The 118071-nt window shown below is 37.7% G+C and overlaps 1 protein-coding gene across 1 annotated transcript; it reads left to right on the top strand.

The window, feature by feature from the left end:
- Positions 1 to 6731: 6731 nt before the first annotated feature.
- Positions 6732 to 98886, top strand: TRPC4 (transient receptor potential cation channel subfamily C member 4; the record flags this gene model as incomplete). Its single annotated transcript, XM_080352826.1, has 10 exons — positions 6732 to 7109; positions 30461 to 30979; positions 58696 to 59032; positions 76036 to 76175; positions 82502 to 82815; positions 85009 to 85204; positions 86825 to 87019; positions 95053 to 95094; positions 96870 to 96959; positions 98170 to 98886. The coding sequence occupies 10 exons, from the start codon at positions 6732 to 6734 to the stop codon at positions 98884 to 98886; spliced, it is 2928 nt and encodes a 975-aa protein (XP_080208952.1).
- Between the last annotated feature and the right edge of the window lie 19185 nt (positions 98887 to 118071).

The following is a 118071-nucleotide window of genomic DNA, read 5'->3' on the forward strand; positions in this document are numbered from 1 at the left end:
CCTTTATATATTTGTAAACATCAATAAGGTCACCCCTCAGTCTCCTCTTCTCTAAGCTAGAGACCCAGCTCCCTCAGCCTTTCCTCATAAGGGAGATGCTCCACTCCCTTCATTATCTTTGTTGCCCTACGCTGGACTCTCTCCAGCAGTTCCCTGTCCTTCTTGAACTGAGGGGCCCAGAACTGGACACAATATTCCAGGTGTGGTCTCACCAGGGCAGAGTAGAGGGGAAGGAGAACCTCTCTCGACCTGCTAACTACCCTCCTTCTAATACACCCCAGGATGAGTAAAATTAATAATATCAGCTTTTCTTATGAAGTATGAAGTTATCAAATAATGGTAACTAGAGTGAAAATGTTAAAGGTTTGCAAAGAAGTCTGTTCCCCCGTGAAAAACAACATATGAAAAATACAGTGTCATATAATTTGCAATACCGGTCTGTAGCAGGTGTAAATGAAACTGCCTCTTAAGAAAGAAATCTCTTCTCATAAGACTGGCTTCACATGAATTTTCTGTCAAAGTATTATGGTTTTCTTCTTTATTATATTTCTTCTGCTCAGGTCCTGATGGTATTTCCTTGACATCTGCAGAGCACAGGAAGCACTATCTATATAGTATGTATGTGTATTTGTGTGTGCTTTGGTGGGTACAGCTGCTCTAGGCCAATGACAGCTGACTATCTTAGCCAATATCTTGTCTCCAAGTATCATAGTTATTTCTTTTTTTTTCTTCTTTTAATGCTGAATTTCTGAGAGAGGGAGTGATGCTAGAAAATCCAATAACTCAGTAACTACCAGGCCCTGCTGACAGGAGATTTAACTAAGATTCCTGCTCTTTTCGAGCTACTGTCCTGAGGTCTAAGCTACTGGCTATTCCAGGTCTTTGGAAATTTTCTGATAAATGAAAATTTTTCAACTGGAAGTAACACTGAACTGCTGAAAAACTGGCTCTATTGCTGAGCCTATTCACTATTTATAATTACCAGTGTATACGAAGATATAACCTTTCTGAACATCAGTTTGCTCTCCAACACTGATTTGCTTACTTTCAACTAAAATCAAACCCAAATTTACTTTGGAAGAAAGGTTAATGCAAAAGCATTTAGACTTTTTTAGCACAAAGTGTAATTACAAATTTTGCTTCCAAAAAGTTTATGGTTTTTTTGTTTGTTTGTTTGTTTTTTAAGGTATGGAAAGGGGTTGTAAACCTAATTGACTGAGACTTTAGTTTAGAAAAGAAATTAGGAATAAGTGTGAGCCTATAAACAAGAGAGAAACGACTGATCAATACATTAAGCTAGGTTTTAGAGGTCACGAAGTCCAAAAATGTGAGAATAGCCATAAATCAAGTGGAGGAGGCCCTTGAGAAGAAATTAAAACCAAATTAGTTTTTAACTATCTTAATAGAAGGGTATGACTTTTCTCATTCTACTTCAGCTCTCTAAAACAAGCCAGAAAAATTATACTCAAGAACTCCCTTATAGAATGACAGAAATATAGAATCATTTAGGTTGGAAAGGACCCTTAAGATCAGAGTCCAATATTTTACCTAAGACTGCCAAGTCCACCACTAAACCCTAAGAACCTCATCTATGCATCTTTTAAATACCTCCAGGTATACTGAATTGACCAGTTCCCTGGGCAGCCTGTTCCAATGCCTGACAACCCTTTCCCTGAAGAAATTTTTCCTAATGTCCAAGCTAAACCTTCCCTGGTGCAATGTGAGGCCGTTTCCTCTTGTCCTATCACTTGTTACTTGGGAGAAGAGGCAAACACCCTCCTCACTACAGCCTCCTTTCAGGTAGTTGTAGACAGCAACAAGGTCTCCCCTCAGCCTCCTTTTCTCCAGGCTGAACAACTCTAGATCCTTCAGCTACTCCTCAACAAGGCTTGTGCTCTAGATCCTTCACCAGCTTTGTTGCTCTTTCTGCTATAAACACTGAGGGCAGGAGTCAGCTGACAAAGAAGAATCAGGATGTTTGGACTATTTGAGATGCCTAAGGCATTGGTCCAGGGCTTGGATTGGCCCAGGGCTGACAGGTGTGAGAAGGGACTTGCCAGGGAGACCTGTGTGCTTGCATAGAAACACGGGAAGGTAGGGTGAGATGTCAATATTTAAATAAATCAGCTGTGCTCCAGGATTGAAATGAATCTTCTGTAGGAGGTAGACTGTGCACCATTTGGGCATATCTCATGTGACTGGAGAAGAACTAAATCATTGTACTAGCTTATAACTAAAAATTTTACCTATATGTTGAGCTGCAGTGTTTTATACATTTAGTATTGTATTTTTGAAAACTTCCCTTGAGTTCTTACAGTGTATCTTAAAGTCTATATTATGGAACAAGGTCAAACCAATGGCATGAAAATAAGTGAATTCTTTCCTTTCCTTTCCTTTTCTTTTCTTTCCTTTTCTTTTCTTTCCTTTTCTTTTCTTTTCTTTTCTTTTCTTTTCTTTTCTTTTCTTTTCTTTTCTTTTCTTTTCTTTTCTTTTCTTTTCTTTTCTTTTCTTTTCTTTTCTTCTTTTCTTTTCTTTTCTTTTCTTTTCTTTTCTTTTCTTTTCTTTCCTTTCCTTTCCTTTCCTTTCCTTTCCTTTCCTTTCCTTTCCTTTCCTTTCCTTTCCTTTCCTTTCCTTTCGTTTCCTTTCCTTTCCTTTCCCTTTCCCTTTCCCTTTCCCTTTCCCTTTCCCTTTCCCTTTCCCTTTCCCTTTCCCTTTTCCTTTCCCTTTTCCTTTTCCTTTTCCTTTTCCTTTTCCTTTCCTTTCCTTTCCTTTCCTTTCCTTTCCTTTCCTTTCCTTTCCTTTCCTTTCCTTTCCTTTCCTTTCCTTTCCTTTCCTTTCCTTTCCTTTCCTTTCCTTTCCTTTCTCTTCTCTTCTTTCCTTTTTCTTTTCTTTTTTCTTTTCTTTTTTCCTTTTCTTTTTTCCTTTTCTTTTTTCCTTTTCTTCTTCTCTTCTCTTCTCTTCTCTTCTCTTCTCTTCTCTTCTCTTTCTCTTTCTCTTTCTCTTTCTCTTTCTCTTTCTCTTTCTCTTTCTCTTTCTCTTTCTTTCTTTTCTTTTTTTTTAACATTTGGCAATGATTATGGGATGAAATTTAACAAGTCCAAATGCCAGATTCTGCACCTACCCTGTTTCCCCAAAAATAAGACCTATGCTGAAAATAAGCCCTAGTATGAATTTTCAGGATTTTTGAGGATGCTCAAAATATAAGCCCTACTCCAAAAATAAGCCCTAGTTACAGTTCATTTAAAAAGTCAATTCAAATAGTGTCCAAGCAGCTCTAAATGTAAAATAGTAATAAGTTTTGGAGCAAAAGTTAATATAAGACCCTGTCCTATTTTCAGGGACACAGGATAGGTTTGTAATGTCAGGCACAATTATCAATTGGGGGAGGAGTGCCTGGAGAGCAGCCCTGCAGAAAGGGATCTGCGGGTGCTGGTTGACAGCAACTCAGTATGAGTCAACAGTGTGTGCCCTGGCAACCCAGAAGGCAAATCACACCTTGCGGTGTATCAAACACAGCAAAGAGGTGATTATCCTGCTGTATTCAGCATTGATGTGGCCTATCTTGAATACTGGATGCAGTTCTGAGCCCCACAGTTTAAGGAGGATGTGAAGGTCCTTGAATGTGTCCAGAGGAGAGCAACAAAGCTGATGAAAAGGCTGGAAGGAATGTCCTGTGAGGAACAGCTAAGGACTTTGTGTAGTTTTGAGAAAAGGAGGCTGAGGGGCGAGCTCAGTGATCTCTACAGCTTCCTGAGAAGGGGAAGTGGAGAGGGAGGTGTTGAGCTCTTCACCCAGGCATCCAGTGATAGGATGTGTGGGAATTGTTCAAAGCTGCACGAGGTGAGATTTAGACTGAGCATTGGAAAGCATTTCTTTATGGAGAGAGTGGTCAAACAGCGGAACAGGCTTCCTAGAGAGGTGTTGAATGTCCCAGGCTGGTCAGGGTTTAAGGGGCATTTGGACAATGCCCTTAACAACAAGCTCTAACTTTTGGTCAGAATTGAATTGATCAGGCAGTTGGACTAGATGATCATTGTAGATCCCTTCCAACTGAACTATTCTATGCCATGCTATGCCATGCTATTCTATTCTATAAAATGTGTATAACATTATTGAATATTTTCATTAATATTTATTCTATCCTTTCTACAGCTAGCTTGGTAATGAATAGTTTATTTGCAAATATTGGTAACAAAAATCATAAAGACAACATAGAGTCACAGAATGTTTGGGTCAGAAGGGACCTTAAAGATCATCTAGTACAACTCACCTGCCATGGGCAGGGACATCTTTCACTAGATAAGGTTGTGCAAAACCCCATCTGACTTGGCCTTAAACACTTCCAGGGATGGGGCATCCACAGCCTCTCTGGACAACCTGTTCCAGTGCCTCACCACCCATCTAAATCTCCCTCTTTTAGTTTAAAACTGTTATCCTTCACCATATCACTACACTCCCGATTAAAAAGTCCCTCCCCATCTTTCCTGTAGGCCCCCTTTAAGTACCAGAAGGCTGCTATAAGGTCTCTCCGCAGCCTTCTCTTCTTTAAGCTGAACAATCCCAATCTCAGCCTTTCCTCATAGGAGAGCTGTTATATCCCTCTGATTGTTTTTGTGGCCTCCTCTGTCCCCTCTCCAACAGCCTGACCTTATTTGAAGCTGATTTGTTTTTTCTAGTTGTGGGAAAGTTAGACTAAGTGTTTTATTGTTTTTTAACTGTATTTGGAGAAGCATGCCCTTTCAAAACAGATGTATTTTCAGCTATGACATAATTATTTGGTAAAGATTATTTTGAAATTAATATCTCTTCCTTTTGCATGCAGTAAGGCTTTTATTTATGACATAAATCTTAATCCTAAAACATTTCACAGCTGCGTTTACAGTTAGTCACCACAATTTCAGAATGTTCTATGCATGTTGGGGTCTAGTTTTTCAGGTGTTCCAGAGACATAGAATCTTATATAATATCGTCATGCAAAGTATTTTAAAGAGTAAGTTTCATTCTTTCACATTTTGATGTCACAAAGTTTTATCTGTTTTATTGTAAGTGCTGTAACAAAGTCCCTTATCTGGATTAGTAGATTATGGATTAATTGATCAGAATACTGCTCAACGTATTGTTACTTTTTAAAGCAGTAGTAATTTTCAGTGCTATCAGTTGAGTTAGAGAAATCATCAAGTATCTTGCAAAGGCAGCTGTAATAGTTTGTTTTTCCTTTCAAAAATCCAAACCAACTCACAGATTGTATAGAAAGATGATATTGTGATATTTCTCCAGACTGACCAAAATAATTTAATTTGCTTTACAGATTCCATTATATGTTCTTCCTTAAGTCAGAGGAATAAATTTCATTAGTTATAGCATGTCTTAAATATACCCAGTCAGAATTATGGGGTTTGAAGGCAAGAGCAGAACAGTATTGTAAATCAATTCTTCTCTTTGTCTTGAACTTCTTTCCCATTTCCTAATTCTCCAAGTTCAATAAAGAGACACAAGACCAAAATAATTCCTACAGGTTAGGAATTTGAGCCCCATGAGTCTGAATATTTGGAAGGCTCAGGTAAAATCTGTCAAATTACGTTTCTTGGCTTCTAGTTGTAGTGCGTTTCAGATGGGGGGTTATATTCCTGTTTTCAGGGCAAGTTATTTTGTCTTTATCTCTTTTCTGAAGTATATTCCGTGTCTGGTGAATGGACTCTATGGAAACTATAATTCCACTTTTGCTAAGTTTTGCACCATAAATTGGATATTTTCTTTAATTCTTGCACTGGTCTAGTGTACTGGACCTCTTATTTCTTTAGCTTCTTGTTACTGCAGAGGAACTCAAATCAGAGACATCCTTACCTCTGCTGGCTACTCCTAGCTCTCACAGTGTCCCCATGTACATCTGTAATATACATACATTTACATGTGACAGCACAGTATCAGTTGTCATGCAACACTGTCTATCTGCAGGTAAAATCAAAATAAATGTTTTATTTTTGCAAACACCCATGAACCATATTCTTCGATGTATTTATCATCTTCCAGGAGTGTACTGTATCAGCAATGACTCTTACTTTCTAATTGCATTTAAACATATATTTTTAGTTACAACAAAACTTTATTTATGGTTGATTATTTTCAGGAATTTTTATGGGCAAGAGAAAGACTAGCAGAGGACAGCTATTTAGAATAATAACAATGTATGCTTAATGTATGTCTTCTGAAAGAGACAATCTAAGCTTAGATCCCATTTTCTCCATTCAAGAAGCATGAAAAGGTAAACACATGAGATTCCAGCAAGTGTTTTCCTTAGGGCTTACAATGAAACAATAATAGACCTTCCTCAGACTTATAAAAACAAAGAAAAATAAAACTCCCAAACCATCTTAATGATTGGGATGAAGTGGAACCACACATTTGGTGTGAACTACATTGTCATATCACCTCATGCTTGCCACAGGTTTAAGGAATACGTACAAGTGAATGGTATACTGATAGATATTCTCTGACTGGGTAAGTTGCAGCAATTTGTTTTATGTTTTGGTTTCCACGTTTTGCTGGTGATCTTACAAGTTCTATTGATAGAGTCCACTTGTGCTTATTTCAACATTACTTTTTAGTATGAGTTTTAACTAAAGTAACATAAATTGCAAATATTAATTTCGTGCACTGTAGCCCAAAAGTACATTATTAATGTAATCTTTCTTTTCGTATTGCAGAGACAAAGTATTAGAATGGCATAAAATATGGCCCAGTTCTACTACAAAAGAAGTGTCAATGCTCCCTACAGAGATCGTATCCCTCTTCGTATCGTACGGGCAGAATCTGAACTGTCTCATTCAGAGAAAGCCTACCTGAATGCTGTGGAGAAAGGAGATTACGCCAGTGTAAAGAAAGCTTTGGAGGAAGCAGAAATTTATTTCAAGATCAATATTAATTGCATTGATCCCCTGGGAAGAACTGCACTTCTTATTGCGATTGAAAATGAGAACCTTGAGCTCATTGAGCTGCTCTTAAGTTTTAATGTATATGTGGGAGATGCTCTGTTGCATGCCATACGAAAAGAGGTGGTTGGTGCCGTGGAGCTGCTGTTAAACCACAAGAAGCCCAGTGGGGAGAAACAGGTATGTGCAGGATTTTCTCTGGGTTTGTAATCTGCTCTAATGAAAAGAGAAGAATTGTACAAACGTAGTAAGCAAAATGAAAGACAAAACCAACCATCTTCCTTGCACACAAGTATTTAAAATCAGAAAATCAATTACTTTGGTACTATATGTATTGTAATAATTTGTGTTTAGACATCACAGAATCATAGAATGGCTTGGGTCAGAAGGGACTTTCAAAGAACATCTAGTATAATCCCTTGCCATGGGCAAGGACATCTTTTACTACACCAGGTTGCACAAAGCCCCATCCAACCTGATCTTTAACAGTTCTAGAGATGGGGGATCCGCAACTTCACTGGACAACCTGTTGCACTGTCTTAACATCCTAATCATAAAAGATGTCCTCCTTCTGTCCAATCTAAACCAATCATCTTCCAGTTTAAAAAAGTTGTCCCTTCTCCTGTCACTACAGACCTTGGTAAAAAGTCCCTTTTTATCTTTCATCTTCATCTTTCCATAAGCCCCCTCTATATGAGAGGCCACCATAAGGTCTCTCCAGAGACTTCTTCAGGCTGAACAACCCTACCTCTCTCAGCTTTTCTTCACAGGAGAGGTCTTCCATCCCCCTGATCATTTTTATGGCTGCTCTAATAAGTCCATGTCTTTCTTGTACTGAGGGCTCCAGAATTGGGGTCTCATGAGAGCTGTGTGGAGAGGGAACATCACCTCCTTCAACCTGCTGGCCGTGCTTCTTGTGCAGCCTAGGATCCAGTTGGCTTTGTGGGCTGTGAGCGCACATTGCCAGCTTATGTCCAATTTTTAATCCACCTTTATCTTCAAGTCCTTCTCAGCAGGCCTTCACTCAACCCCTTTATCCCCCCAGTCTGTATTAAAGTTGTGGATTGCCCCAACCTAGGTACAGGGCCTTTCACTTGGTCTTGTTGAACTTCATGAGGTACACATGGTGCCCACTTCTAAAACTTGTCAAGGTCATCTCTGTCATTCAATCAAATCTGTCCAGGTCCACAAGATTTATCATTTTAATGTAGTTAAGTCACAGGAGATCTAGCTGCCAATAAAAAAAAGGGTTAAAACTTCCTGTATCCTTCTTATCCCCAGCCTGAATAAAAAGGTTTTCCACTTAGAGCTGGGTGAATTTTTAACTGCTTTCTATATAAAGCCAGAATTGGTCTCACATTTAAATTATAATGCACAAAACCCCCTTGTTGGAAGACTGTGCAGTAAGAAAAGTTAAACTTCTTTGAGTCAGAGCTTTGTGTCCATTATAAACTCACTCACGAAAAACTAAAAGTTGATAAAACAGGTTTTCCTTGTGAGACTACTGACATGGTATCATTATTCCTGCAGATATTAGTGGGAAGCCTTTAATGATTCAAAGATACAAATCATTCCAAACATAATAGCAGTGATGAGATGTGGTCCATTCGAATTAATTATGAAACTCCCTTTGAAGTCAATGAAATTTTTAATCCTTCCATGTAGAGGTCACCATCTCCCAACTCACCAAAGCACCACTGGGAGACATGCCAAATTGATCAGAACATCAGACCTGTCTCCAATAGTCATCCATCCTATTAAGTACAGCTACAAAGCTACAAACTCTTCTCCCTTTATCCTGGTCTTCTCTCAGTGGAAGAAAATCATTACATACAGTCTCAGTCGTGATAAATGTGGTACCTACTGTGCTTCCCCTTGAACTGCCTTGAGACATGTCTAGGAGGTAGCTGGCCTCTTGCATATCCTTCTCATTTTAAGAAACTGATGGAGACAAGATAACATAGCCCATAAATTCTGATATTCCTAGGACAGTTCCAGGAAGAAAAACCTTAAAAATAGTTATAATATCTTATTGTATTTTCATCTATTTAAATTTTCTTGTATTATAAGTACTGTATTAATGTATTTCAATGAATAGTATGTTGAAATTATTACAGTTCTTTCACAGATAATGCATACAATATGCTTTAATTACAGTATAATGTACTTGCTATGGATAGAATTGCAGATAATAGATAAAGGCTATAATTTTTGCTGATAAAATAACATGAATTCTATGCTTTTTTGTTATGGAAAGAAAGAAATATATTAGGTCTTTGTACAAATGTGTGTTTCTGCCTTCTCTTTTATATAGTAAAAGTAGAGCTCCTTTCTAATGACAACAGATTTATGTCAGAGAAAGGGAAGAAAAGTAGGTTCACTTTATGTTTGGCTCATTTCATTATTTCTCAACTGATAGTGCAGATGAGAATACAATGTATGGGAATTTCTCAATGCAGTGTACCAGGACACAGAAGGCTCAGTGCACAGCCCTGTGCCAAGCCAGTTTAACCCCCCCGTCTCTCCGTTCTTCAGGCTCTATAGTCGAAGTTGCCACTTGCAGAGCGGAGTTCATTTCACTTGATGGTAACCATCCAAAGCTGTGTCTCATCTCTGATGTAGCTGCCTGGGATCCCTGTACCAATGGAGAAAAACGGAGATCCCTGGAGAGCACCTCATGCTGTCTTTCGCAATTACTTGTTTTAAGACAGTGTAAAGCACTTTTTGGACTAGCTAGAAAGAGGCTACACGTTTAGCTTACACCAGGTACTTAAATTTCATGCCGTTCTTTAGTCTTCCAGGACTACTTTTTGGTGTGTGCCACAGCTACTGTAATGGAAATGCTTGAATACAAATAGTAAAACTTGTTTTAGATGAGCTTTGTGCTATAGCACACAAAAGATAGGTTTACATTTGTGCACATACTACAATGTTAAATTAGCCACAAACTGCTTTGCTCCAACCTAGAGGTTAGCTGTCTAGGCTGGAGATTAAGCACGTTGTTTCAGTGTCAGACTCCACTGCTGCTGGTATGAAGAGTGCTGCTTCTCCTTCTCTTCTGTGTTTTCCCTGGTTGCACTTGCTAAGGGTCTTCTCATAACTATAAAGCATGAAGAATAATCATGAATCATTTGAACAGAGACATCTTTTGTGTCTGTAGAAGGCTAGACTTGCCCATTGCAAATGCAAATATTGCTTGCAAGCCAGTTCTTGCAAAAAATGGTCTTTAAACAAACAGTGTGTTTACCCACATGTGCTGATATTTGCCCTGGAGAGGGACCCCAATAACTATTAATCTTCTCTGGATAAATAATTATGTTAGTTCTACAATGAAGCAGATACAATGGTGTGTATTTAATATAATCAAAAGTATCTGCTCGCTGAAAAATTGTTACAATAGGCTAAAGATATAAAATCTGGGTGCTACTATACAGTAGAATTTATATTTTCAGTGTTTAGACAGAAAGATAAGTTTTTCCCTTATGAAACTCGATTTCAAATTACAACCTGACTTTTTTTGGTTACTTTGGTTTGTAAATATTTGCCATATTGTTTAGATGATGATTTAGATTCCGTGCTTTTAATAACATATCTTTGCCTGTTTGGTTTTCCTTCTTTGTGTAAAGCTGGTCATGTGTGATAAAATCCTGGCCCCTTGAAGTTAGAAGTTAGTGGGAGTTTTTCCATTGAATTGGTGAGGTCAAGATGTTACCTTTTTGCTGGTTTTCTTTTTTTTTTTTTTTTTTTTTTTTGGTTGGTTGGTTGGTTGGTTGGTTGGTTTTTGTTGGTTTTTTTGTTTGTTTGTTTTTGTTTTGTTTTTCTTCTTGATCAAAAATTATACAGAGGAGACAGATAATAAGCAGATAATAAGGAATAAGAAAAATACAGGTGCTAAATACTGCCAAGCTCAAGAAACAGTTTAGATTCCCAAATATTTCATTAGCAATGAAAGTAATGAACATTCAAATGCAGAAAAATAACCCTGATATGACTCATGATTTACAAGTAAATGAATTAGCTTTAACTATTTTTTTCATATTCATTAGATGATGTACTATGTTTGATGCATAGGTAATTTCAGCTTCACCTCATACAATAATATGTTTGTAAAATGAAAGAATTTTTAAGCATGGAATTTCCTACATAATTCAAGAGCTCATTGATAGTGTCACAATGCCACAAAAAATATCCACTTGTATCAACAGAAAGCTACAATTCTTCAGGAGAGCTGAAACATATATTTTGAAAGAACTGATTTTTCTCAAAAATTAATTTCTTTAAGCATTTAAAAGTTTAAAAAGAAAACAGGAAAAATGTAAAAATATGTATATTCTGACCAAGAATCAATGCATTTAGACAAAACAATACATTTTTGCATTTTTTTAACGTTTTCCAACCGATATCCAACAGATGCCACCAAATCTTATTCTTTAATACTTCCTCGAAACAAAACAAAAACCAAACCAAACAACAAACAAACAAAAACACACACACAAAAAAAATCAAACCAAACCGAACAAAACCAGCAGCAATTGGATCTTGTTAAAGTGATCTGTAAACTCTGTAGTCTACTGACCCTTCAGCTTTTGGGCTTTACCTAATATCCATATGTGCTACGCTTTGCATTTCAAAGACCATATGTGTTACAGTGGATTTAAGCTGATGGATACATCTGGTGCCACCTGGTGACTACAGATGAGGCATGTATGTTTAACAGCTTTGAATTGTTTCTGACTCCTTCTGTTACTCGGTTTGTGAGTGAGGTTTTTTGTGGTATACATTAATACAACTCAGGAAGAAGTTATTTTGTCACTTGCATTATCTTTTATACACTTTTTTTTAGCTGTACCAGATGCTAGAACACATGTAAAAGAGAATACTACAAATTAAGGTGAATGGGTTGAGGAAACTTGTCCAAGTACTTTTAAATTACCAGTTCTTCAAAGCCATATGTCCTGAATTATCTGCCAAGTCACTTGTTGCTTACCCTGCTGGATAGCTGAATGCCAAATTAAGAAAGGAAAAAAAAGCTGTTCCTTAAAATTTAGTATCTGCAGAAAAAGATTTTAGCTTGTTAAATTGCATGCAGCTTCCATGGATGGGTTGAGAGTTAGGTAGTATATATATAAAAAAAAAAAGTATAGAATGCCTTTATCTAAATCATAGTGTGCTCTACTGCTTCAGAAACTCAGGTGTTGATCGCTAGCTGGGTGGTTGACTGCGTATATATTCAGGGAAGACTGAAGCAGAGGTGTAGCTGTCTTCTAAGGATGATACAAAGCACATAAGTGAAGCTAAAGTCTCAGTTATTAAACCTGAATCTGTGTAGCATTGTATTAGCTGACAGTCTAGATTTAGGGGATGAGAACCTGACTGCAGTGTGTACAGGCATTGCCTAGCTAGCAAAAGCATGTGATAGTGTTTTTATGCCACCCTCTTCACTATTAGATGTCAATCTTTTGATACTGTGGGTATTTTTATAGGTGGACACCCTAGGGACAGCTTTCTGCGGATGTCTGGAAAAAATACCGTGCTAATGCCAGACTGGCATTTCCAAGCATAAGGTAATTGCTAGAGGATGTGGAACTTGAGGACAGGGAGAGAAGTGATCACAGTGATATATCCCTGGTTCACTCCTTCTGTGATGTGCAAGTCAACTAATCTGAAAACACTGTTGGGCACAGAGGGAGGGTCCTGGTAAGAAGGTGGGAGCTGACAGACTCCAGCCCCTGTAGCTTTTCTCCAGTCAGTTTGGAACCAAAAAGTTAGTAGTCATCAAGGCAGTTTAGGAAGTACATGTCCTATGTAGCAGATTACTCAATCTGTGTGTGTGCTTTGGATGCACAGATCAAATATAGCCCTTATATTGTCTTCCTTAGAGATGGTGGCATCCTCAGTGAGACTATTATCCCTATCTCCTGTCCACTCTCCAGATGGGTTTCTCTATTAAAAAGACAGACCTTTCTGCCTGTAGTACATCAGTTCCTTGTACATCACCTCTGCATTTCCAGGCTGTCCTGGCAGAGTACCTGACATCTAAATTTTTATCTCATTTGGCCAACATTAGTGGAACAATCAATGCATAGGAGTCTGTGTGTACTTTCTGATGCCCTGGTTTAGGAAACCTTTGTAAGAATTGCATCGATTAACTCCACCTCTGCAAGAATGCTGTGAAATGTGTTTTCATTTCCTGAAGGGGAGACAGAAGGTCTTTGGGATCATCTTGACGACTCCCTGTTTTTCTGTGCTATCATACCACATGCAGAGAAAGATAGAAATTGCTGGCACAGGGCTGGAAGTAAGAAGCTGAAAAGAAAAGAAACCATACCTACCTTGTGTACCTTTCACAGCTTGTTTGCTCTCCTGGGCAGCCAGTAAGGTCACATCTTGAACTACTTTTTGAAAAATCTCTGTCCTCTACTTGTGCTAAGAAATGTTATACATATTTAATTTCTCCATCTCATACTCACAACCTCTGTTTCTGTTGCTTGCTCACACCCACAGACTCAGTCACGGTCCCTGCCAATCAAAGTCAAATCTGTAAGTCAGGCCTTAGCTTCTTCAATGTGGACTACAGACATTGTTGGCCTCTTAAAATACAAGTACATGGTAAAGTTTTATTTTATCAGTTTTCATGTAATTTTTCTGTCAGTGTCTCAAAGAAAATGATAAATATTAGGGGTGAAAAAAAGTATTTAGTATAACAGACAAAACCCAAACCTCTGTAACCTAAAAGGTATAGACAGACATTTCTGAAGGACCTAAAGATACGTAGTGTATTCCTTGGTGAAGTCTGGCTTGTGATTAGGAAGTGCTGGAAGGTACTGATAAGTGAATTAGCATCTCAGCACCTTAATGAATTTTTACTGCCTTTTCAAAGCTAGAAGTTAGTTAAGATGAGGTTGGTCTAGACAGTCTTCAAAGGTCCCTTCCAAACCAAACCATTCTATGATGCTTTGATGCTAAGATGGAGATGATCACAGGAGAGATTGCCAATGCCACCTGGTGACAGTGGACTTGGAAATGTCCACCCATCCCGAAGAAGGATATATTAACTTTGCAGAATACTCTTCCACCACGTCAATTCTCCCTATAATTCATGTCCTTTTACAAACCTGGTTAGCTACCCTTTGGGTTGCACTCAGAGCTGTGGATTCAAGTTTCAGATTTTACTACCAGGTTCTGAGACTCTGTCATGAAGAGCATAAGGACAGTTACTATTTTCTCCTCAGAGAGATGGTAAGCAACCTTTCTTTGTCAATATTTAAGGGCCTCTTTAGTAGCCCCTCTGGTCATGGTAGGCTTTACAGTTGCGATATTCCTGAGCAGATGGGTAAAAGGAATGGTATGTTTTAGCCTTTATCTTTGAGGCAAAGGACAAAAATGAAAGATGTTAAAGGCTTCATGTAGGGGGTAAGGACAGCAAGCTGTGATTATATGGCTTCACGTTATAATGAAAATGGCATCTGGAAGAGATGGCTGAGGTGAGAAGTGGTATGTAAGAAGACAGCAACTGTGATACTTTACACACCAGATGTGAATCCAGGAATTTAACCCAGCCAAACACATCATAATGCTGCTGTCTGCCAGATGCACAATGCTTGCCATGGACATGTCAGCTATGTGTGAACAAGAAGATCCAAGACATTTTGGGTCCCAGGTCATATGATGGCAGCATCTTCTCCCAGGGAGACACTAGTCCATTATGCCATATCTGGGTGTTAAAAGAACTAGCAGAAAGCTACAGGGAGGTCTGACCAGCTGCCCAATCTGGATGATGAGCAGACCAGCAACTCAGAGCTTGTTCTAGCGTTTATGTGCACTCAGTGTGTCAGCAGCCACTGTGAAGTCTTGGACAGGAAGAGTTATCCAGGTGGATCACTAGGAAAGCTTGCTATCTTGTCACTTTTTGGGATGTGGGGAGAGAAGGGACATTATTTTACTGTGACAAGCTGAAGTTATATAAATCTTGAATCATTTAGCTGATTGATAATTATTTGGAGTGGAGAAAGGCATAAGAGGAGGTGTTGACAAGTTGTCTTTCACTTAGATCTACAGCATGCAGTTTTGATCAGAATAAACAATGATTGGTCTTATGCCGAAGTGTGTCTCAACATCTGAGCTTTTTAGCAGTGTTGCCATGTAGTTTTAGAGAGAATGAAAGGATATAGGAGAACAGCTAGGAGGAGGGAACAGTCCTGTGTGAGGATGTGTCAGGGAAATTGTACAATATAGTTTCTAGGCCACTGGAGCAGGCTGCTATGTGGATGTTCAGGCACTCACCTAAACTATTGGGGAAGGGACACAGGCAACAAGACTAGACAGCTGTGCAGGCAAAGTGCCTTCAGTTTGGCAGCATTCCCAGAAACAGATAAAAAGCCTGAGATGACAAGTCAGGAAACAGCACAAAAGCAGCACAGAGCCTAAAAAAAAATCATTTTCCATTCCTGAGATGATGGCAGTCTAGTTTCTGCACTTTTGACAGAGCTCCTATCAGACCTAACAGAGTTCCTGTCTCCTAGGAAATTCCCCACATGTGGCCTCATCATCCTTTTATGTCTCTTAGTATCTTTGCACTTCATGAAATTGCTCTTTGAGAAGTCCCAGGGTCCTGAGACAAAGCCAGTGCTCTTCTCTGGAGCTGCAGTCACAGCCCAACTTCAGTCTCAGTCAGACTCCTCTTAGTACCTGCAGAGCATTCAGTCAGCTTTGGTCCATTATTTTTCTTCCAAGCTTTGTGGGATACCATCTTCCTGGCCCTACATTGTCCCACAATCCAACAGTGTTCATGGGGAAGTTGCTATGTCAGGGTCGTACCTCGTCCTGGTAACAGTGTAGATCATCATGGAGAAGACCAGAGAATGTATATGGGTTGCAGGCCCAGCACACCTACAATGGATCTAAAATACAAAGATATTAAACCTGTTGTTTTAAGATGTTATTTTGATTTTTCACCTAGTTACTGAACTGGGACTTATATTGGTGAAGCAGAGGCAGAAAGAAAGAGGAAGATTTTATGAGCACTGCATGAAGCCTTGTAGTTTTTCTTATCTGAAAATCTTGCTCCAGTAACTTTGGAAAATAGCAGTCACAATCATTTATGTAATTCTCATTGACTGTTGAGATTAAAGCATCATTTTTGTTTTGAAAATCTCTCCCACAGAAGTTCATGAACTAAGTGTCTTTTTTGAATGCTCTCATTAATGACGGTCTAGCTAATAATGAGTATGCAGGAGGCAATGCAAAGCTATTTTGTCGGGCTTGAAGTATACAGTCTTGAAGTGAAATGTGAGGGCACAAAATTGGTTCTTCCCACTCCTAGCTGCCTGAGTGGGTAGCTGAGTATTTTTTCTTCCCAGTAGCATATCATTAATTAGAATTTTCTGACAGGTTTTAAAATATTGGTAGACAGGGATGAATGGGATACGCTGTGTAGGGGATATTTCAGTTTACTGATGAAATAGGTATAGTAGCCTATGCATATGTTAAGTCTTTCATATAATCACACGGGCACATGAAAACAACAGGTAGCTCTTAAACTGAGGTGTACCATAAAGGTGGAGAGGACCAATGGCATATGAGGTAGAAATATAGATTTACAGAAGTATTGTTCTTTGATGTTTTAGAGAGATGTTGGCTGTTTCCAGGTTCAAAAAACACTACACGTGTCATGTCTTGGCAATAAAACTGAATTATCTGTGTTTATATGCATCAGAGATAGGGTGAGTGGCTGTGTAGAAAAACCTGTGACAATTACTAAAGACTCCAGAAGCTGATATGCTGGTGTCATCAAATAGAGCTGCTAGCAATTCCAATACTGAGGTAGGCAATGTGTTCTACAATATGCACCCATCACCTTGTACCAAATGCTAAATCATAATATTCCAATGTTGAACCAGTAGCAAAAGTAGCATGCCAAAACATGGCGAAACGTGATAGTTTCTTGACCTGTACAAAATGATGAGCCATTTTTTATTGGCAACATAAAAAGAAAATAAATCTGACTAGCAGGATCCTTACAGATAGATTCCTGGAAGGTAGTGTTATTGATGGTGACTTACACTGGCTGTGAATCTAATCCTCTGTTTTTACCGTTTGCAGAAGTTGAAAAAAATATTGAAGATGACAAATACAGATTTAGTTCAAAGCCAGCTGGTGAACCTAAACTAACCTATTCTACCTAAACTTCAAGTGTTACTGATTCAAAAAGACTGAGTGCTTTTTCGTCATTATTTGCTAGCTTTTTCATACTTCTTGTTTTCAGCTCATGCTAGAAATAAAAACATTTTTTCTACCATGAAGAGAGAAGAGTGAGTGTAGATTAGCAATAAACATTTTAAAATCTAAAATCAATCAAAAATTTAGAAATACCTAAAATAATTCAAAATGTTTAGAAGGCTATTGCAAAAATGTGGAAAAGTCAGTTTTCTCCTTAAGAAGTCACATTTTCAGTGCTGCTCTTTTCTCTCCTTTTTGTATTTGTTGAGACCCACTTTACAGCACTCATCCAAGTTTACAATCAGAATTGGAACAGCATACAAGTAAAAAAAAATTTTAAAAAAAGAAAATGTCCAGAATCTCTGCCTTCTACAATTAGTGGTCCTGTATTGTCATCTGCATATGTCTCCATTCCTGGAATCCTTTCTGCCAAACCTACCTGCCTTCACTTCCTGACCACTCAACTACTGCAAAGATAATTTCAACTAAAGATGTTAACAGCCTTTCAGTGCTTGAAAACAGGTTGAGAATCAGCTCGAAGCCCAGTAGTATAAATTTGTTAAAAAGACTGACAAGTTTAACAAATAGAAGCTTTTTTTAATTGAGGCAGTCTTTTCTTCTAAGGTCTAGAAATCCCCATAGCCAATTATCTTTACATTTGGCTATGCAATTTAATTTCTGAAGTTAACAAATACATAAACATTAGAGGAGCAATATAAACAAACCAGTATCTCCTCTGCCTAGAATTGCTTCTCAGGGGACAATTAATGACTTTGCCCTTGATAAAACAGATTGAGAAGATCTGCGTTATATATAAATATATGTATACAGATATGTTTATGTAGGGGGTGGGAGTCAGTTCTTCATGCAGATGCCTGAAGCTGAATGCAATGTAGCAGTAGAGCCAGGGTTCTGTGCAGAGATGTCTTCTGCATCACAGAAGCCTTCCTGTCCTCCACCTGTGCTGAAAAAGGATGAGACCCTCCAGTAGATCTTGTGTCATATCTGTGTAGATTTCTCTGATTCTGGAGGGTATCTTAAATGGTACTATATGCCTATGTCTAGGTACCTGAATCACTCCTTTAGTGCTCACAGTTAAGCCAGATAGCTGAGTTCCCAATAAGGTAAGTGAAGAGATGTTACAGATGGTCTGCTGTCCAAGTGCAAGTGTCTACCATAAGCTAAGAAAAATAGTTTTCTGGACTCTACTGACTACATCAACTGGGGGCCCTGCTTGGAGGCTCACATGAAGTGGCAAAGTGAAATGTGAGGCATCCTAGTGGATCTATGAGATGTGTGGGCCTGGCAGTTATGACACAGGATCTGTGAAATACCTCTGCTTGTGTGGAGTGGTGACTGGAGGTCACAGAGGACACCTGTGAGTTTCTGAAATGGTACTAGACACCTACATGGGGGCAACTGAGATGAGCCCTAGTTTTGCACTAGGTGTAACAGGAGTTTAAAAAACCTAATTCACATATAGACTGTATAATTAGGTGTGTAAATCTAGAGATAAATCCCGTCCTGTAGGTTCATCCACAACATATTCTCTCTCTGACAGCATTCAATGCAGACACCCAGGAAAGATTTTAGTAACAGGACCACCAGAGCTTTATAGTTGAACAAAACTTTCAAAGGAAAAGCAGTTCTTGATGGACACAATCTTACAGGCAATGCAATGCTGCAAAGTGGTCCACTGAAAAATATTTTCGAAGAGCTATTCTAGAGTTCTTCCTTGTCAGTGAGCCACTGTGCTGCAATGCAGTTACTTGGATCTTGCCTGTGGAGATACCTCTTAAATAAGTTGTATGCAAGGAAGAGTAGAATTTGAAAGATTTTTTCAAAGTGAACATTAGTCTTTGAGAGTCAAATATGCAATCATACCTATTAATCTTTAAAATGAATGGCTTTAAAAACCTTCAGCCATGGGAAAACCCTATGAAAATTTAAAAACCAGAAGCATGCCACTGTCAAGAAGCTTGCTCATGTATGGGCCTTGACAGTCCACCATCAACTTTGCTCTTGTCAAATGGCATCCCTTATCAAATTGTTCTGTGAGCAGTGAAATCGATGAAAACTGATTTCTACACAGCTATGTGCATCATTATTGAATTTCCTCTGTGTTTAATGTTACGAATGTTCATCAAAGCTGATGAAATTGTACTATCCTCTGTATGAGTTCTCTTGTACCTAGTAATATTTTGTTGAGCTCACACTCCAGAATTTTCTTCTAGATTTCAATCGCCCATCTCTTTTAGGAAACTTGAAGGAATTTAGTATCTCTATTATTCCTTCCTGTTAACATTCAGCTGCAACAAGCCCAACAAATTCAAAAGTCACAATAAAGTGACTGACAGAGTCCATTAATGTGATTACAGAGGTTTATTCTTCTTAGAGGACTAGCAATTTAGCCTGTCAAATTACCAACTCTTTTCTGGATGGAAGATACACGTCACATATTGTACTGACAGACGTGTTTTAATTGTCCTATATGCCAGTGCCAAGATCCATTTCTTCCACATCTTCACCCCAGATTGGCAGGAGGCAAAATTATTTCCCCTTTCAATTCAGTTACTAAAACAATCCGGAGGGCTAGTAACAAAATATTATCTCAGTTTACAGGCTTGTCACAATGTGTGAGGCTTTCTGGCAGGAAAAAAAGCAAACCAACCCTGAAATACCCCACATCAAAGCCTTATATTTCATGTTGTGTACTGTCCAGATGCAGCTGGATATTTGCAGGAAAAACAAAAAAGTCTGCTACTATTTTATTTGCTACCAGCTAGCTTTGTGACATTAACTGTAAGTACAAACAAGGTGGCTGACAAAATGAAATTTCTCTTCCCTGCTCATTTAAGCCTCTGCTTGTTAAGCCTCTCTTACTACCATGCTTGAGTAAAAATATGATACAGCTGAGCATATAATATAAGCTGAGCAAAATAACATTTCCTTATCCTGAGGCACATTAAGAATACCTCTTTACCCATTCATTACTGGGATGCACCATCTGTATAATATGTGTACAGATCGAGATCTGCAATCAATCAGTAAGCTCAGACTAACCTGAAACAAGAAGAGTATTAAAGGATTTGAACCAATCCATTCTTCTTGGCAACAGTTATAAAAACTTCTTTCTAGCGATTTACCCAAAACTACCTCTAGCTGTTTTGTTCCTGGTCTTTCACTGCATAGGACAGGTTATAATAATGCATGTCTCTCCCATATCTTCATTGATCTCTCTGTAATGGGAATTCAAAAGGAAAATTTTGATTTCTAGCAATCTTCTATTCTTTACCACTACATTTTCTCAAAACCTCATAAGCAGTAGTATTGTTCTATTGATTCTTACATGCAGGAAGGAACTTAAAAGTGTCTGTTGTTAAGAAATTAAACACAGATGAGAATATCATTAAGTTGTAATAATATTCAGTTGTCAATTCTTTGCCTCTCAAAGGAAGTTCCATTTTTCACTGTGAATATAGTTGCATGAGCCTTGGTCTCCTCTATCTACTTTAGGAATGAGTCCTTGCTTTCATCTGCGAAAGTTGGAAAACTTACAGTGTGGTCCAAAAACTAGACCTGCTGCTAAATAACAAAACACCAAATAACATACTAGGAATAGCGTACTAATGAAACAGCTTACTATGACATTTGTCTGCATCCTCTGCAGATTTATTTGGTTTCTATGCCATCGGCATGCTCTTTTGTATTCCTTTCTCATAATAGTTTGAAAATCTATTAAGCATTTTTCTTTAAGTGTTTTGCAAATTTACTTGACTCCTACTTTGTTTCTTGAGAGCAGAATCCTTGTAATTTTCTGAGAAACAAAATTTACTTCCCAAACGCGAAGATATCTCCAATTACTTTGCATTTCTAAATAATCACAATCATCTGTAAATATGTTTAACTAATTCCCACCCTTCCCTCTGAGATGTTTGTATCTCCTAAACAGTTTGCTGATACGCAGAGAGGCCACTAATCTGTTATTGTTCTTTCTGTAAAAGCTCCTTTTCAAAAACTTTCTCATTCCTTAGACATCGGGATGCCTTTTCTTGTTTCTAGATACGTGAAGCTGAAGGAAAAACAAAGGATCCAGCTCAGATTCTAAGAACTCTTTTTCTAACATTTATCTCAAGACCTCACTGGAGAAGCAAGCCATTTCCTCCTGCCTCCCCAGCTAAATATTGGAGCCATTTTGGAAGAAGTCAAAAAAAAAAAGGAAACACATTTTCCACATTTTTCTAATGAGGCCAGAGACACGGGTTCTCAGGAAATGGAATGTCAGACATAAACACTACTAAAATGATTTTGCCTTCATGGACCATTCTGTGTTTGAGAAAAGTATCTAAGCATCCTTTTAAAAACATTCAGCTGGGAAGGACATCTCTAGGTCTACTTTCAATATTCAGGAAGCTGCAATATTGGTTTTGGTCATCATGCAAACTATGAGAGAGGCATATATGAGCTTTATTATGATGCAACAGAAATTATTTGAGTTCTTTAATAAGTTTCACAATAAGGTCTTTCTTTTCTTTCTTAGCTCTCTTTTTTTTAAAAAAAAACATTTTCATTTTCTTCTTTCTCTGTCCCTGAGTGAAAACAACACTGTTTACTTGTCATTTTTCATTATCACCACTCAAGCAATGCCAAGAATTCTTACTTGAAATACTCTGCCTACTTCCAAAAAGATATATGGTGAGAAAACAGGTATGAGTTTCAGAGCTGGAAACAAATTCAAAATATCCTCACAGTCTTTTATTGAGTATCTACTTTTAGGTCATTTCCCACCCTTTCTTCAGCTATTGACATTGTCTGAAGGAAGGGCATATCCATCCACTAATAATGCTCACAGGAAAATATTAATTGAAAATGGCCACTTTTGTGTACAGGCTGTATTTTGGATCAGCTTCCAGAGATATTGGGGAATGGGAGAAAAAAAAAAGGAAAAAAAAAAGAAGTTTTGAAGCCTTTTGTTATCAGTCACACCCAACAAATGCCCCAAATCTATCAAATCAAATATATTTTCTTCTTATTCTATCTGGAAACTGTTATTAATTCATTTTACAGCATTTCCTTTCCATCCTCTGTTTTCCTTTTTCAAATAAAAGAACTCTATACTTTTTCACACCAGGGAGGATCCTAAAGAAAATAATCGAAAATTCTGCTTATACGCACCTAGAAGAAAACATAGACATGAATAGCAGCCTACTAGGATTTGTCAAGAACAAATCTTGTCATAACAATATAATTTTTATTCATGACCAGATAGCAAGCTCTGTATGTTGGGGAAAAGCAGTACATATCATATAGCTTGAGTTTTGTAAGATTTCATAAACTGTCACTCAAAATAGTCTAAGAAAACCACACTCAGAGTAGTTGCCAACAGTACTCAGTGAAACAAGACGAATGAATCCAACAGAGGGATGAAATGAGCAATTCTGCAGGGGTCTATCCCAATCAGTATAATCATTCCTGACATTTAAGATGAAATAGAGGGCATGTTAAATCTGTACACAGCACAAAGATGGAGGGATCACAAGGCTGTTGCAGGACACGATTAGAATTCAGGACTGTTTTGGAAACAGGAAAAATCATTTGTGTAAAAGATAAAACAGTTCAGTAAGAAAAAGTTTAAGGCTCTAAGTAGAGCAGAAATAATCAACCAACTATATATTGGAATTGAAAATTATTAAGATAACAGTTCTGCAGGGGGGATTAAAACAAGACTAACAGGAAAAGCCTGAACAATATTATATTACTGGACAAAAGTCAATATCATATTGAGTCATATCAGAATGAGCACAGATGTGAATTTGTCCTCTGTTATACTCAGAAGTGGTAAAGAATGTGCAGAAAGAAATAACATTCAGAATATTAGGAAATATTACTGATAACGAAAGTCTTAATCAATAAGCATTAAAAAGAGAGAACTGAAACTATAGAGAAGAAATAATGTAATCTCTGTATCCATGTTTTATAGAACAATACATTGCAGGCTTAAACTTCACAAAAGTAAAACAAATTAAATATCAGGAACGTTGTCGGGAAATGGTGCAACATCCATCCACCACTGCAGAGCTTCAAGAACAGATTGGTTAAATCTCTGTGGAGACTGATCTAGGTGTCGTTACTGTACTTTAGGTTCAAGAAGGGCAAACAAGACCTTCTGACAAGTTTCTTCCCACTGTCCTGTGCATATATTGCTGAATTCTTTTAACGCTCTTTGGCTCAAATGTTGCGCAGATGTGTTAAGTATATACTGTTATTTGTATCATGCAGTTATGCAAGTCATCCTCATTGTTTAGAAAAGTGATGATGGTTTCAGTGAATTACTAAATGCTGTTGTAATTCTTTTTCTTAATATGTAACATTAATGCCATGTGTGCAATGCGGCTGACACAGAAACTGGAAGTCATCAGTCCATGCTGTGACTATTGTGACACACAAATTGATTCAGCTGTAATAGGATGAGCATGAAAAAGCATTGGAAAACCATAGGCTTACATCTTATGGTAAGTGTAAATCATAAAATAAAAAGACAAAAATGCTGAGGTTTTGAAAACTCAGCTTGTATTTGGAAACGAGAATGAAAATAACTCAAACTTTAAAATTTAACTTCACAAAATTATATAAACACAAAAAGGCAAGCACTGAAACCTCCTTAAATGTGACAGGGATTTTATATTAGCTATGGCAACATCCCTGTTCCTAGTCATGTCCCAGCCAAGCTGAAAGTAAATTTTCAGCAAAATAAATGGGCATGATATTACATAAAACACTCTTCTAACTGGGTGGAAGTTATCCTTTGCTAACAATAATGCATTAGCATGATATAAGGACATTTAGGCCTGATCCTTTGAAATATTTATGACACATGGTATACACTGAGGAGAGCTGCCAAGGAGGCAAAAATTACAGCTCCCTGCCCAACCAACAGGAGACAGACAAGAAGCAAGCTCAAAAAAGTGTATCCAACTGGGAAAAGAGGCAGAAAGAGTTGGTCTGCCTAGGAAACCTAGAGTTAGTGGCAAAACTGGTAACAAAAGCCATGTCCTGAGGTCCATTTAAGTTGTCCAGCTGTTAATGCCCTAAGTCATATTTATTTGTTTTCTTCCCCTCAAGGAATTCTCCACTTTTTTTCATTCATAGCATCATTTGGAATCTGACAAACGATGCTTCCAGCTAAAAACTGGAGCCAAAAGAAACCTTCCCACCACAAAATCTCAACTTGTAGTTATGATTTCATTTTGGCTAGTCAGTTCTTTCTTTTTGATGCGAACCACATCCTATATTTTAGCACAAGAGGGAGGTTTTATGGCCTATTTGTCTAACATTTAGAATTTTAAATTGACTTCTTAATATATTTTATATGAGAACCAACATTTTAATTTTTAAGCACACAATTTAAGAGTCAATATTTTATTTAAGACTCAAAAAGATAAACATCACTTAATCTCAAATATGTACTGACCCATTTTTATCATCTCTGTTGCTTGTGGTTAAACTCCAGAGAAAAGAAATCTGGAATATGAGCATTAAACACCTTGACAGGATTAAGCTGAATCATGGGTGTGAAAATGTTAAAGGGCAAAATTTGTAATGAAATCTTATCTGCTGGACTTAACCAGCATTTCAGATGTTTGCTTAGCATTCAGAGTGTGCATTCTTAAGAAGTTACAATATTTCTTAAAAATCTCATTACATGTTCATACATTCACATTTAGTCATCAGACTGTTGTCAGTTAACTTGCAGTGCCTTAAAGGGTGAGGCTTTGTGGATACATCTGTTTCCTGCAAAAAAAAAAAAAAAATAGATGTGGAAGCAGAATATTATAAAAGGAAAGAAAATGCTTCAGTAGCACCTAGGAGTATGGTACTTGCCTTTAGGAAATGTAATGAGTCCAAAGGCAATAAACAAGTTGAACCCTTTCTGGGCAGCACAGGGAAAGCTGCCTACGGAAAGTAGAAAATGACAATATAGGATGGGGGTGTTGCATGGCTGGTATCACACACACTGCTCTGAAATGATGCTGTCCCGGAGCTCAGCTTAACAACTTCCATCCACTTGCCTGCCTTAAATACTCGATGACCAAACAACATGCCAGCTGTGCAAACTGGGACAGGGAAAAGGACTTTTGTCCAAATCTGGGGCCACCATTGCAGGTCTGCAGTTTGTGTCATCTTGATAGCTTCAGCACAGCTTTCAGGATAGACTGTACAGATCCCTTCAGTGGTGTGACAACTGAATTCAAGTTATTTTGAAGTTATATCTTCAGGGTATTCAAGTTATCTGGCAGTTTATCAGTGACTTAGTGCATGTGAAAGGAGTTGGGACAGGAGGATTTTTTTTAATCCTTCCTGATGGAACTGCTTCTATCATCTTACTCAGGATGTATTTCAGCTGATATCATAATATGAAACCAAATAAGAGAAAACTCAACAAACCAGAATATAAACCAGAAAACTGTATATCCATAGTGATAACTTGTATGTCATTGGCTGTACTGAAATGTAGAGTTCGGCATTTTCAAGGTGTTTGGCTGATGAGCGCTATAGAGCAATAGTGCTGAAGCAACTGATGAGACCAATTACACACTTTTATAATATTAATTTCCCCATATAATGTGGTACTGCATGAGATTATATATGTATTCATCTTGTTATCCATCATAAATCCTTTTTTTGTTTGCTTTTGGTTTTTCCTCCAATTGTCCTGTCATTATTGACATGACTCAGAGATTTATTCACATAACTACTTGAAGCCTTTGCAGGCTTTGGTCTCCTTCACGAGCAAAAGGCAAAATAATTGTAAATAAGTAAATAAAGACAAGAACTAGGCAAGCTTTCCATTTGCCCAAGGAAATAGGTTGCTTTACATAGATTGCAAGCTCTCGCACTTAAAAAGTATGTAAATGGGCACTGCAGTTTTCAGTCTCTCTGTTAAGATATTGCAGCACTGAGAGCCTTTATGAGAAATCTAGATGCAAAAATGGATGCACACGGGGTTTCTGTTCCTCTTTTCCAAACTGACTGTTTTCTGCTTCCTGGATATCTAAGAGATCATCAACAATTGGCCTCTCTACTTTGATGTCATAGGGACACAAAATGTCTCACACCTAACTGGCTTTAATTTAGCCTAGATTGCTCTTTCTGTCATAGCAAATGGGCTTCTCTTCAAACAGAACATACAGGGAACTTATATTGAAGAGGACTGATCCAACTGGCATCTAAAAAAAAAATTATTAGATATCTAAATTGGACTGACTCATTCCTACTCATAGTAAGTGCAGGGAAAAGGACTGCAACAGAAAATCTCATGTCTTTGAGCACTGAAGTGTATAGACTTCAAGCTATGTTTTCTTCTTTTCTGTTTTCTTTCTGGCTACTCATCCTCATACAGATATGCATATAAGTACACAAAATCACCAAACCCCTTTGCTCAGCCCTATAAATGGTGTTGAAGTAGAAAAATTTAAAGAAAATGTAACAAGGCAAAAATTGTTTGACTTTTCTAAGTTTAAGCAGCCTCACAGCTGACATACTGACTCAGAAGTGTACAACATATTTACACCACTGCTAAGCTTTGGGAAGTCACAGTCACAGTCAGTGACTGTAAGACTAGTAGCTTCCCATCCTCCCAGGATTTAAGGAAGATTCATGTGTTTTCTTTGAGTGTTCTATCAAAGATGTAGATTGTGTGGCTGGTATCTGTGTGCGCTGGTTATTTGTTTTGGCTTCTTTAAAGAGAATTATTTTTTCAGTAGTTCAAAAGTAAAATTCATCGTAAGTCTGGTGATTTCAGAGCAAGCTCTCTGGGTCAGCATTTAAATACTAAAATATTCTGAGTGCCATGAGAGCACTCAGAACTTCAGAAGATAAGTACTTCATTATGCTGCAGATGAGGGAATAATTTGACCTTATTGCTTTGGCATTCTGTATATCTTTGGTTTAAATGAGTAGGAAATCTTAAAATAGGAGGTAAAGGGTCAGGAGTTAAATTCATGTGGTAATTAAACTTGCAGTCTTAGGGTTTGCCATTTAAGTTTAAATGTTTCCATGAGTTAAGGCTGAAATTATTTAATGCACACTTCTATATTTGGGTAAATTCTGATAGTATGAATTCCAAAATGTTGGCATTAGCCTTGTAGCTGAGTTACCTTAAGATGAATGGTTTTGATATGCTATCAGAAAAACAGCTTTTGAGGTAATGGACCCCATGTACAAGTCAATCATTGTAATGTCATGTTGTTTGAAGCTGTGTCTCTCTTAATTTTTCAGAGAAGATTGTGGTTAAGATAGTCTTCAGTTCTGGCAGGGCTTGAAGCAAATATTAGTTTAGTACTGTCAGAAATTACAAAGATAATGACATGCTAAATGACAGAGGAATACTCTGAGCAGTCAGTGAGTTTGGATTTTTAGCTTTGTATCCTCTGTATCCTGAGTTTTCTGCCCTTCCAGTTCTTTGTTTCCTGGCACCCTGACCTTGGGAGTGAGGGACGTCTCACTAGTTGTGGCAGACACTGTCAGAGCACGACACATCCATCCTTGTAAAACTCTTTTTCAGACCTATGATAGCCCAAAAGCTCACTTCTACTGATGCAAAGTTTGAGTCTCTACTGCCATTTTCTTCTCTTTCTAGCCTCAAAAGCATTGACCACAGTTGCAGCTTAGAAAGCAGAAAAAGTGTGTGTGTGCATGTGTGCTCTCTTTTTTCTATAGAATATGTAAGTAAAAGAGAAGATAAATCTAAGACTACAGTAACCAGTGAGGTCTGGGTTTAGAAATGGGTCTAATTTTCCCTGCTGATGTTACAGCCAGATGAGAAAACAGGTACAGACTTCAAGCCCCAGTCCACACGGGACAGGAATAGTGGAACGAAATATGGGCTTCCCCAGGAGGGCTCAGGACAGTGTTCAGCCTAGAGGTGAGCGATGACCAGAGGTGCCCTGGAGGCTTTGAGCATTGAAAGAGACCTGAGAGAGCAGTGTGGACATAGCTGGAGAGTCCTCTGAGGAAAAGTATGGCCAGTTGCTTTTTCTTGTCCTGACCACAACTGAGACTGGGCACAGCCCACAGACCTTTTGCTTGTTCTTGTACCTGAGTGTCCACCACAGCCATATGTAACTTCAGTATATTGCCAGATGGGTTCCTTACCTCTTGAGTAATTTTAAACCCACGTCTCTGTATGCCTGCACGCACTACATGAAGGCATTACTTTTTGTTTGTACCTCAGAATAAAGAAGAGGAAAGCAGAAGAGAACTAGCTCAGGAGCTGCTCAGTTCACAATCCCTGGCTGTAGGCTTCTCTCATAAGCCTGTGAGGAGCACTGTGAGGACGGCTGGTCCCTCTGCATGGGGTGGTGAGGGTGGGTGGGCTGGCTCAGGCATCCCACAGCTCTGCTCTGACAGGGACTCTGTGCCAGCCTTACCCAGTGCCAAGCCAAGCGTCCACGTTTGTGTGCGTGGGAAGGGAGAGAAGGGATTTCCGCCTGTTGACTCCGCATTCCTTCTCAGACTCCAGCACAGTTTCTCGAGGTCAGAAATACGCTATGGCCAGGCAGGAATTGTTTCCCTAGGGATGCATGATTACAATACCGAATGCTGGATCTCCAGTCTTGACTTTCCACCCTATTTTACATGAATAAGTGGCCACCTCCCAAAGTAATTCTCTTATTCAGCTAATTAGTGCTTTGGGCCTCTTTTACAGCCCACACACATAGCAGCTCTTATACATGGACACAGTCCCATTGAACAAACATGATTTGTTTTACATGGAGAACAGTGAAAAAATGTACAAAATACACAGTGTCTTCATTAGAAAGAGGGAGAAAAAAAAATCCATGATCATTTTATTTATGGCTTTAGATTCACTTTTCACTTAATGTCATTCTAGTTTTCTTTTCCACTGATTCTGTGCATTTCTGTGCACTTCTTTCCTTCCCAAGGCTCTAAATATAGCTTATTTCAACTTGTTCTTACACTGTTCTCACATGCTTTACCTGTTTGCTATTAGCGTCTCTTCTGAGCTATTTGTGTTTTTTCCACTTTGCACCGAGGTCACTCTGCTGTCATAAGACTTCTATCAAGCATCTTTTCCTCCCTCCAGTGGCCATCTATTTCTCTAACCTTCAGATAACTTGTAGTCAAATGTTGTCCCTTTTTCTTCCTCCTAAAGGAGCATCACTCAAAACACGCTGCTGATGTGGACTGACTTTGTACTTGGTTATTGAGCTACAGACCAAAAGCAGTCTCTAAGTGATGCTGCCACTGCCAGTTTTTATAATTGGCGTTGGTTAATTACACTTATATGACTTCATCATACCAGTCTAATGAGCTGTCTTGATCTGAAAAATGCTTTAGAGTCTGGTATTGTAAAGTAAAGAAACAATCTTAAAACGAAAGATCTTACAGTCTTCTGGTAAAATATAGAAATACATCAGGAGACTGAAAGTACAGACATGCACACCAGTAGAGGCTTTACAAATCCTCCTCTACTGTTTCCTCTCTCGAGGCCTATGCTACCAACTCTCCTATGTTCCTCTAAAGAGAGTATGCTTGTTTGCACATGTGAATGTAGAATTGAGCCTTAAGACATTTAGCTCTTTGCAAAAGGTATCTTTGTTACTCTACACAGTCATATTTCCAACCTTCTCTTTAAGAAAAAATATTTTATTTCTCATTTGCTTGCCCAGTTTATCTTATAACTCTAACTTGTCTGTGTCCTATTCACTTCTTCCTTCAGTTAATTAGTTATGTCCCCATGATTCTGTCTTCCCTGCAAAACTGAGATTAACCAGTCTGAGATGAAGCATTTCTGTCTTGCTCGCAGCTGGCACTTCGAGGGACCCAACGGGAGTCTTTATGTTTGACTCTTCCTTGTTTATCTAATCATTTGCTCTAATGAATCGTTTGCCCATGGGCTGTTTATATACAAACAGGCTTTATGAAAAATCACACCCTTTTTATAGCAATGTATTCAGTTGAAAGAGACTATCTTAGATAATTGAGTTGTTAGGTTTAAAGTGTTTCCTTCAAGTCTGACCAGAAGCAAAGATCCAGCAGTAAGTGTACTACCTGGTAAAATAAGACCCTGTTTATAGCAATTTATTAAATGAAGAGAGGTCATCTTGGCTAATTTAATTGTGGTGTTTAATGTGTTTCCTTCAAGTCTGGCCAGAAGCAAAGATCCATCAGTAAATGTACTGCCTGGTTAACTATTCATAGCTTAATTTTCTGTAGCTCCTGTTCAACGAAGAGGCCTGTAAGGGTTTTTGCCTTTTTTTTTTTTCTTTTTTTTTTTTTTTTTCCCCCAGGTGCCACCAGTGCTTCTGGACAAGCAGTTTTCAGAATTCACGCCAGATATCACACCCATTATTCTGGCTGCTCACACCAACAATTATGAAATCATAAAACTCCTTGTGCAGAAAGGTGTCTCCGTGCCCAGGCCACATGAGGTTCGCTGTAACTGTGTCGAATGTGTCTCCAGTTCGGATGTGGACAGCCTCCGCCACTCTCGATCCAGACTCAATATCTACAAGGCTCTGGCAAGCCCATCATTGATTGCTCTGTCCAGTGAGGATCCTTTCCTTACCGCTTTTCAACTGAGCTGGGAGCTGCAGGAGCTGAGTAAAGTCGAAAATGAATTTAAGTCAGAGTATGAGGAACTGTCACGGCAATGCAAGCAATTTGCAAAAGATCTCCTGGATCAGACACGGAGTTCCAGGGAATTGGAAATTATTCTTAATTACAGAGATGATAATAGCTTGATAGAAGAACAAAGTGGTAATGATCTTGCAAGATTGAAACTGGCAATTAAGTACCGTCAAAAAGAGGTGAGTGTGCTGAAGAATATTTAAGCATATTTAGTAATAGTAATGTGGCAGATAATAGCCTGAAATATATTCTTTTAACTGAGACAAATTGCTGCTTATCTCTTTTTGTTCTACAGGGTCTCCTCTTTTTTTTTTTTTATTTTTAATTAGGTGAATTTGGATAGCTGTTGTAGTTTGGTAGTATCAGAATTTAAAATGTTCTGTTATAGCACAGATCCAAAGAAACTTTTTTCCTTTTACACCTCCAGTAGTTGTGCTCTGAAGAGCTCTTCAATAATAGGATGAGAAATAAATACAGCATACTTCAAACGAGCTTTAATCGCTTCCAACAAAGGCCACTATATATTTAAACACCTATAAAATAGTACAGGTATCTCTATAGAGAGGCTTCTTTGAAAAATAGCTATTATAAATAGATAATGAAACATAAGATTAATTGCAATGCATGACTCTCTAAAATTTGACATTCAGATTATTTTTCTTAAAGAATCCAAAATGGAGATACCTGGGCATTTGTTTCCATGGCAGTTAAAAATTCATGACTTTGCTTCAATGACACAAATATTAAATTGTAATCAGAGGATGATATCTACATTTTTTAAAAAAATACTAGAGTTGGTATGTGCATGCAACAGCAGAAGAACTGAGATGGAAAAATGAGTTAGGAAGACAGTTCCCTTGATATTTCCAAAATTTCACTTCATCCCTGCTCATCATCATGTCAGAATGTGTTTTATCATCTCATTTGGAACCTGTGCATCCAAAATCAGCTGAACTGTGTGTATAGGCAAGACAAATGCTGTATATAATTAAATGTTACTTATTAATATAAAGTATAGCAAACTCTTAAGAAACCTCCGTGTTCTGTTGAACTAGTCTATCTATCATTGGTAAATCCCTGTTCAGCAAAATATACTAGTAAATGAATTCATAAGTCTTCTAATAAGCATTTTTTCCTTCAGGAAATGTGTTACATAATTTGTATTTGATAGCATAATGTTTTAGATGACATGTTATCTGCCTTCATCAATTATTTTCAGGTGGTACTATTCCAGACTTTTCTTAACAACTACTATTTCTCTTTCTTGAAATGTCAATCCTGTCCTATAGTTATTGAAGAAATTCTAGCTTGGACTTCTGCTTTCCAAAGGATTAATGCATTGAAATAAAATTCTAACCTTTAAAAACAAAACCTAAATTGAAAGCCTGAATTTTCTTAATTTGAAACAGAGACAGTGACAGATATCTGTAGGGTGAAATGTATTTTATAGTTGCATCAGATTCTGATGCCTAATTAAACTGCAGTAATACAGCTGATCACACTTCATTGATTTTTCATAATAGCAAACGTTAAAGCAATACTGATTTAGTGCAACAATTCAAAATCAGTGGATCTGTTATATTTTAAATATATTTTTTGTTTCTGAAAATATTTCACACTATCCTTATGATTTGGGTCTCCCTGAAATAAAATCGAGTTTTATCAGACTCTTCCGCTGCATTGCTAAATGTGTTCCATACTAAATACTAAACCCTATAACTGATCAGTCATTTTATTTCTAGTGATTACAACAGTATTCTGGTAGGTAGAGCTCCAAGGTTAAGGAACTTACCTCAGGCATAAAAAAAAAATAAAAATCCTTAGATTCTGGCTGTCCTGGTGCATATAGATCTTAATGAAAATATATCAGATGCGTCTTTCTATTTCTTTCTTATTTTTAAAATGGCAGGAAAAGAGTCCATTAATGTGTTCCTTTGGATTTAATCTGTATAAAATACTAGTTTGAGGTGATGCATCTGCTTCCTCTGCGCTATCTATCTCAACCACCAAGAGTCAGTTCTCCACCAAAGACTTTTCTATTCTGACAGGAGCAAACATAGATCTGTGGGGTTTTGATGCAGTTTAGTTCTAGTTATTGTATTTATTTCTCTTAACTTGCCTGCTGTCCCTCAAAATATTAATAATTACTATTATTAATATTAATAATTAGCTTTATTAATATTGACATTAATAACAAAGAACACAACCCCAAACTCCACAACAAAACAGCAAAACAGATAAGATATATTGTCTTCCCTTCCTCTCTTACCACCCATGCCTCACATCTCAACTCTTATGCATGCTGTTACCAAAGGATATTGTAATGCTAGGGCTGAGGTCAAAGCTCCATGAGTAAGCAATCTGATCTGGTTGTTCAGAACATCCAGTCTAAGTCCAGAAATTGCAGCTAAACATAAAAAAAAAATGAAGAATGAGGACAAGTAGAATAAGAACCTGTATCCTTTTCCATTGCTTTTATAAATAATTGCTCAGGAGTTAAGGATTACTTTTTTTTTTCTTTCAAGTTGGAAATAACACCAAAAATTATTAACAATAATTCCTCCTGGCCTTAATGAGCAAGTGAGTGTGAAATGCATTAGAATTAAATCTTGTAAGGGACTGGAATAGGCTTTGAATAATATAACTTGGTTTAAACTCAAAGACACAAGATTGGGTAGGAACAGCGGATTGAGGGTACTTGTAGGAGAAGCCAACAAGTGGATGAAGAAGAATTTTCATTATGTAAAGAAAGGAAAAATGACAAACATGAGAAAATATAATTATTGAACTGGGAGTTGTTGTGAAACTTCAAAATTACATAGTGTTTGATCAAATGCAGCTCTAGAAATACCTTGTAATGAACAGAAAAAGGCTCTTAAAAGTGAAGTGATTAAGCAGGGTTTGGTGTAGTGGTTTGCAAGACCCAGGTACCAGCTCTGTATTATCATCAGTGGAAATGAAGAAAGCACATTCATTCTCAGAGCTCTCTGCATTGTTCATGGTCACCAGATTATCCCTGAAGTGGACCTTCTCCACAAGCCCAAAAGTTTATGCCAATTGGATTTGAGGTTCTCCACAGAGAAAGGTGTTTATTTTCTGCATTTCCATCCCTTTTGAACTTGCCATAATACTGTGATCCTTATTCATGTACTGTGGAAAAGCATCTCAGTGGCATCAATTCTCAGTCCATGGAGTCACATCAGAGGGAACCTGCTATGTATTACCAAGGAAGAAACTTCCCTGATAAAACCATCTGTCTTCTTTCATAACTAATGAGACTGAGAAAGATTTATAGTTTCAAGTTTACACTGCAGATCAATGTCTGGCTAGACTGTGAATAATATCTGTTCTGAGTTAGGTGGCAGAACCAGACAGCTTCTGCCAGCAGGTATGTTTTGTGTGCTTACTCACAATTTATTTTTTTAGCATAGCACATGTGACAGAATACCCAAGGTACCATTTTTGTCCGTTCATTTTGCACCACTGATGCTGTTTGATTATAAGCAAAGATGTTGCTGATGCTTATGGTATGCATTTCTGACACCTACTGTTGTCTGGGCTACAACCACCAGCAGACAAGATAGATTCCCTGAAGTCATGCAATCAGTTTGCACTGGGCACAAACATTTTGTTTTCTAATGATCTACTGCGTAATATTATCTCAGCTAAGGGAGAGTTTGAATTTTATGAAGGCTGAAATAATTTCATTGTGCTAGATTCTAAGCACGCAATGAGCAATGAGAAATAGTTTCCTATTTTCCTGAACCAAATAAAAATGCTATCCGATTCAACTGCAGTTTCATTCAAGGATGTAGAAGGGAAATCCCTGATTCTCTATGATTCACAAGCAGAAGTTGTTTTACCTGTAATAATTATAATATGTCATTCTGAGCTTAAGTAATTTGAAAAACTCTGATGCAACAGTGCAATTAAATAACAGAGAATAGTAGCAATCTGTAATAATTAGTAGGCAGTCATCTTTGCCACTAACTGCAAAATGCATGTTCTGTCTCACATATATTGAGATATTTTAAATAGAGAAATCACAGCAAAACCTCAGTGTCTCTCACACTTCAGTTAGCTTTGTTTTAGCTTTGGTTCTGTTTAGGTCTTATACGTATATCTGCACATATGTGATAGAGTGCTTACTAATTTTTCCCATATATGTGAAATAAAGAAGGAAGGAGGGAGATTAATAGATTGAATAAATATCCTCTGGTTTCATATTAAGTTTAATTAGTGCAATTTAAGTAGTTATACTGGTAATTTATATGTCTCATCTTGCTGCATACTAACTGGCCCATGCCATTTGATCTACAGCTGTATAAGCTCAAACATAGTAGCATGGTGAAGTTATAATTATTGGCAGTATCGTTTCATTTTGCTTTGTTATTAGACATTCTGATATAAACACAGAGGAAATATGAATTTTGAAGTATATAGCTCTTAATCTTTTCACTTTCCAGTGAAAAAAGACTATCCATTTTGTTTTGTTTTTCTTTTCCATTCCTAGTTTACTCTGGTCATCTTTCACTTCCTCTGTAAGTACAAGATGATTGGAAAATGTACAATACTTGATATTAGCCGGATGTAAAGTAGGTTAAATTCTGCACATTTCAGTTTGACAATCTTGGAACATTTTGATAAGCTTTTTTTTCTGCCTTCATCTTTAAAATCTAAAGTAAATACATAGTTATAACATCCATGTGTGATTAAGTATCATGTTGAGGTGTAGATAAAGACACAAGAACAAATTTGTTAGAAGATGTATTTAGGAAGGATATTTTTCCAGATCCTGAATTAACTTTTTTAAAGGTTTGATTTAAAACATAAAACCATTTCTCCATTTTCATTTCTCTTTTCTTTACATTTCTATAGAGCTGAATAATCAATGTTTACCAAAATTTCAGCTGCTTAACTACTAAAATGCCTCTAGTTGGTTTTCTAACAGTTCCCACTTCCCAGGTTGATTTTCTGAGTTGTTAGAACCTGCAGAGCCTCTACTGGCAAAGAGGCAGAGAAAGAATGAAAGAGGGAGTGGATTTTAGCATTTAGGTTTAACATGAGTACAGGCTTTATTAATAACATTTTCGGAGAAATCAGCTTCAGAATAGTTTCCACACTTATTTGCAGGTAGACAGGAAGTGAGACAGGACTCCCTCACACAGGAAACACATCGTGAGTCAACTGTTTTCAACTTAAACCTGAGTGTTTCCATAAAACACTGAGCAAAGATTACTGATGTGAGCAATATCACTAAATAATTTATTGGTTAATTAATTATTAAATACAATAATATGATATTCACATTTCATAGATCAATTCTTTTCTAGGAAATTGGTGCTGCAGGATAAAAATGTTTCACTGATAATAAAAGCCATCTGCTTGCTCCTGCTCAAAAGAGGACTTTTAAAAATGAAATAATCAGTTCTTCAGTAGTTTTCTGTGCGAAGTACATCCTCAGTGAAATGGAAATGTTTCACAATTATGTCACAAATTCAGTGAAATTTTAAATGAAAACTTTTCAAATCTGTCATTTCATGTTGATGTCTAAACACTTCATTTCACTAAAACATTTTGTTTGAGTGCAGTTTCTTTTTACTTCACTTGGACTTTGACATTTTTAACAATGTGATGCTTATACCTAATATCCATATCACAGTATTATACAAAGTAGTAAAAATATGATAGAAAGCAAAAATTATCCCTTATCAAAACTGCATATCTCAACAATGCCTAACGAAAATAATTTTAAAGTACTGAAATGAGAAGTTTTCATTTTCTTAGTAATGCGCTTTAACATTTAAACTGCCATTCTATTGGAAACATTGGCTTTTTACCCAAGTATCAGATATAAAATATGTCAGGAAATGCTGGAAATTTCTGTAGAGCTCCTCTGGCAGCAATACAGTTTAAGAGTCTAAATCAAGGTTTCTGTCTCAGAGAGTAGAATTTCCTTTGGAAACACAGATTGATCTTGAGTAATTTTAGTAGCTGTTATAATTAATGTCTTATTAAAATTCTTTCAGATACAAAGGCCTGAATTATTGACTCTTCAAGCAGGAATGGCTTTGGAAACAGAACATCTAAGAATTATCCTATATCTTAAAAAACACACACACGTGAAAGATAAACAGAAACACAGCACTCGTGTTAGCAGGTCACTATGTGTGGGGGTACTTGTCAAAAGACTGGGAAGGTGCAGTCAGAAGTCTCCATGTAAAAAATAACAAAACCCCACAAAAAAAAGAGACTCTGATAATATTTGGACATTTTTAACACCGATGGAAGATATGTTTAGTCTATGAATCCCATAACTGAGAGGAGTGATGTATGCACATTTGGGTCCATGTCTCCAAAAGACCCACTTCTGCAAACTCTCAGTCATAGCATTCAAAAAGTTTAATAAACATTTTTCCAAGTAAGAGCCAGGTACTCTTAAAACGGGTCATATGTTTGCTTCGTAAATCATGTAAAATTCTCTGTGTTTATAGATAAAGACTCCACAGATTGTTAAATAGCATAAATTATGTGTCTTATCTGCTACACATACTTAAAGTCTTAGTGTAATTGGTTATCTATTACCTCAGAACTGAATGAAGTGCAGGTGTCCCTGTGGAAGCTGTACTTATTGCTGCTAGAAAAAAATGTTCTTTAATCACAGGGTGGGAGCACATCTGCTTAATACAACATTAAATTGTGTCTACATTTTAAATAACGTAGTGAAGTAATCCTCCTAAAGTATGTGAGTAAGTTCCTTATACAGTCAAAAGACAGAGGTATGCACAGTGGGAGATCGTGTCTGCTCAAGATAAGACATCTACATTCACTCCAGAGACATCTCTCTCTGTTCCCTTGGCTGGGTAAGGAAACAGGGCACTTCAATTAGAAAAATTACTTCAGTAGGCATTGAAAATGTAGATGTAAGTTAGACAACCTACTGCATCAACTTCAATCTCTACCCTGTGGTAACAGAGATTTCAGATTCTGAAGGCTCAGAGCTCACAGTAAGGGAAAATGAATCTCACGACTAACTTTTAATGATGTCTCAGAAGGCATCAATAACCTTTGAATGCTGTATGCTGCACACAAGTTGCAAACCTCTCATCACAGTTCTAGTTAAACTATTCATGAACTGACACCAATGTCTTTTTATTTCGAGTGCGTGCTAGAAGTAATTAATTAAAAGAGGAGGAGACGCTGTTAATAAGGTACAGTGGAAATCTCTCATATCGGTTCCTTTTCTGCATCTTCCTTAAAAGAAATGTTGCTGGCTTGCCTGCCTCAAGAAGGGAAAACCAGTAGTGCACAACCTTTCTGTTAGAATGTGACTGATGGCAATAGAAGTTGGCTTTTGGTTTGAAGGAGTCGCTACTAATGCACCTACAAGCTTTCCTACAAACTTGGGGTAGATTTAGCACTTTGAGTTTATTTTTCTACTTGCACTAACAAAACATCCGTTAACAAACAAAATATTAGAGAAAAAAAATATTTAATGAGGTGAATAAAGAAGGTAGTGCACAGGATTTCATTTTGACTGTAAATGTATAAGAAGTTTCAAGCACTCTTTCCTCTCTCCATATACTTACTGAGGATCTGGCTGTTCTTCCCCCCACCCCTGCAGGAGCACCTAATCCACAGCTCAGGTTGGTTAGTTTTGCTGAGTGATAAGCCCTAGACTGAGCTGTGGTGGGATTTGCGTCTGCTGGTTGCCTCCACTCCTTCCATGGCCTCTATCAGCCATTCCTGAACTGCCCCTAACCCCTTCCCTGTGCAGCTCCTCCTTCCTGCTCCCCACACCTTCTGCTCTGGCTGCACCAGCAGCTGTGCTTCACTCCACTCCTCACTGCAAATCATTTTGGCAAAGTCCAAGAGCATCAAAATATTTGCATTATGCCAATTCTAGTAATTGCTCTTGTAGCATGAAGAGCTCATGCAGACATCTAACTTGTAGAGCAGTATTTAACTCCTTTCTATTTTTTCTGTTTCTTAGCTCCCAGGACACTCTTAAGCAGACCCTCTTCTCTCATATCTATAGAATCACAGAATCAGAATCACAGAATGGTTGGAAGGGACCTTAAAGATCATCTGTTTCCAACCCCACTGCCATGGGCAGGGATATACCTTCCATTAGACCAGGTTGTGCGAAGCCCCATCCAGCCTGGCCTTGAACACTTCCAGAGATGATCCGTTCACAGCCTCTCTGGGAAACTTGTTCCATTTTCTTGTATCTAATCTAAATCTGCCATCGTTCAGTTTAAAGAAAACCATTACCCCTTGTCCTGTCACTACATGACCCTGTAAAAAAGCCCCTTTCCAGCTTTCTTGCAGCCCCCTTTGGGTACTGGAAGACTGCTATAAGGCCTCCCCAGAACCTTCTCTTCTCCAGGCTGAATAACCTCAACTGTCTCAGCCTGTCTTCATAGGAGAGATGCTCCAGCCCTCTGATAGTCTTTGTGGCCTCCTCTGGACTTGCTCCAAAAAGTTAATGCCCTTCTTATGTTGCGGGCCCTAGAACTGGCTGCAGTATTCCAGGTGGGGTGTCACCAGAGTGGATTCCCTTGTGATACATTTAAACATACTTTATCCTTTTTATTGGCACACTCAAGGAATCTCAAGATCCATATTTATTTGTTCATCACCCTTTGTCTCCTCTTTTTTCTTATATTCCATCCCTTTTCTTACTGAACTGCAGAGACCATTGCCCACTGATCGTTCTCTGTTGCCCTAACCACAGGGCTGATATTACTGCAAGTTTTCCAAGACCCCATCCACTGCCACTGCTTTTGCCTCTCAAAAAGGGAGTATTAGAGACCCACAAGAACAGGAGGTAGAAGGAGATTGAAGCTTAGACACAATCTTTCCCTAGGCTGAACACCAGGAAAACGGTGCCTCAGACCCGTATGTTCTCATGCATTTCTGTTGAATCTTTTTTTCTGAAATCTATGAACTCTGTCTTGGGAGACAGACCAGATCAATCAGGACTCGTAGCACCAAAAACCATTGTAAAGAAACACAGGTCAAAGGAAACTTCTCTTGTTTTCCAGGTTCAGTTAGGGAAGAAACAGTATGGCTAAGTAGACAGGACAGTGGATTTTACTCCTTCCTTTGATACCAGCTTGTTCAGTGATTTTGGAAAGATGATTGCAAGTTAGAATAAAAAATAAAATATAGGTATCTGCAACTTCTGTCTAACTTAGTACGTATGTAAACTCCCTAATAATTTAAAGATTTAGTGGAATAATCACTCGGGTCAGTATCTCTGCCTGATGGCTATTCATCCAGTCACTGAAATCCACAAATGTTGAGTTTCCTTTTGCCTTATTCATACCTCAGCCGCAAAAGAATGCCCAAAGGGGTACATGAACTCCTTCCTCTGTCTGAAGGGGTGTTCCCTGAGAGTGCCATAACCATGGAGAGTGCCCCAAATTACCCTGCTTTGGAATGGTCTCAGTCCTTTCTGATGAAGTTGAGAAGTATACTTCAGGTCAGCTTGCAAGGTGGACTTTGGGGCACAGCTAACCCACAGTCTATACATAGCTTCAACATCAGTTTCCATGTCAGTCCCACTGGGTGGATCTTTGGCCTCTTGTCTTTCCACAAGGACCCAGTGCTTTTATCTACATGCAGCAGCGCACCTTCAACCACTTATCACCCTCTATTATGTATTTGGATTATAGGATCTTCAGGATAGATTTTGCCATGTTGTTTACAGCTTTTTTGCACTGTGCCCAGAATAATCAAGCCATAGTTACAGACAGGGCCACTTTGTGCTATTGTAACACCTTGAGAGCAGTAATTACATTATAAGGCTGATTTCAGCTGCTAATGATGGAGGGTAAAGTAAATATAGAAGGAATAACTTTTTTTTTTTTTTCCCCAATCTCTTAGGGCTTTCATTTTACTTCTTTTGTGAATAATGCACTCATGGCACAGCAAAACTAATCATCTAATGGTTCATTTTTGCTTAATGAATGAAATTAATCCAACCTACTTCAGCAGAAAGAGGGTATAGATAGAGAAACCTACGATATTCATTAACTCAACTTCTGCTTTTGTGTTACTTGATAAAGCTCCTGCTTAGACCTACCACAGAACTGCTCTATTTCTTATGCTTGACTGAAATTTGGAGGAATTTTTAAAGTTTGTATCTGCCTAAAAGAATGTCTTATTGGGTCAGGAAAGGAGATTTTTATTTGCTCTGTGAATACGGTATCATCCATTTCTTCACCTTAAAATAAAATCTTAGCTTTCTTTTAAAACATGGAAACAAAATAGAGATAATGCCTTTTGAGCGCAAAAGTCCAGAAGAAAATGCTGTTACTAGTTACAGCTTCAGTTGTCTAGAAAACAAGATATCAATATCTGCTAAGTACTGTTGTAGGGACAGAAGGAAGGGGAAAATCATGATGAGTTTTTACTGGAAAATTATTAAAATCTTCCTAGTTTTGTTACTTAAAACAATTTTATTTCATTAATATCACCAGTGAATATAGAATATTACCAGTCTTTCTTCTACTTCTATGTTGCTTAACTTTCCTGGTAATTTCACTTATGTTTATATGGTGCCAGATTTACAGGACCTGACCCAACCTAAACGCAGTGCAAAGGCATGCTGAACTAGAATGAACAGAGGAGATAACTGAAAGCATGTCTTTTTTTCAATGCTGTTTTAATTTTACATTAAATTTGGTCTCACAGTAGTGGAAGCAGACCATTTAGCAAACTATGTGTGCTACAAGTTGTGCTTTGAAGATACACTCAGGTTCTAATCTACTTATCTGATATGTAACTGCTTTCAGTTTTCTCTTTTCATGCTTAGACAAATGCTTAGGAAGCCTGGGACAAAGAACTAAGATTGGAGACTCATCCTGACTTGTACATTCCACATCAGAAAGCATGTCAGGGATTCGAATGGTCAACAGTTTTCCTTTATACAACATGTAGACAGGCTGGAGAGAGTCCAGAGAAGGACTACAAAGATGATGAAAGGACTGGGAAGCTGCCATATGAGGAAAGGGTGAGACAACTCCGCTTGTTCAACCTTGAGAAAAGAAAGCTTAGGTGGGACCTCATCACCACGTTCCAGTATTTAACGGGTGGCTACAAAACAGATGGGGACTCCCTTTTTACAGGGAGTCACACAGAAAAGACTGGGGGTTAATGACTACTAGTTACTCCTAGGGAGATTCTGACTGGACACAAGAGGGAAGTTTTTCACAATGAGAACAACGATCTATCAGAATAATCTCCCCAGGGAAGTGGTGGACTTCTCAACTTTTAAGATTTAGCTGGACAAGATGCTTGTCTAGACTGTGCTTTTGCCAGGAAAGGTTGGAGCAGATGATCCTTGTGGTCCCTTCCAACCTGGTGTTCTATGACTCCATGATTTCCTGTGTCATAAATCTCAGTCTTGGGCAGATGTCTTAAACATACTTGGGCATGTCAAATGGTATGAGAAATGTAGGAATTGAAACCTTTTTAAGGTCTCTCGTAGTTTACAAATGAGCTATGTGTGTAAGCTCCTGTTATGCTCGCTAATTTACAGTAAATGGGTCCTAGAATATGTTTTAGCTGAACAGGTACCAGGGATCAACTTAGTTTTCTAGGCACAAGTGTCTAGTGTTATTTGAGATAACCAAAACTACCTGAGATTAATAAACAGAGCTGGTAGATATAGCACAATATCTACAAGGGATATGTGCCCTTCCAGACCAGGAACTAGAGGCCACAATACCTCAGGACATCTAAAACAGCAGTAGATGTCTGTATGTAGGTAACTGAATTGTATCACCAGAAATAACAGGAATCTTTTCCTAGGATACATCAACTGTATTAACTAGATAGTCACTGATGATGGAAACTTAACTAAATAATGCGCACTACTTACATGTGTCTGAATTTAGGTGTTTCAACCTCAAGCTGGATCCCTAGTCCATGGTAGTCATTCATGGAACGGAATAGATACTTCCAGAATGTTATTGTGTTCATCTAATCTAAAATGAGATTATTTGCCATTTGGAGCTATCTTCGGCTGCTGAAGAGAGATCCTGATGGCTGTCTTAGACCACAATTTCTATAGCTAAAGTTATAATGGAATTTATTTCAACTTGCCTGTGCAGTTTTGTAATATGCAGAGTTTCTCTGGAATGCTGTCATCTTCTAATGATAGCATAGGAAAGAAAATGCCTTCTGTCATCGCTATTTTATACTTTCACTTGCTTCTCAATACCATCCACAATAGCAACTGGCAATGGTTCTTAGAGAATAATACAGCAGTGTGATTTGGTAAGGACTGGTTCTTTTCTTTACTATCCAGTGACTTGCCACTATTCTTGACCAGCTCCATACAATTATGTGTGCATTCTGGAGGGGCGAGTTTCCCTGTCCTCTGCGTATCTGATTGAATAGCATCTTGACAGAGCTAACTACTTAAATTGATGTGTTTCTTTGCCTCCTCTCTGTTCTTCCCTGAAACAATGAATCCATCAGTATTTCCACTCAGGTTTTAGTTTCATTTTTGGCTTAAATTCTGTAATCTCTGTAGAATTTTCAAATAGGGTGTTTTATTATTTTTTTAATTATTGTTTTTCCGCTTTAATTCAGGTCCTGCCATGGTAATTTGGTATTTTCTGTTCCATTATTGTACGCATATCAGATACTCCTCTAATGAAAGATGTAAAGTTTTAGCAAGGCAAAAGGCTAAAGAAACTGGTGTTGTGATGCTTTGCAGAAATAAGACATTTTGAGGAAAGATTTTAAGAAAGCGAAAACTCTTTTGCTAAGGAGAGAATAGGCTCAGTTGCTGGTGAACACTTGCAAACAAGCAAGGACTTGATAAGGAAGAATTGTACAGAATGTTTGGAGGGGAAAACCAAAGGTGAATGCATATGTATAAAAAATGAAAAAAATCCTGAGCTGAACATCCTCTGGCATGTTCTTTATTACATCAAATCATCGCTTTTATGTTTTGACTGTGTTTCTTTCCTGAATAACGATGTGAAAATGTGAGGTCCTTAACATTTGTGAGAGAGAAAGACCAATGCATGTCTTCAGCAAGTAGAAATTGCTAAAGGTCTACAAATACAGGATCTATCTCATTAATTTTTAGGTAGATGGAGAGGTAAAGGAAGTGTTTTACTCTGCCTGTTGTGCAAAAAAGATAATAATATTTGATTATCAGGGTAATGCAGTCATTTAAATTAGAAGTTGTTCTAAATAGCTAACCATAAGGGCTTCATTAGCAGCACTGTTACGGTTCACAAAAAGATATGACTCAGTTATGCGGCATTTGACATTAAGACAAGCTGACACTGTAACAGAAGGTAAAAAAGGTTTGACACACTATTAATAAAATTAGTCCAAGTTCTAGACTCTTTTTTTTCTGCCCTCTTAATAGCATGCAGAAAGAAGGTAGAAGTAGCCTTTCCTGTGGTCTGCTTGTGCTATCAGTCCCTGACTCATTCCACATAACCTCAGGTATTTAACTGATGTACCTATGTCAGCAGCCTAGCCTTAAGTGCCTTCATAGTTTATGGAAAGAGACAGACATCTCCAGACAGCAGCTCAGGCCATCTAAGAGCAAAATTATTTTTTCCACTACTTGTCTTGCTTAAATTTATTGCAGAGGAGACATGGGATAACAAGATGTGTTGTACAGGCTAAAAAGAACGCAGAATACTTGAAGAAGAGCATGTAATTTCTGGAAGGTAGATAATAGTAGGAATAAGATAATTTTTACAGTCTTGGTGTTCTGTTGTTCTGAGAACTGGAAGAGCCCCTTAAGCTGACACAGATGAACCTGTTTACAGGAATCCCTTTGGCAGTCCAAGATGCAGCTGCCCTTCTAATGCACCTTGTAATCTAAGGGTCTGCCTTAGCAGGTCAGTTCAGAGAGAAACCAAGTTTACCACAGGGACATATTATGGATTCATTGTGTCAGGAGAGAACAGAGAGGAGGCAAAGAAACACAGCAACTTAAGCAGTTAGCACTGTCAAGATGCTATTCAATCGGATATGCAGAGGACACTGAATAAATATTTCATTTCACTGCTTATAGCCCTATTCTCAATACAAATGCATTAGTCAAGTCACATTAAAGGCATAATCACACTTGAATGAAGAGAGGTCATTTTCATTCCAGTAAGTTAAGGTTAGGTCTTCCTAACCTGACTGTGAAAATCTGCTCTTTGCTCTGTCCTAAACCTTGGCAAAAGTAGTCAGGAAGTAGGAGCACTTTTAGTTTTCAGTGACAGATCTTTCCAGGTATAATCAATGCAAATTCCAGTGTGCAAATGATGATTAAACAGGACCTTATCAATACTTAAGGCTATATTGGTTTGAAGTTGGCTGGCTTTTCAGTTGCAGCTTTTTCAGTTAGAGTAAATGTACCTGACCACAGAAACACCACTTGGACACTAACTATATCTGTGGTGCAAGAGGTGTCATTTACCTTAAATTTAGAAAGGCTTTCAACATTACTTCTCGCTATATTGTTGTATCCAAGTTAGAATATTACAGTTGAGATGGAAGAACAAGATGGGTAAAAACTGTTTGGCTGATCATATTCAGAGGGCTGTGGTTAATAGGTCACACTCACAGGTAAAAGCTGCAGTGCAGCAAGGATCTGGACTGGCCTGAATTTATCAGTGGCCTGGAGAAGATGAAGGAGTCATGGAGAAGACACTAAGTTAGAGGGACGAGCTGATATGCCCAAGGTAGGGCTGCCATTTAGAGAGACCAAGACAGGCTGGAGGAAGAGGATGACAGGAGCCTAGTGAAATTCAACAAGGACAAATGCAAAGTCTTGAACCTGGGAAGAAAGAAGCTCCTGCAGTGACACAGGCTGGGGACTGACTGCCTGGCAGCAATGCAGAAAAGGAGCTGGAGGTGCAAGCACCTTCAGCTCAACAAGGGCCAGCAGCAAAGAAGGCTAACAATAACTTGGACTATATTAACAGGAACATAGCTGCGGTAAGTGATTGTCACCCTCTAATCAGCACTCATTCAACCACATCTGGGTACTGCATCCAGGTTCGGGTCCTTCAGTGCAAAAGATGCATAGATAAACTGGAGATGGTATGGGGCTGGAGCACTTGCCCTCTGAGAAGAAATGGAGGGAGCAGGGCAGATTCAGCCTGCAGCAGAGATTACTTCAGATGGAACAAGCATCACCCCCTCAGTGACTACAGGGAAGTCATTGAGGATGTGGAGCCAGGCTCTTTACATGGTGCACAGTAGAAGGACAATAAACAATGGGCATCAGTTGCAATAATACAAGTTTGGAGTGGATATAAAGAAAAAAACTTTCACCACATGGACAGTCAGGCAGTGGAACAGGTTTTCTAGATGTGTTGTGCTGTCTCCATCCTTGGTGATTTTCAAGACTTAACTGGATAAAGCCCTGAGCACCCCAGTCTGGACTCAGAGGTGGCCCTGGTTTGAGCAAGTGATTGGACAAGAGACCTCTTGATGTCACTTCCAGCCTGAATTATCCTGTGATCCAATGACAGGAACTGAGGAGCCATATTCACTGAGTGCTTGGAAGTGTCTATGAAGCTGTCAAGTGTACAGAGGATGACAGATACTTGCCTCTCTCCTGTGGTATTAAGAAATCTGACTTTGTTAGTCTTTCTCATACATGTTTGCTGGTATATGCCCTGGCATTTCATCTGGAAGTATAACTAGAGAAATGTTTTTGTATTTTCTTAACCCTTGAATGTTTTTAAGGGTATAGAAAGAATATTCCTGTTGTTATTAATATCATAGCTATACTCCAGGGATATTTAACTTTACATATAGTTCAATAGGTTTGAAATAACCAAGAAGCATGAATTTTCAAATTATTAATGAAGGAAAGGGCTAGATCAGTATAAGATAATTTATTAAGTCAGAAGATATAATATGAAAATGTTAAATTTATTTTTTCCCCTATCATAAAACACAAATACTTAGTAATAAGAGTAAATATAACAACAACAACAACAAAATTAAAACAATGGACTATTGGCAATTGTGAATTATTCTTCCTTTACCAACTTGTCAACATATATGATGTTGCTACCTCAAAACATTTAGGTGACAATTATTTTGTAATTTTCAAAAGGAAAATTAAAGCAAAGAATTTCCCTTCTTTCTACTTTCCTTCCCTAACAAATGCAACTAATATAAATTGACCATAGTCATAACACTGCCAATATAAATATTCTTCAAATACAAACATAAATATTATTATCTTAGCCTTGGGTCCTTTTGCTTCTACCATCCCTCAATTTCCATGGAAAAGCTGGATTTTGGGACGAGTCCCACAGAGTCAGTCCTTTAGAAAAAGAAAAACATTTCCCCAAAGCAGTAGTGAGATGTGTCTGCCATCAAGTCTTCTTTTCAAAATGCGAGGTGAGTTTTTGCCTTTGTGAGGTTAGAGAATTAAGGGTTTGCTGTGTCAGATCTCTTGTTGGGGTTTCTAAAATTCCCCACAAAAAAACCCCTGATGTTACATTATCTTTGAAGTTCTGAAATGAAGCACTGAAGGAGCTCACAGTTAAAACCTACAGGTTCTGCCACTGTTGCCTCACACAATTACAACGTAATTTAGTTGACATTATAGTTCAGTTACCATATATAGATTATTTTGGCTGCTGTTCTCTCTGCCTTTCACTGAGGTGTTTAGATGCTGAAGAAATCACAGCTGTGGTGGTGGAGGCTGGAGTTGGGAGTGCTACAGCCTCTGTTGGGTTTGGACCCAACTGGCACCAAATGGGCAGCCGTAGTAATAGAGAGGAATGGGAGTCTTGACACCATCACCTCAGCAAGGGTGTATTTCAGGAGTAAATTTGAGAGGGGCATTTGGTAAAGAAGTCTTACTTCCCTGATTAAAGTATTTGATGGTATTAGCATGAGACCTTTACAGCTGCAGGCTGGATATTGTGGAGAAAAACAGATACTGAACATGACTCTAGCTCAGGAGGCATCACCCAGCCTGCCTGTATGTCAAGGCAGAAGTACTTAGCTGGCCAATTTTGTTAAAGGCTGTATGTTATGCATAAGTGCAGGGTATGTGAAAAGTACATGTGCAATCTAAATTTAAATTGCACATCACGTAGGAACCTCTGTTTCTGTAGGTTTGCTTGGGTTTTTTCTCTGTATTCACTTATCTCTGATGATACAATAAGTTTCTTTAATTATAATCAATGGCTGATTCTTGAATAAATTTCAGTTTAGGGAATCATGGTTTTATGTATATGATCAAGATATATCTGCTTAATGCCACAGAAGAGTGCAAAGGAAGCAGAAGAAAATATTCCTTCAGAGTATCAGTAAGCTATGTTTCACAAGGATTAAAGAGCAGCTTTTTCTTAGAAATGTACCCTTTCTGACTTGCTGGAGCAGAAGCTAGGGCATGCATGTCATGCAGGCAGCGACAACAGCCCATGGAGTATATTTTTCTGTCAGTGAACAAATTGTTTGTGATTTGTCAAGGAAGAATGTAGCCTCAAACCTTCAGGGACTGAAACATGGCCTTTGCTTATATCATTCCACATATGCCTCTTCCACCTCTAGCTTTTTGCAAATTATAATTTTCCTACACCTTTTAAAATAAAATATATTCCTTGACCTGGAACTATAAGTCAATGTGTTCTACTTCATCTGCATAAGAAATAACTATGGAAGTTGGGCAGACAAAAACGTCTCCTGAGTTACCCACTTTCTAGGAGCATGCAATGAATTTTAGAAGCACCAGTCTAACACAGAAATGTATGACATAAATCAGTAAAATATTGTGCAAGGTCTTTGATATGTTGTCTGTACTGATAAATGAAAGCAAACCATAGCCTGACCCCAGGGCTTAGAGATGCTAAGGGATTTCTATGCAAACAGGCTACAGCAAGTTGCAGATTTGCCTTGCGTAGAGGTGGCAGGAAATGTGAGAAATGGAACCAAACAAGAACAAATAGGTAGTGGGGGTGACTGGAGTCCAGGGCTCAAATTCAGCCACTGTTTGATTTCTTCAGTGTAGGTGTAACCTGCACATCCCTGAAGGTGACGCATATGTAAAACTAAAGTAAAACAGGCTCTTCATTTGTTCCTTCAGTGCTCTGGTTCTTCACCATGAAAGAAACTGACAGTGTTCACACATCTCTGTGTACAAGAACAGTGAGAGTAGCTCCAGTTTTTCATTTGAGGTAGCAAACTCTAATGTTTTGCCACAGATGGCAGAGCTGTGTAAGGGGAAAGAACTACCGAAGGACTGTCACGATTTCTTCAGGCTGGCAGATGCTGAGTACAGAGAATTCCATTAACAGATATTGTTGGTATCTTCCCATTATGGGAAAGAACAGTATTTCTTAGGTCTGTTTACAAGAGAAGGTTATTTTCTTCAACCACAACCTATTCTGAAATATAAAGGAGCTTTTGGAGAGCAGTGGTTTTGAGCAAACAATTACACTCCCTGCAGTTCTTTCCAAGGTTCATATTTTGTATTTAAACCACAGAAGCTGCCCATGGTGATTATCAGTCAGCCATTCAAGAGCAGTGCCTCTGAACTCATTTAGGGCAAAACTGGGAAGAAAGGTGAATCGTACATATAATGAAAAAATTGAAAAACATCATCTCTGAAGGCCAGGAGGAAGGTTCATGGAGGCCACACTTGACTGTTATAATTTATGCATCTGCTACAGGGTCACATGCATTTTGTCTCAGAATAGTGGTCAATGAGCATCACTGCCAAAGATCTATCATTTGAGCTTAGTCTTTATGCAGGAACTAGGTGATTAATCTGATTTCTTAGTCTTTAACATTCCCAGATAAACACCCAGGCATGTTAAACAAAGATGAAAAGCATTCAAGTATTTTAAGAGAAAGAAAAGCAGACTGAGTTACTATATACATTCTGTTTCTAAGTCTTAATGAAACTGTAAAGCCAGCACTCCCTACAACATGTTAATAGAGAGTGTTCAAGAGAAAAATATGCAGTTTATTGCTTTATTTAGTCTGAATGCATTTGTAATCAGTCTGTGTTTTTATTTTTCCCTTATCCCTCTAATTCTGTGTTCAATCAGCCTTCAAACGAGTGTTATGCTTTCCAAAAAACTGGATTCACACTGATTTTGGGGAACTTTGGCACCTTCAATTCCACACAAGCTTCGCATAATAAACAGCCAGTTCTAAAGAAAGTGGAAAACCTTGAAGATCTGTTGTTGGTTCTTTTATCACTTGGCTGGAACAGCATAAGCTTGGAGTCAAGAACAGTTGAGCTCATATCCATTTTTCACATCAGGATGCAGGATGGCACCTCATAAAACTGAGCGAGCAGAATAAAACCTCAGTTTGCATGGTGCTAATGGAAGGGGATTACTATTGTTTTTACAGAAAAAAATCACATAACATGACAAAGTATCACAGCTCCAGGAAGGTTTATTTTCACAGAAATAGCCTGAAAATGGAGAAAAGAAGGAAGGAAAAATTTTGTAGTCATGTTTCTTCCAAACAGCTCAATACCCTGCTCAGATCCAGAAGGGACATTCAAGAGGGAAAGTTGAAGCTAAGAATGCCTCACTACTTTGTTTCGTGTTTTGGCAACAAACTGCACAAAGGAGGAACAGGGTAGTCTCCAGTGATGCCAGCAGAAATTCTCAGATGAGCAAGCAATGCCCAGAGGAAGAATCTAGCTTTTCTAGTCCCTTTCCTACTCATCCCTCACTCAGAGCTTTTCCCAGATAATTTTTCTCCAATTAAACTCACACTGCATTCTGTGGTTCAGTTGCTTTAAATATATTTTCAGCTCCCTCATGAATTTTGAAAGACTGGTTTATTAATTTGTAACTTTTCCTTCTGGCGAAACAGTAGCTATGAAAAGTAGACAAATGGTAAAATGAACTGGATGTGAGGGAAATTATTGATTCTGTCATACAGTGGGATTGTGACTAACTAAAATCCCAACCTCTTCTGGCTAAGAAGCCTTACCAATACAGAACACAAAACCAGCCTGGATGTAAGAAAAATTCTACTGGTAATTGCTGACTGGTTCAGATATGTGGAGTTGTTTTTGTTTGTTTGTTTGTTTGTTTTCTTCTTTTTACAGCCCCTCGGACTGACAACAGGCTATTCTTTATATAAGTGTCTGTTTATTTCCAAGTCAGTTTGAGTCAATAGCACGATTTACAGGAACTGTATGCCATGAGCAGTACATGGTATCACTACCTGTCTTAATATATAAAGAATTTAGAGTACTGTATTGATTTTGGCCACATAAAAGCAACAAGAACATTTGAGATTATAAATAAAATGTGTTTATAGTCTTGATTTATTTAGGGTTAGAATGAATACTGGGAGAATGATCAACCACTATTTCTGTTCTGTTGTCAGTTAGTTTATTTTGTAGAAACTATTGGTGCAGACAGCAAACTTGTTATCTGAAGACTGCATTGGGAATAACAGGATTGAAGTGACAGAGACCTAAGCAAATATTTTGGCTATTATGTCTTTTCCCCCACATGATGAACAGATTATTACAGCACAAGTGTTTGAAACAATTGAAATAGTTTTATGTATTGTTTGGCAACAATCTTGTTCAATGATACAAGAAAGACTCTGCCTCTTTTCAAGGGGAATAACCAACGGTGAAAAGGATCTTAGTAATACCTTGTATTGCTAGAAAAGTAGTTGAAAGCTAAATAAATAAATTCAAACCTGTAAACACAAGTAATGTGATTCTTACTAAGGTTTTTGTTTCCCCAGAAAACACTACTTGGCTTAATGCAGTCAGTATGTTGGATCATAAAAAATACTTAGTTGAAAGATACCTCTCAAAATCATCGTCTGACCTCCTGCTCAGAACCTGGCTAACTTTGAAGTTAAATCAGGTTCCTACGGAACTTGCCCAGACAAGTTTTGAATATTTACAAGAATGGAGATTCTGCATCTCACCTGGACAACCTGTGCCAGTGCTTAACTAGTCTTATAGGGAAGAATATTTTCCTGAGATCAAACCAGAATTTCCCTTGATGCAGCTTGAGACCGTCCTCATCTTTTCATTATAGTCCTGAGAAAAGCCTGCTTTTCTCCATAACCTCCCTTTCATTTGTGTGAGACAGCGAGTCCTCACCACGATTCATCTCTTTTTGTGGCTAAGCACATCCAGCTCTCTTCTTCTCTCCCTATACATCGTGGGATCCATCCCAGTAACCTCTTGGAGGTGCCCAGTTGAACTTGCTGAACTTCTGTTGTAGTGGGGGACCCAAAACAGGACACAGACTCCCGATGTAGTCACACAAATGCCAAAGAGGGAACAATTATGACCTTCCTTGACATGCTGGCTGTACTTTAGCTACTGCTACCCAGACTCTTTTTTTGCACTGCATGGGACCAGGCATTTTCAGCTTCTTGCTTACTAGTGTTCCCAAGTCTTCTCTGCAAAATTACTTTCTAGACAGTGAATTCCAGCCTGTACTGTTGCAGAGGGCTATTCTCTTCCAAGTGTAGGATTTTTCATATAAATACTTATTTTTTTGTTAGCTCTGCATGGAAATATGCCAGCTAGTTGTGTGAAAACAGGGATCCAATATAACAGAAGCAAGTTTTGTATTGTATTGTATTATCTCTAAATATGCTTACAAGGACTCTTTAATTGTTTTTCCCTACAAAAATGTTTTGAATTGTGGTGAGTCTAATACCTGTCTGGAGTGCAAGCTAGAAGTATTATACCAGCATCTCAGTTCTGAAGTCTGGAGCTATTTTACACACTCATCCCAAAGTCCAAGAACTGATTCACTTTACCACTGGCAAGTTTAACAAGGGTACTCATTCATAGCTGGTTCCTAAGAATTGCATCCTAGTTGCAGTTGCCATTGCCTTTTCTGTGTAATTAATCAGAAACGCTGGAGTTACAGATAAGTCTTGATTTATTTAATAGATATTTAATAGTTTTCTCTGTGCTGATTCATTTTACTGAGAAGGAGCAGTGAATTGAATGAAGAGCTTCTGCTTTTGTTGATGAAGCAAAGCAGGAACTTAAAATGTTAAAAATAAAAACTGCAGTGCCATTGTTTGTATAATAATGTTCATTAATCCTTTTAATGAAGCATTTAAGATTTTGCTTTTGTGTTTTCCTTTTCTTTTGTTTTCTTCTTCCTCATATTTAAGTTAAACAATAGAGCAATTACAATTTTTTAAAACTGCCATTGTATTCTATTCTTGGTGAAAGCAGTGTAAACTCTGGGTTTTATGATGAAGGCGTGTATGCTGTGAATTTGTTTTGCTGTAATGGCCTAATCTAAAGCAGGGTGTCCTTGTGATTTAAAAACCGGTGTGCTCTGGAGCTCTGATTCCAAATGAGCTGGCTCATTCCCCTAATGACATAGCTGCAGGCAGAGCTGAGGAAGAGTTGACCCAGTGGTTTGGGTCCAGCAAGAGTCATGATTATAATTACAGTCTGCTCCAGTCGGCACTAGACTTAGATGGGATGGACATGAGAAGATTCACAGTAGTTGACAGAGGAATCAGGGCTTCTGGCCTGAGACAGAAAACAGACAGTATAACTGTACCCAAAGGAGTCCAGAGAGCTTTTAGAGAGGAAAATGTAGTGCTGATCCAGTCAATAATGTTAAGGCATTTAAACTGCAATTAAAGGCTGTCTTAATGAACCAGTCCTCACAGAGTAAGTGCCAAAATCCACAAATATAATATTTGGGGAAAGATATAGAAAAGAATATGCAGTGAGAAACAACCTACTAAATTTAGAAGTCTATTTAATGAGGCTGGGACTTGAATCTGTCATTAGTGTCAAGCACCAGTAGATAGAGAATTTTGACATCTATATTTGAAGGTAAATAATTAGAAAAGCTTGGGTTTTCATTAAATATCTGGGAAAATATGTAAAATACGAAAAGTAAAATGTTCTAGAGAAATAAAAAGTAATTGATCTTCACTCTTGTTGAACTGTAGCATAATCATAGGAAAATATGTGTGAGAAAGTAGGAGACCTCAGAGCTAATATTTCCTACCAGCTTGGCTGTAATGGCCTTACAAAACAGCACAACAGAGAATCTGACCATGAAAGTGTTACCAAGAAAATTTATTATAACCATTTTCTTTTGCTTCCTCCCTCCTAAAAGATCTTTAACATTAATCTCTACATTAATCCTCTATCAGGGATAGTTCTTTGAATCACAGCATAACTCATTTTATATAAATCAAAAAAGGAATCACTTTCATTTGACAGCTTCCATGTCTAGATGAAAAATCACATTATTTTTCTATGTAATATATACTAAACCACCCACTGATCTCAGAATGAGAATTTAATTTGGGCCTCATATTTTGTTATACTGCTTTGTAAGTGTAAAAATGAGCACTTTATTACAAGTAGAGGGTTTTGATATCTTTGCATATTTCCTAATACAATGAAGTAAATACTTAAAAGTAATATTGTGCCACTGTAGAAATATATTCTTTATAGTAATTATTATTTTTATAAAAGTATTACTTATATAAAGACAATATGTAGTTAATAGTATCACTTGTATTATTTCTTCTGCATTTCCATTGACTGAAGAATATCTGTTATAGTAAAACTAAAGATCAGATTTAATCAGCAGTAAAAATGAAATGCAGGGCTATGTATATACTTGGATATCACTAGAATCAAGCTCTGCTATTATTTATACCAGATTATTTTTGCTAGCACTGTGAATAATTTCTGATTTTTACCAATCTCAGGAAAGAGCCAATTCACAGCATGACTACTAAGAGAATGAATACCAAAACATTTTCAGATGGGCAGACTCTGTGAAAGAGCTAAAGATTTGCAACTAGGATTAATCATTACAGCAAAATCTCTCACATAATTACAAACTGCTGGAAGCTATTGGAAGCCATTGTAATGTGAAAATATAAACTTGCTGATTGCTAATTATATGGAGACAATGTCAAAGTCAAATAACATACAACATAATACTGACAGTACAAAAGAAACTTTGAATACCTCAGAATGTAATATATCCAATTAAGGAAAAAAAATTATACTACAGGGAAAATATTTTGGCATAGGCAATGCAGAACTGGCAGATTAATGTCACAGAGTATTTCTATTTCTGCTGGTTGTAAAATATTTGTGTAAAACATTAAAAAAAGCAGGTTTTTTTAGCTGCCGGTTCAGCAGAGGACTTATATGACTATTTTAGTCTTTGATCATCCTAGAGGTAATCTCATCCGTTTATACAGGAATTGTCTTATTACTTGGAGCACGTCTTTTTTCCATCCACTTCTACTCTTCCTTTCTAATAAAAAGGTTTACAATAGGTTATAAAACTCATTTGACCAGAGAATTTTGGCATGAAGAATTTATTTTTTATTTTTTTTTTTTAATATATAGACAGGGGCATTTTAGTGCATAAATCAAAAAGTCAAGTGTAATAAGCATACAGGATCAGTGATAAAATATATTAATCACAGATAAACTTACTTGACCTGTATAACCATATGTGACCTATGAATTTACACTGTGGGTCACAGGATGACTTTCTTGCCCCCAGTTTCTGCATGAACTCAAATACCTACTACACTTGAGGAAAAGGTGTGCATACACAACATCTTCCCCTCATTTTTTCTGGACAAGAAGGGAGATGCAGTGTGCGATAACAAGCTCCTCCTCTCTGGCCAGCTGAGGAACAAGTCTATAGGGTTCACCACTGAGTGCATTTTTCTTGTCATCAGGGTTCCCCATCTGTTCTTCATTCAAGAACTTCCCTCATTATTCAGCTAATATAATAAATAATATAATAGCACTAGTGAATATATTTCACAGCATATGATGATGGTTCTCTCAACCACAGAAACTGAGCAAGTAGTCAAATCTGTGAAAATGAATTTGTACATTTTTAATAATGTCATACAATTTCTTGATAAGTGAAGCAGAAAAGCATAACTGTGAAAGAAGTGTCAGTGGGAGATTTAGGGTAATTTTCCACTTGCCTGAAGAAGACACTGTGGAGTGTTTCATAGTGCATGTTATATGGCCAATAGAGCTCAGAACCATAAAGAAAAGGCTTCAGTGAAGAGACAGATTGTTTTGTTGCTTCAGGATATTGTTAACTAACCTTGCCAACAGTATTATTAGATAAAAGTGTCAGCGTGAAGCTGGATATCTGGACCTCTCAGAAACGCAGTATATTACCTGTAGACACTGTTGTGGTTTCTGCTATAGACCTTTACCTGTATTATTAGAACTGCTTTCCTAAACATACAACTCTTAAAATGTGGACAAAGTGTTCTATATACTTGCTCCATACTGCATTATTAGTTTCCTCTTATATGTTTTATGTCTAGTAAGCCATTGAAAGTACATTACTGATGGTGCTCTCCCTAACTCTAGCCACATAAAATGTATCTTCTGTGCTAATTTTCTCCTACAGCCAGGGGATTCAACCAGTACTAAAGCTGTCCTGTCACACTCATAATTTGAATAAAAGTATGTGAGCTAATTTATTTAAAAATTACAATTTAAAAAACTGACTCTTCAGTGTCCAGGATTTGAAATTTTCTGCACTTCAGATAGACTTTTTGTGCCGCAGAAAGCAATCTTTGTCCTTAAGACAAAGTCCTTACCGATACAGTCATAACATGACTAAATCTAGTATGGGTATCAGGAAACAACAAACAATTTTTCAAGCCCACTCAGAAATTATTTTCATATTAACATTTATTATTTTGCATATTAATTTGTTTAAGGATTAGAACTAAGCAGCTACTGCCCACCAAGTGCAGAGCACCCTCCAGATGATGCCATCAACAAGCATCTTCTCATGGCATGAGGTACCTCTGCATCTGTTCTGGTCTTCCCTACTGCAGGGCAGCCCAGCACTTGTTGAACACTGGAAAAAAAACCCCTTCTTTTGCTTAATTTCCTCCACGTTACAGCAAGGGAAGTACATTCCTTTTTAGCCGTGCTTGACAAGGAGCAGGCGCCTTTACCACCACTGCTAGCCACTGCAAGTTGTTCCTTCACTGGAGTCTCCAACATGATGAGAGTGGCCAAAAGGTCTTGAGAAAGGGGACACAGGCAAGACTTAGGAAATGATTACTTTCAGGTGAGATGGTACATAATGGGAAGATATTATGAAGAAGGGGAAACAAACATGGATCTGGCAAAAAGAAAAAAAGAAAGTTTACTCAGGAATTAGTGCACAAGTCATATTTTTTCACTAGTCAGGCAAAACACTAATTTGTACCTACGCAAGCAAACTGGGGTGAAAAATTTTATAGGGACACCCTTGTTAAAAACTTGACAAAACTGAAAGTTAGAAACCATCTTCTCTGATTACGTGCAGTATTATTGCATGCATTTCTGTCTTGAAACAAACAGCCTGAAACCATGCGAATGCACTTTTCCTACTAGGAGAGAACACTCTGTTACTCTTCTTTAAGGCTATTTTCAAGATGCTTGTGATATGAGTAAATTATCTTGTCTTTCACAACAGTCAGGGTCAGCTTCAGTTCTGGTGTCTAGTAGGCAAATATGTCTCTGCCAAAGACATTGATATTTCATTAACATACACCAGGTTTGAATTTGGCGCAGGTTAACATTTGTGACAGAATCCAGACATATATAGAAAGATACATGCTGAATCTTGTTTCATTCCACATTTAATGACATTTTCTCCCAGTAGTAATACCAATTATTTCAGAAACTGTTTAAGAAGTTACGTATTATTCATCACCAAATGAACCTGGCTCCTGTGGTTATAAATATTATCAAAATAATGTAAAATCTAAAACTAGGTGCATCTGATTAGAATTCAAATCTGAAATTATTTGGTGTAAATTAGCAATTTTGTTATTTAATAAGATAAAGAAGTTTCTGTGTAGATTTATTAAGTCTTCAGCTAACTATTTAATCCAATGTATGTATATATGCATGTGTGTGACACAAGGAAAAACTTTAATTATTTTTTTCCTTTTAAATAAAATGCAATGACTGGCTCTCTTTGATGCATATATTTCTTCAACTGTATATCTCCTATGTCTAGTATACTGCTACTCTACATCCCTTTATAAAAAAAAAAAAATAGGGAAAATAGGATTTAGTGATGAAATGAAAATCTGAATTAAGACCCTGGAATATAGTTAAAACTTCTTTGAAAATATAGCTGAAAAATATGAAGTATTTACTGAGTTTGGGGGTTTTTTGGTGAAAATCAGTTTTAAGGATCATATTTTAAAAACCAAAACCACATCATGGAAACAGACAGACCATAAACTATTGTACAGGATAGGAACATATATATTATGACAAGGATTAGTGAAGCACTGGTGCTTAGTTCATATTGTGCAAGCTCTATGAAATGTATCTGTAATAGTTTTGTCAGTGTCAGTGTAAAAGCATGTAAGCCTGATTTTGAGAGAATTAGCAGGGAACATACTGAGAATACTTTGGTCATGGATGTGGAGTTTGGTTTCGCTGTTTACAGATCTCAGTGATGCTTTTCATTTTCATAGTGACCTCCACCTCAGATTCTGTGAATTCTCTACAAATGCTGATTGTTGAATAATGTAAGTGACTGTGAATTTGTTTTGCAGTTTGAAATCAGCTTTCGAGGTACATGTGTTTACCAGTCTGTTGGCTCTTGGTAATACTCAATTGACAGAGCAGTCAAGCTATATTGTGAAAAATGAATTGTGATAGCTTTGTACTACTTTTTTTTTTTTTTTTTTTTTCATTGAAAGAAGGGCAGGCTAACCCAGCCCTGTCATATTGGTGTTATCAGTATGAGTGGTGTTGCACAGACTTTGTTTTGTTTTTAATCTCTATCCAAAAGTTACTGATTGCAACAAACATAGCATGGGAATAACTTCACAGAGGTAACAAGGAACTAACCATCTTCCTTTCTTCTCCCTATAGTTTGTTGCTCAGCCCAACTGCCAGCAGCTGCTCGCATCCCGCTGGTACGATGAGTTCCCTGGATGGAGAAGGCGACACTGGGCCGTGAAGATGTTGACCTGTGTTGTGATAGGACTCCTTTTCCCGGTCTTCTCTGTGTGCTACCTGATAGCTCCCAAAAGCCCATTAGGGCTGTTCATCAGAAAGCCATTTATCAAATTTATCTGCCATACTGCATCCTACTTGACTTTTCTGTTCCTGCTATTGCTTGCCTCGCAGCACATTGACAGGTCAGACTTGAGCATGCAGGGACCGCCACCAACCATCGTCGAGTGGATGATATTACCGTGGGTCCTGGGTAAATCTATTACTAAAGAAAATACAGTGAAAAGTGTTTTGACCCCTGTGGTTTTGCCAAGCATTCCTAAGGCAGGAAGATACAGTAGGGAGTTCTGTCATAAATTCTTGAGCTAGTAAAACAGGCAAATGGTCCGTCTCTTCCAGCACCTAGAAGGAGCAGTAGACAAAATGGGAAGAATTTAAAAACTCTGTGTGTCACCACCTGATATATAATAGTGAGGGAAAACAAAAAATATCAGGGGTTCCTTCCTGGGATTAAGCAGTGCCCTGAAACATACATATTGATATTCTTCTTAATATCTATTTTCTCCAGGCCAGAAATTGTTCTGATTCTTCTAAGTGTTGAATTTTTGTTTTGTTTTGTTAGTCTATTTTTACAAAAGGGTCCATTTGCCACAGTAATTATTTTTAATGCATTAGAATGTGGCACAGTGTCATTTCTGGAGTGTTATCACTAACCTTTGTTACCAAAAGTATGCATCTTGCTAAAATGGCAGACCCACCTATTGCAAATATTGCCGACCAGCATTGTCAAGTGAGTATTTTCATTAAAATATGCATGCAGAATACATTTTCTGTGTGATAAGAACTTATCACTCAACTTCAAACAAAATATTTTACATCAGAAAGAATAAGAAAATCCCCTAGCATTTTTAAAATGAGGAAAAGGTTACCAATCTGTCCTGATAGATTAAAATAAAAATTTCAATCTGGGATTATTGAAAGTCTATTTTGTGTGGATGACATCAGCCTTAAATAACTTCTGTGTGATATAGCTCAATCCTATTGTATTGGACATTTTAGGTCCTCCATACCTTTTCTTGCCTCACCTACTAGATGGTATCTCTCTTGTTGTGCTGTCTTTTCCCTGTTTCTTATTTTTAGGAACCAACACAAGTTGGACCAGGTCATGCCAAATATACTTGATCTTGACCCAACTTAAACTGTAGAAAGAGAGACTTAGCTTCAAGAATTTAAGTTTGATATCTTCATTTAAGTTGACATCACATGGGCAAGTTTATGCATAAACTTTTCCGAAATGTTTTGGTGGGGGTTTGATACTGTCACCTCTCCCAGAGTTTCCCATTAAGGTGCTGTTTCTATTCACTTTTGCAACTTTTCCCAAACACCTGGCTTTTTGCTTAGAGCAACCAAACTGACAAGGTTTTTGGCATCATCAATCATATATAATTTGCAATGCAGTGTTGAAATTATACTACACCAACTGACAGTGCCTGATATTACAGAGAAGAATGAGTCAGTGGATATTCCTCTATATGTTCCTCGGAAGAGCACTGTGGGAAGCAGGAGGCAGGGCTTCATCTGTCTTTAATTTAAGCAAACAAGCATGTGTGACTGAAAACCCTGTGTGCACTCACTTGTCAGGAACCTCTCAGAAGGACCTGCCTTCCACAGATGAACTGCTTTCTGAGATTTCCCCCATGATAGTACAGGATAACACACCACCAGCCTTCACTGTAAGGTGTGTTGTCCTTCACTGGGTAAATATTGCTACTAACATTAAAAAAGCCAATATCTAGAATTATTGGAAATGAATTAATCAGTCTGACAGATGGCTTCAACTGACATTTCCTACAGACAAGTTAAACTGCTTCAGTGAGTGAGTCACATTTAATTATTAAAAAAAATTTCCTCCAGTAAGTTTTCCCAGTTTTGTACCATCAAGAAATAAGTAACCAATATAAAAACAATTAGTTTGATACATTACTTCCTCAGAAATAGATTCTACAATGCTGAGGAGGATCAGGGGGCTCTTCTGTGCTCTCCCATGCCCAGAGGAGATATTAGTGTAATGGCTTTTCTGTCCAGCCTTCCAAAGTAGTAGGTGGTCAGTATCTATCAAGATTTCACAGTATTCTGAGGCTGAAGAGTAATAAAAGCAAATGTGTGGCTGACAAATAGATCTTCACACATCAAAGTGGGTTTTATCATTAACCCTTCTCTTTAAAAAAAAATAAATTAGAGGGTGGAGAAAAAGGCACAATTTTAGAAGGGCAAGGGCTAGTTACAGCTAAAGGCAGTTCTAAAATTTTGGTGACTTAGTCCTCTCCAGAAAATGCGCAGTGGGAAAAGGAAGAACTTCCATCGCCCCCAACCTCTGACACTGTTGTTTGCTTATGAAAGGGTTTAACTAACTTAGCATCCCGAAGCACTTTTTTGAAGAAGCTATTAACCCTGAGAATTATGACTATCAATATGATTATCATTCCTAAAAGTAGCATTAATATTTGCAGCATAGACTCATACAGCCAGATTACAGCAGTGCTTGTGCTAAATAAGCCCTTCCTCTGCAAGCAAGACCTGTCAAGTCAAGGGAACTACTTGAATAAACAAATTTTTATGAGGAGGAATGAAGATCAAGAGATACCATGTGGTCAGATAGCTTGTGGTTAAACTAGACTGCAATCTTCAAAGAAACGATACCTTCCAAAATGTCTTGCATCCAAATCAATGTATTTTACACACTGATCTCTAGCGGTTCCTAACTAGTGGTTTCCTGTAGTTCCAGTTGCATATTTGCTGGGTTTAGCTTTCAGACTTTGGTTGCTGCAGTGCCTTAGCCCATCCACGGTAATCTCAGGCAATTAATAAGGTACCTAAATTCTCTGTGTCGTTGAAGGAGACAGACACGTCTCCACAGGACGGTTCAGCTCACAGTGTGTGATGAGTGTGTCTATTTCAGCTTTTTTGTTGTTTTTTTGTTAGGAATGAATCTCAGCCAAAACATGCTGTTTTCATATTCACACACATATGAACTTTGGTCTACTCATCTTTTGATAAAATAAATAGCTTTTTCAAGTCTTTATCAACAAGCTACAGTTAGTTTCCAGGCCACAATTTAGTCTATTATCCCATTTCTACAAACTATACAGTTATGCAGTATCCTTACAAAGAGTAACACAGAGAATTATTCAAGGGAGAATAAATCTGAGGTACATAGGTATATATCTTTGCTTTTTCTGCATGTAGATGAAAAATGTTGAAGTCTGAGACAAAACTAATGTGGTTCTAGGGCTACATTTTTTCTCTGAAATTAGAAACATGACCAAGTAAACTCTTTTCCTAAAGCAAAGGTTATCCTGCAGCAGCCACAGCATGTCAAAACTATTAACTTTTTAAACAATATATTTCTTTGTTTGTCTTTTTCTTAATTCAAATAGCTCTGTCTGTAATTTGCATTTTAATAGCTATCTCCCTTAAAATTAAGAAAGAGGAACTCTACTTTCCAGGCTTCTTATCAACATGAATTTCAGCATGAGTATATTTCATAGAACTTAAAAAGTTTCAGGACTGTCCACAACAATCTAACATTTCCAACAATCAAACAGTAATTAGCATTTACCAGGTACTATGTAATAAAAGGCTGTGCATAATTAGCACATATTAAAAGTGTCACTAGAGTAGGAGGCTCAAAGGAAAAAACCTGTATTGGACTGCATTTCCATGGAGACTATCGATTTTACATTTTAAAAGTCTCTTAAGGAAATTTCTGCATTAATTTTGTCTTTTACATGATTAGATGATTACACAAGTGGTGTTACAGTATGTGGTGATTATTCATGGAACAATAAGTCAGTTTAACAATGCTAATGTTATAGCTTTAAAAAGCAGTTGTGGGAAAATTGCTTGGGAAGAAGAATCAGAATCTCCTGTTCTTGCACTGGAACAAATCAGAAACAAGTTTTGCTGGTAAGGAAAATTAATTTGTTCTTCTTATGAGCCATTGATTCAGATCTCCCAAACATGCCAGATGCTTCACACTACAGAAACACAGGCTTATTTCCTATATTTGGGAATCCATCACCACTGATAAGGGAACAGGAAAAACAAGAATGCAATCTTGTGAAAAAAAGTGAGGAAGAACAATATTTTCCAACATCAAATTCTCCATTCAGTTGCTGAGTCATCATGCTCTGAATGTGACAACAGCGATGCAAAGAGGAAATCACATAAGACCTGACCTCACCCTTTGTGTGCCTTGACTGCAGCCCATGTAAGAATCATTTTGATGCCTACAGACTTCCCATGCCTGTTCTTCTGGCGTAAACCCTAGCCTCAAACCTAGCAGTGACCATGCTACATGTCCTCACAGTGGGCATTTGGCTCAGCAGTGAATGCTACAAAATTCAGAGGAGAAAGCCAACAGCCAGACAAAGTTGGTACTCTGTAGATATGGTTAAAAAGATTCTTGTCAGCTGTTGGGGGTGGCTGCAGCAAAAAGAACATTTTTTAGGGAAATATGTTTGGAAGAGTTTTCTGCTCTTTTATGAGCATCTTTAAATGTTCATTGTAATTATGTTGTTCAGAATAGTGCCTGGAGCAGGAATGCAGCCTTACTCTTTAACAATGCATTTCTCATCCTTTCTCTCAGAAGAGTTTATATTGTCAGATTATGTGAATCTATAGAAAATGTGGATGCTTGGGAACTGTGCAAATTGCAAACATTTGTGGTCAGCAAACTGCTGGTGGGATGTATGGGAGTCTACAGTCTTGTCAGTACTTAGCACAATGTACATCCATACTAATGGTACAGCAAGGCACTTCAGATGAAGTGATCATAGAGGCGGCAGTACACTGTGCATCCTCTTCTAAATTTGATCCAAAAATGTTGTGTAAAAATTAAGCAGTTAATACAAATTGACATGTAAAAAGGATAGTATGGACAGCAAGATGAAACAGTGCATAACCAGTAGTGACTAATAAAGTGCACAAGAGGAAAATAGTCCTGGGCAAAGCTGGAACACATCTTCAGCTGGAAAAAAGGCTAATGCACATAATGACCACTCAAGGCCATTTAGTCCAGACTACTGCTTAACACAGGCTAACCACAAGGGCAGATCAGATTGCTCAGGTCCTTGTCCAGTCAAATCTTAAATTCTCCAGGGATGGATATTCCACCACCACTCTACAGCAACCTGTGTCTAGCCACTTGTGAGCTTTTTTCCTGGTATCAGCTGGAATATCTCACCCAACAACATGCAACCATTACTTCATGTCCTTCACATGTGTACCTCTAGGACAAACCTGACTTAAATTATTAGTGGATGACAGCACTAATATCCCCCATTAGTGTACTCTTCTCTAGGCTGAACAAACTCAGCTCCCTCACCCTCTTCTTGTACATTATGTGGTCCAGTCCCCAGTCACCTTGATGGTCTTCACTAATTCACTTCAGTCAGTTAATATCTCTTTTTTGTTGAGGATCTCAAAACTGAATTGAATGATGAAACTATTTATTTAAACATCAGGAGAGCCACTTCTTGTCAGGACTGCCTGACTCTTGATGTAACAGGACCTTTTACTCAGGTACTTGTAGGTTTACTAGGTTTTAAATATTTAACATTTTCTGTGTAGGTGATTTTTTAAAATTATTATTATTTGATTGTTTGTGGGGCTGGCTCATATGTGTCTTCGTATGTTTAAGATTTAATCTAGAATAGTGTTGCCATTTCCAAAACTGGGGCCAAAGAAAAATGTCTTGTTTTGATTACGATAAAAAAAGTTGGGACACTTTTTCTTTGGGAAAATACTTTAAATGGTGCCATGACCTTCAGTTAAATATGAGTAGCCATATGTGGTTTTTGCTATTCTAGTAAAAATCTATCCTAAGATTTAAAAACCTTTGTAAATGTGTCTTCCATCTAAAATGGAGCTACAGACTGTGCTTTGGTTCCTCATTTCCATCCATAGGGTCACAACCAGCCATCATCAGGGACTTCTAGTCATAGTGGCAGAAATGTGATCACTGGATGAGGACACCCCTGCACTTAGCAAACCAGGAAGCTTTTACTTTACCCTGTCTTCAAATTCTTTGCCATAGCATTTAGAATCAGCAATAATTTAGGCTAGATGGAACAGTGCTCTGCCTATATTTAATGGCCTTTTAGAGTGTTTAGACATAGTACAGAAAATAAACGGAGTTCTGTTCCTTAATGATAACTGCCTGAATGTTCATTTTACATACACTTTTATTAGCTATGGGAAACTTCCACAGGGAACACCTTAGAGCTGCAAACAAAGTCTCTGCTTTTACAGGATAATAAAAGATAATCATATATAGACAAGTATTCAGTACAGTCAGATGTTTTCTGGCAATCATAATATTTTGCTGATGGAAGCAGGTTTTGGCAGGATCCTGAGATACTCTTCAGACTTTAGCCCTGTTTTCAATTGAGTATCATTGTGCTTGCTCCACTAGCATTCAGCTGTTTCGCATTTTAAAATTACAATCACATCACTTGAGCATAAAGAAAACAAAACACTGTGGTGTGTGTGCAAGGCTTAGCTTTAATGCCTTTGCTTCACTGTAGAAGCCTAGGCTAAAGATACCTGTTGTTTTTGTTTTATTTTTTTGTTTGGGTTTTGTTTGTTTGTTTTGTTTTTCATTGTCTTCTCTTTTATCTTTCTTCCATTTTTAGCAGGTGTGGTGAATGTTTCACCCTCACACCCTTATTCCTGCCCCAGTGGTCTCCTGGGTTAGAGGTTTTCAGTCTTCCCTCAGGCTTAAAAAAAGGCAGGTTTTCTATTCCCTGTGCAAGAACTTTAGCTGTAAAGCTGCAGTGCTAAACATTCACATGGCTCTTGGGGGACAGAATTTAAACATTTCAGGAAAGAAAGGTGTTTTGGATACTGAAACTCAGTCTCATGTAGAAACCTAATGGAAGCCATGAGATAGGCTTCTAAGTGCTTGTAAGATGCAGTGTTTGAGACTCACTCCTCATTCCATTTCTGCTGTTCCTCTTGCCTAGGCTGTCTTAGTACTGCATAAAATGCAATTTATGGAGAATTTAGGTTTCTTGTATGGTGAATTTTACTTTCAGTACTGTGTACTTAATTTAGACATTGAATCACAGAATTTTTCAATCACTAAACCTCTTCATGGGACTGGGCTCCCAAATATGAAGTTTAGGTCCTCAGTATTGAAATATTAAAATATTTACATGCCTGTTAATAGGAGAGGAAGGGATAAATAGTTTCCTACTTCCCTAAGTATCTACTTCTGGCTTTGCCTAGAGCTGTACATACAATGACAAGCTCATCTGTGCAGGACTCAGAGTTTTGAGCAACACTGTAAAGGTCTTTCTGTGTTTCACAGACAAGTTATACATTCATTTATTCTGCCTGCAAGTCTTGTATCTCTTTGTGGATCTAAGCCTTATGCACACTTGAAAACTGTATTTCTTAATATTAACTACCTGGTATATAATATATATACTAATATAATTTATTATACTAGTAACACTGAGAGAATGTAGTAAGTGCTGACAAAGATAACGAACATGCAGATGTTTGGAGATACAACACTTTAATGAATATTAGCTTGCAGTACTGTACACATTGGATATGTATTACTTTATTAATTAAGGCTATCTATAGGAATAGCTAGGATATAAGCCTTGCTCCTTATCCTCTCCACAATATTCCTGTGCAATCAAGAAACTATTTTCTGTATTAAATCAATTTTGATAAATACATACCATGAACAGTTTCAGTGAAGACATAGAGATTAAAGGATAATGAGTAAAATTGTGCATGCTCCAGTCTTCATGCAAACCTGTTGAGCTTAATAGAGATTTACAAACAGTAAATGAGGATATAACTTTTCTTTGAAGAGATTTAAAGATTCCTGTGCAAAAGTACCTGAAAAAATGGACCAATGCTTTTGGCTGGCTACATGTCTCTTACTACAGTATTGTAGACCAGAGTTCAAAAGCAGAAATGTGCAGAACTTCTGTACTTTATCTCCTTATTTAGGTATCTTTCCATGGCCCCTTACTTTGAACTGGGGCACTTAGCACATTTAGTTGTCCTGATTTGGAGATTAAATCAAAGTAAACATAAAGAAAGAAACTCAGGTGCCTACAAAGAGGCACCTGATCCCATTTTTGAAGTCTGATACTTACAGAAAGGTTGTACCTAAATAAATATCCTACAGGAAACCCGTACCTCTTTTTTCAGTGCAATGGGGTGGCCAGTTTGGATACATGAGGCATCTAAAATGGTGCTAGATGCTTCTGTTTAAGCACTTGATATATTCCGAAAACACATTATCTTTCATAGAATAAATCATAGGATGAATTCATACAATCATAGAATGTCCTGAGTTGGAAGGGACCCACAATGTTCATCAAGTCCAACTCCTGTCCCTGCATATGACAGCCCAAAAATTCACACCATGTTTCTCTAGATCGTGACGACTACACCATCACCATCTACAGTCCACTGATACGGACAGCTTAGGCACAAACCTGAAGTGGTTTGGATGAGCATCTCAGATTAATTTGAACTTTATTCACCCCACTAGCCAACTCATATTGAACGTAAAAGTCAGTCCAGGGTTACAGTTTATTTTTTGATACAGTCCAGGCTATTTTTTTTTCTTGGCTTATACTCCTTTACCAAAACCCTGTTTTACAGAGGCAAAAAAAAATAGAAGAAAAATAGTTAATAATGTTAAGATAGTTGTAGCAGGTTAAATCTCCTTTAATCTTCCACTATGATAATGAACTACAATTCATTTGCATTTCTGAACATTTTGCAAAGGAAATTCAAAAGACTGCTTAAAAAAATTTAATGACTAATTACATATATTTGGAATTTATAGAAGTACTGTGAAAGTCAGTCTTCTTGCTATTCAAGTTATGAAAGAGTGGGTCTAAAGATACTAGCTACTGTCCCTTTTGAAGACACTGCATTATGGGAACAGCTATCCGACATATGGATGCGTCACTGCATAAATACTCAAGCAACTGAACAGTCTGATGCTATTGAACTGGGTGGTGAAATAAGGCCATAAATATTTGAGGGGCTATTCAATGCTGACTGTCCAGACCATTTGCACCTGCCATTCCATAGTGGGTGAATTATATATGTATAACACCATAATTCATAATGACATGCCTAGACTCGGTTTCATTCGCAGCTATCACTGTTTCTTAGAAATTATACTTTTTCTTGAACCCAGGAGTAATTGCACTGCTGACACATAATCAGCACTGAATACTCTCAGGTCTGATAGATTATAGTTCATCCAAAAGGCTGGAATGCTCCATAATCCTTGTATTGTTCATTACCTTTTCACTGCACTCTGGAGGCATTACTAAACTTATCTTCACTGCTTCTGTGGGGGAAGGAATTAAATTTAATTGTACAGATGAGAAAGTGAAGACAAAGGGTGAATTGAGGTTAGATATTAAGTATTCTTAGTGTTGAGTTGTGTGCACAGATAGGTTGAACCCGCAATTCCCAGACTCAGCTTGCTTGAGTATAACTGTCCTGGGAAGAAAGCTGGGACATAAATGGCACCTCTGACCATGTCAGTCCCAGCTTTTTGCCTCACCTGACACAGAACTCAGACACTGTGCACAGTTGTTCCCTTCCCAAACACCCATTTCCCTGTCCACAGGGGAAAGGAGAGGGTGTGCTTTTGATTTTGTGCATATTCCTTTGAAATACCTGTATTCTGTTTACAAAATATGCTCCAGAGATTGGAAGACCCTGAATTATGCCAGGATGCCTCTCTGTTCCTTTTGTTAACTTCACGTACCTTCAGCACAGATCAGTTCATCAGCCCAGGTGTAAAACAGAAGAGATATTTCAAGCCTTATCAATGCTTACTGATTTTCCTGGGAATTACTTTGCTTGAGAGAGCTTTTGATCATTAGCAGCTTGTCTGACTTCTTGTCGTGCCAGTGAAAAACTGTAGATTGAACAGTAGAGCAACGTTGAGTTTGTCCATGTAATGGCTTCACAGTCCAGTGAAAATATGTTCTTCAAGAAACATACTAAAAGGTTGTTGTTGAATTTGGCATGCAGAGACTGACCCCAAGGAACCTCTTGCATCACTTAATGGTAAGAAACAAAAATAGCACAGAGCAACCAACCTTTTGTGGGAAAGGTAAGGACAAAATTAGCTAGGGATTCACGAATGTTTTTAAAACCAAATATAGTTCAGGATAGTGCCTTTGATGTCTTTCTTTGACAAATCTTGATGCTACTATTTAGAGTGAGTCTTAAACAATAATTATATTTATAAACAACAAAAGACATTGTGGAGATGGTGTAACATTTTTGTGAAGTTTCATAGTTCCTGGAAAATGTATTTGATTTTTGCAGTTGCTCAAGATTCAGTACCAGAAAGGAATTTAGACAAGATGTATTTAGGATTTTTTGTCTTAGAACTTAATACAACTGTGAATGCATTTCGTAGGGGAGTTATGTTTTTGTTGTTTATTTCTTTTGCATGGGAATAAGAGACTTGTTCCTTACTACGTAGCTGTGACTTGATAATGAGATCAGTCAGGATAGATCCAGAATTTTCACCATCTGAAAATTATTTGTAAGCCTTCACAAAAAAAATATAGTGTCTAACCCAAGGCTTTATCCAAATGGACAGAGAACATTTGTAAGGGTACTGAGCTCCTGCTCTGCCCAAAGTTGAAAGGTGTGAACGTGCAAACTGAGTCTTATTTTATGAACAGAAAAGTAGGTCCACATTTTTTAAAAGGCATTTCAGTGTCTAATATTCAAAGATTTCAAGATGGAAATATAGTTTCAAAATCTAAGTCTACAGATAGGTATAAATATACAAAGCTCAGGGGTCAGTACTGGGGCCAATATTATTCAATATATTCATTAACGATTTGGACGAGGGAATAGAGTGTACTATCAGCAAGTTTGCTGATGACACTAAGCTGGGAGGAGCGGCTGACACGCCAGAAGGCTGTGCTGCCATCCAGCAAGACCTGGACAGGCTGGAGAGTTGGGTGGGGAATAACCTGATGAAATTTAACAAGGGAAACTGTAGAGTCCTGCATCTGGGTAGGAACAACCCCAGGTTCCAGTATAGGCTGGGGAATGACCTATTAGAAAGCAGTGTAGGGGAAAGGGACCTGGGGGTCCTGGTGGACAACAGGATGACCATGAGCCAGAACTGTGCCCTTGTGGCCAGGAAGGCCAATGGCATCCTGGGGTGTATTAGAAGACGGGTGGTTAGTAGATAGAGAGAGGTCCTACTTCCCCTCTACTTTGCCCTGGTGAGATCCCATCTGGAGTATTGTGTCCAGTTCTGGGCCCCTCAGTTCAAGAAAGACAGGGAACTGCTGGAGAGAGTCCAATGTAGGGCAACAAAGATGATTAAGGGAGTGGAGCACCTCCCTTAGGAAGAAAGGCTGAGGGAGCTGGGTCTCTTTAGTTCGGAGAAGAAGAGGCTAAGGGGGAACCTTATTAATGTCTATAAGTATATAAAAGGTGAGTGCCACGAGGATGGAGCAAGGCTCTTCTCGGTGGCAAACAATGATAGGACAAGGGGTAATGGGTACAAGCTGGAACACAAGAGGTTCCACTTAAATTTGAGAAGAAACTTCTTCTTAGTGAGGGTGACGGAGCACTGGAACAGGCTGCCCAGGGAGGTTGTGGAGTCGTCTTCTCTGGAGACATTCGAAACCCACCTGGACATGTTCCTGTGTGATCTCATCTAGGCGTTCCTGCTCTGGCAGGGGGATTGGACTAGGTGATCTTCTGAGGTCCCTTCCAATCCCAAACATACTGTGAAAGCTAGTCATGTCAGTTTCTATGTATTAATGTATCTACATACACAAAAATCTACAGATTGATCATATGTAGTATATGATATCAGATACTGAGTTCTTAAGGATTTTTAAAAGTCTGATGAGGTAATTATAATGAAAGCGGGTGTTTTTCTACAAATGTTTGTATTTTATTTCAGTGCATTTTGTTCTTCAGCAAGAAGCATTTTAATTTTTCTCTATTTTATTTGCTTGGAAAAAATATTTTTACAACATGTAGGGTTTATTTTAGAAGAAACAACATTTTTGGTCAATGTTCAGAAATGTTTACTGCAAAAAGAAAATATATTTAGCACAAAGATTCCATTTTTTAATAATTTTTTTTTTCTGATTAGTTTTTTTCTTGCATTAGGCAAACTGGACTTCAGTCAAATGGTTGCATTTATCAGCTTGCATTTATAATACTTCACAATGCTATACAAAAGCTCCCCATGGTGTCTGTCATTTGTAGGGCCTCATGTGGTCTCTGGGATTCTTGCCCTGAATTTGTCTGTTTTATTCCATTAAAACCATGGGGTGTTTAATGAAATTTGTTTCTATCATCTCAGCCTGTTTCAAAATATCCAAGCTGTTATTTCTCTTTTACCGCTCCAGTATCTAGTTATAAACAATACAACAAGTGCTTGAAAGACTCACCTTCAAGTTTTCAATGTAAGTCCTTGATTAATGAGGTGAAAGATCTTCATAACGTTGATAATTTCCTTTCAAGTGGCAATAAATGATGAGGAATGGATAAGTGAGAGTATAAGAGGCAGGTGTTAAATCTAGCTATTGTGAAGAGATAGGAAGGGCACAGTTGGAGCAAAGAGACAACCAGAATATCACAAAGATTATCCAGCTAAAACAGTGAAATCTTCTGTGGGTGGAATTACTTAAGCTAAATACAGGCACCTGGAAGTTAGGCATCTGTTTCAATTCAGCCTGATCCTCCATGGTTCCATTTTCAGTCAATGAGAAGATAGAGCCTCCTACAGATGACAGGATTATTGTCTTGGAGAAGCTTGCTTCATCCCAGGGAAGTAAAGAGACCTTTGGCCAATGAACTTGACCCTAACCTGACTATCTAAAGGCTCTTGCTTTTAGATTTACTCCTTGTATTTGTCTGGTTCCTCTTGGCACTTTTTCCCCAGTACCTGTGTGCAGGCTGGTGATGTCCCCTCTGCTTTGTTGAGATGTCTTTCTTGCTGCTGGATATAACATTGCTGCTTTGGCACATTGATAAGCAGACAATGCCTGGACTAGAGATCTCTTTTTTACCTGGAACAACACACATTAGACAGTGTCATCACTGCATGTCTTCTCCTCTTCTGTCATGTCAGGTCATATTCTGGAATTGCCCAAAAGACTCTTTAGATAATAAAGTCAGGTTGTGTCCAGCTATTCATAAGTCTTCTAAATAGAGAAGGGAAGTGTGCAAGGTGACAGAGGAAATGTTGCACTTATCTCTGGATATTTTTTTCTTTCTTTTTTTTAAATGACAGATTTTCATAGCCTTTTCCTGATTTTCCCAATTAATGTAACAGAACAAAATTGGCATATTGTATCAGACCCAGTGAAGATAAGAGCTGACTGACTTCCCCCTCCCTTCCCCCCACCCTTCCTTCTTGCAAAAATATACTCTTATGATCTACAACAAGATTTCAAGACCTCTGGCTATATAGCCATGAATTAATCCTAAACAGCATAACTTGGAATCCCTGGGGTTTGTTCGTAGAATAGCTCCATCATGTAAGCTCACCACACCTTAGAGAAGCCTTCAGTTTTGCAGAAAGGCTCTGGGATTCAGAGTATGCTTTTCTAGGATAACTCTTCAGGCACATTTTGGGGTATTTACAGAACTCCAGAGATCCCAGTTCTTCAAGCATTCATTGCTCTAATTGAGGACCCCTAGGATACTTAGCCTTAGAGACCTGATACCCCCAAAGACTATCTCAGCTTTCATGGTGAGATTGCTCTGGAGTTGTAGATTTTGGCAATCAGCCTTAGGATTTTGACCCTTCAAAGATTTTCCTTCAAAAAGACATATCTGGAAGGCTCTACTGTGCATGCGATTGTTTCAACAACACAGCATCCATCAGTCAGCCTAGCTTCAATTTCTCTGGAGTCTTGTAAGATCTCAGTAACTGTACTTATATACGGTCTTTGCACTTCAATGCTTTGGCTGGCAAGAAAGACTAAACTATCACATTTCCAGTACAACCAATAAAAATGTAGGATGTCCAGTCTTTCATAACCATTTGCTTAAAAAGAACAAGCCCTGCATCAGGATGAACATAAAAGTTGTCTTGAATGAAGACATAAATTTAGAACTACCACCATTACAATGTCAAAGTAATCTCAGAACCTTCAGCTGCTGAATGACTTCAGCATTATGGGTAGTTTGGATTATTTGTATTTCTAATTCATAATGATCAAATTTGCAATAGCTGTATACTCTCTTCCTCTATTTATAGTAGGTCAGTATTTCTCTGTTAATGTCAACTTTACAATTACATTTTATTTTCTGAAGCTCAGGAAGTGTTTGGGAGAACAGTCTGGCTTTTCACTCATCGAAGAAATAAAATGCAGCAGCATTAGTCAGTGTTTCTTTTTCAAACTGTACATAATTCTATTATATTTTAGGAAATGCTATCAAAGCATAAGATGCTGAGCAACAGTCTTATGGAGAACAGCCTTGTCGCATTTGTCTCAGTTCATGTCTTTGGCTGGTTATGAATCACAGAATATCTCAGCAGAAGACATTAATGAGTCTACAGTCTCTTGCTTAAGCATTCATCTTGTTAATGTCCCAACCTATTTCTGCTCCATTTCTAAAGCATATTTTAAAGAGAATGCATAGGTGTGATGCATTACAGAAGAGTTTATTGAATTGTATTAACATATGCATTGATTTGGAAAAGCCTTTTTGTTGGGGGATTTTCTGTCAATGCAAGTGTGCTTTCTGTGCCATAGCAGTCTTTCCAATGTCAAGATCCTGGGGCGATATCTGTATTATTAAATTAAAAAAGATCAAGGAACTGTTCTCTAACACTGAGGCTTAGAGGCCATACCTGTATTACACAGCCTTTGGCTCCAGGTCTCCTCTGAGCCTGGAGCCAGGTATTCTCAGGCTTCTGTGGCACAGTGGTTATTTTTATGTTCTGCAGTTGGAGCAGGGGTGATTCAAAGCAGTGTATGAAATGTGAGGGGTATATTGTTGCCCTCAAAACAGCTGCTTTTATGACCTGCTGATGCGTAACATTATGCGTAACATTATGCCTAGAGGGCAGTGGAAGAGCAAGCAGAGATATCTGCAAGTACATGGACTGTGTGTTGGAGGTTCAAGGGGACTGTGGAGGGAAGGGGGAGCCAGACCTGCTGTCATCAGCTTCATTCTGTGTGTCCAGGGTGCCCAGCTCTTTGAAGAGTGGTTATGTCATTTCACAGGCCAAAATGGACAGGCATTTAGGAGCCTGCTTACTAGCCTTGTGAAGGGATGTTCCCTTTGTGATGGCACTTTGGCAGTTAACAGCAGCAGTGGATGCTGTTAGTGGACATTGACACATGCCATGAATTAATATTCAACAGTTTTCTCACTGTGACTCACAACAATTGATTGCAGCTAGAAAATAAATATTAGCTTCCTAACAGTGCTATATTTTGTGTATTGGTTTTATCTGGTATCCTGAAGTTAGAGTTTAAATCAGCCTGTCTAGGCTGTTGTAGACACTAAAACAGGCATGTCCCACTTTCATGTCTACATGTTTCCACCATGGGCTTTTCTGAGAATATGTTTCCCCAGCTCTGCAGAATGTTGAAATACTGATGGTGGTGTGGCTGAAAATGAACCTTCTGAAAATAAAAGTTGCTGAACTAATCAGATGATTCAGATACTTGCAAGATTTATGATTACAGATGATGACACAAAGAAACAAAATGGGAACATGCAGCTGAGGTTTGAGGGGAGATGGTAGTGAGGAAAGGAACCTCTCCCTTTGAAGCAATCAGGAGATAGAAAGACTTAAGCCAAACCACTATGAACTGGCATCATGTTTGAGAGAGGACACAAGTTTTCCACGCAGTCAACTAGATCATTGAAACAGAATAGTAAGGTTAAAGGTGAAGTAAACCCAAACTAGACTGAGGCAGGACTCTATGTGCTTGCATGAAATCTGTTCAACATTTTCTAAAGCAAAACATGATAAGCAGGTGGAGAAAAACTGTGTTGAATTAGCTATATCTCAGCATGTAAATGTGAGAGACTGTTCTCTTTTGTCATGAATTTTGTCACTTTAATGAGCAAAACAGTAAGAAATTCCTTTAAGAAAATAATTAACTGTGAAAAATTAAAATCTCTATTGTTCTTGTTATCAAAAAACTCTGTAGATAATAACATGAACTATGAATCTAATGTTCTATGTTGTTTTATCATGCCATATTATACAATGATGTGGAGGTTTTAATGTTTATGGCATTAAGAGTCTCCACACAGTTGTCTCTGGAGCTGTTAAATCAAGTTCATCTTGGACAACTTGCACAATTTCTCACTGGGATTGAATATTTCTGTATCACTTCATGTACAGTGCAATGTGTGTTCTGCACACCTGAAAACAGTTTCTATTCCTTCATGTGACAGGACAAGAGGAAATGGCTTCAAGTTGAACCAGGGAAGGTTCAGATTGGATATTAGGAAACATTTATTCATGGAAAGGGTTGTCAGGCGTTGGAACAGTCTGCCCAGGGAAGTGGTGGCATCACCATCCCTGGAGGTGTTTAAAAGATGTTTAGATGAGGTGCTTAGGGACATGGTTTAGTGTCAGTGTTAGGTTACGGTTGGACTTTGTGATCTTAAGGGTCTCTTACAACCAAAATGATTCTATGATTCTATGTCCCAAAGGAAGGAATCATCAAAAAATATTCTGCTGGAGACACTACTCTTTCCTGTGGAAAAGGGAGACTTTACTTCAGGATTGACAACAGCATTAGAACTCATATTGTGTGGGTTCCAACTGAAATAAATTAATGTGTTGGATTGACTCCTGCAGTCATAAATTTTCCAGTTTGAATTATATTGCAGCAGATACCAAGGACAGAGTTGGCAGTTGTGACTGGTTTTAAGACACTTTTTATAATTATTAGGAGACTATAGGAAAAGAGATTAGAGCAAGCCAAAGAAGTTGTCCTTGTACAAGCAGATGATTTTTTTCTAGTTTTGCCTGACAAATTAATTCCAGAAACATTAATGGAAAGATATAATTTCACCTAACTAGATGTATAATTTAGAGCACTTACTTATCCACCTTCATTTTATAATTAATGTAAGGAGAATCAGTCCATTGTGAGATAAATGTCTAGAATAGTGACAGCCTTTTTATTTAATATTCATTTTTAATGAATTATGTTCTATTTACAGGTTTTATCTGGGGTGAAATTAAACAGATGTGGGATGGTGGACTACAGGACTACATTCATGATTGGTGGAACCTCATGGATTTTGTAATGAACTCCTTGTACTTAGCAACAATCTCTTTGAAAATTGTTGCATTTTCAAAGGTAAACTTTTTTTAAAAAATCAACAAAATAATTAAGATAAAATAAATTGGGCTTCTTCAAACATTTTTTTCTTTATTTGGAGGTTTTGAGACACAGGGATGCAAGAGATGTATGATATGCTCATTGTATCTTCCACAGCTATAACGAGAAGCTAGACCAGGTTAAGAGTAAACAAAACATTGCAATTTATACTTTCTTCTTCTTGGTCCAGGCAATCTTTTGGTATTTGATCATGAACAGTCATACTGTAATTTTCTTAGAAGATGAAAATCATTGCTAATATATAATAATGTTTGCACAAAATTATGTTTTATGTTAGTCTTTGCCTATTTTTCAGTAAGAAACTATTGTACCTAAGATAATTTTATGCACCATGCAAAACTTTCAGAGAACACTACAAGAAAAATATTTACTCAAAATTAGGGGAAAAATAAAAAGATGTAGAGCAAGATTTTGTTTTGAAAATGTATGATAAATGCAACATGAAGAAGTAAAGCTGAAGGGCATAAAATGATCACTTGAAGCTGAGTATGTTCATTTTCTCACCCTTTTCATGGACTTTTATGAATAGTTTTATATTCCTGTTCTTTGAAGTATCTTCCAGCAAAACAGCCCTTCTTTCCAAAGCCATGGAACATGTTACATTTTGTATGTATTCAACATGAATCCATAACATGATAGAAATTCCTCAGAAAATGAAATATTTTAGTCAAAAAATGGTCTCAAAAGCAAGGAAACCACATCTGAAAAGAAGTGAAAGCATTTCTTAGCATCTGTTATGGAGCTCTTATAACATCCAAGTAAAAATAACAAACCCCTTTCTACTGGCCACTGTGATCAACTTTATATTTCCGCTGTTTCACGTTCCCTGCCACCAGCCACCCTGTATGCATGGAAAGATATTCTCTCCTCTGCCAAGATCCTTTTTGGCTGGGAAAAGGAGAGGGATGTTGAGTGGCCGGTTACAGCTCCCTATCCTCAAACAGCAGCTATTCCTGATGCAGCCCTTCCATAAGTACAGAGGAACACAGAAACTTCTAATTTATATCATCTTGTGTCTGTTCACAAGGGTCAGTCGATCAGGGTAGGGATGAGCAAAGATCTGGGATCTGTCCACACACTAGCCTCCCCCTGTGACAAAAGGTTTTCTGGCTCTCTGGCTGCTATCCTTCGGAAGTTTTCTCACTCAAAGAAATTTGGAGCTGTTGCCTGAAAGAGCAAGATGCTCAGAAGTGTGAGGAAAGTTGTCATTTAAAGGCTATGAAATGTCTTTTTACATACAATGATGCCTTATCATGAAGTGACTGGAAAATAAGTAATTTACCTGTCCTATGTAACAAAGCAAGAAGTTCATTGAAAATGCATTGCAGATGGCCAGTTATTCTCTTTAGAATAATATTAGTTGGAAGACATTATAATCCTTTCATTGCTTCTGCTTTACAGTAATCAGATTCCAGGGTGACAGTATCTAGGATAATGTGCGTCCATTAATCTCCAAATTAGTGCTTGCATGCCAGCCATAATCAACACAGTGCATAAAGCAATATCTTTGGTTCTGTGGCTATTATTTTTTAACTACACATGCAATGGTGCATTCAAATAACTTTTTGTTTCTTAAAAGGCCCTCAGTTGTGGTAGACAATTTAAACACGTCATGATGTAATGAACAGAGTAATACAAATGTAATTTAATACCCAGCCATATTTTTCAAATGCCTACAACAGGTGAGATTGAAAGGATGCCAAATGTAACCAGTATGTTTTGATGTAAAACTCTTATTTTCATTTCCTAAACCTTGCAAGACACGTTTTTCTGAAATACAGCTTTTCTGTATTTATGGAATCAAATAGATAAACTTATTTCCTAGGTGCATTCTACCTTCCGTGAATCAACTCAAGCCAGCTTTAACTAAGCCCCTTGAATAAAATTACGAGAGTGCCTTCATACCACTCCCATGTGTGACAGGTGTTCCTAGAGAAAAAACATAGCGTTTATTGCCCATTTGAGGCTCTTTGACTGACACGGTAGTTAAGCAGATGTATATTATTTACAGTAGCTGATGGGATAGAGTAAAATAAACCAAAGAGTGTAATTTCAGGATGAGACGACTGCTAAAATACCTCAGTTATCTGTTCCATTGCCAGTCTTCAAATAAAATGAGTACATCTCATATTTTTCAAAGGTCTATACTTTTTGTCTTTGTGTATCAACATGAGAGATCTTTTAAAATTATCCGGTATATCCACTGAAAATGTTCTCTCCCCAGTAAATAATGTGATTATAAATAGTACATTGTCACATGTCTTATGAGAGTACAAGATGATTGATTTTAAGCAACCCATCTGTTTTGATAGAAGGTTATAAATATAAATAGAAATGGCTGTGCTCTAAAAAAAAATAATTCACTTTTTTGGGAGATAATTTATTTTGTACTGATGCATAAAGTTAGGTGCAATGCCAAGTTATGTGCAGATCATGTTTGCTTTATCTTAAAAGTGTGTTAAACCTGAGCAATGGACCTAGTGCTGCTTGTTTCCTGTTCTGCGAGAGATCACATCAATTTCCTATTGCTGATTATGTGTCTCAGCCACAGACATGAAAAGCTAGTAGGGAAACAGGTTCCTATTCAAGGCAAGAACTCTGAAAAGTTACTAAAAATACATTATTTATCTGGCTTGATGATCATTGTGTCTAATGTACTCTGTTCAGTAGGAAATAAGATTATATTTCTCTTGTGCCACCGGTTCTACAGAAGCTAACTTCTTCTTATTATTATGTGTTTGCATTGGAAGGTGGTTTTGATCGATGTTTCCCCATATTCACAAACCAAATGTCCATTTACATAGTTTTAACCCCCTTCCTCCCTGAAAAATTGTAGACTTGATTCCTCAGTGTAATTAATGTTTTAAAGCTCTTTGTCAGACCATGCCCCACCCTCTTCCTACTGCTGCTCTGAAATTCAGCATAGTGAATGCAAAGATTGGGACATACATTTTAAAATAGGAAGAGTTCACATTCACATGTGACCTTTCAGAAAATAACTTAAAGTTCTTTTCCTGAGATGGGTATTATTTAACCTTTCTTCTTGTTATCAGAAGCAAGGGCTCACATTTGACCAAGGTCCAACAGCCCATTAAACATTCAGATAGCCTGTTCTCCAAGTCTATTTGATCTCTCTTGGTGATTTCATGAGACCTACAGTTCATGACTTTTATTTTCATGGGAAAACAGTGATTGCTCAGCTTTTTTCTCACAAATGATTCTGGTAGTAGATCTGCATTTGAATTCTTTTGAGTAAGTATCAAGAATTATTATGGTGTATTCCCTAGCTGATATCACACAACCATCATATATTTGCTTTGAAACTCCACTATTTATATCCCACTCAATTTGTTTTCTGCTCTTCTTAATTTTAATTTATGTGCCATGTACATTTCTTTCAACAAACAAGCCAATGATAGGTATTATTGAATCATGTTAAATCATGGTTGGCTTTGTTACATGTCGAAAGGTTGTATTTGCGTTTGAACTGGGGACAGAAGTTCAGCAGGGTCACAAAATAATAAAAGAAAGACTGCAAGGTATCAACGTCCTGATTTATAACAAGCTCAGCATTGTTATATTCACTCTTCCCATTTTCCGTTCCCTAGAACAATAACCATTTATTTATTCTATATAGAATAGAAGAACATCAACAGGCATGGGTGAGAGAGCAAACAGTTCAATTCTGAATGTTTTGGGCTGTTTGGTGCTAAAATACAGTTTTTCTTTTTTCATATATTCACTGTTTCTGGTTTTAATATGCCTAGTCTTTTTGCTCCTCTGCTTTTTTTACCCTTTCACACATGAGCTGCTTTGTTCTCCTGGCTCTTCTTTGATATTTCTAGATTTCTCTTCAGCATCCTCTAGTGAGTGGAATCAATAGAGTTCTGTTGTCAGAGCTCTCATGTTTTTCTTTTTATTATTTGCTGTCTTATTTTGGCTAGTGTATTTCACAGGTCATTTCCAAAGTTTCTTCTGAGGCCTTCACCTTTCTCACCAAGTATTTTCAGTCTCTTAAGTCACATCTCTTCAAAACTGGAATACAGCCCTCACACTCTCTGCCCACAACCAGGAGACCTTTTGCATCATACCCACACATGCAGGAAGCACTGAAGCCAGAGAAAGGTGGAGTCAGTTAAGCTTAAAACACAGTTGTGCCTTTGGTTTCCCTTTTACAAGAGGTCATTTGATCTTTTCTTTCTGTTTTAACAGACCGGTTTTGTGTCTCAATCCAGAACATCATACATAAAGTCCTTTCTTTTCATCTTTCTCCTTAACCTCATCTCTTCTGGAAAAAGGTGATATTGGATAGATCTTGTCAGACTATAAGGTAGCCCCTCCCCTGCCCCAATAATTAGTGAGGAGAAACAGGAAATTAAAGAGCAACTCATCTGATCTGTTTGGGATATCTGCTGTCCTACTACTCTAGAAATGCTCATTTTTCTTTGCTGACTGTAAAACAAGGTGACAGGGAGCACAGATGTGGCTGTTCACACCTCATTGGTTTAAGTTGGTCCTTTCTCTCTTACTGTACTAAATACCATCCTTATTCAGTGTTCTGTAGTTCCATGTTTTTCTCAGATGAGTATTTCCTTAGATTTCCTCCTTCCCCCTGGCTTGTTTAAATTCCTTGGAATCTGCCACTACTTGCCTTCAACTAAAATATGTCTGCAGTTGGATGCTTTTGATTCTCTACCAAAAACTCCGTATCATCCTACTTTCAAATATCTTCTTTAAAATTTTTCATTAATATATTTTACCTTATTGCCCCAACACACATTGTGTACTTTCACTAATGTGAACATCTAATGCACTGTTCAGCATCTAATCTTTCTCCAATTTAAAGAGAAGGATGTTGTGGAGGTCTGTGTCAAAGGCTTTACAGAAGTCCAGAGAGATGACATCCATAGCCCTTCCTTTGTCCACTGATGTAGTTACTCCATCATAGAAGGCCACTTGGTTGGTCAGGCAGGACCTTGCTGAAGCCATGCTGACTGTCTTGAAAGATTTTCCTGCCCTCCATGTGCCTTAGTGTAGCTTCTAGGATGATCTGTTCCATGATCTTCCCGGGCACAGAGGTTTGGTGTTTCCCAGGGTCCTCCATTCTACCCTGTTTAAAAATGAGTGCAATGTTTCCCTTTTTCTAGTCCCCAGGGACTTCACTTGACTGCCATGACTCCTCACATATCATGGAGAGTGCCTTGGGAACTATAATAGAGCAGCCAGTTACCTCTGGACTCTGGGATGGATCTTGTCGGGTCTCATAGACTTATATATGTTTATCTTTCTCAGGTGGTCTCGAACCACCTTGAGAGCAGTCACCTTCTTAGGAGGGTGAATTTGATGTGGAAATGTTGTGATGCCTGGCTATATTGTTTCATGTGGCCCCAATGACATGGGAGAGTCCGCTTACTACTGAGGTCATGCACAGTAGGTCTGCAGGATGCATCTGAGTGGCCTAGAGCATGTAAATACAGACCGTACCATAGTCCCTCTTTGAAATCTGCTTCATATTATATCATTCCATGGTTTTAGAATGCTTCATAGCACAGATTCTCTGCTCTGATATGTTCTGTAAAGCATATTAATGAGACCAAATAAATAATAATGAGTTTGCCACAGTACTTAAGCCTAGTTGAAAATAGCATCTTTCATCTTCAAGAAATTTTTTGGTGGAGTATTGAACAGTAAAGAGTTGGAATTCCAGGGGTCAGACTCTTTGATAATGAGACACACAAGCAGTTTGCCACAGTTCATTAATAAACAGCTTTTTCATCACTGGTCCAGTGTTTGTGATTAAGCTATATACTTATTCCTTGATTAAATGTTTTGTTCCAACTTGCCAAAGTTCTTGCAGGTTTCTATCCATCATTTTGTGTCTGCACTGTTCTCCGAAGAACTCTGAAGAACTAATTTACCCAATTTTACAGCTGAAAGTTTCTGAAATTCTAAAAAACCCATGTATTCAAAAACTGCTTCTTTTATTCTCAGTCAGAATTATTAGACTTATTTTGCCACTGTGAAAATTATAACCAAAACACAGGCAAAAAGCTAGAGAGCATAGACCATCCTGCACATAAAAATGAAGGACAAGTACATGGGTACAGCTCTTTTTTTTTTTTTTTTCTAAAATAAAAAACTCTCCTGAAGACATACTGCTTTCCAAAAGATGTTTAGTTTTATTGTGCTATCTGCAAATTAATTGAACAGCTTACAAAGAAGCTGGCATACTTGTTTATGCATAAAAATAGAGGAATAATTTCTTCCCTTCTGCTTGTTTTCAGTATAGTGGGTTAGTTCCACGGGAGAGCTGGGACATGTGGCATCCAACCCTGGTGGCTGAGGCTCTGTTTGCAATCGCAAACATCTTTAGCTCCCTTCGCTTGATCTCATTATTCACTGCAAATTCTCACCTGGGACCTCTACAGATATCTCTAGGAAGAATGTTGTTGGACATTTTGAAGTTTCTTTTCATATACTGCCTTGTACTGTTAGCTTTTGCAAATGGATTGAACCAGCTGTACTTCTACTACGAGACAAATGAACCCGGCAATTGCAAAGGAATAAGATGTGAAAAGCAGAATAATGCATTTTCAACGTAAGTGGATGATCTGTTTCTATCCTCCCCCTCTGTCCCTTATATTTTAATCACTTAGATGTTGTTTACAGGAAAGAGGTTGCTTTCCATTGGTATGACAGTGGTTTCCTGACAGACACATCAAAAGTTACCCTGATAAAACAAATATTAACATTACATCAGTCTGTAATAATGCTTATCCCATACCACAGTGAAATCTGTGCAATTCAAGATATCTCAAAAGATAAAATAAAGAGGAGGGAGGGATAACCTGAGATTAGAAAGTACATATTTAGAATTAAGGGAAAAAAAGATCACAAGATCAGAGCTTGCTTATCGAGGCAGCTGTTGCTCTGCACTTCTCATGTATCTATGGGCATTAAATAAGTTTGGTGTTCTAAAGCATGAAGATTCCTTGTAAATGTGATAAATTGAGGCAGGAAAAAACATTTAGTCTAGGCTTTTATTGACCCTGTGTCTACTCTACACAATCAAATACAGTATTCTAATTTTTGTTTAAAACTATATTTTTCTTTTACTTAAAAATCAGTTTTACTTTACTCTGTTCTGTAGTTCATCTATAGTACCAAAACTACCAAATAAATAATTCTCTATCTCATCTTTCAACTTCCAATCCGAATCAAACTACTGCTATGAATACCTGTTCCCTATTACCTTCTATGAATCATATCTAGGCTGTTTTAAATATACATTTATTACCAATGGCTTCCTTCTCAAACTAAATTATTTTATTAAAATATCATCTTTTATAGAATTTTAATCAAAAAGCTTGGCTGAAATGCAACATATTTATTTTGCATGTTGATAACATCTAAACTTTGTGTGATCTGAACAGAAAAGCACAGAGAAGTTTTCCAGAGCTGAACATTGAGGGAAGCAATATTATTCCTCTAGGAGGTAGTGGGGACTACTCATACTAGTGCCAGAAGATGGTGTCAAGGCAGACTGATATGCCTTATGAGTCTTTTCTACCACTGTGAGTAGGGGAGAATAGTGGTTGTTTGATTTGTGATCAGACAAGAGACTCCAGAGCCATACCTTACAGCTAAATACACACTGTTTTACAAAAGCAGAGATTCAGGACCGATAGTTTCAATCAGTAAAAGCATACTGCACTCTCAGGTACCTCTGCAGGATGACACTGTACTGGATTGCATGACAAAGTTATGTTTCACAGATTATACCACATGGGGGGAAAGGGGCTGGAGGGTTAATTTTTGCTTAATCTTGGACAGAGTGCAGGGCCACCCAGGGTGGTACAAGTCCCCGTAGTTCAGCAGCCTTCCTGCTCTGAGTGCAGTGGGGACAGTGCTGGTGTCCCACACATCCCATGGAGTCAGGGTAACCTGCATTTGGCATCAGGGTAAAGGAACAAGAGAGAGGCCATGAGGAAAACTCACTCCAGTTAATCTCAAGATATGGGACCAGAGAAGCAGAAAATTTAGCTCCAAACTTTTCGGAAGCAACTGGGCTAACCAGGGCCCATGCTTCTGACCTATAGTGTAGCTGAACATTGTACAAAAGTGAAATTATGTCAAGCTACCTAGTTGCAAAGGATTTTTTTTTAAGTTAGTTATTTTTATTTAGCTTCCTAGCTGTTGTCCCAAGTTTCTATAATGGAACATCATATAATATTATTTATTTATAAAAACACAAGTTTCTGTTCAGAGCTGCATTTTTGTGTTTTTAATGTCTCTGTTCTTTGGAAGACAAAACATATGCTAAAGATAATAATGTTCTTCTCATTATACAACTCCTTTTATCTCAGTGGCTCCCAACGCAAACTAGAAATTGCATAAGCTGACAACATTAAGCAGGTGTGAGGATACCATAATTGTTTTAACATCTTGGTGTAACATGATCATTTGAGTTACTGCCATCTATGATCAAGGCAAAGATCAAAATACTTCAAAGGCAGGTGTTCAAGATAAGGTACCTAAAACTTTATTTATCTCTCAGAAGTTTGAACAAAATCAGCCTTTTACTCATAAGCTTATTTATAGATTCAGTAATGTATATCTACATATTCAGATTTGAAACATTAAGTCATTGTTTCCCTAGAAAGATATTCTGTATGTGTTGCCTATAGTGTGTTAAGTATCATTTGTCTCAATCAAGTCAAGGACTTTTGTGTGTTTGAGGAAAAACTGTATTGTTATCATGCATTAATTTATTTCGGGTTTTGTTTTTCAGATTATTTGAAACACTGCAGTCATTATTCTGGTCTATATTTGGACTCATCAATCTCTATGTGACCAATGTGAAAGCAAGGCATGAATTTACTGAATTCGTTGGAGCCACCATGTTTGGTACCTATAATGTAATCTCTCTGGTTGTTCTACTCAACATGCTAATAGCCATGATGAATAATTCTTACCAGCTTATTGCTGTAAGTTGTTCCTTATCCTTATCCTTAGATCATTTATAATAAATAGCTGCTGTCTGTTCCTACATCCCATTTTTCTGACAGTAAATCTTTTTTACAGACAGAATATTGGGACAAATTCTCTGATCTGTTCTAATTCTTTTGCCCTGTTCTGGAAGGACACAGAAACCAGACCCCAGCTGGATTGGCCATAGGGGAATTTCCCCACAACTCTCAATGGTGGCCCCTGCTGCAGAAGCTAGCTCATGGTTTGAGAAGGGTCTCCTGAAGCTTCTGGCAAGTGGCAAGGGACTCTGCCAAATATTGTCTGTCCCTACTTTATTTTCAATACATTATATTTATTAACCTTTCTTTTCTATTTGGATTTTGATATATTGTCAATATATAGTTAATTGAAAATGGATACCCATGTTTCAAAGACAATTTTGGACACATTGCCAGTTCAAACTAAAGGTCATGACTTCTTACTCAGTGGTGTCCTCATTCACCAATTTATCCTTACCAGAGCTATTGGCTTATTTTTATTTCTCAGCTATCTATTAAGGAGATTAATGAAAATAAACACTGATTCGTCATGATATTTCAAATACGATCCTGCAAAAAGCAAACAAATAAAAGAAAGCTTCTCAGTCTTAATATTTTAAAATGTGGTGTTTTTTTTTTTTTTTCCAATCTGGAAATTAGAAGTTTTTCCACAAAAGAAATATCGACTACATGTGTTTATATAATGCTAGCTGGCAAAATCTGGTACACTATATACTAGCATTCATCACAATTCAGATTGCAGGTAGAAAAATTTACTACTACACCTTCTAAATCAGTGGTTTGATTACTGTATATCTGGCTTAATATTAAAGGCTAAGGCTAGACCTGTAGTTTATGTTCTTGGCTACTATGTTGTCCGCCTCTAACAACAGTGATTTAAACTTCTTGTTCGGCTGCTAGGATTTAGCAAACTTTTCATGGATTTTAGTTTGTTTTGTTTTCTTTTTTTCAAACTTTTCAATATTTTTCAATATTATATAGAATCCAAAAGAATAATGAAATTTCAAATAAAAATAATTTTAAATCAACAACCTATTCCAAATATATAATTCTGAAGTAAGATGAAAAAAAAAATACTTAACTGTTCTAAGTAGCCTCACAATTTGTTAGATAACCTATTTGTGAAATTCTGTGGCTGGCAATTACTAAGAGAGTATGTGAGACTTACAGCCTTGTGAAGCTGCTACACAGCAGAGTAATTAGAGTGATCTATGTGGTATAATGATGAGCTGCTATTATAACAAAACATCTTTTCCAGAAATGTAGCATTTTTCTGCTTGTAATTATCCTTTGTTGTTTGAGAGACTTTTAATTATTTAAAAGCCTGTAGCAAGGAAAGAAAGGTTGAAAGGGGATATATACTGTACATATCTAACATCTCTCTTCTGAAGTAAAGCAGCTTAGCTTTGTTTTGTACTAAAGACCTTCTGTCAAAAGAAAATGCCAGTATTTTAAACAAGAAAATTCATTAGTATTTCAGAGTTGTTCCAGTTTTAGGCTTTCAGATTTTTATAGAGGTTTGTTTCAGCTCCATAATTACAGCAACATCTGTGCTGGTGTTGTGTTTCTTGTGTGCAGGATCATGCAGACATTGAGTGGAAGTTTGCTCGAACAAAACTCTGGATGAGTTACTTTGAAGAAGGAGGAACTCTGCCCACTCCTTTCAATGTCATACCAAGCCCAAAGTCTCTCTGGTATCTGATCAGATGGTTATGGAGACATCTTTGCAAGAAAAAAATTAGAAGAAAGCCTGAAAGTTTTGGAACAATAGGGGTAAGTCCTGTTATACTCTGTCTGCAGTCCTCCTCTTTGCTATATAGATGAGTCTTTCTCAGCCTTACAGAGCATACAAACTTTCAAATATTATGCATATGAGACAGACAATAATTCTACCAGAGCATGTTTATTTTTTGCATTAATGTAAATGTATGTGACTGAAGAGAAAACATCATTGTATTCCTGAGCAATGACAATATGAACCATGATTGTGCCTCATCTACAGATAATTTAAGAAAGATTAAAAGCAATACAAATATAAGAGATCAAATATGTGTACTTGTCTACCAGTCCCAGAGGTCTGCTTGATGATCTCTAGATCAAGTGCTCCAGTTCAAGTATCATTGACATATCGTGAACCACAGACTCGTGTATGAAATATTTGTCATGGGATATTATCTGGCTCTCTGTCACTCTCTTGCTCTTTACATGCAATTAAATGGGTTTACCATAAAAGCATTCTTAACAAAAGCTGCTCCCATTAAAGAAAATATTTTGACATATAACAGCATTTACTTGGAATTGCTTACTTGGATTTACAGGCAAAATTATTTCAGAATTAGATTGGTACCCTATTCTAATAATGATGATTAGCAGTGAAATTTCTAGAGAAAAAAATAGGGGAAAAGACACACAAGGGGAGTGAGAATAGTCCTGCACCTGGATTCAGCAGGTACATGTGTAATATCTCAGCCACAGACTTTCTCTGGTAGCTGCAGTGGGTAAAGCAAGTTTGAATTTGTCCCTCCTAGCTCTATTTAGTTGAGATACCTCAGTCAGCAGCACAGTTTTCTATATTGTCAGAGGAAATATCCAGGCGGCAACCTAACCCACCAACAACTAAATCTTTCTAGTTATGTTTTTTGCATTTCCCATAGTGAGCAAGTCAGTACGTCAGTAACTAGACTGCATTTAGCCAACTCCAACATGAAGAAAACTATTGTAGGCAAATGTGGATAATGGCACTTTCCCTATACCATAGGTATTTGGTGAATAGAAATATTTTCAAGTACATTAGGAACTCAGATAGCAAAGCATTAAGTGACAGTATGAGAGTGTCACGTGTGGGTAAGGGGAAGGAGAAAGTGCTATAGTCCTTATGCTGTTGACCCTGATAGAGAAGCATCCATTCATTTCAACGAAGCCAGGGGATATAAGACAATTATTTGCTGGACCATTACTCTATCAACCTTTTTTTTCTATTTCCTCCCAGTTTGTTAAGAAGTGAGTAATAAAGATAGGGTTTTTTTTTTTACAAATTTTGCAGTCATATCCTGGCATTCAGTTTAATTGCCAGATATACTCAGAGGAACAAGTTAACAGGGATGTACAGATATATGATAAAGAGGAAGAGTTACATATAAAACTAATTCACAATTCCTTAGCTGATTTTGTCCTCTTTGTGGAAAGCTTCTAATCATGCTTATTGCAATATCCTGATCTTGTTGGAAATATGCTTCACTTGGCTGTCATACTTGTAACTAAGGAGAGGAACAGCCAGAAAAGGAAGCTCGTAAGCATGAGGATGGCATTGAATCAAATCAGTAATAGACTGTAAGAAAGAAACATTGAAAAAAATTAGTATTGGAAAAGCAGTGAAGACAGAGAAACAGTGGTTGAGATAGAAATAAAAATAAAAGACAGGAACTGAGCATGAATGGTGAAGAACTTCAAGAATAAAACATCACTGTGTAACCTGGCAAGGAAAAGAAGTTGATGCAGAGACCAACTGAAGGGAAAACAGGGGGGAGAGAGTGGGCAATGCTTCTAGGCATTTGTTAAACATTTGGTAGGAATGATTAGATAGTGTAAACTGATAGAGTGATATTAAAATCAATGGAGTGATGCCAGTGTATAACAGCCGAGGATGTAAGTTTGGTTAACAAAATATCACTGTTTGACTCGGACAGATCCAGATTACTCTTATACATCCCAGCAAAACCTTCAGGACAACATTTTCTGTCAGACTTTCCACCCAACATGTTTGTTTTGTTTTGTTTTGTTTTGTTTTCTCCTTTATTTCCTTTTCCAACTGCAGCTCTTGGAGTAAACTCATTCCTGGGTCTGTGGAATAATAACAAAAGAGACAACATGCTCTCAGCCCCATGCTGAATGGCAGGGTGAGGAAGGGAGTTCAGAAATATTACCCCCTGATTCCTGCAGCTACCTCCTGCTGGGGTACATAAATACTAACTTCTAGAAATTAGCAGCTTGGATTTTGGAAAACTGGTGCAACAAAGGGTCAAAAGGCAGAGAGTCTATACACAGAGATGGTTGAGAATTTTTACAAATGGAATTTTCTTTTTTTTTTTTTTAATTAAAAAAAAATCCTTAAACCAAACTTTTTCATTAGTATATACCAGTTTCAAAAAAAGCTTTTGTTGGGAAAGGCTTTTCAGCTTCAGGATGAAATTTCTGTTTGGAGAGAGAAGGAGCAGGTGCTAAGTAAAGCAAATAGCTTGGGCTATGGGGGATCCAGGTTCACTTTTATTCTCTGGTGGATATCTAATTATTTACTCTAAGAAGAACAGCTGTGACAGGAGAGATTTACATCTTAAAATCATTAAGACTCTAGTGGGGGAAAGGTGCTCTCTTGAGAGAACAGAAGGAGCTGAACCTAGCTTCTCTATGATTGGAATGTGAACCACTAATTACTGAACTGTTTTGTAGTGGAGCACATAGGCGAGGGAAAGATATAGAAACTTTTTAGTATTTAGCTTCAAGTATAGCTGGAACTCCTCTGGAGCAGAGGGCTCACAAGCCAAGCTATCATGACAACAAGACTTCCAGCTGCCTGAAAAAGTGAGTGGCTGTGGCTGATGATGCGATTCAGTCAGAACATCTGGGCACATCATAAAACTACAAAGTTGCTTCAGCTATAACAGAAGCCAAATTTGGGCTATCTGAATTTGGAACATTTTGCAATTTCTAGGCCCAGTTGTGCGTCCAAGCTCCAAAAAGAGATAAGATGTGAGTATGCCTATGTGCTCGAATTTCCACATCAGGAAAGTCTGCCTGTACTCATCAGAGTGTGAGAACTACTATTCACTCCACTCGTCAGGTCTACAGACAGTTTAGGTAGATGTAAACCAGATGCTGCTAGCTGGCTTTTCCCCAAGAGGTTAAGTCATCAGAGAACGAAGGGGCACACCATGGTGATCTCACAGTTTGTCCTGGGGGAATGTGCTGCTTTCTGGTTTTGGAAAGCTTATTCCCATCACCCACAGCTCATCCTTGGGTTCTCAGAACTTTTTCAGTTGTTCCAACAAACTGCATCACAAATTAAATTTAGAACCTCTATGACTTTACAACTGAAGGGAAATGAAGAGGAGTTTTCTCTGCCTTTTGTTTGGGGATCTCAGCTGACAGCTCTCTGACTCCAGCTCACTGGAATCTCCCCTGTAATAACTCTGACCTCAGAGCTACAAGATAAGCTTTGTCAGGACTGCCTTGTTTTCATTGGGTCCTGCATTATGAATTCTTATTCCTTCCCTGTGAGCAGTACTGGGGAAAAAACATTATATATTCATTTTTCAGGCTTATATTGACTATATGGATATATGGATGCCATATTGTCTATAAGGCAGAACTCAGATTTCAAAGCATTTTGTTCCAAAACCTCTAAATGCTAACTTTCCCATTAGGAAGCTCTAATCAGCAGTGACGTACTATGGTATTTTCCACTAGAAAAAGCAATAGTGTGCATCCAAAGGCTGAGTCAGTGCTAGAGGATAGAAAACAGAATGCAGCTGGCTTGTTAAAGCCAGCATTTTTCAAGGATCAGACTTGATATTTGCATAAGAAACCTTAGTACCAAAAAGCCAGGAATCATGAGCTAGGAATGAATCCAGGTTGTATTAAATGTGTCATCAACAGTCCACTGTAAAAATATATATACGTGCACAACCAAAAGTTCTTTATATGCAGGCAGAAATCATAAAGAAAGGGTTCAATGTCATGATAGTTTACAGCAGACATGCTAGTGGAAGAATTTATCTGGCTGATATGAAGAAGAGAAATGCCAGTAGAAATAAGTATGGCATAGTTTCTTGGGAGGATCATCTACAGTGCTGCTTGTAACAAAGCTATCATGGGAATGAACAAGGTCTGCGGGGAAGCGAGATGCCTCTGAAGAGAGCTGATTAACTGGCTTCTCCTTGGATGTCAGTCCTGTAGTTCTGCCATCCTTTGTTGTACTGGGACAGCTGAAACAGTGGGTGGTGGAGGCACAGGGAGCTATTTCAAGGGACAGAATTTTTCTCCAAAGCAACACAGTGACCAGCCACACCAATGGCAGCTTCTCTAGCCACAGCTACAGCTGAAGGAAGGCCAGGATGCCTACATCTGGTTTACTAGTACTTCAGCTCTGCTATTCATCAGGCAGAGATCTACCTTTCAGATTTCAGCACTTTTTTTTTTTTTTTCTGTCATTTTGACATATCCCAGATATGCCAGCATTCTCTTTAGCTATTATAACAACGTGTCTCCTACACCTAAACCTCTGAAATAACAGTATGTGCTGCTCTTTATATATATATGAGTTCTGTTAACTTTGTCAGCTCACCTTAGCAAAAGCCAGATTAGTAATGTAACTCTATTGACTAGGCTGAAGTTTCCCTGACTGCGGAAGGCCTTGGGGTATCCCAGAGATACTCCTGTTGGCCACCTGAAATCCACTGCTATTTCAAAATAGAAGTAAGAAAAGAAACTGGAATAAACTGGACTATTTTCCTCAAATTACGTTCCATTTTATGTCTGGTCAGTTGCCAAAAAGTGGTTTACCTATAATTTTAAGTATTTCAGAGGAGAAAATGGAAAGGATTATCAAGGCTATTTTCAGGTGGTTTTGTTTGTTTTATTTGTTTTTACCTGAAGTGTTTATATAAAGTTACCTATTTTCTAGCTATCTAGATATTTATGCCATTTTTCCAAGCAATGTACATGTTAGTTATTATAATTTGCCAGAGAAAATCTCCTTTCACTTTCTCCTAGTCTTTGTTCTCCAAGTGGAAAATTATGCAGCTCCTAAGTCAATATAAGTATTTTGTATTTTCTCTCTAATGTATATTATTGAAAGTTGAACAAAGAAATAACACCTTCCATCTAGAATGGAAATCAGTAATCTGAAGTGTTTATATAGCTACGGACCATCTCATGCCAAAACCTCTTTGTCAAAACAGAGAAGTTCTTACTCTCCTTATGGGAAGCTTCTATTCAAGATGAGGAATATATCTCATTACTTCAGACAATCTTTACGTTTTCTGGAGCTTTATCACCAAGCAAGTTTTCATTCCCACTTCATAAAAGATATCATTTTGATAAAACAATTCACAGAAGTAATTTAACATTATCAAATTTTTGCCTGCTAAAGAGATTTCTCTTCCAACCAACGCAAATTACTAGGACTGGCATAAGCAGGAATACCAAAAATGTATCACTACTAGTAAAAGTACTGCTAAAGCTTCCTCGAGGATATTAGTTGCTCCTCCCCAAAAAGTGATAAAAGTATCCCCTTCAATTTCATTATCTCATACAATATGATCATCAGAAGAGTGTTTCTTCTGTTGCTATTTTTTGTCAGATTTAACTTTTATCCCTTTGCCAGTCAGTTACTTGAAACAAACTTTAAACAACTACAAGTTAGACTATGACCATTTAGAGAAAAGCAGACTGACTGATAAATAGTAAATAAGAATAATATTAATATTAATGCCATTGTATTTGTAGTGAATAGCTTGATTTTCATATATATTTAAGCAAAGATTTCTTTTGCTTTCAGTAGGAATCAGGAGGAAATAATGAACTGGAAACTCAATCTGAACAGTTAAACAGGAGACAGAGAAATGAAAACTTCACTGAAAGGATTATCAAGCAGTGGAACAGGCTGCCCAGGGAAGTGGTTGAATCACCATTCCTGGACGTGTTCAAAAGACCTGTAGATGCTGTGCTTAGGGACATGGTTTAGTGGTGGACTTGGCAGTGTTAGGTTAAGGGTTGAACTCGATCTTAAAGGTCTTTTCCAACCAAAATGATTCTATGGCTTGATGGTGGCAGTAATAACTTCGCTAGATTATTTGCATGCATAATTCCCTGTGCAGCATGTATGTGTCTGTGTATGAAAACACACCATTAAATGCATTTACTTTAGCTTCTCAGCAGTATGGATTGAAAATGATTGTCAAGTGCAGTAGAACTGTTCTGGACACATTGCTACACAAAAAAAATGTGTTTAGATAGTCATCCTAAATTGCATTTTTTGACGTAGCATTGAGTGGAAAAGCCACAGCCTCTGTTTCTGGAAGTTTCAGAATTGGTTGCTAAAAAAAAAAAAAGGATAAACTTGATTTAGCTATTTCTTGTTATGGGTACAGAATTAAACCTATGTATTTCTTGCACATTTCACTGTAAAATAAAGCAGAGAGGATAGCAACTGAAGAAAGTAGTCTGCAAGACAAGGGGCAGAATTTGTTTTAATTATAGGAGTTATTAGCTTTACCTGAAGTGCTTTTTAGCTACACCTTACAGTGTTCTTGCCTGTAACTCAGATTTGTTGCTGAGAGCTCTCTTAGACACCGACTCCCTTAGTGCTCTCTCGGCAGGAATGAAACATCTCCATCGTGTGGTCACTGAGAAAAAGAAGAAAATTGAACGTGCCTAAAGACAAATGTTAGGAGGGCACTGGCCTTCCCAGGGCTGCCTTACCCCCTGCTCCCTGGTGGTGGGCAGCGTCGCCCCCCTCTCACCCTTAAACACAACGAATTCCCGTCTTCGGATGACGCATCGATGCACAAACATGATCTGGAAAAATACTGAAGAAAAGATGTTTGTGTATAAAGCCCTACCACACAGTCTCAGTTTAGAGCAATTAGGAAATAACGATTTTCCTTCATTATTTTTGCCAAGCCCAGGCACAGAGCTACTGCATCCCTCAAATTAATTACAAACAAGAAATGTAAACCCATTCCGAGTGCAGGGAAATTGTTAAGCATAAATTGCCAATCAGTTTCAAGTAAAAGAAGGTGACAAAATACCTTACTGAGGCTGTCTCATTATGAAACTGAGGTCAATTTTAACAAGTCCCTTGGATGTCCTTTTATCCTATTTTAAGATGCTCTAAGTGTTCTGTTTTGTAGATACACAATCAGTGGACCAACACCTTATTTTCTCACCAGCAGCAGATATAAGAACCCAAGATAAAATTATAAGTCTTTCCGTAGTCTGGGATAATTAAGATAGAGAATAGGGAAATGTGACTCAGTATGCTATTGAGGACAATAGTAATTCAAGGACTAAGTAATTCAGGGCTTTTCCTCCTCTCTCTTTTTCTGGACAGCCCTTAGTTATGGTGGTGTAATCTAATCCAACACTTGCTTGAAGCCTCTACCATGCATTCACCCTGTCATACTTCTTTTTGCTGTTCCTCTCCAGACTTATTATCCCTCTTACCTTCTCTCTTTATCACCACCAAACTCTGCATTGTAGGCTAAGTTTCTGGCTTCCATACCCTTCTCTGTGATCAAGTGTCTCTATCAGGGAACTAAGACTGAAATTTTCTCTTTAATACAGTTTTATAGTGCAGGTTTTAATTAGCTCTAACTTAAATGAGACATCAGGAGCCATAGCAAGTGTCTTGTTAACATCATGTTTATGTCAAGCATTTCCCAATACAGTAAATTATGCTTCAGTCCGTGCAAGTGACACGATCACATTGTTCCCCTTCTGTCTCAGATCCGTAACTGAAGGGTTCTGCGAGCAGAGACCTGGCTGCCCCACTGCATCCATACCAGTGCTGGAATAGCAGCACATTGATGAAAATGTAAAAAATCTACTTTACCTTCCCAATGAAAACATTGCCTCTTCTGTAAAGCTAATGACAGGCTTTGCTCCAACAATGCCATTTTTCAACAAACTTCTCATCTCTCTCATCTTTCTTGATACCACATACTGCACAGACCTGTTGTTTTCCTATGCTATAAGTATTTTGCTACCAGATAGGGATTCATGGCTTTTTGTTCTTTTCTTTTTTTCAGAGGCGTGCAGCTGACAATCTGAGAAGACATCATCAATACCAGGTACAGGCTCATGTTTGGTTTTGGGGCAATTACGTTCTATGCCTTGAAAAGGTCTTCATGAGGAAGGGGAAACAAAACAAAACAACAACAACAACAAAAGAACCAAACAACACACAATATGCATACTTATTTCATCCTCAGCAAACAAGCGATTGGTTTTTGGTGCCCAAACAACAGCATTTGAGAAGCAGAAAATATTTCCTAGAGCAATAACATTCTAACCAGTATTTTGCTCACTATAACATCGTTTGCCTTAGAAAAAGCAAACACACAACCCCACCTCCCTGCTGGGATTTGTCAGGATCACATGTGCAGCTCACTGACATGTTCCATCAGAACCTGCTCTCCATCTCTCCGGCTCTGGTGCCACATAGACAACTTCCTGTCCCTTAATAAACTCTCTGTGTAGATACTCTGTAATTTGCTCTTCTCCATCCTTCCTGCTTCAGCGTCTGATTTTTTTGAGATTATTGTAGCACAAGGAATAATTTCAAGATTGATTTTCAATTTTTGTTGTGTTAAAAGGGCTGCAAGTTAAACAAGATGTGGGCTATACACTTCTAAGTTTGGTAATCAATGGATTCCATGTGGGTAATGATTAGGTAATCTAGGACTTTTCCAGCATGAAAAAGAGGGAAGTACAACTGGGATCTATAAAATCATGGAGAAGGTGAACACTGAGAAGTTGTTTACCATGTATCCTCTAACTGAATACCAGATACCAACTATACTGCATTAATAAGGCTGTAGGCTGTACTTTGAGGGAAGTTATTATTGTCTGGCCCACACGTGTAAGGCTGTGCCTGGAACAGTGTGTCCTGTTTTGGGCCCCCCACTAGAAGAGAGATGTTAACAAACTGGAAGGAATCCAGGGCCACCAAGATGGTTAGAGGGCTGACATAAAAGGAGAAGCTGAGATTTCAGCCTACAGTAGGTTAAGGGGGATCTAACTGCTGTCTTCATTAACATAGTGGGTGGCTAGAGAGAAGATGAAGCCAGATTTTCTTGGAGGTGCACAGAAGAAGAACAGGAGTCAATGGACGCAAGATGCTGGAAGGGAAATTCCGTAAGGAAAATCATCATCACAGTCAGGGTAGTGAAGAACTGGAAAAAGTTGCTCAGAGAGGCTGCAGCATATTCACCCTTGGAGATATTCAGCACTTCAATGAACATGGCTCTTAGGTGGATCAGAGAGCCTCCAGGCAGACATCTCTTCCAACCTAAGTAAATTTAGGATTCTTAGAAGTAGAAGACAACAATGAAAACTATCAGAGAGCGGGTTAAAAATAAGCAAATCCTCAAATGGAATCTTATTCCAGCTATACTATGGAATTCACTGGCAGAGGATTTGTGGATGCTGAAAGTTTATATGCATTCAAAACACACACCTGTCACAGCCCATTAAAACTAGAGCTATCATTTCTGATTCAGAAAGTCTCTGAATCTCACATCACAGGAGGCTTGGGAGTGTATAGCTGCAAAATAACATTATACAGCTGCTCTAGACTTACACTCCTTGTGAAGCATCAGCAATTTCTCACTGTCAGACTGCACATTACTGGCATGAGATGTACCTTTGGTGAAAACCAATACAACCACTCTCAGGATAGTTAATATCAGCACTTCCACTGAAAAGCAGAACAAATTTTGAACCAGATATAAGGTTTATACTTTTTTGTCATTTTTCTAAAGCACAAAGAATTCAAAGCATTCCCACTAAGCGTAGGTTTAGTAACTAATACCAAGAAACCTAACACGATATTTTATATTTTTAGGAAGTTATGAGAAATCTGGTTAAGAGATATGTTGCAGCAATGATAAGGGATGCCAAAACTGAGGAAGGACTGACAGAAGAAAATTTTAAGGTATGTGGTAATTCAAATGTTTGTAGATGTTATGATAAGATAAGACTGTGAAGCATATCCCTCAAACAACCCAGTTATTCTGGTGGCATATATCTTGCTTTGTAGCGCAGTGTCTGCATCCTGATGGACCACACACAGATAGCATTGTATTATACATGGGCTCCAGCAAGTCTCCTCCTTTCTTTAGCTGAAGCAATAATCAGTTTTATCAGCTAATTTGAAATATACTCATGTAAACGGACACCTAAGTGGGGCTAAGTGTGTGTAATAACACACAAAGCAAGATGCAAATATTTTCAGCACCTTAAGAAAGAGAGATTTTCTGCTACAGAGAGCTGTTGTGCATTTAAACAGGACACCTTTTATATGACTTAAAAGATGGCAAACTTAAATAAGTATTCAAGTATTAAAATCCTTTGACACAGACAAGGTGAATAGGTCCATATAAATCACAACACTTACATCTATCACTGTGTATTTCTTGCATCATTTTTGTTAAAATTGTCACCTTAACTCCAGATGTTCGAAATTATATTCATCTGCCTCAGCTTAGCCATGCAGAAGATACAGCCAGAGCCTAAGCTCCATTACCCCTTTAGAGAAAATGAAGAGAAATAGGGACTTCCTGAAGGCAAGGTGCTGTGTCCTGAGACAGCCCTTTAAGAGACAGACGTTGCACTGGCAGAAAGCAGCCTGCAGTGATTAGTTTTGAGTTAGCTGCCAGCTGGCAAACATCTCGTGGAAATGCACCAAGTCCTACCTGTGCATGCATGCATATGTCCCCATGTGTGTGTGCATAGGGGATGGTGGTAACAGCTGATCAAAATGCTGTTGTTGTGACGGGATAACACTGTCTAGCAGATTGGCTGTAAGTCTTCAGGTTGTCCAAGTTCCTTCCTCCACCACTGTTGGTGATATCCATGAGTAGTCTGGGTTAAGACACATTTCCTTTGAAGTTTCCTCTTGATAAAATTGTTGATCAGTTTTCTGTCTCACCTGAAAGATCCAATAGACTGAGTCTGAAAACCACCTTGAAGATGCCAGGTATTATCCAGATGGTGAAATTTATTACTGATCCCTAGAAGACCCTAGTATAAGCTTCTTTTTTTTTTTTTTTTCCTTTTTTTTTTTTTTTTGTTGTTTATTTCCAAGAGAAAAAGTCAAATTAGCTTCTATTCTTTGATATTTAATCTTTCTTCCTAATTTTTAGGAGTTAAAACAAGATATTTCCAGCTTTCGTTTTGAAGTCCTGGGTTTATTAAAAGGAAGCAAGCTGTCTAATTTGCAGACTGCAAAGAATAACAAAGACACTGCCTCTCTGTCAGAAAATGAAGAAAATAGTGAGAGTGAAGGAAACAAGAAAGGAAAGAAGAACACCTTCAGCCTTTTTGACATAACAACAATGATTCACCCAAGATCAGCCACTATTGCCTCTGAAGCACATAATGTAAGCAATGGCTCAGCAATGATGGTGTCAGAGTCCACAAAGGAGAAACAAAAGCGTGTGAATTTTGTAACAGACATAAAAAATTTTGGGTTATTTCACAGACGATCAAAAACAAACTCTGTGGAGCAGAGTACAAATAAAATATACACAGTTTCTGAAGAAGTTTCCCGTCAACAGGCAGAGGAGCAATGTGAGAAAACTGCTGAACTGGAAGAGGGAGAACTGAGCATGGACTGTGAATTGAATATCCAAAGTCCTGATGAAAAATGCATTTTAGCTGAATCACAAAATAACAGCAGCTCTTTGGATTCACAGGAAGAGGGGAGTATTTGTGCTTCAGAAACTGAGAAAATGGAGTTACAGAACTCAGAACCAGCCACACCACAGGATCAGCTGGACAAGGAGTTGGACATTTGCATTGACTGTGATAGGAACCAGGAAACAATCGATCAGGGTGATTACGTGATAACAAGGTTGTGATGCTTACAGAAGAAGCATTTACAAATATATATATTTTGCATAGTGCTTTGGGGGCGGGGGGGGGGGGAGTGTTTTAAGAATTATATTAGCAAATGCAGAATTACACTTTATAGTACTCAACTGTGGCACATGATCTTGTAACATAGTCAAGAGAAAGATAATACGGGGACCTTCTGTTTTGTAGCCTGCTTTAGCTTTCACGATTTGTTTTACATTTTTTAATAAATGGAAGCATCTTGTATTCTTGTACTGTTGCAATAACCCACAGAAACTTTTTAGCTATCTTTTTCAATTACAACAAATGCAATTTCTCTCATATGATAGTTGACTCCTATGATAAATATTTTTCTATGCAAATAAAAAGTAGCCTAAGAGACTTGGAAGCCTTTATTTAACTTTGTAGATTCTTAAAAGATTCTGGGCACCATAATACTCATAAGCAGCTCCTCTCAGCATAATTCATGTCAAGCTATTAGAATCATTTATTTAAATTGATAGAAACTTGAGTTGTTTCAAAAGCTATACAGAATCAAAAGATAAAGTATATTCTTTTATTTATTGAGGGAATATGAATACCTATAAATTATGAAAGCTCAGTCTACTAGATTATTTAATTACAGCTTCTTCCTCCCAGCAAGAGGCTTATCACTGTCCTGATACCATTGTTAGAAATGCATTTGTAGGATTTGAAGACTTTAAAAAATGTTTTTTATAGTAAAAGAAACATCTGTGGCTTGCTAAAAAGTGATGATGGATTACTTCCCAGAAATCCATAATCACAACAGCTACTGCTTCTTCAACCATTTATTTTTCTAAACGTGGACAACCTATGCACTTTAATATTCAACTGCTTGTTAGCTTTTGCCTTCATGAGACACTCGTATTTGCTGAGAGAAAGATACTTCAGGAATAAGCAAACATTCAATGATCCCCTGAGTACTTGGAAATATATGGCAATTTGTTGAGAAGTTTTTAAAGGCAAGCCTTATAGAGAGTTTCTTTGATAATTTCAGAGTTTGGGGGAACCTGACTGGAGGTTTTATAAAAATACTTAGACATTTAAATGTATAAAGAAAACCTAATAGTATTTTTCATTACTGATGAGTGATTTATTGTCTTAGTCAAAAGCAGTATTTTTAAAATTAAACAGTCTGTTTCTTTTTGATCGGTGACTGGTGTCCTACATTATTAAAAATTAATTTTATAATTGACTTAAGAATGACCACCCTCAAACTCTCAGCACCATCCTTCTCCCTTGGAAACACATGAATATACCACACCAGTGTGGTCATTTCATTCTTAACTTCCCTAGCCCTGTCATGGTAGATTTTGTAGTTCATATTAACCTGTATTAAGGGTCCTGCAGATGCATCGAGTACACTTACATTCCAGATGGAATCTATCACATGTAACTCCTGACCTAAAGCCATATCATTCTGGATCTAAACTACCCTGGTACTGAACTGAGTTTTGAAAATCCAGACAAACCCCTCTCATCTCTATAATTTTAGGTGAGTTTTCCAGTTCTACTTTATGCATCTGCTACTCTCGCTGATCTCACATATTGGAAGCTTCCTTCTTGAACATCTCTTTGTGCCATGGCATCTAGGAGTGAATTTGTTGAACCAAAATGGAAAATATCAGTAGTAATTGGAAAATAGTTTGTATAGCTTTGCAACAATGTGTTCAAACCTCATTTGGTTGCGAAGATATGGTTGATTTCTACCTTGGCCTCTTGACTTCTCTGTGGAACCCCCTCCTTCATGTCTCTCTCCTTGTCCACCTTTAGATTGTGAGCTCCTCGGGGCAGGACCTGTAGCTTTTCTGTCTGGAAAGCACCTGAATTATTACAAGCATAACAAGAAATAAATAATAATAATAATAATGGTGGAATACCTTCATATCATTTTTACTAAATCAACTCTTTTAGAGAGTTCTCTTTTCTGTTGGAACATCTGTGCTAAGAATTACATAAAGCCAGTGTATCACGTGTTGTCACAAAGTTCTCTATATCCCAGGTAATACTCCTTTACCACCACTGACTTCACTGTTTCATTCATCATCGTGGTTGGTAACACCTCGAAGTCCTAAGCTTACTACCCTCTCACTAGCCAAATTCAAAACAAGCAGTCCTTGCTCCAAAGAGTTTTCAATGCCTTCCAGATGTGCTTTCATTCCAGACATAGAATGTGAATGAAGTTTACTACAGGGTAAGAACACAGGACAGTTAACCTGAAACATCAGCCACACCATCACATCATGACCCCACTGTGCTGGGAGTCAGTCTAAGTTTTGGAGTAGATACAAGACAGGAGAGCAAAGAGCACAGGTGAGCAGATACTTAGGCACAGGGCCATGACATGGTATTGAATAGCAATAACTGGTCAGTCTTTCCTGTCTTTTTTCTTTCTTTTACAACCAAATATTGAAATGAAAATTTATTAAATAAAGCATACTTCAATATTTTCACTATTTTTATGTGATTCTTAGGCATCAAAGCCTGACACCAATAAGGACCTGAACCCCATACAATATAAATTTAATGGCAAACAAGCACCTCATTTGGTGAAAACAGATGAGCCTGAAATATGTCCAAATTTGAAATGCTGATGGACTTTTATTGCTTTGCAGACAGCCAAAAAATGCTCTCATTGGATGATTCCAAGTGGGCATCTGTGCCAAGAAAGATTTAGAGGTACACAGAGCAAGATTTGTAACACCATGGCAGAGGCATTATTAAGCTTTGCAAAACTGAGCATACGTTCCCTTCTTGAGAAATAAGAGGTTTCACACCTACCCACCACTGTCTGCAGCCTCTGTTAGCAAAAATATAGGAGGAACACCAAAAGGTAGTATGTAAACTCCTAAAAAAGATAGCCCTTTGAAGTAGAGCTTAAAATCATGGAATGTTTCTACAAGTTTTGAAAATTGTCTAATTGTAAAGGGATTTAATCCCACTATTAAGTTGTTCAGAATGTTCAGAAAACAGTTTTTAATTTTTATTTTATTTTATTTTATTTTTTTTTATTTTATTTTATTTTATTTTATTTTGACAAAACTTGACTGCCCTTTGCATTTTCATCAGCTTCTGGAGAAACAGAGAGAACACAAACAGCACACATGGGCTCTTCTACCCTGGCATACTGGGAAGGAGCTAGCTCGAATTCTTGCTACCCAGTCCTCCCAATCACAGCAGGTCTGGGCCAAAACTGGTGGAAATGGGTATCTTTATCAAGGTTGGTTTGACTTCCACACTCCCGGAGGTCAGTGGTGCTAGGACTGCATGTCGTACCCTCAAAACAAGTTGCAAAAGCTGCTTCTGACTCTGCATGCCTTGCTGGCCCTCAAGGGTGCTGCAGTGGTGAGAGTCATGCTCAGGGAGTTCAGACTGGGACCCTGTCAGCTGGCTGCAGATCACTATGCCACCTGCATGTGGTACAACACCACCAGAGAGCACCCAAGTAGATGCCTCTCAGGGAGGAATCGTGGCTCTGCAGCTGGTTTTACTTGGAGTTTTTTGGTTCATAGATCGACACAACTACATTTTGACTGGTGTGGGCCAAACACCTCACACATTTGTACAAGGCACTTGTCACGCGGCACTGCCTTTTTTTTTTTTTTTTTTCCATAGGTCAGGTTTTAATGAGAAATTCTACAACTTTCCCAATCTGAGCTTTTCTGTGAATAAGCAGTGTCTAGTTCCAGAAGAATGTGTACCTTAATCATAGCTATAACTGTTGAGAGCTGTAAAAGGTGAGGAAATTCTGGTAGCTAGGCACCCCAAAGTTCTTCAACAGAATGTTTGAAACAATAACGTCTTCCTTAACTACACCCTTGGACTGATCTCTCAGGAGGAGAATTTTTGCACATCTTCCTCATAGGAATAAAGCATAGACAAAGGACACAAAGAAATGATTATATGTCCGCCTCAAATTCGACTATGAATTGACTGCAGGCTATAACATTCCATTTTCTCTCCAAACCACAAACATTTAATCAGGTTCTAGGAAGTATCATGAAAGAGAAAAGAAGCCAATCATGCTTAAAAATTGTGATGAAGCAATTAACTTTTGAACAGAGTTCAAAACATTTGGTAAAAAGTTTTCTTCTGGGAATACAGAGGTACAAGTTGGCCAACAACATAATCCATCTTCATTTTGAAGTTTCTTAAGAGATATCAACAGCTTCAGCGAGCAGGACAACCTCATGAAAACAATAGTGCTGGTAATGGTAATAGTTGTGGTAGGGATTGCAGTAGTAGTAGTAGTAGTACTAATAGTACTAGTAATACTAATAGCACTAGTAGTACATGAATGTAATAGTAGCAATCCTGTGCATTTACCCCTGGGAAGTGGAAATCCTCACTTCTAATCTCTGTTCTGAAGCTGGCCTGTTTCCATGTCAAGCAACCATTCGATAACACCAGTAAACTGTCCCTGGGGACAGCTATCCTCCAACTATAAGTACTCTAATCTCTAGATTAAAAATCTTACTTCTCTGTGTTTCGACTCTTTGACTAGCTGAAGCTTTAATTATCTTCATTTACTGCAGCAGGTGAAGATTGAGTGAGTTTATGATTAAGTAATTTGACCTACTGTCACAGAGGCACCCCAAAATTAGTTTAGACGGACAACAGGGTCCAAAACAAACTTTGATTTGGTAAAGAAGGTGCAGCAGATTAACTGGTGGAACACAGGCTTTTAGCCCTCCAATAGTGACATAAATAAAGGTTCAAGTATCAGTCGAGGTAATTATTAAAGGTGCAGCAAATAATAACAATGGAGATCCACAGTGTGCATACATGTGGCTCACCAAAAACAATGCCAGAGCCATCACTGACTCTAGGAAAAGTATACACTGGCCTGAATCTGGCAAGGAATTATTAAAGAAAATACGCGTGCTTATATATAAGCATGGAATAAGCACCCGCGATCCTGCAGGGAATTATTAAAGGAAATTTTATCACTCACCCACATGGCTCAGGGGGGAATCCCAGTCCCAGGAGATTACCTTAGGCATCCATCCTGCCTAAGGGGGAGGGCTCTTGGCCGCAAACTTTGGCCCTCGCTCCAAGAGGTCCGCACAACTGGCGGCTGGCCTTGTTGGGGGTCCCGTTTATATAGCTTTGTCACATCTGACTGTAGGCATTCCAGAAGCTTCTCTGCACACCCACTCTGGTTGTGGGGTGTCCTGAAGCATCTAAGCATCCCACTCTGGCTGTGGGCGCCCAGCGGCTCCTTGATGCCTGTACGCTCCCACCCCTTCTCTCTCTCAGTGACCCTGATCAACGGGTTCTGGGGTCAAAACAAAAGAAGCTGTTACCCCCATTGCAGGAGGTGGGGGGGAGAGATGTGTCTGCACCTTCCATATCGAAGGGAGGGGGAGAGAGGGGGGTGTGTATCTGCCACACCTACTCCAAAATAAAATGCTATGGTCAAGGATGAGTTTGAACCCTCTGGATATGAAAAGGCATTCAACCCATGGAACTACATCAAAACAAGTTCACTAACCACTTATTTGCTACATGAGAAGTTACCTTATTTGTGTAAGTATAAAAGAATGGAGCAGAGATGGCTCCTCATTAACATTAAAAAAAAACGTTGCAGCCTTCAGCCTTCATGGACATAGGACTGTAAGAAACCTCAGTTTTACAATATACTTCATTTTTTTCCACAGGTTCCTCCATCACATAATTTCCTTCTTAAATTGATAAACTACTGTCATTAAATATAGTTATGAAATATTTATATGCATGAATAATTTCAACTGCTTGTATGCATACCCTTTGGACTTTTCTGTCTAATTTTTGTTCTTCTGACTGTACTCTTCTCTCTTCAGCCCTGGGCTTCTTCAGGTGTATTCTAAACCAATTATGCTATTTTCATCTTAACTAAAACTTCCTGCTCTCTTTAGTTGACTGTCATAGTTACAGTCAAGTGCTGAGCAGCATTAGGTGTTGCAGAGTTCAGTACTGCTGCAGCCTTTTCAGTCTGGCCTTCAGCTCTTCGAAATCCAATGTCCTTCTACTATGGAATGAATCACAGAATCATTTTGGTTGGAAAAAGACTCTCAAGATCATCAAGTCCAAACACAGCCAAACTCTAGCACTAAACCATGTCCCTAAGAAACTCACCTATATGTCTTCTAAACATATCCAGAGATGGTGACTCAACCAATTCCCTGGGCAGTGTCTTTCATGGGTCAATGCATTTTTCCATTTCAAAGACTGTCCTTAGTATCAGATTAATTGTCTTTGACAGAGATCCTTCTTACATTGTAGAGAGAGTTTACATAACTGTGACTAGACAACCTAGCTTTCCAATACCTGATATATTAAACAAATACCAGTTCCACATGGTGTTTCTTCAGTATCTTTTCTCTCACCTCTCTTCTTTGATAATGCAATTGATGATGAACTTTTTGATAATTAAGTCTCTTAGAGGCAAAAAAACCTCACTACTGCAGTTTAAGAGTATCAGAGATGTGCTTGCAATGGGGACAGAGGGAGTGTTCAAGGTGTAAAATTGGAGCTTCCAGAAAGATTGAGCCTCTAAAGAGGCTAATGATTTCTAATTATGAATTACTAATTACCGTTACTAATGCTTTCTAGTGTGGGAATTAGTAACAGAACTTGACTCACACAGAATTTAGTGGAAACTCTTCCGTTGCATGAAATTAAGAGTTAATTTATAAAAGCTTGCATACTTTTTATTCAATGAAACTGATAAAGCAAGAATAGCCCCATCTAAATTTGTTTCATATGCTCATTAAAACAAATAAACAAAGAAACAAAGCATTCACAATAAGATTATCCCATGTATGTTTAAACAAGCAAGAAAAGTCCATAGTTAGTAAGGAAGATGAAATAACCGTCTAGAAATGGCCTCAAGTTTCACCAGAAGAGGTTTGGATTTGATATTAGGAAAAATTCCTTCACAGAAAGAGTTGTCAGGCATTGGAATAGGCTGCCCAGGGAAGTGGTTGAGTCACCATCTCTGAAGATGGTTAAAAGATGTGTAGATAAGGTTCTTAGGGACATGCTTTAGTGCCAGAGTTGGGCTAATGGTTGGACTCGATGATTTTTGGTTGGACAAAATGATTCTATGATTCTGTGAAATCCATGTTTCAATTTAGCAGGTTAGTGAAAGGATATTTTCTCCTGTAATAGAAAATCTTTAAGTATTGAAATAGAATACCTAAAACTCCAGTCATCAGCCCACAAAGAAACCCCAAACAAAAATAAACAGATTTTTCAGATTTAGAGATTTAAGGGTTTTCTTAGGATAATTAATACCCTAAAAATACCCAAAAGCATTGAGCTAACCTTTCATAAATGTAATGAACAACATAGACTGTTCCTTAAATGTGCCCATGTGAGAACATTAACTGCAAAACAACTCATTCTGGTTAATGACTAATGTTTTTAGTATACAAAATCCAATTTACAAGATGGGAGATGTGTACATCACTATTTTCTGAAAGTGTCAAGTATGTCTTAGAATAAATACAGTAAGTGTTCATACATATTCAGAGAAACTCATTAAGTCTTAAACAAATTCTCATTTCTGCAATAATTTGCATTCCTTTTTCTTCCTCCCATCTTCCCTATCTGATGTTTTGTTTGTGGAGAATGTGTTGCTTCCCCAATTAAGATTGATATCTTGCACTTTTCTGCTACATGTTTCCAAAAGTAAACAGTAAGACCCAATAGTGCAATATTTTATGTTACATGGTCTGGAGTATAACCTGGGACCTTGTATCCACAGGTTTACAGCATAGCTTACAGGGAACACTAAAAATAGTTTTGTTTGGAGGGATTACATGTGGTACTGATAGATACTATTCAGCTATATCACAAACGTGAATACCCATAACCAGCTACCAAAGCATGGAAATAACTTTTCTTCATGACTAATATAACTGAATCCAGTTCTACTCCAAGAAAAAGAAGTTAGCAGGAAAAAAAAAAATAAATAAATAAAATACTTTTTTGAAAATTACACTTAATGTAGTCTTTATTAATATCCTTGTTTACCAACATTTTTGTTAAGTAAAATTAAGGTCTTGATTTTCAGTATCCATTTTATTAAATTATGCAGTCAATTCCTTGGTTTGTATCCAATAGTTAATAAGAACTAATAAGAATTAATTAACAAGAATTTTAATAAGAATTAATTCATTAAGAATTAATAAGATTTCATTAACTGAGAGATTGTAAATCAGGAGACCAGTAAGAGAGACCTCATCTGAGGACTGGTTCTACTTATTTTATTTTCACAGGATTGTAACTTCCCCGATATAGAACTCCCTGACCATTTCCCAGATGAATTTACAGTCCTTGAATTATTTGGCTCTGATCTGAAATCAGGTCCACATGAAGGAAGCATCAGGATTTCAGCCTTGGAGAACTATGCTATGCTTGTTTTAAGAGTCTGCACTAATGATTTGCTTTCAGGAGAGAGGCCAATTGGGTAGGATTTATAGTCATTTAACAGTCATGTCTAAAGAATAATAACAATAATACAAAAAATAAAATGCACGATATATTTTAGAAAAACAGAGAGAATAATCCACATTTCAGTATTTAAGCAACAGACTTCTGTCTAAAACAGGCCAACCCAAAACATCAGTCCAAATATCCAGACTTTCAGAGAGACATACTCAAACTGAAATCTGGCACAAATTTCCCCAGATAAGTGAACACTGGAAGTTTTTTTCATTAAGGACCATGTATGGTGGGGAAAGAACACTTTATTTTGGGACCTACTTCTTTGTTTGTTTGTTTGTTTTCTATTTCTGCTGAACAAGAATAACCTCTGAAACCTGAAATATTCCCACACACTCACACCCTGGAGTTGATGAAGAGAGAACCAGATGTATGACACTGCGCCAAGATTTATCCAGCGTGGTCAGGATAAGTAAGTGATGAAAGACCAAGTGAAAACAATTATAAACCTGAAACTGGCTGCTAGTATTGCAAAATACAAAAGTTTTTATAAGAAACTAGGAAAAACACAATTTTCCTGGGAAACCAATTTTCCAAGTAAAGACATTATTAAAATGTCATTTGAAGTATTCACATTAGTCAACTTCTGAAATCTCACCTGGGATTTCTTTACTGATGATCTGTGGCACTCTCATCAGTGTCAAAGGAAGCACAATAACATTGACTTATGTTATCTCCCAGCTGTGTCGAAGTGATTCTTCAAACTAGGAACAACATTTCAGGCTTTATTTTGGCTTATTTTCCTCCCTGTCCAGTTTGAAAAACAGAGAAGGAATACAATTGGAAAAAAAGCTTTATTTAGTTCACATCCTTATGTTTCAAATGAGTAACTATCCCATTTAACAGAGATAATAATTCATTCCAGAGATAGGTACATTGCAGAGCAAGGTAGAATAACTCACTCTCTACATCTGGTGAAGATAATAGGTGTGCTGGAAACTTTAGAAGTAAGTTACAACAATATTACTACGTATTGTTGCTGCATCTATAGACTAAGACTGCTGCCTATTGTAAATATTTATACCTGCAGTTGCTGCAGGTTGATGCAAGGTATGAATAGGAGGGCTGTATCTCAGTTCTCACACCATCTGAGTGGGAACAGTCATAGTGAACAGAATTATGAGAAAAGCACAGCATACTAAGTCATGTCCTCAGCACCTGTGTTGGTAATCACACAAAATCATTTGGTCTGTGGTTCTTTGACATCAATTCAATCAGTAAATTACACAGATGAACAATATACATACCTCTGTGTTCACTTTGGTTCTTTCTTTTCCAGGCTTCTCTCTGGTGTTTCAAATGCTCCTCCTTTCTCTTTCTATCTATATTTGTTATTGACTGTCCATCCTTCTAAATTCAGTCCTTCAGTACCTCTTCGTCTTCCACTGTTCTTTTTCCTGTTCTCACATCTCCTGGTCTTTTTTTTGTACTTTTTTTCTCTCCTCTGCCATTGATGTTCACTCAGTAAAGTCATTCAATAACACAGCAACTCTTAAACTAGTATATTCATGCTTCATATATAACAAAAAAACATAACCAGTCTTTCAACCGGATTAATCTATTCTTCCTCTCACATGTCGTGTGACCCAAAACTATGTTTTTCATTCTTTATCAGTATTAAGCATGAAGCAGAACACCAAAGAACATCTCTTTTGTCAGGAGGTCATCATAATACATGACTTTTTTCAGCTGGCTTTAGATCATGATGCATTAAACAGATGTTACAAATACTGAAGAGTACCCGAAAAGTGATAGTGAGGAAAACCATATCCAGCTGAAACTGCAGCTGAAATTTACCTCCAATACAGTTTGGTTAAGACATGTAGTCTAATACACCTACTCACACAATAGGGACATCTGTTTTTTTAATGATAATAAGCAATGAGGATTTAGGATTATATTTCATCATTCTAATTTCCAGCTTGGGGCCTATTTTGTGTTTTACACCTTCTTATCTGAGATTCATACTGGCGCTTTCAGACAGAATCATTTCAGTTAATGGAAGAAGAAAGTGAACATGAAGATAACTAAAGCATTCCCACAATTTATAGGAAAATATAGTAGCTGCTCTTGTTTTTCTTTTTTAACCCTTTAAAATACAAATGAGTTTTTAAAAATGAATTGAAATAACCTACTGTTTTTTGTTTGTTTGTTTGTTTGTTTTGTTTTGTTACACACTTTGTTTATTGGTTATGAAACAAAGTTTTTTGCTTTTCAGCTCTTTCCCAGAAATGTTCTATCCTTCCACTCCCTGGGAATATCTTGTATGTTAGTAGCATATTTTCTGCTCTTGATCATGTTTTGTTTGCTAATCATGACCTTGTGATCTTTGTATTTTTTCCAGTAAGTGACTTGGACATGTTTAGGATTTGCTTTTGATTTGGCATCAAGGCATATATTTTTAATATCCAAGCATGCTTCCTAATGCCTAGACTATCTCTTTTCACAGAGATTCTTGAAACGATCACATTGGAGGGGAAGGTAACATTTGCTTTATTGCACTATGACCTTGTTATCTAAATATTGAAAATTAAATACTTCACTTCTATACCTGGAAGCAGACTTACGCATTTCTTTGTAAAGAGTACATGCTTTGCTGTCTCTTTATTTAGCGCTCAGGCTTCCTTCACAATTTTTGAGGTTTAGAAAGAAAACCTCTGAGTATCAAGTCACTTATCAAGTCGCTTCAGCTACTCTAGGGAAAAATGAAGAGGGAAAAGGGAATGAGGTGTTTCCCTCTGGCTCAGACTCCTAGGTGAACAGAGAACCACTGTTCTTTCCAAAATATTGGTAGACCTAATATAAAGGACACTTAGCTAAGAAGAATAGGTTCTAGTTCTTGCTTTCTCTGAGGTGCACTTCTACAAAAAAGATCTTAGGTAGCCTGGAGGAAACTTCCCACTCTCAGGTGACATATACACTCTAAAAAAACCCTAGATGTCACAAACCCTAGCTAAGCACACTGAACTGTTTCTCCATTTCTTCTTATAAAAATTAATTTAATTATAAAGTAGAACAAGTCTAACAGGAGAACCTAAGAAAGATGCTTATTAGTATAAAATAGCCTGGTAGATTTGGCATTTGTCCCAGCTACAACACACTGTCTCTGATGGGACTTTATCATGGTATCATCAGCAGCAGGCAGCTAGGTCTCCCCCCAGACTACTGGAGTTTTCTCATCACTAACCTATTCCGGTACGAAAGGCTAAGCATAACCCAGATCTTGCTGGGAAAATGAGTTTATGTTCCTGTGGCATGATGGACCTGAAGCTGCACCTTAGCCTAGGCTGCAGAGGACCCCTCATTGGCAAAGAGAGGCAGGCGCCGAGCAGCTGTGGTGACTTTGCCAGCACCTCCACCATGAACCTGAGCCCACAAGTCTTTCTGGAAGCCTCTCAGCCCCACCCACTAAATCCCTGGGAACACAAATGTATCAGAAGTGGAGCATTGGTTTCAATCTCATAGCAAAAAAGCTAAGAGGTGGTTTAAAATAATTTCTCCCTTGTCCTTGTTTCTGCCTTGAACAAATCCGAGGGATTGAGGTCTAATATTCTATGAGATAGAAGGAGCTGGTGTTTGCAGTATTATATTATTGGTTTGACCTTGTCGTTGAAAAAAAAAAAACAATCTAGAAAGAGATTCTGGTGACTAGTTGTTGCTGCATTCATTTTTTAATCTATTAGTTTTTGATGGCTTAGTCTTGATGATTATCAAATCTTGAAAGTCTCAGCAACTGCAGAGCCGGCACCCGAAGTCCTGGACTGGACTCCACAGCCAACCAGAGCTGGATTCAGTCTCTCACTAGGCCTCAGTTTGCAGGGACAACTAGCAAGGTCTTCTTCTAATGTCGGCCATAAGCAGAAGGGAAAAGAAGGGAAAAAGGGAAAGGGACGAGATCCTCGTGATCTCCCACTTTTATATGAAGTATTCACATGAATGGAATGTTATACACAGTTGGTCAGTTTCTTGGTCACCTGTTTCTCATTCCCCTTCTCGCGAGATGTCCATCCATGCTTATCAATGAGTTTGCGTTCCATTACTATATTTACAAAAACATGTGTCTGGTTCTCCAGGAAAATGCAGCTAATATGAAGGCTTTAGCTGACAGGCAAATTCACTAAAAGAGAAACTTGTTTTTTAACAAAACCAGGACACTGACTCAGATTTATTTCAGAGTTATTTCATAATATTTTGGGAAAAAAAGTTTTTTTTTTCTTCTCTTGGAAAGAGCTTTCTCTTACTAAGAGTAAACACTTCTTAACTGACAAACACCACTGTGCTTAGCTTTGCACACACTCCTACTGAAATTGAAGCTGGATTGAACTATGGGTTCAACATATACGTGCAGCTTTCCCTTGCAAAACAACTGGCCTTTAATTTTTATATTGCTATGTTGACACTAACAAGGCAATGAAGCAACAGAAGTATCTCTGCACTCTAATGGAGGGTGCTACCAACTCCTCAGCTGATTGGGTTGAAAATACCAGAACCTTCAGGAAAAGGGTAGTACATTAATTTCCCATGTCAAAAGAGCAACAGGATTTAGCCTCATGTAATTGAACATAGAACACTTCAAGTCTCAGAAATACTTTGCTGTATGAAACTCGGCAAGAATGTTTCCCCTCAAAAATTGCCCAGAGTTTTGATGGAAAGCTGCAGGCTTCAGCTCTGACACTCAGAGGTTATCATGCATTTGTACTAAGTAGTTCGTTGTGATGTTTCTGAGTTTTTTCCTTCAGCACAAAGAGTTCCTCAAGCCTCTGAGGAAAGCCTAGAATGTGAAATATAGTTCGTCTTTACAGAAAAGGCTCCAGAAATTTCTGAATACAGTTTTATTTTTACTTTCTGACTAACAGGACTTAATTTTACCTTTTTAATGAAATTCTTCTCAAGGTATTAGATCTCACATCCCTAAGGAGATATAGCAGTCTAGAATGATGGTGACTGGAGCTCTTTTTTGTTTATGTTGCATTGCACAGAACTCTGCTCCTTCCTCCGGACATACTTTTAGGTAGCTATTAAAGTAAAACAAGACCCATCCACTGCTTGGAATTCATCTTTATATCCAACATGCTGTGCATCAGAAATAATTTCAACAGTGTGAATGTCCTGTATTGTTCTACATTGCAAACACATAGATGAAATATTTCAGCTTTTAACAACACTATTTTTTTTTAATCCATTTCCTTCTTCTCTATTTATACTTTCCTCTGAGCTTACACGCAAATTATCTGGGACACAAGTACTGGGATAATATGAAGGATGACTCCAGATTTGAACTCACCATATAGCTCTTCTTCTGGAATAAGTACTTTGGATTAATCCTTAGATGTTATGATAACATTTAAAGTTTTCCTAATGTCTAACAAAAGTAAGTTGGTGAAATTTCCCAGTCAGGCTCTTGTTTGGTTAGTTGTGGTTTTTTTGCTTTCTTCTGGTTGCTGATTTAGTTTCATATCAGATATTGCAGAGGAAACTACACTGTAATGTACACACCGAACAATCACCCTTGCATATTTTAACTATATCTGGTCCCCATTGTGAGTAAAGGCAGCAGTACAACTCTGTAACTGGCAAATAGAGGTCTTATCACAGACTGATCCTCCTGGTAAAATGGAGAGGAGAACAAGAAATAATTATTGAAATAGTGTCTCCATGACATTCATTACATGCCATAGGTGTGGAAAAAATAATTTCAGGATTTCAGGGAATTTTTATAGAAATCATGTTGTCAGTTCCCCTGTATGACAGTCATAAGGGGGAAAAAAAAATCTCTGGTGTTTCTGAGTGATATAATTTAAATATTATTCTCTCTTCATCAAGCGCTATCTGAACTGTTACAAGTTTTTGAGACAACCATGCCCTAGAAAGCCAGAGCAGGTGAGATCCTAGTTTGAATATGTAACTTCTGAAAGTATTGAATTGAAAAGAAAGAAAGAAAGATATAGATGACTCCAATTGAACATTTATCAGTTTACATGCAGCTTTTTAAATGGATGTATTAATCTACCTCATAATTATAATTCATAATACATACTTACATGATTAATTCCCTTTTTCCTCAGGCCATTGATTTCCTGTTAGCTTATTTAGTTTTTAATTTTTTTTCTTTAACCTAACCAGGTTACTAATTTGGGTGAACACAATTTGGGCTGTAGATTATATATAGGCAGTTTCTTCTGTGTACTCCATATGCAAACTTGAGCTGTCTGATCTTGATTAGCTCTGATGAGTCACACAAAATTCATAGTGGCTGATCCTCACTAAGCTCTCACCTATCTAGTGCAAAGTCAAAGTGTTCCAAGCAGCTTTAAAAGTTTGTTCACACCTAATGCATACTTCAATGACTCCCTTTTAAATAGTTAATTGTACACAAATTTATTTTTAGTTTATGGGGTTTGATTTTATTTTTTTTTTTTTTTTTTAAAGCATGCAGATAAGCCTAGTGCTTATTTATTGGAAAGTATTGTGGTTTAACTTAAGATCTATGCCTGCTCTTTGGGTTTAGAGAAAGACTGAGTAGAAGTTACGCTAAAATAAGCCACGGCAAATTAAAGTTGTTTAAAGCATACTTTAATTTTCATCAGCTCTGTATGTAAGAAGCTGGAGTCTACAATAATAAAATGCCCATTTAAAACACTTGAAATTGAGCCATTATAGGAGCAACTATTCTAGCTGAAGGTCTCTGTTTTTATATCCAGAGTTCAATAGGCAAGTAATGTGAAGCACCCTTTGCTACATATGTAAGACGGAATAAAAGATCCATTACAGGCCTTATAGCAATATGGCATTGGGCTTAGAGTTGCCAAGCACCAAGAATAATTGTTGAAATGCTTTAATGCAGGTAAATTTTCATGCTCAAATCTCCTGGGTTCTGTTGCCATTTGTTTAATAATAAAATGATCACTGAACTTTCACATCCTTAGTTCATCATTTCACAGAAATAAGAATCACATTCTGCTTTACACAGGTCAGCTGACTCTCTATAGGTATTTTTGGAAAGAGCTTAGATAACTGTTTTTTAAAAAATCCATGTATCTAATGACAGCATGTAAAGGTGACAGATACCTAGTTGTATCCAGTGAATGGACAAAACGCAATAAGCAAAAACTGAAATACAGGAAATTCCATTTAAATGTAAGAAAAACCATTTTACTGTAAGCAGAGTCAAACACTAGAACAGGTTTCTCAGAGAGGTTGTGGAGGAATATCCCTGGAGATATTTAAAACCTGACTGGGCACAGCTCTGAGAAATCTCCTCTAGCTGACTCTGCTCTGAGCAGGGGACCGGACGAGGCAATCTACAGAGGTGCCTACCTGCCTCATCCTTTTCGAGCTCTATTCTTTTAAATCTGAAGAGCTAGAAATTCGAGCAGTACAGCTGGAAGCCTCCAACAAGGAAAACCTAAAAAATCACGGAGTTTGCTGCTAGACAGCCCAGGAGTTAAGTTCTCATGTCACTTTTCCACCTACTGTGGACTGAGAACTCTATAGGCCCTGGCAATTCAGACTGCTTTGAGGTAAACAACACCAGGGGGCAAAGGTTGCAAAGTATCACTGAACAGGGTACACAGAACCTACCTCTGAGGTCAGGGAAGCTGCATGACCACTCCTAAGCTTCTCCACATGCCAAAACCCACCCACCTGTGAGAGATCTGTGTTCAATATGATCAGCTCTCCTTCTGTACAGGAGATGGGAGGGGTGGTAGCAAAGTACCTGATTCCTCCTGCCTGTGAGATCCTCTTTTAGACTGGCATGTTTTGGGTTTTTTTTATAGGGAGAGTGGGCATAGAAAGAATTTTGTGCATCTGAGGACATTAAGAGACATACAAGGGATTTAAATTCCATGGTATTTCTGTTGCAGCAGACTATAGTTTCCAGATAGTCTGTAATCATTGCCATGGACAATTATATAGTAACGCTTTTGTTAAAGTAATTATTATTTGCTATATAAGTTGTAATGACTCATTTAAAACTCTTGCTATTTATTATACTATGTCAGGGGATACTTATTCAATACCTAGGTGACCCCTACCACAATTAACCATAGCTTTTCTTTGGCTTATTACTCTCATTCCAGCATCTGCAGTCCTCAGATAAATGTTTACTTCACCAATCAGTAACTTGATAAGGCTATAATGTATGAAACAAATGAAGGAAAACTCTCTGTTCTGGAACATAACCTTCTTTAGCAGAGTAGGTGCCTTTGAAATTCCTTTTAAATGCTTATGTGCGGTCACTTATTTTTAATCTGAATCAACTACGACTCAGCTCTAAAGCTGAAGAGCAAAATAATTTAGCTTATTTTTAAAAAGACTTTTGCTAAATTTAGGGGTGTTTGTCCAAAAATAATATTAAAATACTCAAGCACAAAATATTTAACCACGAGGCTTCGTTTTTTTCCATCCAACTCATATCAAACTGCCACTAGACTTAATTTTTTGGTAATGACAAAATGAACTCCTCTCACTTTTCTTTGGTTTGTGTATTAGTTTAGTTTTCAGATTTGTATCCTACTCCCCATTATGCTTATCAAAGCTTATGAACTACAGCAATTCAATGAAGGGTAAATACAAGCCTTCTGATCAAAATGAACTGTTGCGTTCAGTTTCCATTTATAATCTCCTGATCCCAAGCCATAGAGCTGGCCCAGACTCAAGGAAGGGCTGCTTTATCAGTTCTCAGTAGTCCCAAAGGGCCAAGCAGCATAATCTGAATATAGCCCTCCACAGATAGAGCTCCTCAGCCACAGCTGTTACTCTGGGGGCAGTAGGAGATCTGTCTGGTTGCTGTTCTTTGCAGTCTCTTGATGCTTCCTGGGACAGGAATGTTTCACCTTCCCTGGAAACACTGACTTTGAATCCAGAGAGTGAGCTCCATTTAGCACCTCCAATTCTAATATGTCTAGTATTAGATGGAAAGGTTTTAGTAATACAAGCAGGTGAACATGTTATTGCAACCACATTAACACTTCTTATTGAATAGAAGTCATTAGCTTTATGTCATGTTTTCTTTTGATGCTGGTCAGAGTGTGGTTACTCTTGAATAGTAAGAATACCACAAATAATCTTCCGTCTTTTATATATTTTATTTTACTCTCAACCATCTTTGTATTGTAAGGCTCATTCACTTAGAACAGGAATTATTTACTCATCCAATAGCCTTTCTAAGCTTAATATTTCCACAATCTCTTAAATATTTTCAAGCATGAAGTTAGTTCAGCACTGGAAGGCAGCTACTGGAGAAAGTTTCTTTGTGGTCTGCACATCAACATGGACACACACAACACACACTAACCCACACATCACACTGCTGCAACAGGTACCAGCAATATCATTACAACCCAGGACCAGCCAAGTTCCTTGTCTCAGCTGTGTTGACAGGATTTGTTCTACCAAATTTATCTTCTATAATCATTCTCTGAAATTAACCAAATTAATATCTACTGTTTACAGAAGCTGTTTCTGCAAAGAAACCTTGCCTACACAAATAATCACAGCTGGAAAACAAATCTTATGTCTTTAGATAGTAAGGACCTATAAAGATCAGCAAGCGTTAGCCCTCTGTTGAATAGGAAAATAAATAAATCAATGTTTGGGAACTAAATATGCATCATAACTTTATTGATTTATTTGCTGAAATTCATGCACATATTTTAATTTTTCATTTCATAAACCATACAGCTCTAGGGTAGCTGCTAAAAAGATACCTGGTGAGAATCTCTGTACTGAGAAAATCAAATAAATCAAAGTCTCACTGAGAAGAAAAGCCCTCAAGACATCTTGTTATTTAAATCCAGACAAACCCACTCTTCCCTCAAATACAAATAATTAAAGACTAAAAATTTAATCAGGACAATCAGACCTTTCTTATGGTGATAAACGTCATTACTTGAGGTAGGTGATACTATACATGTCCTGGGAGGGAAAATTCAAGTGGCCATTGTTATTTAATGACATCTGCTCAAGATGCTCCCAAACTGTACTTCTGGAGATGAAGAGCAGCCATGGGCTGCATAAGAACTCAGTTCTCCAACGTTGTTTTATTTTAAATCTCTACTTAACCCTTAGATGTGGACGAGGAAGGGTTCTGCAGACAGAAATTAGACATTTCAAGAGCCTTTGTGTTTGAACTTCTAAGAGCCAGACCCAAGCCAGGTGCCATTTCTGATTACACCTTCAGCAAAGAAGACTTTCCTGAATTCGATATACACATGGTTACCTAGTACAAAGGGCTTTAGAGGCTGGGTCATGCCTTCTGTCACGTATCTTCTGTCCATACTCACTTCAAAAGTCCAAGGCTTCAAAAGTTTTTTTTCTCTGTCTTTAATGGTAACAGTCAGAGCCTTAAGGCAAGTCTGGGTAAGGCATCAGCATAAATGTGCAGTTGCTCTGTAACGACACAAACCTCACATGCTGTCACAGCTCTTGTTAAATGTTTGCAGTATGTTTAAAAGTCTGGTGTGAACTTTATATACAGTTTGGACTAATTATAATCTGTTTTAACAGCCTCATTCTCATTTATATGTCTTCCATTTTACTTTACTTTGGAAGTCTTAAGGGCTTCCTCAATGTGTGTGCGAGTTTATTTCCTTTCCACTTTGGCCATCCTTACCCTGCCAGGGGGACCTGTGTTAAATAGGAGGCCTTAAGTGTTTTTAATCAGTGGTGTAACAAAG

The sequence above is a fragment of the Nesoenas mayeri genome (genome assembly GCF_963082525.1).
Source record: "Nesoenas mayeri genome assembly, chromosome: 1".
NCBI lineage: Eukaryota > Metazoa > Chordata > Aves > Columbiformes > Columbidae > Nesoenas > Nesoenas mayeri.